This window comes from Metarhizium album, assembly GCF_000804445.1.
Source record: "Metarhizium album ARSEF 1941 chromosome Unknown scaffold_20, whole genome shotgun sequence".
NCBI classification, from domain to species: Eukaryota; Fungi; Ascomycota; class Sordariomycetes; order Hypocreales; family Clavicipitaceae; genus Metarhizium; species Metarhizium album.
The window spans coordinates 338,002-457,843 of record NW_024467594.1 but is presented as its reverse complement, the minus strand read 5'-3'; the positions used below and the strand labels follow the sequence as shown (position 1 = coordinate 457,843).

At 55.6% G+C, this 119,842-nt stretch overlaps 34 protein-coding genes across 34 annotated transcripts; 20 read left to right on the top strand and 14 right to left on the bottom strand.

The window, feature by feature from the left end:
* Window positions 1–8,225: 8,225 nt before the first annotated feature.
* On the top strand, window positions 8,226–9,985 carry MAM_06436 (F-box domain, cyclin-like protein; the record flags this gene model as incomplete). The annotated part of the gene is made up of 2 exons (XM_040825234.1): window positions 8,226–8,361; window positions 8,442–9,985. 2 exons carry the CDS (start codon window positions 8,226–8,228, stop codon window positions 9,983–9,985), a joined length of 1,680 nt encoding a protein of 559 aa, XP_040676890.1.
* Window positions 9,986–11,185: 1,200 nt separating this feature from the next.
* Window positions 11,186–12,668, top strand: MAM_06435 (Acyltransferase 3; the record flags this gene model as incomplete). The annotated part of the gene is made up of 3 exons (XM_040825233.1): window positions 11,186–11,233; window positions 11,314–11,926; window positions 12,025–12,668. The coding sequence occupies 3 exons, from the start codon at window positions 11,186–11,188 to the stop codon at window positions 12,666–12,668; spliced, it is 1,305 nt and encodes a 434-aa protein (XP_040676889.1).
* Window positions 12,669–14,149: 1,481 nt separating this feature from the next.
* Window positions 14,150–16,114, bottom strand: MAM_06434 (TPR domain-containing protein; the record flags this gene model as incomplete). The annotated part of the gene is made up of 1 exon (XM_040825232.1): window positions 14,150–16,114. The coding sequence occupies one exon, from the start codon at window positions 16,112–16,114 to the stop codon at window positions 14,150–14,152; it is 1,965 nt and encodes a 654-aa protein (XP_040676888.1).
* Window positions 16,115–18,709: 2,595 nt separating this feature from the next.
* MAM_06433 (uncharacterized protein) lies at window positions 18,710–19,846 on the bottom strand (the record flags this gene model as incomplete). Its single annotated transcript, XM_040825231.1, has 1 exon — window positions 18,710–19,846. One exon carries the CDS (start codon window positions 19,844–19,846, stop codon window positions 18,710–18,712), a length of 1,137 nt encoding a protein of 378 aa, XP_040676887.1.
* Window positions 19,847–20,737: 891 nt separating this feature from the next.
* MAM_06432 (uncharacterized protein) lies at window positions 20,738–22,255 on the top strand (the record flags this gene model as incomplete). Its single annotated transcript, XM_040825230.1, has 1 exon — window positions 20,738–22,255. The coding sequence occupies one exon, from the start codon at window positions 20,738–20,740 to the stop codon at window positions 22,253–22,255; it is 1,518 nt and encodes a 505-aa protein (XP_040676886.1).
* Window positions 22,256–28,141: 5,886 nt separating this feature from the next.
* MAM_06431 (uncharacterized protein) lies at window positions 28,142–29,189 on the top strand (the record flags this gene model as incomplete). Its single annotated transcript, XM_040825229.1, has 3 exons — window positions 28,142–28,326; window positions 28,407–28,773; window positions 28,830–29,189. The coding sequence occupies 3 exons, from the start codon at window positions 28,142–28,144 to the stop codon at window positions 29,187–29,189; spliced, it is 912 nt and encodes a 303-aa protein (XP_040676885.1).
* Window positions 29,190–42,839: 13,650 nt separating this feature from the next.
* On the top strand, window positions 42,840–44,311 carry MAM_06430 (Zinc finger, C2H2-type/integrase, DNA-binding protein; the record flags this gene model as incomplete). The annotated part of the gene is made up of 2 exons (XM_040825228.1): window positions 42,840–43,688; window positions 43,748–44,311. 2 exons carry the CDS (start codon window positions 42,840–42,842, stop codon window positions 44,309–44,311), a joined length of 1,413 nt encoding a protein of 470 aa, XP_040676884.1.
* Window positions 44,312–48,764: 4,453 nt separating this feature from the next.
* MAM_06429 (elongator protein 2) lies at window positions 48,765–51,364 on the top strand (the record flags this gene model as incomplete). The annotated part of the gene is made up of 3 exons (XM_040825227.1): window positions 48,765–48,896; window positions 48,967–51,149; window positions 51,217–51,364. The coding sequence occupies 3 exons, from the start codon at window positions 48,765–48,767 to the stop codon at window positions 51,362–51,364; spliced, it is 2,463 nt and encodes an 820-aa protein (XP_040676883.1).
* Window positions 51,365–52,514: 1,150 nt separating this feature from the next.
* On the bottom strand, window positions 52,515–53,003 carry MAM_06428 (uncharacterized protein; the record flags this gene model as incomplete). The annotated part of the gene is made up of 2 exons (XM_040825226.1): window positions 52,515–52,744; window positions 52,898–53,003. The coding sequence occupies 2 exons, from the start codon at window positions 53,001–53,003 to the stop codon at window positions 52,515–52,517; spliced, it is 336 nt and encodes a 111-aa protein (XP_040676882.1).
* A 362-nt stretch (window positions 53,004–53,365) lies between these two features.
* Window positions 53,366–54,089, top strand: MAM_06427 (peptidyl-tRNA hydrolase domain protein; the record flags this gene model as incomplete). The annotated part of the gene is made up of 2 exons (XM_040825225.1): window positions 53,366–53,536; window positions 53,715–54,089. 2 exons carry the CDS (start codon window positions 53,366–53,368, stop codon window positions 54,087–54,089), a joined length of 546 nt encoding a protein of 181 aa, XP_040676881.1.
* A 447-nt stretch (window positions 54,090–54,536) lies between these two features.
* Window positions 54,537–58,052, bottom strand: MAM_06426 (Actin, gamma; the record flags this gene model as incomplete). The annotated part of the gene is made up of 8 exons (XM_040825224.1): window positions 54,537–54,767; window positions 54,823–55,594; window positions 55,702–55,732; window positions 55,868–55,923; window positions 56,127–56,270; window positions 56,633–56,905; window positions 57,555–57,962; window positions 58,006–58,052. The coding sequence occupies 8 exons, from the start codon at window positions 58,050–58,052 to the stop codon at window positions 54,537–54,539; spliced, it is 1,962 nt and encodes a 653-aa protein (XP_040676880.1).
* A 467-nt stretch (window positions 58,053–58,519) lies between these two features.
* Window positions 58,520–59,170, top strand: MAM_06425 (Hsp70 nucleotide exchange factor (Fes1); the record flags this gene model as incomplete). The annotated part of the gene is made up of 1 exon (XM_040825223.1): window positions 58,520–59,170. One exon carries the CDS (start codon window positions 58,520–58,522, stop codon window positions 59,168–59,170), a length of 651 nt encoding a protein of 216 aa, XP_040676879.1.
* Window positions 59,171–60,163: 993 nt separating this feature from the next.
* Window positions 60,164–61,386, bottom strand: MAM_06424 (Ribosomal protein L5; the record flags this gene model as incomplete). Its single annotated transcript, XM_040825222.1, has 3 exons — window positions 60,164–60,319; window positions 60,362–61,055; window positions 61,136–61,386. The coding sequence occupies 3 exons, from the start codon at window positions 61,384–61,386 to the stop codon at window positions 60,164–60,166; spliced, it is 1,101 nt and encodes a 366-aa protein (XP_040676878.1).
* A 1,294-nt stretch (window positions 61,387–62,680) lies between these two features.
* MAM_06423 (ubiquitin hydrolase family protein) lies at window positions 62,681–65,631 on the top strand (the record flags this gene model as incomplete). The annotated part of the gene is made up of 5 exons (XM_040825221.1): window positions 62,681–62,779; window positions 62,984–63,088; window positions 63,172–63,549; window positions 63,626–64,352; window positions 64,415–65,631. 5 exons carry the CDS (start codon window positions 62,681–62,683, stop codon window positions 65,629–65,631), a joined length of 2,526 nt encoding a protein of 841 aa, XP_040676877.1.
* An 813-nt stretch (window positions 65,632–66,444) lies between these two features.
* On the bottom strand, window positions 66,445–68,101 carry MAM_06422 (mitochondrial import receptor subunit TOM40; the record flags this gene model as incomplete). The annotated part of the gene is made up of 3 exons (XM_040825220.1): window positions 66,445–66,552; window positions 66,618–67,265; window positions 67,352–68,101. The coding sequence occupies 3 exons, from the start codon at window positions 68,099–68,101 to the stop codon at window positions 66,445–66,447; spliced, it is 1,506 nt and encodes a 501-aa protein (XP_040676876.1).
* A 114-nt stretch (window positions 68,102–68,215) lies between these two features.
* MAM_06421 (Fructose-2,6-bisphosphatase) lies at window positions 68,216–70,735 on the top strand (the record flags this gene model as incomplete). Its single annotated transcript, XM_040825219.1, has 7 exons — window positions 68,216–68,233; window positions 68,488–68,723; window positions 68,816–69,004; window positions 69,068–69,371; window positions 69,485–69,565; window positions 69,619–70,224; window positions 70,286–70,735. 7 exons carry the CDS (start codon window positions 68,216–68,218, stop codon window positions 70,733–70,735), a joined length of 1,884 nt encoding a protein of 627 aa, XP_040676875.1.
* A 9,603-nt stretch (window positions 70,736–80,338) lies between these two features.
* MAM_06420 (Serine/threonine-protein kinase domain protein) lies at window positions 80,339–81,839 on the top strand (the record flags this gene model as incomplete). Its single annotated transcript, XM_040825218.1, has 6 exons — window positions 80,339–80,384; window positions 80,454–80,626; window positions 80,689–80,772; window positions 80,828–81,194; window positions 81,239–81,637; window positions 81,706–81,839. The coding sequence occupies 6 exons, from the start codon at window positions 80,339–80,341 to the stop codon at window positions 81,837–81,839; spliced, it is 1,203 nt and encodes a 400-aa protein (XP_040676874.1).
* Window positions 81,840–83,238: 1,399 nt separating this feature from the next.
* Window positions 83,239–85,954, top strand: MAM_06419 (cap binding protein; the record flags this gene model as incomplete). The annotated part of the gene is made up of 4 exons (XM_040825217.1): window positions 83,239–83,299; window positions 83,359–83,834; window positions 83,903–84,983; window positions 85,107–85,954. 4 exons carry the CDS (start codon window positions 83,239–83,241, stop codon window positions 85,952–85,954), a joined length of 2,466 nt encoding a protein of 821 aa, XP_040676873.1.
* Window positions 85,955–86,332: 378 nt separating this feature from the next.
* Window positions 86,333–88,542, bottom strand: MAM_06418 (uncharacterized protein; the record flags this gene model as incomplete). Its single annotated transcript, XM_040825216.1, has 2 exons — window positions 86,333–88,227; window positions 88,278–88,542. 2 exons carry the CDS (start codon window positions 88,540–88,542, stop codon window positions 86,333–86,335), a joined length of 2,160 nt encoding a protein of 719 aa, XP_040676872.1.
* Window positions 88,543–89,215: 673 nt separating this feature from the next.
* MAM_06417 (TruB family pseudouridylate synthase containing protein) lies at window positions 89,216–90,797 on the top strand (the record flags this gene model as incomplete). Its single annotated transcript, XM_040825215.1, has 2 exons — window positions 89,216–89,249; window positions 89,380–90,797. The coding sequence occupies 2 exons, from the start codon at window positions 89,216–89,218 to the stop codon at window positions 90,795–90,797; spliced, it is 1,452 nt and encodes a 483-aa protein (XP_040676871.1).
* A 424-nt stretch (window positions 90,798–91,221) lies between these two features.
* On the bottom strand, window positions 91,222–91,932 carry MAM_06416 (GDPGTP exchange factor Sec2p; the record flags this gene model as incomplete). The annotated part of the gene is made up of 1 exon (XM_040825214.1): window positions 91,222–91,932. The coding sequence occupies one exon, from the start codon at window positions 91,930–91,932 to the stop codon at window positions 91,222–91,224; it is 711 nt and encodes a 236-aa protein (XP_040676870.1).
* A 955-nt stretch (window positions 91,933–92,887) lies between these two features.
* MAM_06415 (Peptidase cysteine/serine, trypsin-like protein) lies at window positions 92,888–93,918 on the bottom strand (the record flags this gene model as incomplete). Its single annotated transcript, XM_040825213.1, has 3 exons — window positions 92,888–93,326; window positions 93,391–93,617; window positions 93,673–93,918. The coding sequence occupies 3 exons, from the start codon at window positions 93,916–93,918 to the stop codon at window positions 92,888–92,890; spliced, it is 912 nt and encodes a 303-aa protein (XP_040676869.1).
* Window positions 93,919–95,421: 1,503 nt separating this feature from the next.
* On the top strand, window positions 95,422–96,833 carry MAM_06414 (Ureohydrolase; the record flags this gene model as incomplete). Its single annotated transcript, XM_040825212.1, has 4 exons — window positions 95,422–95,568; window positions 95,642–95,768; window positions 95,842–96,174; window positions 96,250–96,833. 4 exons carry the CDS (start codon window positions 95,422–95,424, stop codon window positions 96,831–96,833), a joined length of 1,191 nt encoding a protein of 396 aa, XP_040676868.1.
* Window positions 96,834–97,532: 699 nt separating this feature from the next.
* Window positions 97,533–98,348, top strand: MAM_06413 (uncharacterized protein; the record flags this gene model as incomplete). The annotated part of the gene is made up of 1 exon (XM_040825211.1): window positions 97,533–98,348. The coding sequence occupies one exon, from the start codon at window positions 97,533–97,535 to the stop codon at window positions 98,346–98,348; it is 816 nt and encodes a 271-aa protein (XP_040676867.1).
* Window positions 98,349–98,873: 525 nt separating this feature from the next.
* MAM_06412 (uncharacterized protein) lies at window positions 98,874–99,458 on the top strand (the record flags this gene model as incomplete). Its single annotated transcript, XM_040825210.1, has 1 exon — window positions 98,874–99,458. The coding sequence occupies one exon, from the start codon at window positions 98,874–98,876 to the stop codon at window positions 99,456–99,458; it is 585 nt and encodes a 194-aa protein (XP_040676866.1).
* Window positions 99,459–100,017: 559 nt separating this feature from the next.
* On the top strand, window positions 100,018–100,290 carry MAM_06411 (uncharacterized protein; the record flags this gene model as incomplete). Its single annotated transcript, XM_040825209.1, has 1 exon — window positions 100,018–100,290. The coding sequence occupies one exon, from the start codon at window positions 100,018–100,020 to the stop codon at window positions 100,288–100,290; it is 273 nt and encodes a 90-aa protein (XP_040676865.1).
* Window positions 100,291–100,938: 648 nt separating this feature from the next.
* Window positions 100,939–101,208, bottom strand: MAM_06410 (uncharacterized protein; the record flags this gene model as incomplete). The annotated part of the gene is made up of 1 exon (XM_040825208.1): window positions 100,939–101,208. One exon carries the CDS (start codon window positions 101,206–101,208, stop codon window positions 100,939–100,941), a length of 270 nt encoding a protein of 89 aa, XP_040676864.1.
* A 1,662-nt stretch (window positions 101,209–102,870) lies between these two features.
* On the bottom strand, window positions 102,871–103,609 carry MAM_06409 (exosomal core protein CSL4; the record flags this gene model as incomplete). The annotated part of the gene is made up of 2 exons (XM_040825207.1): window positions 102,871–103,041; window positions 103,154–103,609. The coding sequence occupies 2 exons, from the start codon at window positions 103,607–103,609 to the stop codon at window positions 102,871–102,873; spliced, it is 627 nt and encodes a 208-aa protein (XP_040676863.1).
* Window positions 103,610–105,090: 1,481 nt separating this feature from the next.
* On the top strand, window positions 105,091–109,703 carry MAM_06408 (ABC transporter family protein; the record flags this gene model as incomplete). Its single annotated transcript, XM_040825206.1, has 3 exons — window positions 105,091–105,402; window positions 105,554–107,256; window positions 107,327–109,703. 3 exons carry the CDS (start codon window positions 105,091–105,093, stop codon window positions 109,701–109,703), a joined length of 4,392 nt encoding a protein of 1,463 aa, XP_040676862.1.
* Window positions 109,704–110,725: 1,022 nt separating this feature from the next.
* MAM_06407 (uncharacterized protein) lies at window positions 110,726–111,790 on the bottom strand (the record flags this gene model as incomplete). The annotated part of the gene is made up of 1 exon (XM_040825205.1): window positions 110,726–111,790. One exon carries the CDS (start codon window positions 111,788–111,790, stop codon window positions 110,726–110,728), a length of 1,065 nt encoding a protein of 354 aa, XP_040676861.1.
* Window positions 111,791–113,090: 1,300 nt separating this feature from the next.
* MAM_06406 (UPF0220 domain protein) lies at window positions 113,091–113,741 on the top strand (the record flags this gene model as incomplete). Its single annotated transcript, XM_040825204.1, has 3 exons — window positions 113,091–113,183; window positions 113,264–113,622; window positions 113,678–113,741. The coding sequence occupies 3 exons, from the start codon at window positions 113,091–113,093 to the stop codon at window positions 113,739–113,741; spliced, it is 516 nt and encodes a 171-aa protein (XP_040676860.1).
* A 490-nt stretch (window positions 113,742–114,231) lies between these two features.
* On the top strand, window positions 114,232–114,694 carry MAM_06405 (UPF0220 domain protein; the record flags this gene model as incomplete). Its single annotated transcript, XM_040825203.1, has 2 exons — window positions 114,232–114,523; window positions 114,612–114,694. The coding sequence occupies 2 exons, from the start codon at window positions 114,232–114,234 to the stop codon at window positions 114,692–114,694; spliced, it is 375 nt and encodes a 124-aa protein (XP_040676859.1).
* A 371-nt stretch (window positions 114,695–115,065) lies between these two features.
* MAM_06404 (putative protein family UPF0363) lies at window positions 115,066–116,104 on the bottom strand (the record flags this gene model as incomplete). The annotated part of the gene is made up of 2 exons (XM_040825202.1): window positions 115,066–115,717; window positions 115,788–116,104. 2 exons carry the CDS (start codon window positions 116,102–116,104, stop codon window positions 115,066–115,068), a joined length of 969 nt encoding a protein of 322 aa, XP_040676858.1.
* Window positions 116,105–116,740: 636 nt separating this feature from the next.
* MAM_06403 (Extracellular membrane protein, CFEM domain protein) lies at window positions 116,741–118,416 on the bottom strand (the record flags this gene model as incomplete). Its single annotated transcript, XM_040825201.1, has 5 exons — window positions 116,741–116,775; window positions 116,840–117,174; window positions 117,281–117,962; window positions 118,055–118,193; window positions 118,288–118,416. 5 exons carry the CDS (start codon window positions 118,414–118,416, stop codon window positions 116,741–116,743), a joined length of 1,320 nt encoding a protein of 439 aa, XP_040676857.1.
* Between the last annotated feature and the right edge of the window lie 1,426 nt (window positions 118,417–119,842).

The window sequence follows — 119,842 nt, the reverse complement described above, 5'->3', positions numbered from 1 at the left end:
TTATTTACTCAAGCTTTAGCTTTAAAATTAAAGAAAACAAGAATGAATCATATTAAAAGTATGTTTAGTATTTTAAATAGAGCTTATTTACCTAAAATTAATTCAATAAAAGAAAGAACTTTGGTTAAAGGTCAAAACAATGTTGATTTATTCCTAGATAAATATAAAGACTTAAAAATCATATCTAATTTAAAGACTAATGATAATTTAGATGTATTATTAAGTACTATTTATGAAACTTCTTCTTCAAAAAAAGAAATTCATAATACTATTTATAACTCTATAGGTTATAAAAATATGAGTGGTATAAGATTAGAAGTTAAAGGTAGATTAACTAAACGTTATAGAGCTGATAGATCAATCTATTCATTAAAATGAAAAGGTGGATTAAAGAATATAGATTCATCCTTCAAACGTTTAAGTTCAGTATTATTTAGAGGAAACTCTAAATCCAATGTATCTTATTCATTAACTAAATCTAAGCGTCGTATTGGAGCGTTTGCAGTTAAAGGTTGAATTTCAGGTAAGTAAGTATTACAGTATAGTAGCTTCAATAAATTCTGAACATCTTAATAGTTGAACTTTATCAGGATTTGTTGATACTGAAGGATGTTTTATTTTAAAAGTTAGAGAAAATAACAATAGTAAAACAGGATATTCGACAGAATTAGTTAATGCATTTTCTAATATAGGAGGTGTAGATAAACCTTTAACAATAAGTCAAATCGATTAGCTGAAAGGTGAAGGTTGTTTCTATAATAAATTATAAATCTAAATACGGTAAACACAATTAGTATTTTCTATAACTCAGCATACTAAAGATCAAATATTTATGAAGAATTTAGTATCCTAATTTAAAGCAGGATACATAAAAGAAAATAATGATAAATTTGCTGTACAGCACCAACAGCAAGACCTGCCGCAGCCAATTTAGCAATAGGAGAACCGCCAGCATACTTAGCAGCTTGAATACCAGCACTAACACCAGCTCCCATTGATATAGCAGCCGCCGTTCTATTTAAATGATTAATAGGAATAGTAACTTTTGCATCAGTAATATTCACAGTGGCATTTTCTCCTACATTAAAATTACTATTATTTTTATCTGCAAGATCAAAAATAGACATTTGATCATCACTTACAAATAAATAAAGAATAATATAAAAAACCATAAAAAATAAAATATTTAAAAATCAAGTAGGTGTAACCATAAATCTATAAATATATGAAGAACCTATATACAAATACAATCTACTTCAACAAATTAAAAAAGTAAATAAAAAACAAAAAACAAAAATTGAAATATTAAAAATACAGAACATATCTTTTTTTAATAAAAATACAGCTTCAAACATTAACTCAAAAACCTTTAAGATGATTCGAACATCTATCATTTATAATATTACAGCTTTACCATTAAGCTATAAAAGTTTATAGTAAAATACATAAATACTTTATCTAAGGAGTGACTTGAACACCCACGGGTCTAGCCCAGACTATCTTAAGTAGTCACTGTCTACCGATTCCAGCACTTAGACTTTGTTTCTAATACTTGTCTATTTCATCTTAGATAAAGTATTTATGTATTTTACTATAAACTTTTATAGCTTAATAGGTAAAGCATACTGCTCATAACAGTAAAAATAAGTGTTCAAGTCACTTTAGCCCTAAGATGAAATAGACAAGTATTAGAAACAAAGTCTAAGTGCTGGAATCGGTAGACAGTGACTACTTAAGATAGTCTGGGCTAGACCCGTGGGTGTTCAAGTCACTCCTTAGATAAAGTATTTATGTATTTTACTATAAACTTTTATAGCTTAATAGGTAAAGCATACTGCTCATAACAGTAAAAATAAGTGTTCAAGTCACTTTAGCCCTAAGATGAAATAGACAAGTATTAGAAACAAAGTCTAAGTGCTGGAATCGGTAGACAGTGACTACTTAAGATAGTCTGGGCTAGACCCGTGGGTGTTCAAGTCACTCCTTAGATAAAGTATTTATGTATTTTACTATAAACTTTTATAGCTTAATAGGTAAAGCATACTGCTCATAACAGTAAAAATAAGTGTTCAAGTCACTTTAGCCCTAAGATGAAATAGACAAGTATTAGAAACAAAGTCTAAGTGCTGGAATCGGTAGACAGTGACTACTTAAGATAGTCTGGGCTAGACCCGTGGGTGTTCAAGTCACTCCTTAGATAAAGTATTTATGTATTTTACTATAAACTTTTATAGCTTAATGGTAAAGCTGTAATATTATAAATGATAGATGTTCGAATCATCTTAAAGGTTTTTGAGTTAATGTTTGAAGCTGTATTTTTATTAAAAAAAGATATGTTCTGTATTTTTAATATTTCAATTTTTGTTTTTTGTTTTTTATTTACTTTTTTAATTTGTTGAAGTAGATTGTATTTGTATATAGGTTCTTCATATATTTATAGATTTATGGTTACACCTACTTGATTTTTAAATATTTTATTTTTTATGGTTTTTTATATTATTCTTTATTTATTTGTAAGTGATGATCAAATGTCTATTTTTGATCTTGCAGATAAAAATAATAGTAATTTTAATGTAGGAGAAAATGCCACTGTGAATATTACTGATGCAAAAGTTACTATTCCTATTAATCATTTAAATAGAACGGCGGCTGCTATATCAATGGGAGCTGGTGTTAGTGCTGGTATTCAAGCTGCTAAGTATGCTGGCGGTTCTCCTATTGCTAAATTGGCTGCGGCAGGTCTTGCTGTTGGTGCTGTACAGCTAGGTACTGTAGGGATGAGTAAAATTTTAAGGGATACAGATACTAAAAATAGTAGTAGTAAATTAGTAGCTAATTTAGTTGAAGGGGGTTCACTTAATGATTATCCTTTAAATTTATTATACGAAGTTAATGGTTTACTTATTTGTGCTTTGGCTTTTATATATATTATTTTCAATATTTATATTAGTAAATATATAATTAGTAAAGATTTCGTTAAATATATACCACCTTCAATAAAAAACCATAAGATAGGTAAATTTTTAGTTTTTTGGTTAAATAAATACTTAAATTTGTGAAGTAAAAATAGTAATTATTTTTTAGGATTTTGTTATCTTATGTTATTGTTTTGTATAGTTATGACTAAATTATTTTTATTCATAATATTGTCATAATAATTTTTATTTTATATATCTTTTGAATATTCGGTCATTAGATATATAAAAAAGGGGGTATAGTTTAATAGGTAAAACTGCGATTTTGCATATCGTTAATTCGGGTTCGACTCTTGATATCTCCATAAGCTCGTGAAGTTAAATTGGTCTATTCGATTTTTATCTTTTTTTTTAGTCACTTAATGAAAAAGACCTTAAACATGCTATTGAGAACATAAAGAAATACCTTATGGTTGTTAACAAAACCAGGAATTTATGTATTTAGCTATCGGCTTTAAATTACAAACAAGAAAAGTGTCTTATAGAGATGTGATGAAAGCAAAGTGAACCTTATTATAGCTTAATTGGAGTAAGTAAAGTAAATATAGGTGACTGTTTTATGAGTTAGTAACCTTCATGTTAAAAATATGACTGTTACTAAATACGTAACGTGAGAGTTATTCTTATGTAGAATACATGTTCCTATTTCTACAAAGGATATTTAAACGGAAAAGCTGAAGGACTGCGTGAACAGTGGCGAGTGAACAAAAGCATTAATAATTACAAAGAATAAGAATGAAAAATATTTTTAAACAAATGCAGAATTTAGGTTTATTTGCTAGTGGTATTGTATCACATCATTATGGTAGTAAATTGTTAGATTATAAAGAGAATTTTGAAGAATCTAAAATTCAGACTGAAAAAGATGCTAAGTTAGATGAAATTGCTACTAATATTAAAATATTAAAAGATAATTGTAGTACTATTTCTAAGGATAATTCTCTTAAGAATCCTCCCGAATTATCCTCTGATAATATATCTAGTTTACAACAACAACTAAAAATAGCTGAAGATAAAAGTAAGAGTGTTTTAGATTCTTTAAATAAATGTTCTTCAAATTGTGATTTGAGTAATAGAGAATTTACATAAAGAAGTTACTGATATGCTTTCTGTTACTGAGAAGATTAATAAATTATTGGATAGTTTTAATAATGGTAAAGGTAATAATTTTATGCCTAATTTAAAAGGTTTATAAGACTATCTTAATAATATAAGTCTTTTAGAAGAAGCTTCTTTATTACATATTTTGTTATTTTTAGTGATTATGGTAACTATTTTTAACATATTAGTAGCGTTATTTAGTAATGAAATTATAAAATATTTTAATTTGGAACAAAAGTATCCTTCTTTAGATGCTTTTTTTAAATTGCGTATTAAATTTCAAAGATATTATTTAATATGAAATATCTTTATATTGTTTATTATATGTTTAGGTGGTATTTGTATAAATATTTTAACAATTTATTGTTTAAATTAGTAGTCTTTATAAAAAAATGTAGGATTATACAAAAAGAAATCTAGAATATTCATAGTTTATTATCTTTATTTTAGTAGAAAACAATAAAATATAAAGAAAAATAATGAAAGTAAAAATAATCTATTTAAAGTAAAAGAATAAAGACCATCAATTGATGGTTATAAGTTATAAATTATTGTAACTTATAAGGAAGTATAGTATAGGTAATTATAATCAATTTATATTGATAGATCTGGATGAAAATTCTAGTGCTTCCACTAATACATTACTATTAAAGCTAAGTGGTAGATTAATTGAATATAAGGTTATCTACATTATGTAGGTACAAAGAAAGTCAAATAAATAGATATTTACTATCTAATTTTGAATATTTTGTCTAAGCTCATGTAACTCAATTGGTAGAGTGAAACATTGAAGCTGTTTTTGCTGTAAGTTCAAGTCTTGCCATGAGCAAATACTTAAGGAGATTTTTTTTTGCCAAAATATTAGAATTAGAAAAATATATATATTCAAATTGTACAATTTATAATAAGTCTTACCTCGAGCATAAGGGACTTTAGTATAATGGTGAATGCGTATGACTTTTAATCATTAAAATATAGGTTCGATTCCTATAAGTCCTACAAGAGTAAAGATTATATTTAACTTCTTAGTAAATATTATTATATTTATATAATATTAGGTATATAATCTTTATATTATTTTTCAATAAATAATATAAATGTAATCAGCAGTATTGTATTAAATTATTAGAATAAAATTATTCTTTTACTACTTATAAATATGATGATTATTCTCTTACAACCGTGAAATGCATGTCCATAGGTATGAATATATAATCTAAAGTCAAGGAATATTCAAAGAATAAATATGACATATTTGAATTTTTTTAGAATAATACCCTTATCTATTTTTATATTTTTTTGTTTAGAAGGGTATTTAGGTAAGTCTGTAAAAAGATTAGTTTCTAAAATGAATACAATAGAATTTTTTCTAATTTGTGCGTTAATTTCTGGTATCTTTATAATAATATTTAGTTTTAATATTGAAGTAGTTTATGCTTTGGATGATGAAGCAATAAAAAAAATAACAGAGGAAACGAAAGATGTTAATGTAAATACGAATATTAGTCTAAATAATCCTAATATTAATTTACCTGATTCAGTTTTTAAAGGGCTAACTAATGTAGGAATAGCAGGTGCCATAGGAGCAGGTATGTCTAGTGCAGCTAAAGTTCTTAAATCTTCCTCACTACCTCCGGCAGTGAAAATAGGCGTATTAGCTGGAACTGGTATAGCAACAGGTGGTATAGTAACAATTGCTAATAGTCTTAATAGTATTATGGATAAAAAGATTAATAATGCTTATGCTAAAGAAAGAATTTCCTCAGAAATTCAACCAAGTATTTCTGATCTACCAAAATCAGGTAACGATGGACCTGCGGCATTTTCTATTGAACCATCTGCGGATCTAGATACAGTTATGGCTTTATTAAATGCTAACTACATTTTACACTGGTGTGTAATATTATTTTTATATTGTATATTAATTTTATTTTTAGCCAATAAAGTTGTAAATAATCAATGAAAATTAGAATTTTTAAAGAAGATTTTAGGTGAAAAAACTCAGAATTTCATTCTAAAATCTTTAAGTTTAACAAGTAAAACTAATAATGCTTTTATAATTTTATGTTTTACATTTCTTATAATAACTAGTATAAGTACTTTATATATATCTTATTTTATTACAGAAAATATAGATATTATTACTGATATAGTTAAAGAATCTAAAAAAAAATAATTATAGTAAAAGTGATTTTTGCTATAAACAGATATGCTGGAATGGAAGACAGATTCGATTTAGGTTCGAACGAGGTAATTCTCATACAAGTTCAAGTCTTGTTATCTGTAAAAATATCTTTTAAGATAGGATTTTATTTATAGCTGTAAGTAAATAGAGTGTAAGCTTTTATGTTATTTATGTAATCTGGAATCGTCTAATAGGTAGGACATAGATTTTTGATGTCTACAAGTGAGTGTTCGAATCGCTCTTCCAGAATAAAATATAAGGTAGTCATAACTCAATGGTAGAGTAGCCGTTCGTGGTGCGGTTGGTTCTTGGTTCAAGTCCAAGTGTTTACCCATATTAGGAGGTTTGTTTCTTTTTAATAATAATAAATATGAAGAATAATATAAAATTTAAATTAAATTCTTATTGAGTGAGTAACAGGATTTGTTGATGGTGAAGGCTGTTTTCATGTAAGAATTTATAAAAGTAAATCTCGCTTTGTAGGGCGAAATATAAGATGTAGTTTTTCGATAAAATTACATAAAAGAGATGAAAATGTACTTAAAGAAATTAAGTATTTTTTTAAGAATATTTAGAATAAAGTGTAAAAAGTTCAAGATATTATTAATATAATTATTCCTCATTTTTATCATTATCCTTTAACAGAAGAAATGATTTCTTTAAGGAAATTTTAGGAATCATAAATTGTAAAGAACATCTTGTAATGAAAGGATGAATTCAAGTTTTAATTCTTAAAGCATCTTTTAATAAAGGACTCCCATTAAGTTTAAAAATACTATTTGCTAATTTATCCCTGGTAAAAACTTGTTGTTGTTAGCAAATATTAATCCTTATTGATTTGTCGGATTTTTTAGCACTGAAGGTTGTTTCATTGTAGATCTTCATAAGAATAATCAACGGAAATTAGGATATGGCCTATCAATAAGAATCAGTATAAGTAAACATTCATTCATTCAAGAGATGAATTACTTATGAAACATTTAGTTTATTTAAATGTAGGTATTGTACAAAAGAAAAATGACTTAATTATATTTAGAATATCTAATTTTGAAGACATTTATTAAGGGGGTTCACTTAATGATTATCCTTTAAATTTATTATACTGTCGATTTCCTTGAAACATGCTGTGTAGCAATCAAGTCAAGGCACGGGGGCGCCCAAGAAACGACGAGATCCCCGTCGAGCCACGTGCACGGCGTCGTTCCGGTGTGAAGCAGCTTCAAGCACATCACTCGCACGCTTCAACTATAAATTCCCAATCCCCCGAGCCCCGTCGGCCTTGTGCCGCCCCCAGGGTCAGCTCCAGCACGCCACGGCTGCTAAAAAGGCAGGCCGTGAGTGATGCAGAATTTTACATACCATCGGCCCTTGAGCTCTGCGCTCCGGATATGTTGCTGTTCCCCGCATCAACGTTGGCCTTCTTGAACGGAGGAATGACAAGGTACAAGCACTGGGTGTGTGCAGGTGTGCGTACTGTCAAGACAGGCCGGGCTTGCCGGCGAAATGAAGCAGATGCAGGAGGAGACAGGACTGTTCGCCTCGCACGAAAAACAGGTCCGATATCCGAGATGCCTCGAGCCTTGGCCGTTCTCCACGTCTACTGAACTTGAACGGTTTTCGGTGAAATATTGTCCCAGGTGCCGGCCACGAGCCGCAGGCTGCAGCTGCCCGGACCGTGGGTGTTGCAACGTTCAGGTGCGGGTTCAATATATGCTCAAAACAGCAGGCCTGAGGCAACATTGAAGCGGCGGTGACCGTGAAAACTCACGCACCTGGGCCACCTAATTGTTCACCATGGTTCTTCGATGCCCGAACACGTAAACCAACGTGAATGCCGAGTAGCGCATGCCCACCCCCGCTCTCCCGCTCTGCCGCTCTCTCTCTCCTGGGTCATTCATCGGTCAAGACTCAAGAACAGCGCAACTCTGAATCGATACGCACCAAGACCTTGTTGGCCACGCGCAATGGGAACTCGCGGCCTCATCATAGTTCGCTTCAACAGGCGATACTATGTTCGTTTCAATCGTCTGGACAGCTACTTCGAGGGACTGGGCGCCAGTATTGTCGCGGGAATCCCCGCCGACCCGGACGAGTACCGCGGTACGTGACAGACTGCCCAGTCGCGACTCCTCGCGACTCTACTCTACTCTCCCTCTGCAGATTGCTTACCACTCATACAGCGTGGCTCGACAAGGAGCGAGCAAAATATGCAGCCCTGGAGAAGAAGCTCGAGGATGAGGTCTATGAGTTGCGAGACGGGGTGGATTCTATCCCGCGTGGTTTTTACAATTTCCTCGAATTTCCCTCTGAGCTTCCCTTACTGGACAACCTCGACGCCGAGTACACATACATCACAAACTTGGATCAAGAAATTCTCACCATGAATCAGGGCATTCACTGGAAGTTGGCCAACATCCCGCGAAAAGACAACTTGTGGCTTCGCTCCATCGCCGACAGCGTTTACGTAGGCAAACCAACCATTTGCTTGGAGACGTGCCCCGAGGAGTACGTGGCATCGCCAGCCTTGCCAGCCCCCAGTGACAACATGGAAATGGACATCAACTTCCGCCTCGTAGTCCCGGCAGCGAGCGTCGAGGGCGGGCGAAGCATGCTCCTCGCCTATCTTTTGGCCCGGGTTTTCGAGGCCTACCAGCGGCAGATAACCCAGTTTGCACTGGAGTGGGCGGCAGACTCTTTCCCTTTTCGCGAGCTTGTTTTTGCTCTCGTCTCTATTGCTTCTGGAAAGGCCAGACTGAATCCCTGCGTGCCGGGACCGGAAGTCATGGAGCTCTGCGCCGATCGCGTGTGGGCTGAAACGGCGGATAAAGAGCCGCCCGTTCCCTTCGGCACCATGTTCCATCGTCCCGGGGAACCCCCAGGGGCGTCTCCGTCCGAAACCATCTACTGGCTTGACGACGTCCTTGTCTGTCTCACAAGAATGCCAGACGGCGAGTCCGTCACCAGGGCCGTCGACTACGGTTGGGACGAGGGCTTCGGCCACTTCCAGATTGTCATCTTATCCGTTTTTGACGTCGTTTTCGCCGAGGTGTCACCGGGGGACGACGACTTGCCATTCGTGAAAGTGACGGCCCGAATGCCTCTTTCACCTATTCGAAAGCACCACTGCGTGAGCTCCCACCCGCGGGAACGGCCGGCGGCGAAGCCGAACATGAATCAGCGCTTTGCGACGGAAGACCGGGTCATGAGAAGTTTTCCCAGCTGGGACATGCGCATCTTTGACAGGCTATTCGTGGGGTGCGCTGCACTCGTCAACTTCTTCAACGTCGCCGGGAACCGCCGCGCAGCCACCGCATCTCCGGGGAGACTTCCTCCGGAGCTGTACGAGCAGATCATCGGTCATTTGGATCACGAGACGTGGAACAGCTGCTTGGATGTGTCGCAGCAAATCCGTCAAATTTGTCTGCGAAAATTCAGGCTCGATCATCAGATGAGACTCGTGGCGCCGCCACCTCAGCTGCCGCAAGGCAAGCATAAAAAACGCCCAATATCGTTTCATGCCCAAAACGTCCAGTCCGGGAGAATTGTCCAACTCACGCCCTGTCCAACATACCTTAACCCTCTGTGGGAAAACAGGTACAACTGGGTACCGGTCATTGGCGACAATCTCAAATTGGCCATGCAAAATGCCTTGATCGAGTTTAAGATCAGTGCCGACTCTGAGGAGCGAACGCATAATGAACCCGACAGCCAGATCTCGTCCTAGGTACACCTGGAGGTCACTCGATATTGATGAGCGGATGTATTTTGCCACGCAAACTGCGCCGCTAATGAGCGTTCAACGGTGAACCCTGGGCGAGCGGAATCGGAAAGATTATTATTGTTCGTCTACTAAATCTAATGTGTACGCGGGCTCCAAGTGCGATCTGTGTGTCCCGACTCCCACCGAGGTTCCCCCATGAATCTCGAGGCTGGCTCGCGTCAATGGATCGCAACAGTGCAGTGCAGTCTGATCAAGTATTTGAAATTTTGAAATCTTGGTTTGGCACCCCGTTCCGGTCTCGTAACTGCGCCTTTTCTTGTGCTTCGTGACGCCTAAGCGTAACCGCCCAATCGTAGCGGCAGCTTGACGACCATGACGATTCAACCTGAGCGAGCAGTCATTACTCGGAGCAGCCGGGCAGTTTGTAAGTTGGGTGCGGCGGGGCGGAGCCATGAAGATTGACGTCAACTTGGTCGGCCCCGCATTTGAGGCCGTCCGGGACTCCGGGGTTTATTACCGGACCACAGTTAACGTCGTAATATACCGGTCCTTTGCGGATTCATGCAGCCAATCGACACTAGGCTGTTTTTGTATTGGTTTGCCGCGCCAAGTCCTTGTGTTGAAGACGGAGCCTTCCCCGCCGGCTGGGACTTGGAGACGCAGTCAATCTCGTCCTGTACTCGGTCGTTTCGGCGGCAGTAAGCGGTTGGGAACCACGGAGAAACAGCACGAGGTTGACTTGAATCAGCCAGAGAGTGGATGTGCCGGGCATCCGGGAAACCAAGCGTGGGCGTCGCAAGTTCAAGGTTCAAGCTAGGAGACGAGCTTGTCATGGAGTGCACGGCGAAAAAAGCATGTTGTCGCGCGAGTGCAGTCTGGGTTTTTGGCACGTCCGATTCCGGCTGTGGCTCGGAGTCGCAACACCGTGGCTTGTGCGCCGGCCACACCGAAGGACGGAAACGTTTTGTGCCGTCTTTCACCGGCATCCGGCATCCGGCAGCCGGCAGCCGGCATCCTGCGTCCTGCTGTTGAAATGGCAGAAGGTGTAGCTTCAATGGGTGTCAATTCCTCAATCCCCAACACCAAGGCTAGGGGATATCCCCGGTACAAATACATGTTCAGCCCTTGTATGGTATTCCACAACATTGTCCACTCGTCATTACTCGCTTGTTCCAACACACCTTTTGCTTGGGCTCGCTCACAATGACCACGACTGGCGGCAAAGCAGATCATCACATTGCCTGGATAACGGTTCGTGCTGCCACCAGTCCAACTGACCTGACTTGTCCTCTGGACTCTGATCGTGGTCAGCGCTCACAGTCGGCGGCCAGGGACTACGCGGTGTCGCCTCCTGTCTTGCCATATCAACGCACCTCGCCAGAGCCTTCGACCCCGACCTCTTCCACCCTGCCTCCCGCGATGGCGCGCCTGCGCGACTCCTGCAGCAGCCCTTCCTACGAGTCCTCGTCCAGGGTCGCCTCGGCGTCCTCATCTTCTTCTTCATCACCGGCTACGTCTGCTCGATGCAGCCAACTAGACTCCACCGGGAGCCCGAGCTGGCCTTGTCGTTGATGGCGAGGTCGGCCCTGCGCCGGACGCCGAGGCTTGTGTTTCCAGTCACCATCATCACGTGCGTCGTATGGATCATGACGCAGCTGGGCATGTTCCTCGTGGCACAGAAAAGCGACAGTCCGTTTATCGTCCGCACGTCGCCTGACCGAATGCTCTCCCTCTGCGCCGCCCTCAGGTCCTTGGTCGACAACACCGTCGCCTCGTGGACAACCGGCGACAATGTCTACGATAGGCACCAGTGGACACTGCTGCCGCTCCTCGCTGGCAGCATGAGGGTCTACATGTTTCTGCTTGCAACCTCCAAGATCCACCCGCACTACCGCATGCTGGCATCTGTACTCATCTTCTCCTATTACTATATTTGTGCAGATGGTGCGTCACGCCGCCGCAAACTCAGCCACGGTTGAACCCGAACCCGACTTGGTTGTGGTGCCATGCCCATGCCTGCCCCGAGCTAATGAGTCAGACAGTCAACGGCACCCAGCTGATCTGGGGAGTCTTCCTTTGCCAAGTCCGGTACCATCCGCCCGCGGCACGGCTCCTCGCCCACCGGCCGTCACTGTTCAAGTGTCTGTCCGTTGTCCTGATGCTCGCTGGCTTCTTTGCCGCTTCGTTCCCCGAGAAGCAGTGGCACCGGAAGCCTTGGTCGAAGTACCAACACGCCATTCTCGTCACTGTGCTCCCCAAGAAAGCGCACCTGCCATACTTCAGCTCCGCCATTGGTCTTGAGCTCATCACCCTCTCCATCTTTTTCAACGACGTGTTCCAGACACTTCTCTGCAACCAATACCTTGTCTGGCTCGGAAACCAGTCCTTTGCCGTCTACCTCATCCACGGGCCACTGATGAGGAGCCTTCTCTGTTGGATGGTGTACGGGGTTCGCCTGCCCGGCCAAGTCGACAGTCAGGCTGACGAGACTGGCGAGAGCGCCAAGGCCGTGTTGCACTACCCCGGCCATTTGCGCACTGCACTGGCGCTGCTCATCTGGATGCCTGCCAACTTTGGACTTGCTGCCCTTTGGACGAGGCACGTGGATCCCTGGTGCGCAAGAGCCGCGGAAACCCTCATCAGTCGTTGTCGCCCTGGACCTCCCTGCATCGACGACAACGCTTGATAATGATGCGTCCCCAGCGTATGCACTGTAAGCTCGTGTAAAAGCCGCACGTAGTTCTCTCCTTGACGGCTGATGGAAGCTTCGTACGATACATACTTGTACGTCATGTTATCTGGCCAAAGTTGCCTGTAAGCCCAAAACAACTGGTACAAATCTTGTACCTGCTACTGTATGCCACGCTTTTAGTCTATATACTTGGTACATACTTGGCTTTTTTTACCTGCAAGTATATAATCGCTCTAGACAAAGTACTACTCAATACCTAGTACCTTCGTGTTAACCGCCACTAGCCTCGACACTTTTCACTCGCTACAACTAATAGCTGCGCTTGAACATCTACCGCCTCCAGATTTATCATCGGAATACAACATTCAATTTTTGTGTGTTTAAACTATATTGGCTTGTCATTAGGCAGCGTGCTGCAGTCAACGTCGCGGCAGAGGATAACTTAGTCCGGGGCCACGCTCGCAACCACCCACCGCAGGCGGCAGTACAAGCACATCCCTTTGACGACTCCTGTGAAACTACTCACTTGGAGACTTGTCAAACACGGGAGATGGCTGGTCCTGGTGTTGATATTCACAGAAGAGGTTTGAGTCGTTTGTCGCAGCCGAAATCTGTTGAAAGCCCCGTGTAGAGCTCGCTCTCGGCACAGACAAAGGGTTGACATTGCCACAGTGCTCGGGGGCATACAAGCGAATGCCATGTACGGCGAGACCTCATGTGCCATGTTTTGCGCGCAGATTAAAGAGCTCTAATAACACCCGCCACTCGGGAACACATGACGATTCGTGAGCCTGATCCAGCGTAGCCATTGCCCCTCGTGCAGGATAGACCGCACCCGGGCCTGCAGCCACGTCGTGTTTCCCCAGAACCCCCACGAGGCTTGGAATCTGCACCAGTCGAGCAGCGCAGTCTCCCAGTGACGCTCGAATTCCGACCATCGACGGTAGTGCTGCAGGAGGCGGCGCTCCTCGTCGCCCATGGTCAAGCGGCGAGGTCCGCCCGCAGACGCCGTGAGCATCTCAACTGGCACCGAGCAGGCGAGCAGCTGGGCGTAGACTCATCTGGAGGCGCCTGGCCGGCAACTTGTCCGTTGCACGTCGACCGGGTTGAGGCTGGAACGCTCCATGGGTCGACGTCTCGGCTGGTGGGTCGCGCCGGGCCAGCCATTGGCCACGCTCACCACGGAGTGTCTTGCCAGCTAACCCTAACCCGACGCCCAGTTCTATCTCATCTGGTCTCTATTGATACACGTACTTGTGGACCCCTTTTCGTCACAGGGCTTTTGGGCTTTTTAGCCAACAACTAAGTTACTCCTCCCAAGCACTTGACACCATATGCTGCCCCAGCCCTTTTTGGGTCGTGATGCATGGTAGCATTCGACGCCAACCGTACTCGGTACTATACGTCTATTAACCTTCAGCCATCAACCAACTGAGTTTCCCCTGCAGCCTGCTAGGCCCAAGCTCACACAAGAATTACCCGGCAAGGGCCGTCTTGAGCCACTGCTCCAGCCCGCTCAACGCTCGACGCGGCAAACCCTGGTATCGCTTGTCGTTGTAGGTGTAGTTGAGCGACTGTTGGAGGCGCTTTGCCTTGTTGATCGCCATCCTACTCGCCCCTGACGGATTTTCCCTTTGCAAAAACGAATTTGCCTGGTCCTCGAGCTCCAGGCGCCGTCTGCGCAGGTCAGGTCCGTCCGCTTCTTCGGCCCCGCAAAGCTCGCAGTGGCACTTGAAGCCCCATGTCTTCTGGATGGCCGCAGTCCTTGCATCATAGTCACTGGACTCGTCGTAGCTGTGTGTAATCTCCTCGCCAGCCGCGATTCGACGAGTGGCGCGGAGGAGCACGAGGTCGCCGACAAAGTCCTTTTTTGCGTTGGGGACGCACGAATGGTTCATGTAGGCTGCGCGAACCCAGAGGCCCGTGCTGGCGTTTGTGACGTCTTCATCCTCCGTCTGTCGGCCGGGGCCAAAGGCGTTGCGCTGAACGATGTCGTGAACCTGGAATGCGTCAATGACGGGGCCGCCGTCTTGCTCCGCGTGTCTGTTGCCAAGCCCCTGGTGGTCGCTGAAGAGATCCAGGACCCTGTCGGCCTGCGAGGGATTGTTCAGCATGGCCTGCATCACGGCTTTGTGCAGGCCCGCGGGGAAGACGCGGATGGCGGCCTCGTCACGGACATCGCATGTGAGGGCAGAAAACGCCCCCGGCTCATGGCCCCAGACGACACAAAAGGCCTTTTCGCACATGACCATCTCCCCGGGTTCAAAGTCGCGCCTGGCAAACAGACCGCGCCCGGCTCCGGGGCTGTCCTTGACCTCGGTGTCCCCGTCGAAGCTTGCCGCGTCGGCCCGCCCTTGCGTCTTGGGGAGACTGCCAACAATCTTGCCAAAGTCATGGGCTCCGGTGGCTCTCTCGCCGATTCGCGTCTTGATCCGCCGCAGGTTGATCTTGGCCAATCGGTTGTCGGGCTCGAGCTTTAGCTGTGTCTCGAAGAAGGCTTTTGCATCTTCGAAATCGCCTAGGCTGTAAGCCGCGGTGCCGGCGCGATAGTAGGCCTTTGCATCCAAAAGCTTCTTGTCCTGGTCATCGCTGTGAGTCAGGGATGCGAGCGCATCGGATCTGGCCTCTTCGAAGCGACGGAGCAAAAGGTTGATGTGGGAGCGGTTCCGGTGGAGGTCGTTGCACAAGGTGTCGGTGGCCTCGTCGTCCTTTCCAAGGCGACTCAAGCCCTCGGTGTAGCAGGCGTGAGCTCGTGCAAAATCCTTCTTCCCCAGCGCGGCGTTCCCTTCCTCCTTGCACGCTGCAGCCGTCCTGGTCGCGCAGGTCACGTCGCGTTCCGTGCTGCGCCATGACTCCGGACCATGGCTATACGCAGAAATAACAAGGTCCGATGGGTGGTCGACGCGGATGACTGGCTCGCCACGACTGTCAAGGGTGTAGTACGGCTCCTTGACCAAAAAGACAGAACCCAAATCCAGAAGTTCCTGGCCGTGTTTGGACTTGTGCAGGAAGACCTCGAGACGCTCTGCGTCGCCGACCGACTCTCCCTGCACAACCGCCCAAGAGGATGCTTTGAGCGCGACGACAGGGGACGCACGGCGAGCCCTGAGCACACGCCCACGGTGATGCGTCTCCATGCGCAGATCCGATAGGCCCATGGGATGCAATTCCGACAATGCTGTCGTGCACGGTAGGTAGGGCGATCCGACCGCATATGCCGGCATGGTCTCCGGGCTGTTCCTTTGCTGAGGCACGCCGAACAGGGAAGACGCCATGTCTTCCATGAGCGACGACCCGGTCGCTTGTTGGATCAAAGACGTTGCGTCCTGGGGCTCGCGTCGTTGGCCCATTTGCTCTTGACATTTCCGCCTCAGATTCCGCACAGTCTCCTGCACACGTGCTGATTCCTCGGGGGTCATGAACAGCGTATTGCCTGCCATCTTGGACCTCTACATGCCCAAATGCACCGGTCGACGTCTTGAAAGAGACCCGAGGGTCCTTGGCTTGGGAAACGACCACGTCGGTCGGTCGGCCGGCTTTGGCGTGACACGAGCGACCGACTTGAGTCGGGACGCAGAGTAGAAGCTGACCACCAGTTCGAATATCAAGCTCCCTCATGGAACTGGCATGAGAGATGTGACACATCGGGATTGGACCTTGCACACGGCCGACTGGCACATCAAACGGGCTTCTCGCTGATAATTCTGCAGTGCGCTCGATTTACGTCGCCACAAATCTTCTGCCTTCGGCGAATCTTCGGGTCGATCCGGCCGGTTCTCGGCCGCCGTATTATGTAATCAGGCGAACAGTTCTCTTCAGAAACCAACTTACCCAAGTGCTTTGGCATCGTTGAACTAGCAGGTCGGTGCTTGTATGGCATGGTATGGCTATGATACACCTTGCACCGTACTCCGTACATTAGGTCAAAACACGTACCCGCGGTGTTTACTGCCCAGTGTCTGCGTGTCGGACGAGTCTAGAGCAGGCAACCCCCAATTATCATGGACCAATCAGAAGTTGAATCCCAGACAAGACGAACTTGTTGCAACACGCATCACGATTCACGATTCACGATTCACCACCCATATGGCCCCAGAGACGGTCATGTAGTAGACTAGCTCTTGTGCAGCAGTGAGCCGTCGTGCGGGAGTATCTTGGCTCTCCTTCTCTAATCTGGAAATCCGAGACTCTGCAACTCTGCATGTTGCTTGCCAAGGCGCGAGCCGGAGCAGCCCGCAGATATCAAGACGTTATCAACCACCCGGCAGAGCTCTGCATATTTCCTACAGGAGCTTGGGTAGCATCAAGACTGTACATCTCATGCCGTGCTCTCAGCCCCTCGTACTCGTCTCTGGCTCGATGTCTGGTTTCTGAAAAACTCAGAGTGCATTAACTACCAGTCCTTACCACAGGAGCCTCTGCATTCGCACGAGAGTACGGCGAAAACCCGACGCGATGGGCAAAAACCTGAACCGAGGCCCTCTGCAGGCTCGCAGTGTCTCAACGTTGCCCGACTCCCAGCCGGCACCGCATGACCCCGTAGCCGGTGACGCAGCGCCGTGTATGCCACCGCTCAGCCTGCGCGACTCGCGGCGCCTAGTGCCGGCAGCAGTACGCCTTGGAGCCCGTCCAGCAATTGAGCACTTCGTTCTGGATCAGTGTCCAGCCTGCCGGGCACTCGCCTTCGCATATGGGCGCCGTGCCGAACCACTCGCACGTTCCGTGGGGCCTAAACTTCCGGCCGGCCGGCACATCTTGATGACATTGATTAGCCAGACGGGTGATGGTTCGAATAGCCGGCAGTGGCGGCGGGACTAACCAGACCTGGCGGCCGTGGCAGCGGCGAAAAGGGCCAACACGTGCGTCAAATACATGCCGCGAGGTATGTTATCAGCGGACAATGGATGTGTTTGAATGCTCTTGTTCTGTGTTTAGGGGGGCGCACGCGGCAGTTCCAGAAATGGGGTCCCTCATGCTTTATATATTCGAGGCCATGACTACGGTCGCTTGGACGGCGCGCACCAGACCAGGCGACAAGGTACGCCAGATCCAACTGCGACGCCGACTTGTTCTCTCAGCCGTCGTCAGACGGGACACATGCTCGATGTTTGATTTTCACAGCTGTGGAAGTGAGGGTGGGCAGCCTAGGCACAAGAGAGCATCAAGTCGAACCTTTTGTCTTGACATGCCGTCGCGGGCAAGTTTACGAGTCTCGAACCAGGCTGGACCGGTGACCCCGGCCAAGAAGGGGCGGCAAATTCCGAGAGTGGAAATGCAAACAGACCAATCTGTATATATAGGTACTCGAGGCTGGCTGGATTGGTCGGGGCACGCCCAAGGCATACCCCGTAATTGATTGCACGGCATGGTTGCGCTCTCCCATTCAAGTTGGTTGCCGTGTGTCCCTGCAGGCACTCCGTGTAACTGAATCCAGTCCGGACTGCGCAACACTAGACAAAGGCAAAAGGCGCAAGGATGAGTCGTCCGAGATTGACCGGGCAAAAAGGTTGATGAAGCCGGCCAACCCTGATCCATCATCCTACGACATGTAACCGCCTGCTTCGGGCCTCGTGCCAGAAGTCCACGGCCATGTGGCGCCGCGGGGACCGGCCCTGCCAAGAAGGCCCGCGGATCCAGCGTCGCAGTTGCGAGCCAGCAGATGCGGAGGTCATGGGGAGGCTGGAATTTCAAAACGCCAGACGGGGCAACAACAAGGCGAGGCGAGGTGTCCCGACTCTAGACTCCTCTACACGGCGTCAGAGCCGTATTGGCCCAAACACCAAGGGACAGGCCACAACCACAGCTCTCAGACAAAGCCTGTAAGGCGAAACCGGGACTCGCGAGGCACGTCAGGTCCAACAAGTCGTCCACCTGCCGGCAGATGCCTCACATCAGAGCAGGTCGGCAGAGCATACCAGCCCCCAGTGAGTCGGTGACCACAAGCGGCTGGCGGCCAACGAACACGATGCGCAGTCGGTCCAGCGCCGACAAAGACAAAGCCACGACTCATGATACGCATCTATTGTAAGAGACATCTACAAGCTATTTCCACCTCCGGCCCTTTGGCGTCCCGGACGCCCCTCATTCTCCCTGGCCGGCCCCTTGAGCAGCCAGAGCTCTCTCGTCAGCGCCTTCACGACGGCGTCCTTCATCTCGCGGATCCTGCCGCTGGACAGGTTGCGCAGCTCCGCGGGCGCGAGCTTGTCTATCTTTGCGACGGTCCTCCTTATCCCCTCGTCGGCGACGTCTCTGAAGAGCGCGTTGCGGCGGATGGACTCGACGACCTCGTCCTTCTCCCGCGGCGTCAGGTTCTGCCACCGCTTGGGGTCCTGCTGCCAGTGCGTCTCGCGCTGCTCGGGAGTCAGCATCGCCCACAGCTTCTGCTTGTCCCGCGTGCCGAGGGGGGGCCTGTCCTGCCAGAGGCGCAGGCGCTGCGCGGGCGACAGGTTCGGCCAGTTCTTGGGGCCGCTGTTCTCCAGCACGAGCAGCGTCCGTTGCTTGCTCGTCAGCACGTCCCATATCAGATGGGCCGGGTTGTCGGCCCAGTTGGCCAGCCTGGTCTCGGGGGCGCCGTTGAGCCAGAGCTCCTTGATGGCCTGGGGGGACTTGCCGTCCCACGGCGATGCCGGCTTTCGCGGTGCTGCCCGCTCGGCCGGCGGCGGCCCTTGTGGAGTGAAGGCCTCGGGAGGGCGTGGCGTCCATGGTTGCTCGCGAGCCGGGCCCGGTGGCGGCGGCGGCGGCGGCGGCGACGGTCCTTCCAGCGTCGACGTGTCCGCGCCGTAGCCGTAGCTGTCGGCTATCTTCCGCAAAGCTCCCTCTCCCCGAGGCGGCGGCGGCGGGCCCTCGGGCGTGTAGGCCTCCGGATCTGGCTCTGGAAGCCGCTGCGGTGGTGCCTGGCCTTGGCCCTGGGCCTCGAACAAGCCCTCTGGGACATGGGCCCCGCGGCCCTGCGCGTCTCGTGACTCTTGTAACTCTTGCGACGCAAGTTGCATCTCCGGCGATGGCTGTCGCGGCGGAGAGGCGGCCTCTATCCAGCGCGGTGGTCCCCCGGGACCGAAGAACTCACCCCATTTGAAGAGGGGAGCCGGGGCCGGAGCCGGGGCCGGGACCGGGACCGGTGCAGCGGCGCTTTGGAGCAAGAGGCACGACGAGATGGCCAAGAGCGCACGCATGGCGAAGACGGCTTCCTACGTGATGGTTGTCGTGGAGGGCGAACACGGTATTCCGACAGGTACTTCTTGGCCCGGGCATGAATGAGGAGGAGAAGTCATGGGTGCCTCGCCGGGCTTCACGGGCCTCACAGGAGCTGTCGGCAGCTTAAGTACTCGCTTGGACACATTGCCCGAAGCCGAATACATGGCGTGCAAGGTGCTGGTGTGCTTACACCGACGGTCACGGACTCATGGCATGGCATGGCGTGGCGTGGCACGAGAGCGCGGCGGCTGGAAAGGCCAGACACGCATACGGGCTAATACTTGCCGTGTTATTATTCAATTAACGCGACTAATAATATTGCCCACGGGGTAGCATCAATACAATTGGCATTGCTACTACGGAGTAGCATCGAACTATCAATCCCTCCAACGGACCAAGACGAAGAAACGGGGACGTGTAATCAGGCCAGGAGGGTTACGTTTTGCGGGGTTTGATAGTCGGGGGTTCGCTATTGACCGGCTTCTCCATCCCATCAGGCCTTATGCCAGCGGCAGTACGGGGTACCGTGGGATCATGGCCCGGAATCTGGATATTGACGAATGGCGCCACCCCGGGGACGTGGACAAGTTCGATCCGCGCAGAATGGCTCGTCTGGCTGGCCGGCTGGCTGGAGAATGGCGTGGCCACGACGCAGCTGTTCGGATGGGCACAGCGTCGTGGGCAAGCAAGACATAAATAGGGACGAGACGAGACGTGGACGCCCTCGGCAGTCGGGCGTGTCCTGTCCATGACGCTCGCCGTCTTGCCAAAAAGGCCTCTGTGCTAGCTCCCCTTCTGCCCAACTCCCTCTCCCGACACTCGTTCTTGTTTTCCAGGCCAAGCCCTTCCCGCGTCGCAAGCGGCAAAGGATGCGGTGCGTCGCTCTCGTGGCCGTGGTGCTCGCCACGGCGTCGCGTGCCCAGGATTCCGCGAGCCCCTATTTCCGGGCGGACCAGAGCGAGGCGCGCCAGAGAGATCTCGTCGGCCGGCTCGAGCAGGGCCTGAGGCTTCGCCTGTCCAACGTCCGCCGCGAGTCGGCCTACAAGGAGGCCACGTGCGGGCGGCACTGGAACTTCTGGAGCCTCGCCCACACGCAGTTCGTCAGCGTCACCGAGCTCGTGGATGTCGGCGAGGTCGACTTCAACCTGACGGTGCAGACGGAGCAGATCCGCAGGGTGGACAACGACCAGAGAAGCGGCTCGGTGCAGCTCAACACGCAAAAGGGGTCCATCACGGTCGACAGCACCACGTCGGGCTGGAACATTGGCGGCCAGGTCAACGGCGGGTTTTGGAGCCCCTACACGGGCAACATGGGCGGCGTCACCATCTCGGGCGGCTACTCCAGGTCGACGACGACGACGACGGAGAAGACGCTGTCCGAGGGCACCGTGTCGCAGTGCGAGGCCAGATACTCGTGCTGGACCGAGGCCTGGACCGTCAAGCTGACGTTCAGGGGGCCCTGCAGGACGGAGGAGACGCTGCGGGACGACCGCGGCCACGACGTGTGGTCGACGAGACAGTGCCCGGCGGCGACGTCCCTGCAAGACTGGCCCTCGGAGTGCCTCCAGTGGGCGGAATGGAAGAGCAAGGCCTGCCGCAGGACGCGGGCGGCCAGGGAGTGCACGGTCGAGACGCCGCTCCTGGAATCCGACGGCAAGACGCCCTTCCACCTCGAGGTGGCGTTTCGGCTTCCCATTCTCTCCTTGTGGGAGAGGCCCGAGATCACGGGGTACCGGGCCGGGAGATACCTGCTCAGGGCCGGAGAGCACGGCTACACCGAGTACGACCCGGATCGACGAGTGGCGAGGTACTTGGACGCCGGCCACGGCTGGCACTACTACGAGGCCTACCCCGATCTCGACGGCCAGGTCCGCGACTTCAAGCACCCGCACCCGGCCATCAGGGCCGTCGAGAACAGGTGCTACGATCTCGACTCGGACGAGTGGTACTGCCCAGACCGCGCGGGCAAGGACAAGTTTTACACGCAGTCCAAGGGATACTACGCCAAGCCAGGCGCCCCCGAGCCCACGTTTGAGGAGATGGACAGGGCCGACCGGAAGCAGTGGTACGCGTCACCGCACAAGGAGGACTGTCGCCATGACGGCACGGGCCTGGAGTGCGCGTGGTTCGCCACGCCTCCGGCATGCGGAACAGACCCCCGCGAGGTGGGAGCGGTCGACGTCATCTCCGACGACGACACGTCCGTCCAGATGACGTACCTCGGCAAGTACAGCGGAGACGACAGGGAGCAGTGCGAGAGGCTGCTGGGCAAGGGCTCACGCTGCTGCGAGAGGCAGAGAAGGCCATGTAAAAGCGGATTTTGGCGGCTCTGGTGCGCCGGGCCCGTTGGCGTCGAAGCCGGCGTGGTGAGCAACGAAGCGTATTAGGGGATTGCCAGTATTGGACGTCGGATACCACCAGTCTGTCGTTTTCGTAATGACGGGCTCCTCGTCCCGCTGGGCCCACGATGTAGACGGAGGGCTTAGCCATGTGATATATCTCAGATATGATAGATGTGCCGCTCCTACAGCCAAGAGTCGCGAGGTTCGGCAAGTCGTATACTGTGCTGTCGAGAATGTTTCAACGTGTCTGATGTGTTGCGAGGCCATCACGATGCCTTGGCGGCTACTTGTAGAAGCTTATCCAAGGCAAAAAGTGCCTCCCGCGCTTGTTGCCGCGAGTAAACGCTGCCTGCCCTCCGTCGAGTGGGAATGCCATCGGCTCTTGACGGTCGTGTGTATGCGCTGCACAGTCCTGTGATGTGTGAAGTTGCTGAGATGAGATCCTGGTGTGAGTCTGTGACGTGTCGCCCTCCGGCCCCGAGCTGTCGCGGCCACCTTCCCAACAAGTAGACTTGGTGTGGTTGGATATGGATGGAGTGCGTCGGAGGCATTTGTGGCTGGCCATGGGCCTCGATGCATCTGCCTGAGATATTCATCCCGACCTTTGCTTCTCTGTCCACGTCTGGCACCTCGAGATATTCATCCATACCCGCCTTCTCTGCTCCATGTCTGCCGTCTCGACAGGTCTCATCCATGCTCTCTCTCCATGTCTGCCAAGGCCAACGGCGACCTGCTCGCAACTTCGCTACCGAGTCCCAGGTTCCCAGATCGGAATCCCCGCGTCCTGGGATTGGCAGAAACCACCGACGGCGTCGACATCAGGGCAAGCAAGGCCCCAGGCCATCGCGTGGGAGGCCAAGTCCTTCTTCTCCAGTATATATATATAGATGCCCGGCCACCAGCAAGTCTTGGTATACCACGCTGCCCATCTACCCTTCCCCTCCATCATCTTGTCAACCCGGAAATTCCGCACCGTTGATGCCCAGTGCTGAGCCTACATGCGGATACGCACTTTTTACACCAGAAACGGCTTCCCGCGCAATCAGTGACAGCATGCCTCTCCGCAGCAACATCAAGGCTCGCAGCCCATCAGGTCAATCGTTGCTCACAACTGCCAAGAGTAGGCCGACGACGAGTCCACGCGCCACATCTCAGCCATCATCCCATGGCCTCGAAATATAGCCTGTTGCATGTGATACTTGCCTCCTAATGCGCAGGCAGTGATACGAAAAATACCGTGGTGCCATCTCTGGTCGAACGAATACCTTTTGCCTCCCACTGCGTCAATATCAGTGATACCCAGTCACCACCAGTTCCTGCTCAAGGCCACGTACCAAGCTTGAGATGCTCCCCTCGCCACAGCCTTGTGATATGCGGCGAGAGGGAAAAAGGCTCGGGCTTCTCGTCCGCTCCTCAGTGTCGAGGCGCTCGCTCGCTTCAACATCACAAGGCCCCCCCAAGTCCGACGACCAAGACCTTGCGAGACGTGCAGCCCGTCAAAGGCACCAAAATCGTGGACGCTCGCCATGGTAGGGACGGGCCCTTTGCTAAATGTTGGTTCCGGGACATCGACGAGATGGGCTTTTAAGGTAAGTCTAAACCATGTTCATCTTGTGTCAGAGTATTTCGCAACGCTAGACGGAGGTTGGAATCCTCAGACGTACCACTTTCTGGCATATACACGGCGCGTTGCTTTCGAAACCTCAGTGCCGCCAGGGTCAAAAGTCAGGTTGGAGCCCAGAACTTGAGAGTTCAGGGAAACACCCAGCCATTGGAGAACGGTTGGGTAGTCCTGCTTTTTTTTCATATATACTTCTTTTTTTTTCGCTAACCAGGTCTCTCTTTCTTCTCATGGCGCTTGGAATACTCGAATCAGATTATCAGCCAGTGCTGCAATACTCAGAACGAAAACAGTTGGTTGTTGAAGCAAGCACAGCTCTTTGAGCTTCTTCTTGATACAGTGCTCTTGGAGCTGCACTTGACATCTGTCAATCGCTGGGGGACCTGGGACCTACCTTTTTGCGCCTCTTCGTGCCTGGTTCACAGCTTCACACATACACATCGACGACAACTAGGCAGAAATAACCCCGTTTCCGCGCCAATAATCAGACGTTGTCATCAGACAGTTGTTTGTGGCATGGACGACGGTCTGTCGTAAACTGCGCCATGATTAGAATAGACCATATATTTGCTATTGCAAGCTGCACGTACCAATCAGCATTCTCAGACGGTCATATTTGTCGCTTCTATTGCAGCTGACTTCTCGTAAGAATGTGATGACCGGGTTGAGATTTTGGGGGCGCCTCTGTGCGCCTGGAAGCTTTGACGTATCAACTGGGATGGCCTACGGTTTCTTGCGCCCAATATATAATACGGATATTAATATTTCAATTTGTGTGGCTTGGCCTTGGAAGTAGTGGTGAGAAGAGAAAACTTCTGTCAAATATGATAGTCTCAACCAATAGTCGACGGAGGCTCCTAATATCTGACACGAGCCGGGATTTGATATCAGCTGCAGTTCTGGCCGGCAACCGCTATTGATGAAACAGGACCACACGTCCTCGGCTCTGAACTTGACAAGATTGAGAAGCAGCCTCACCAGTCACGACCCGGGAAGTACCTGCCGGGATTCAGGCGTCTTGAATCACGAGTGAATCACGATCAGTCTAATAAAAAACGAACCCACACCATGACAATAGCTTAGATCCATGACAAGAGCAAGCTAGCGCGGAATGTCTGTGGCGTGAGGACTAGTAGTAGCAGACGGGAAGTGGGATCGTCGACGGCGATGCGTGGCAAACAATGGGAAGTGTGGGAGCGAGGTGGAAATGGCTCCTGCTGGGTGACCTCTGTAGTTACCCAATGACATGTTCTCACGGGACCAAGTAGGGACGCTTGACCTTGGAGGAAGCAGCGTGCCTGGATGGAAGAAGCTTGGTCGAGGTTGTGAGGCGGATAAGAACGGAGAGTCGCTTTCTTTGGCTAGATTCCAAACGCACGCTCGGACGCGCCGCGGGACCCAGCCGTCGATCTTGAACTGCCAAGCATACCTAACTGACAGCATGTACGATAGAGCGGACCGTCGACGCCTGTTGGTGTGGGCACTCGCCGTAGCAGCACTAGCCAGTACTCCGTATCGGGAGCACTCCGACGACAAGGGCGCCATCCTGATAAACGATGGACCCGGTAAGGAGTACGGAGTGCAGAATAGTATCATGGATGGTGTCGAGACAGGGTCCTCTCGCAACAGCCGCCGTCAAGGGAGGCGCCGCCGAGGTGATGGATCATCACGACGATCTTTTGGAGACGTTGACCAAACGCCCTTTGATGTTTCTCTGGTGGTTGCGAGTCCATTTACTTGGCTGCTGCGAGCTGAAAATGACTGTTGTGGCTATGGTATGAAATCGATTGGACCCTTGGCACCAGTGTGAGCCATTGGAGGCCCTGACCTACTACCGAACGGGATCGATGCGATGCGATGCGATGCTGCGGGGGGCCGCCTTCAACTTTGGCGTTTGTGATAGTTGACAGACTTGGCTGCAGCTGACTTCAAGCTTGAGCAAACCTAGCCTTTTCTTGAATCGTCTAGGGTGCGTACCTTAGTCTCGTCAACTGACTTGCCTTGAAGGACTTGTCCGTCTGAGGCGTACCCAAACTACCGCGCTCGTTACCCACGGAGGCAGTGGGAGGGATTAGGCTCCATGTCGTACGCAAGGTTAAACCCTGCGGCCAATGTCAATGTCGGGGGAGAGGACATTTTCAGTACAAGTCACTACCTGGGTACCTAGATTGGATTCCTCGGCTCGACGGAATGTGGCCATGACCATTCCCATTTGTGGAATCGCTTCATGGACGACGTAGCAAATAACGTCTCTCGCCATTGCCACCTCGACAGCGCAGAGCAGGAGATGCTCCGGCGGCGTATCCGGCATGAAGGATTCCGAGGCACAGCGGCCAGTAAGTAACAAGCGTGATGTACGAGAGGGGGCTCGTGGGACAAGGATATCCGTCCCAAGTTGGAAATGCAGCTGGTTGCACTCGGCACATCAGATCAGATCAAGCGAGGGAGGGGACTGCATTCGGCTAAAATGCTGTGCCACGAATCGAAGCACATTTGACCTTGCAGACATGCTCTCTCCCCAAAAGAAAGCTAGCATTAAGCCGCCCCGTGGGGGAACAGGGAAGGCTGCTTTTGGGTCGACCAAGTTGCGCGACTATGCCAAGCTGGTGCAGCGGTTGTTGAGTAGCATATATCACAAATCAACTCTTGTTCGTCGCTGCAGGGGGCAAGCCAATTACTGAAGATGAGCCAGATAGTAGTGCGTGAGACTGGAATAAGTAAATGCGCCTTCATGTATGGACCTTCGCGTATGTATTCGCAAGTGCCGGGTTGGTGGTGATGGGCATGAGGAAGGCCCCTTTGAGCAGGGAGGGGGGTGGACGAAAAGTGACGGCTGATGGTTTGGCAACTCTCATTAACGTGATAGGTTCGAGAACAGACAGTCGACATGCCACTCGTGCCTGCACATGCCGGGGCCAAAGGAAGGTTGAAAAAACAAGTAACGGTTGGCGCAAAAGATGGCTTAGACGGAGAGGGGAGAGGGGAGAGGGGGCAGGGGCAAGAGGCGCAACGGTAATCTCGTGGTTCGTGATGCAGGGTAAGCATGACTTCCACATGAGGCGGATGTTGAGCTTGAACGAACGAGTCTAGCCAGGCTCGCGTTACGTTTGAGAATTGGCAAAGCCCGCTCGACCCGTGTGCAGCTTAGTTTTCGTGTTGTTTTCCACCTTGAGAATGGCGTACGGGGTACCGGTATGATACTACATACAGGCTCTATTGTGATGCCGGCACGCCTTGCATGTGGAGCGACCAGTTCAAGCAGGGCTTCGAAAAAAAAAAAAAAGGATGGCAAAGGTCAGAAACCGATCTTCTGATTAGCAAAATTGCATGCTGGTGGTGTGTGGACAATGTGGGCTTGAGCTTGGTTCAACTAACGACAGAGCACACCTAGCGGCTGGAGTCGCTCTGGACTCTGGAGTGATGGTCTCGGACCAGCTCAGCACTGGCATTGTCCCTTGTCCCTGGAGCAGGTCGTGGGCCAGGTCACCCGGTGTGATGGCAATGCGGCGCACGGAGTCCTAGGCTGGGAGATGGCATCTCTGTCGTCGTTTGTGGGAGACTGACGGAACATTTCGAGGCGGGAAGCCAGCCACGTAGAGTGGAGCTGGCGGCTGCAGCGCTTATTGCGGCTATGCCCGACAGGGAAAGAGGGAAAGTACAAGTACGGAGTACCGTGTCCGACTAGTAGGCGGGCATTTCATCATTGGGTGTCCATGACGTGCCATGTTGTAGTTGCCAGACGTCATTTGCAGCATGTTGTGCTTTGCCGTGCCGTACTGGCCTCCCCAACAAGGAAGGGCACGTACAGTGCTCGGTAGAGTCGTGAATGAATGAATGATGATGGTGTCGGGTCTGGTCTGGCCTTGTCTGGTCGGATGGCGGTGCCGGCAAAGGTACCTACCTCGGTACTTACCTACTAAGTACCTAGGTAAGTAGGTAGGTACGTGGAACTTGGAAGCAGCAGACGCCAACAGCCGTCCGCCTGGCTGCCAGCTGCTGCTCAAGGCACCCGCCCCCGCGCCTTCTCTCTCTCAGACTCAACACCGCGGACGACTCCTCGTCAACCCTGCACAAAGCTCACATCAACACGAACCACTTTGGAGGGCCCAAAAAACGGCGCCGCCCCTAGTTGCCTCCCTCCCTTGGCTTCACATGTCGTTGGCACCATGGCTTGGGGCCAGGCCCATCCCGACAGCCACGGCATCAATCAAGATGGCGTCCTAGGTCCTGTCCCAACTCCCAAGAAGCAGTAGCAGTCCCTGTCCGCTCCTCCAGCCCGAACTCTTGGTCCACCACCAGCATCACCGGGCATGTGCGCACCCCAGAACTGCCCCTGGGTCCCGGCGTCGCCCTGGTCACAATCCCGAAGCCAGCTCGAGGCCTGGAGGGCAGGCCAGCATCGGAAGCTCCATTACCCCAGCAACTCGGTGGCCGTCCACATGACGCTCGGCTTCGGCGAGACGTTCGTCTACCTCAATCTCCTGTACTACGTGAGGTAAGAATCCCCTTCCCACAGCGGTAGCGGTCGACGGGGCTCCCAACTTGCCGCCGCCGCCCCTGCTTACGCCTTGTCAGCACCCTCATGCTTCACCGCGAGTACTTCCCCTTCCTGCCGACCCCGGAGTCGGAGCCACGGGGTCCAGTCGACCAGCCCATGCTGGGGGCGCCCGCCCCCGAGGGCTGGTGGGACGACAGCTCCCGACTCCTCTTCGGCGCGGCAGAGCACATCGCCGCCATTCTACACGAGGCCTCCGAGTGTGGCGTGCATCTCATGACGCCCTTTGCCGGGTTCTGCGCATTCTCAGCCGGCTACCTCAACCTCTACGTGGCGAAATACCCCCGAATGAACCTGGGCCGCAGCCCGCGAGCAAGCGACTGTCTCAAAATGTGTCTCGACTACCTGGAAAAGTTTCGACTTGTCTGGAAAATCGCCGACGGATGGGTAAGCCGCCCGCAAGCATGACACGACCGTGGCCACCGTTGCGCTAACATTGAGAGGGCGGCACGCGCAAGATCAAAACGATACACCATGCATCCGTGCTCTACGAGCGAGCAACCGAGGACCGGACACGATACCAGGGGCGCACACGAGCAGACTTTGATACTCTACACCAGTCTGTCCACGAGTTCCGTGTCGTGGATAGATCCGACGCGCATACTCGGGAGATTCGGGGCGCGGAGCGGCCCTCGGCGCAGGCGACTTGGCCGGTTCAAGGGCACGAGCACGAGCACGAGCACGAGCACGAGCTCGACACTAATACCTTGTTGAACCAGCTTTTCGCGGAAGTCAGCAATAACCTCGACGAGCAGGGGGCCTGGTCTCAATGGTGGCCGGCGATTGATCAGGTGGATCTTTAATGAGCTGCGTAATTACATCCGGGGTTTTTTTTTTCGTTGAAGCTTCCAATGAATGAGTGACGACCTTTGATTTTTTTGATTTTTTTTTTAAAAAGGGCTGTAATATCTGGTTTTCTATACATGTCCTATTTTTATTTCCCGGTCTAGAAAAACAGTCAACAGATAATGCACCTCTTCATATGGCTCCCCTCCCGTCACCGCCAACAAATGCATACCTGTCGCGTCAACCATTCGCCGTTTCTCCTTCCAATCACGCCTTTGCAAAGACCTTTCTCGAGTTCATCAGGCGAACAGCAAGCATAAAGAGCATGCCGACAAAAGGCGCCACAACCACGCCAAGAGGACGTTTTTTGAAGCAGCTAAAAAGGCACGTAAATGGCGTCTGGATTCTGTACTAGATCTACTAGAAATTTGGGACGAGAAGGGTGTACATTATAGGCGAAGAGGTTAATAGCGTTATTAGGTTGAAAATTGGCCCGCCTTGGTGTCCGGCCCGCCTGGCTGTCGAGCACCACCTTTGGTGGTGAGGGCTTTTGCTAGCCGAACCACATAAAGTGGGGCGGGCACGATTAGTCCAGCCTACCTACCGAGTGCCTCAAGCGTTGCTTCGGGCCCTTCCACGTCACCAAGGGAGCCGGACGGCCTCAAACTTGGCTGGTGTCTGCGTTGCGCTGCAACGTCAGGGGCGACATCCGGCGTTTTCCACGCACGATTCCGGGCCCGATCTGGAGCCCAGTGGAAACCGGCTTTTTTTTCTATCGCTGCCCTTTTCCTTCGTTGGCTAGCGTTCGCCTTTCCGAGTTTTCGCACCAATAATCAATCAGGCTTCCTGATTCCCGGAAGCCTCAATTTGAAACTACGGGGGGGTTTAAGTTCGGGTCACCTCCGTTCCCACTGCTAAAAGGCGACGGACGGCTCGGGTCGCCTCCTCTCCAGCCCGAGCGCGCTCGATACCGTCAAGCAACCGTTTTAGCTGGTTGGCTGGCGCTTCCCGCCGCGGAAGACGAGGAGGGCTCCGGGTCAAGCTGCATCCCGAGTGGCCAGCCGGCTCCAACCCTCAACTCAAACTCTATCGCCGCGCCTGGACTTGGAGTATGTAGGTATGCAAGCACTCAGACGGTGGCCAAAAGGGCTGAACCGGGCGGCCAGTGCCACATTGCGTCTCGACCAGATGACGAGTCTTCAAGAGGCTAGTCGTCGATGCCCTGACATTTGGCCGCACACAATCGTCTTGTTTGAAACACGAAACACAGGGGGTGCGCGCATGCTGCAAGCTACAGTGCAATAGTTGTTGTGAACTCGTGGCCGTAGCATTCTCCACGCAGCCGCGCGAGTAGTTTCTTTTTTTTTTGGCGGGGAGGGGAGGGCTCTCTTTTCCTTTCTTTTCTTAGCAATCTCTCTCCCCTGCCTCAAGCCTACCCCAGAGGCATGTACGGCATGTATGTTTGTATGCATGTATGTGCTAGTTTGTATGGCCGCTTCTCGACAACCACAGCGTGCCTTGCGTCAACGTAAACCATGGGCCAAGAATAGGGAAGAGAAAGTGAAAAAGGAAAATACATGTATGTGCACGCCTAGACTCTTGAAACGTCGTCGTCGTCGGAGCACACGAGTGATGGTCTTGTTGAGCACACAAGTGACTGCCTTCTTTGTTGCCGCCCGCGTACGGAGTATCTTGACACGTCCGGCTCGCGTGCGGGCAACATAGAGAAATAGAGCTGGTAAATACTCCGTGGTAGAAAGTTTAAACAACAACAACAACAACAACAATGCTGTCGAGTCCACGTGCAGCAAAATCTCTGTTGCAAATCCACACACCCGGGCCCGGACCAAAGAGATAGAGAAGCTGGCTGGCACTCGGCAACGACCCTACAGCTACAAACAGCCTGCAGCATGCGATCTGACGGCTCTTTTTTTTTTTTTTTTTTTTTCTTCTTCCCTCTCGGCTTGTCACCGGCCGTGCGCAGTCCAGTCCCTCGGTGATGTGTCAATTTGCCATGCTGTTATTGACGCACGAATTGTCTGGTGGCGCCGCTGCATGCAGCACACAGACTACAGACTACCCTTCGTACATGATTCGGTGCACAACACAGCTTTTTTTTCTGTAGCAGACGCCAGCCATTTCGAGCTGGTGCCTGGCTGGACACCGAGTACTCCGTACGTTGCGGTGCGAAAGAAGGAAAGAAAAAGGCATCCAATGGCTATCAAATGCCAATCATACTTGATAGCCCTTCACTTGGTGGCTGATAAAAAAAAAAAAAACCACAAGAGGGTTCGCCGCGCCTTATGGTGGACCTTTTTTGTGCGAATATATCATGACGTCTTCTTCTCCTTTTCCTTTTTTCGTTTCCAAATCTGGTCGTCTCCTATGCGTTCCCCATGCATGCGTACGTATAACAGGCTACCTGGCGTCTGTCGACCATCAGCATCCGGTCCGAGCTCGGGGGACGGCAGTAAGGGACGAAATTGCAGTTGACTTCAACGAGCCCTATCGTACCGACTACACCGGCCAAGCTTGGCGCAATATCATCATGTCCGCATGATGGCGAGCCAGCAGCGTCGTTGACTGCCAAGGGGATGATGCCGCCGAAAGTTGCCGAGTAGTTACGTGCTACTGTGCACTAGGACCTGTCGATGCCGACGACAGGTGGCAACAGACAACAGTCCGTATCATGGTTAGCCACACGCATGTATCATGTAGCAGACCCCAGCGACAGGAGACTCGAGAGCGCGCTGAAACAAAGCCCAGACGTGAAACCGGCTGTTCTTGCTGGGTTGCTCTTTTTGCGAATGGTGCGCCAGAGTTCCATCACCGCCTGCTTCCGTAATGAATAGACGTGGTGGTACCCGGAAAATGAACGTGACCTCTTCACTTACCCTCGACCCTCGACGTGCGTACATCCGGAGTACTCCGTGGTTGATAGCCGTGTATGGGAGGAACCCAAAACAGCTGTCGACGCGAAAGCGACAGGCGCCTGAATCGCCGGCACCGCTAGTTGGTAGCGAGCACTTGAGATGCCATGCAGTCGGAGTAGGACGTAGTACTAGTCGATAGATGGCCAATTTCGCATCTGTGGACAAAGCCGGCGACGAAAACTCGTCACCGTTGCATCCAATCCCAGTCCAAGTCATCCGCGCAAAGACACGCCAGCTTTGGACCCTGCGGGAAAGACGAAAGACCATAACCGCCAGTTCGCGTGTATCAAGATAACCGCCCCGATGAACAGCGGCCCAGCTAGGAGTCTAGGACCGACCATGGCCGTGAGCACACACGGGACCCCGAGACACAATGACTGTGCGGTGCTGCGACAAGAAAATTTCTCCAGGTATACTGGCTAGTCATGTGGTTGGATGGCAGCAGCATCGTTCCGCGCAAGACATTATCTCCATCACACAGCATCTCATCTTGTGCTCTTCCCGGGGGGGCGAGGACGCACCACGGGGCGAGAATTTTGCACATCGACCCCCATGGTTTCACCTACACTGCCACGTAGTTATTTACTTACTTGTTTAAAAATAATAAAACACCACTCGTGTGCGGAATACCAAGAGGATCGAATATATGCCAGGATTCGGTTAGTTGTGTCAAGTTCTTTCGTTCCCTCTTTGTTCCTCTCGTTAACGTCGTAATGCCACGCCCACACACGCCCCTTGAAATTTATTTGCTGGGCGAGCCAGAGAGATTTGTTTTTTTTTCTTCCCTTTTCACCGGCCGGGGCCGTCGTGCCGTGCGCATGGGCGCTGGGTCAAGGGGCTCAAACTGCGTTTTTTGCTGCAGTTTTACAAGATCCAGGTAACAGGATTTATGTGGCCAACGTGGTGAGTACCGTGAAATGGCGCCAATGAGAAACTTTCCTCACGCAGCAACGACCTTGTCAATAATTGGCCACGCTACAAGTCTCGTCTGATTGTGCTGCAACTCGTGCCTCCCGATCGGATGACAGCCACGGCAACAGGGTCTCAGACATCGCTTGGCCCGCGCAAGAGGACCATCAGGGTCTCGTGACGAAACGGCGTTAGCAGGTCCAAAGGTCTGGTGAGGGTACGGAGCACGGAGTAGTTGGGCAGTAGTGCGGTGGTGTGCATAGTACGGGTTTGCGAAGCCCCAGACAGCTCGCCCGAAAGTCTATCCTCATCTCTCGACAGTACCGAGCATCTAGTTATAATTGGATATCTAGCCAAGATGCGGACAACAAGAGAAGCGGCTGATCCTGGCAAGATCGGGGAGGCCGGATTGGGTAGAGATGACCGGGTCGGCCAAAGGAACGTTTGGCGTTTCCCCTCAGGCCTCAAGTCACGTCCAAGCCATGTTGTCGCCTTGTCTGCAAAGAGTTGCAAATCGGCCTGCTGGCCCAGGCAAATGCAAGATCCAGACCGGAAGGCCATCCTCGATCAATTGTCAGTTGCTAGGTCTCGTCTCGGCCCAATCCCCTGGGGGACCTGCCTAGCTGCGGTGTTGTGCATTTTATGGCCCAGATGGGCTTGGCCCAGCCCGTTGGGTTGGCATTTGGCTTCCTCTTCGTCCCGGAGACCTTGTAGGCTTGTACTCCCTCCTTCCCCCTTGGATTGACGATGGTGGTTATTGCTGGGAGAGGAGGGGGGGAGGGCACCGAGGACACCGTACTTCGTATGCGGGCGCCAATGAGGTCGAGGTGCTGTGGGTAAACACGACGATGAAACTAGCAAAATTATGCCACGGCCACGGCTGGTGGCAGAGTCTTGGACTCTTGCGTCAGGCTGTCAGCCTGTGTGTGGTGCTCGGCAACAAGTGGGCAGCAGAATTCTCTCGTCTCGTGGAGACGCATGCCCAAGGCCCACGATTGGCAGAACCAACAGAGGCACAGACAACACGGACATGGGCCGTGGACCGAGTACTAGCAGTGTGTGCCGTACCGTACGGAGTATGTGTGTGTGAATGTCTCTGTTGCATAAACCTGGGGAAAGCAATCTACTGCCATTTGTACGGAGCAGTCCGTAGTTGGTTGGCGGATTATGCCACGGGGGAGGCGGAAACCGACCAAGCCAATCAATCAATCAACCTTGGTTTTTGTACCAGCATCCAACCCGAAGGAAAATTGAGCTGCTCTAACTTCTCTCCGCCCGGTCGAAGTTGATTTTGAAGCCACCACACGCCCACACCCCCCTTAAGCGGCGTTTTATTGGCCCAACTGAACCAGGACGGGACCATCGTCATCTATTTTGCCAAGTTCCAGATGGCGCATGTAATAACAATGTTGACGAGGTTTCTTTGTCGTTCGTTCAAATCGAGTTGCGAACTGCGGGGCTTGCTTGCTTGTGTCAACTCTCGAGTGCGAACTTGCTATTTCTATAGTGGTAGAGGCACAAGTTCCCGGTGTCGCGCGCCGCCACCGCCATCGAGAACGGGGAGCAGGACGGCGTCGGGTACCATACAGGTGAAGAGTGAAAAAGGTTACCCACGAGTAATGGATGGTGCGTGGGTCGTTGAGGACGATGACCATGACTATACGGAGTAACGGATACTCGCTCCCATGGATGATGGGTGCTACCGCAGCGAATAGTGCCACTCTTCAAGAACTCAACACAAGTTGACTTCTGCCATGGCCCATGGCCCATGACCCATGACCCACAGCCGTACATGCCATTGTCCCTCGCACCGTTCGTCATGTTGGTGGTACGTATGTGTGATACCTGTCACGGATAATCCTCGAGGGCTGCATGACCAGGTAGCCGGGTTATGGATTCTAGTTTACTCCGTACCAGGGCATCGGATTCCGCAGACGGGTGCCAAGTCCCTCCTTCAATTCGCCCAGAGACTCGGGACAGCTTCAACCAGAAAGAGAGGGCTTGGGACAACCTTCCCCGTCAAATCTCGGTCTCCCGGGGTCCTCCTGGTCGAGGCGGCACTGTGGCTGCGGTGCTCCCTGCCCACCAACCGGCCGCGACCCTGGCGCTTGCAGCTCGCCTTGTTCATTTCGTCCGTCTCACTCGACTTGGTGTTGTTGGTGGGTGGTGTTGTTCTCTGGTGGGAGGACTGTGGCAAGCGGCACCTCGTCAGGAATGTCTGCATCCTGTGACCAAGCAACTTATGAACCTCTTGGCCTCGCATGTTACTAAGCTTTCTCTTACTTGTTGATCGTACATATGTCTTGTACATACGCAGCCGCCCTAGCTTTCCCGCAACCCGGGCCGGAGCCGTGGAAGGGGTTCCGTGAGAACTCAAGTGAAGCCATCAACATACTTACAAGTTTGCCCACAGGCGAAAGCGACACTGTTACCTCAGTTAACATGTTGTTCATCTTGTGATTGCTAGTTCATGCAGGATACTTGCGTTTGCAATCTTTGAAACGGGCGGGTCGGTCCAATAGTACAAGTCTCTTGGGCCATAGGACCGAGATTCCATTTGTGCATGGCCCCCCTTAACCTCCGTTGGACTCTAACTTCTATCACATCTCGCCTGCGTGTGAATGAATCGCGATAAATTTCAGCCGCTGATGAACCATGTTCTCTGTTCGTTATGTGTTATGGCCCATGGGCGACGGTAAGTGTGCCGGACCAGGTGGCCATTGCTTCGACTCAGTTTACTAATCAGCAGGACGCACGATGCGGCCCGTCTGGACTCAGGAGTATGGCCAGAACTCGCTACGATACCACGACAGATCCTGGCCAACGAGAATTCCAATAGCACATTGGCGGCCAAGGAGACAAAGACGATGGTTTCTGAGCACCTGAGTTGGCTTGTCAGGTGCAAGTATGTGAGAATCCAGCAGTTGAGAGTAGCTGAGACTGCCATTTCTGATTCGGTCAAGGTTCTTCTTTCCCATCCGCCTTTCTCGCTTCGGTCGGTTCAAACGAGTAGTACGTAGTTATTCGCTCCCGAAAGTCTGGTTGTGGTTGTCCGGAACCCGGGTGCCTACTCCCCGGAGCGAGACGAGTCTCATCTTTCACTGGCGATGGGCCTACTGCTCAGCTGCCACCCATCCGCGTGAAATAGAAAACCCCGAGCAAGCACCACTCAACTGCACAAGCAGCTCGTTGCGTATTTCTTGTCACCCCTCGCCACTCTGTCGCAACCTAGGTCTTCGCACCATGGACAACTTCTGCATGAGGAGACGCAGTCCTAGGCGGAATTCATTGTCCATCAAGTCAAGCTGACCCGTCAAGTGAATAGGATTCGTCTTGGAATAACCTCCATGCTACTGGGAAGCAGAGGAATCCATACTCCTCCCAGTGACATGGTAGTAATTTGCTGGAAGCAGTTGGGCCAAGGGCTAATAAATACGGAGTAGCTGGGTCGAAAAGAATCTGAAATGCCGAACCCAACAGAGCTACGGAGTAGGTTGCTGCTTCATACGAGCACCAATAGCACCAAATCTTTCTCGCGGGGCTGGTGCTGAGTGGGCGAGAATTCCAATGTGTCACAACAGTGGCTGCCTCCATGCACGGCGTAAGCGATGTGTCAAACTTGACTGCCGGGGCATTGTTGTGTGATGCCTTGGGTCTTTTCTGCACCATTGTCAATTGAAGCCCGAAACGGGAAGACTTGACCCACTCTCCGTCATCAACACAGACCATGTCTGCGCGGTAGCAGCCATTGTTCTCTTTTTGAACTTGTCAGGGAAAGTGGTGTTCTACAGAAGGCAATTCTCCTAGGGAACATACAACGGCCATCACAAGCCCTAGCACTTACAGAGCTACCCACACGTCTGGGATTCGATGGGCCTGTTCGTGAATTTCGAAGGTTTTCTACGCCTCCCTGTTGCCCCAGCTTCAATCCATGCAGGTGCATCCCGTGATGGGGACAGGACGCGCCATCCAAGGCAACAGCGGTTTGGGTTTGGGCCGATGATTATCGAGATTCGCCCTGGCATTGATTATCTCGTCTTTTCAAGGGATTCGGTGTCGTGAAGTTCGCCTTGATTCCAACTGCAAAAGCTCTTGGATAGATGAAGTCGTCAAATATGGCCGGTGACCGTTGAGCTTACCCTGTCCACCTCAAATTAGCACTTATGAAAGAGAACAAGGCCCGTGACAAGACAGGATGACGGCGGTACGTGTAACACCACATATTCGCATCCAATACGGAGTACTCCGTAGATTAGGCCCACTTGCTGCTTGCGCCAGACGAACTAATCAAATACATACTACTCCGTACCAGCCGCGAGTTGGTGGATTTGGGTATAATGAATGGGTCGTGCTCCCGTTTCTGCCTTGGCCAGTGCAACGATCTGTTGTCCATGTTGTATGTTGTCTTGTATAAACTTGTGCCAGCTCTCTGAGGTTGCATCAAAGTCTTTAGAGTAGGGTTTTGGGCTCGCAGCTACTCCGTACCTCCAATGTCTACGCCGGACATGATTATTGAAGCAAGAAGCAAGAGCGAAACCTTAAGGATCTTTGGTATTGACCACTTTAAGATTTCAAACACACAACACCTTGCCCGCTGGGGAAACTGAGGGGATTCTCGTCATGTGCCTGCCTCGATGCTCTTTTTTGACAACCATCTACCATGTTGAATGAGCTTGGCAAATCAGGCCAAAAGTCTAAGTACAGTGGCCGGTGATAGATGTGGGCGATGGCGAACAATAACGTGCTCGGGTCGGATTTGTGCCATTGCAAGAACGGTCTGAAATCGTGCATCCCGCCCCGCGTCAAGGGCATCTATTGCCCATCAACTGATATGTCAACTTTGGCCATGCTGGGCCAGTTCCGAGTTCCCATCACTAGCCGACGAACGCCCTTGCAGGACGGCCACGATAGGCCCCGATGATAGGCTGAAAAGCTCTGAAGGCATCAGAGGTCCAGTCCTGGTCCAGCTGAACGCCGTCAGGTCTCATAATTGGACTGTCAAAGGACTTGGGGCAGTCGTTGGTGGCGGGCAGACCAGTGTTGGTGGTGTACACGGTGCGGTGCGTGAAGCTGGGACGCTATGCACTTGTTCTGTGCAAGCAGTTGCATTTTTGATTGAACGATGCGAGATCCATGATCCCGGTTCCTTCGAAATCTGAGGTCCCATCACGAAGCGGCAGGTGGACCCCTGACGCCACCATCTTGAGAGGCTTTCTCTCTCGAGTCTCTGGTACTGCCTTTACCTACTGAGATATGTCATGGGGTATTTAGCACGTCCTGCTTTCGAGGATTAGCTCCGAGAAACCCAACCAAAGGCCCAAGTTTCTGCTGCAATTGTGAGTGCAGATATGCAGCTTTTGCAGAACTACCGTGAAAGCGACGGAATGGGCGGAGGCTATATTGTAGGCGAAGTCCTATTGAGTGTGCTTTGTACTTTTGGTGTCTCTGAACTTGAACACTGAAGCATACTGTATTCCCAGATCACCCCTTGCCATGGTCTGTGATGATTGGTTTGACTCAAGGTTTCGTGATTTTTCATCGGTGGCAAGTAGGTGGTGCTGCAAAGGTAACTTGCGACTCTGCTGGTGCTGGGTCTATGTCTCAAGGCCGGCAAAGATGTCAATGGAGCCTGATTGAGAGGAGAGCTCTAGGCTGAAAGTAGCAACAGGTTTCGGTGTTTTCCCCCCAAGTCGGGAGATCTACTCCGTAAGAACCTAAGTTTGTCGGACATTCGCGCCGCCGGACCATTTTGGTACAAGGCCCCCAGTTACTGATTTAGTAATCGAGCTGGAAGACCACTTTTTCCTTTGGCGCTGAGCGCTTTGCGGCTAACTGTTACAATTATGACATGGCCCCAATGATCATCGTAAACGACCAGAAACCTGAGTTATCGCCGCCGGCTTTCCTTGTAGTCTTCTGGGAGCTTGGCGTTCGGAAGCAGGCAGCCGAAAATGCTTGCTTAGAAGTTGGGAGACCGCGAATGATGTGCCCTGGGAGGTACTAACTACGTTACTGCTAGATGCAACATGCTAGTACTCCGTAGTAAGTGCTGGACTCGGCCAATCGTCAAATCAGGACCGAGACATGAACTCTACGTTGTATGGCTGGTAGACATAAGAGTACATCGACTAGTAACGTCAACGCAATGCGTTTTACGAAATGTTTCTCGTAATCTGGTAAGCAAAACGTTACAGAAGTTTTCGAAGTCTTCTTAAATATGAATAAAATTCTGCAGACGACGTTGAGAGCTACTGAGACGAAGTCAGTTGAGTTGGGACGGGAGAAATAAGGCCCTCTGTGCCCGCGTCTCTTTTTTTTGGAGGGAGCGGGGAGGTCCTGTTTCTCCTCGAAAAGGCGGAGCATCAGCGATGACAGGGAACCACTACGAAGTTGAAAGTGGGACAGGTCGCCAACACAAAGCTGAGACTCGCATAGGGGGGCAAAAATGGCGTGTGGAAGTAATTTTGTGCAAGAGCGGCGATGCTTGGTTCGCCTCATCCAGCTGAAAGGGTTTGTTAGACCAGCATTGATGGCTGTCTCCATAAGACTCCTCCGTACGGAAGTGTACGCTGCGTACGACACGGCGTGCCGGTGGCTGTAGGGCCACATTCCATACCCGTAAAAAAATCATACGGAGTACGTTCGTTCGGTAGGGCCCATCACCTAGGGATGGTCAGCAGGGAACTTTGGCGTGTTCATTGTCGCGACTGGCAGCCACTGACTTACTAGCCACAGAGCGCCCGCAGCACACACACAACACAACAAATGCAGGACAATTTCGGATGGACGGGCTCGACGACTGGAGCGTATGGCCTCGAAGCCGCGGTGGTGATGGCGGTGGGAGTAGGGCAGAGCCAAGAGGGTGGAGAAGGAGTAGAAGGAGTTGGATAGCACGGGCTCGATGAATTGATGACTGCACATGTGGGTGGATTGAATGATGGGCAGGCATCCCTGGCCTAGCGCTCTCGCGGGACCGACCCTAGCCTAGCCGAGCAGCCACCAGCCGATTTAGGGCGGGCGCGACCCTGGCAGGAAGGCAGCCGGTGACCAGGGCCGTTCTCGCCCCTCGCCTAGTGGCAGCCAGTTCAGCGGAAGCCAGGCCAGGTTGCGCCGAGTACACCTGCCAGTGATCTGAGTGAGCGAGTACTTGCAGGTACTAACTACCTGATCAACATGTGCGAGCTGGCATTGCATGATTGACCAACCTCCACTCTGTTTGGAAAGGGCCTCAAATGGTCCCAAAGTCGAGGTTGCGGTTGCGTCGGACGAGATTCGGGCTGCGATGCGATGAAAGGGGAGGCGAGCAGCCAACCAGACCGGCGGGCAGGCACTGACTGGCACTGGCTCTGGCTCTGGCACCGGCTCTGGCACTGGCTCTGGCACTGGCTCTGGCACTGGCAACAAAGATTGTTGCAGCTGCCCGCGCCTGTCTGCAGCTGTCTGCAGCTGTCTGCAGCCGTCTGCTCCGCACCAACCATTCAACCATTCATGTTCGGGCCCTATCTGCGGAGTGTGGGAGTGCCGACATCAAGCAATTACGGAGCACGAGGTAAATTAATTACCACACTCAACCACAGTGCCAGGCCATCGAGCGCGGGACCATTGATGGCGCTCCCATGTTGGTCTCGCCACCACATCTCGCACATTCGGGCCCAAACAGCGAGCTAGACATACCGAGTGCTGATGCCATGACTGGAATCACTCGAGACAGTCAGAGTGCATACGCCGATTCAGGTCCCCCAATATTTATCCAGTTAATTCCATCTAACCTGTCCGAGATGCGCCATCGGAAACAATCAAGTCCCGGACGTGTCTGTCCTAGCATGACGCCAGCAACTCCCTTGAGTGCGCCGTACCTAGGCCCTAGGTAGGTACCTAGACAGTTGCTGGTTTGCAACGTTTTGCGGCTTCATCATCATCTGACGACATCGGTAGGCCATCTGCAGTTCAAGGTCGTCGACATTCTGCACCTTGTCAAAGCGGTCAAGTTCTCCATGGGGCTGTCGAGCATTATCTCAAGAAGCCCGACTGTTCAAGCCTTGAACACTCAATAATTACCCAAACACTACGCACACACGAACCAGTATTACGACCACCTCTGCCGAGATTAAATCGTTGCGTGGCCCAGTTCGTTCCAGCTCGATTGGTCTCGATGCCAGCTCGCCCACGCCTTCCAGAGAGTAGTGCGCTCTGCGCTCAGCCTCTTCATGGCGCGCCCGCCAATCGTGCTGACTTGAATTTGATCAACGGCCAAAGCCGTGGGCCCGGTCTTGTTATCCCAGGTTCCCAATGGACTTGGACACGTACCGGTTGGCATGGCCAGTCGTGTCGATGTTCCAGTGGCCAATTCGGTTGCCGCTCCATGTGCTCCATGTCTCACTGCATTTCGAAGCTTGCGCATGCACATATGTATGCGTACGGAGTGCCGCAAGTATGCATCCATCCGCACTCCACACGCAGAATATGCGACTTCTGTGGTCTTAACGGCTGCTTGTGCCAACAGACCAAGAACCTACTACCAAGGCCCTGCTCCTGTTGCAACAGCGGCCGCCGCCCTGACGGGACACATGCTAGCCACTCCTTACTGGACGAAAGGAATTTCGAGGCACCACCCAAGCCAAACGGCGATTTCAGGGAGCGGCCAAACGACGAGCTGGCTGCAACTATCTCTGAGCCATCTGACGATAGCGCGTGATTGTCCGGGAAGCGCCAGAAATCACGTCAAGTTGGAGATTGACAGAGTATGGAGCATCCTTGAGCGACGGGTCGGGACTCGGAAGTATTGTGTCCTTCGTCCCTCTCGGCTCTGACTCTGAGCCGCGTTTACATTCTGGCTTGGTCAAGCAAGCACTCAAGTGACTTGAAGGCGCAACACGGAGTTCGTCCAATGCCCTGTCAACCCATCACCCTGTCACTCTATCTATTGTACATACGGAGTACGGAGTATTGCAGAGCACAGAGTAACGTCGTCTGCGCACTTGAAGCGCAAGCGGCCCCATATCATCCCGCACCCGAGTGCTCCGCCGAGCCCTTGTCGCAGGCTCCCAGCCTTGTCTTCCAGCTGGGCTCAAGCTCCTGTTGCTCATCTAAACATGCCCTGCTCGCCGTTCTCTCCCCTCCTAGCAGCGGCTCCTTCTCGACACACGCCCCAGGCCACCCATCATCACCTTGCATCCGGACCAGGCCGACCCCTTCAGACTCTCTTGCGCCCGACTTGACTCACACACCCCTCCCTCCGGCCGGTAGCGTCTCCTACCCGCTATGTGGGGAGACGGGGGTTGTTTGACCTCTCAGCCTGGCGTGTACACGGAACGATACGCCCCCATGGGGCCATTTCAGACCCCTGATGGCTGGGATATCAAGCTGCTGTGCTAGAGGACCAGCTTTTGGGGCCGCATCTATGCAGCCATTTTGAAGCCAAGATCTTGCCATGTCCCGACCAGTCGGACCCACGCCTAGGCTGTTGTAACTCGTCTCCTCCATCTGAACGTCGTTTAGCAAGATACAAGTAGTGCTAGCCTCCGTTGACCTCAACTACATAGGACACCCCCCTTTCCCCAGCAGAGCTCTCAGACCCCTCTCTGAACCTCATCACTCTCAGACTTATATATCATGCCCCTTTCCCTTGCCGCTTGGATTTCGTCATTACAGAGCCTTGTTGTCACCAACTATTGTCTTCGTCAAGGCAAGCCGGGCAAAATACTCTCAGTCTCATTGGGAGCTCGTTTTCCGCTATAGCTACTGGAAGTCATACCGGCTACTCTCACCTTTCCCTCCCAGCCTACCAGTCTTGTTGCGTTACGATACTGTCCTGCTACCGGTCCGATGGCTCTCACGGCTACACCAGCTGTTCCGCACAACTGGGGGCGGTGGCCACAGCAACTTCCTCACGATTTTGGCATCATGGAAGCGCCGTTTATGCCCTATGACTCTCGCGGAAACTCAGCTCAGATGCCAAGGCCCATGCCGCCCCAATATGTTGTGCCTCCTTCATACAGCTCGGCGCCAATGACATCCATGACCACTGCTCACTACCAAGCTCAGAACGCCTACGCCACGTATGCGCCGTATCAGAGCCCTCCGCCGTCGACTCCCGTCGGATCGCCTTTTAAACCCGAGTTTCAAGACCGCCCTCACCCCCTTCCAATGGGACCAGATTCTGAGTCTTTGCGCGCGGCTTCATCTCGACGAACATCGAGACAGACGAGTAATGCTCGCCTGCATTCCCCAGCCCGGAGTGACTCCAACATTTCCGTCGCACCCTCAGCTACCTCGAACCCAACCGCCAACTCCAAGACCATCACATACAACGAGACCATTAACCCGGCTGATCGCATCAACTTTGAGACGGATGTGGACGAACTCATGAAGGCAATTCAATCCAAAGAAGAAGCGAGCAATGAAGCGCCCGGGCAGACCTTGACCCCCGCCCACACACCAAAAGCTGAGATATCTATGGATGTCCAAAGCCCAGCAAACTCTTGCCATGCTTCTACGACTGCCTCTGAAGTCAAGCCAAAGAAGAAATGGGTTTGTGACGGCCCAAATTGCAACAAGCGATTCGTTCAGAAGACACACCTTGACATCCACCGCCGAACCCATACTGGCCTTAAGCCCTACATCTGCACCAAAGACAACTGTGGACTTACCTTCTCCCAACGTGGAAACCTGAAGGTGAGTATATTACGCTCAGAGGTGGGGAATACTAAAGCTGACCGAAGGCCTGTTCCCAGACTCACATGCGTCGTCACACTGGTGAAAAGCCATATTCTTGCAGCATCTGCGGCAAGACGTTTGCCCAGAGAGGAAATGTCCGATCCCACGAAGAAACGCACAAAGGCCTCAAGCCTTTTATCTGCAGGCTCGATGATTGCAACAAAGCATTTTCTCAGCTCGGTAACATGAAGACCCATCAGAACAACTTCCACAGGGAAACCCTCAAGGACCTTACCGCGATGTTCGCCAGATTTGTGCAACAGGGCGAGGTCCCGGACGAGCACCAGGACCTTTTCGAGTACTTCAAAGAGCACTACAAGAACAGCAATAAAGGCATCAAAGGACGCGGCAAGGCCAGAACTGTTGCTGTCAGGAAGCCCAAGGGCAACCCTCACCAGAGTACTCCTGCAGTGCCCATTATGGCAAACCAGTTTTCGAATCCCCACATGTCCAACTCGGCTCCGGGATATGTTGCTCGAAGCTTCGGGGTGTTTGGGGCTGAGCACGACCACGCGGCAAGCAGTATGCTCTACGAGGACGAGCATGCCCGGCAGATGGCTTTTGCCAACCGCCTGTACTAATAGCACGAATTCCTTACACGACGACACGACAAAACCCATATGGGACACCGGCACCTTGCGCAAGGCTGTTCAACACCCTGGTGTTCCCTTATGATTGAAATGAACCTGTTTATACAACTGATAATGGCTGTAAGGAACAGCCTGGTATCCGCCATTCAGTTTTCCCCTCACCATTTACGCATAATGTAATGCAGTATCCTTGTACGAGGATCAGTCTGGGCGGCCTATATAGAGAAATTCGTTTCCACCATTTCCCAAAAAGCTAAGCAGGGTCGGCAGCCTTCAAACCAGTTTTTTTTTTTTTTTTTTTTTCATCTTATTTTTTTTCAGCTAAGCATTGGGTATGGCAAGTGTGTCTGCATTTTTGCAGAGAACAGAAATCGTGTGGGTATTATTACATTGCGGGAGCATTGGGATATTGGGTTTGAAATTGACCGTTTGATAATGAAACGACTCGCTTTGGAGGAGTTTTCATACGCCTCCCGCTATGTATGGAGAGGTTGTTTGAAACACGTTTTGTTGATGCGGCTAATCGTTTTGTTTTTCTTCTGGGTTGCCTGGGCAAGTTGTTACCATTGCATCATTATACCACCACCTGTTGGACTTGTTGGCACGTCACTACCATTTATCTATGTATGAATATGAACTGGATCCGCGGTTCAACCACTATGGGGTGTCCGTTTGTAGTGTGCTATGATGGTCGGTATTTACGAAGAGCTACTTCGTACACATGCGGGGAAGGGGGCCAAGAGTGTTTCTGGGTGCTATTCCTGCAATGGGGATGCCCACTCGAGACAAAACACCATAATCTATTTTGATTGCTTGCTCGCTTGCAACATGGATCAAGCGCCGGGATGAGAAGTCCGATTATGCCTGTCGTATCTGAGGGCTTTTGCGACGGGAATCGTCGACTGCTCAGGCCCATCGTACCCTGTACGAGGAACTGCATGTGCATACAACATACTTAAGTACAATACACTACAACCGGCACTCGTCTCCGCTCCACTCAGACACCATGCAGGGAGACTCTGAGCAGGATTTTTATTGTCCAGATGGCGTCTCCCACGGCGGTCTGGTGTCTTGCTCAGGCCTCTTTACGACGGCCAAGAGGTGCGTCCTCTATCAAGCCGGATTGGTGTTGACAGGGGAGCACCGTCATGGATGCCAAGCGAGCCAGGGCCGGAAAGGCAGCTACATAAACAAACCGTACATAGATTCATGGACGGGGTTCCCGTGTACCGGGAGCATGGATGTTCCTTGCGTCGATTTGTCAATTTTGAGTTTCTTTCCGGCGGACCGGGTTTGCTTCCCAACACTTCCTGCGGGTTGGCGACGACGCAGCCAGAGGGCGTCCAGTCATGTACGTGTGGTGGTTGTACGGTATAGCTGCAACTTTGGGACGTGGTCCGCCCCGGGCCGCCCGCCCAAAAGACATGGAGGGACACAGGACTCTCTGGGCGTTGTGCTGCTCCTGGTTGATGGGTCGACTGGTCGTCGTGGTACTGCTGCGCTCCCGATGCTGTGGCATAGGGAGCGGTCGAACCTGGTTGCTTGGGAAAAGGGGGGGGGGGGGCCGCTATGCGATGTCGGGACGAGGCAAAGTTGGACCATGTTTCTTGCTTTCGCTGCACGAGGACGACTGTGCCCTCAATTGGGATTCGCAACACAACTTGTGGTGCTGGAGGGGATGGAGATTGCCAGCCAAGGTGGTTCATCCGAACTTGGAGGAGGGGAGAATTTCGACTATTTACGGAACGCCACGCAGGTTGGAGGGAGACGGCATTCAACAACCATCGGGCCTCCCCGAGGTGGTTCTGGCCACAGATGACGAAGGACGGATGACGGAGTCGAGCTGGGGTTGAGCCAGGGTTAGTTCCAGCTCGTCCGGTTGAGTGTGGCGCAACTCTGCATCTGGCAAGTTGCATGGACAAGGGCTCGGGGGCGGGCTGAGGGTGCTTTTCCATCTCGACTTCTGTGTGTTTGTGAAGTCGCGGCATGACCGCTAGTTATGCGCTGGCAACTGTTTTTGAACAGAGTGCAGGCGAAGGCGTGTCGTGTCGGCAGGGCAGGGTGAGTGAGGGTGGCTCGATGTCGGCGGATGGCCAGGAAGAATCAAGAGAGCGCCCAGCAAGACTTGCAGATGTGGCAATCTCAAGACGGACGTCTCTTGGACTGCGAGTTGCGCAGGTCTTGGTAGCCGTGTCTGTCAGTCAGGCCGGGCGGGTTGACGAGACAGACAGACATACAGACAGACCTGCATACAAGCAAGCTTCTGGCGTTTGTGCTGCTAGACATGGTTGTCGAAAAGATCGGTCTGCATGGGTATACCAGATCTAGCCGTCATTTCGGGACATGCGGGAGCATTGCAACATGGTCGATTTCACCGCCTGTGAACGGGGGGATCCTTCGGGTTTTGATCTATCGGGGAAGCTGCATCCATGACAAAGCACTGCTCACGACGTTTGCACCCCGTGCAGCAGTGCAGCGGTGCAGCAGCTGCAAGTCTCACCATCACGAGAAAGCGTGAATATCGTGCGTCGCCGTCGGACGATGACTTGGCTTTACAGAGAGTGTTGTTCCAGGACGATATAACACCCCTGCCCCTGCCTGTCGGTTACTTAGCGATGATCAACAGTGCCAAATACGAGCTCGGCCAAGCACCTTTGTGTATGTATGTCGCACCCGGAAATCGTCTCGGTCCGCATAAAGGTGCAATGCTTTTCGTTTGCAAGACCAAACACCCAGCCTCGCCAACCTTGCTGAGCTTATCAGTCTGCACTCCACATCAATCGCAAAGACAGAAGTGGCGGACAGGAAGCTCCGCCAAGGCAAGAAATAACATAGTCTTCAAAGTCCTTCCTTGCCCGTCCGAGAGTATCTTGGAGTCTCAGACAGGCGTGTGAAACCCGGTAGTCTTTGCGCGGCCGGCGGGTGACCATGGCCCGGATCGTTTGGGAAGCAACGACGGTCGGGCGAACAGAAAACCAAACTGACTGGCCATTTCGAAAAAAACGGGAGGCTAGGCAAGAAGGTTAATTTCAAGTCTCTGCAGCAGGTGCTGACCAATGTGAACAGAACAAGTGCGGTCTGAGTTCCGGGATCCAGGCGATACCCCCTCTCCATCTGAGACAAACGTGACGTTGCGGAGAGAGGCCTTGCTGATGACGAGGTGATGAATTCAAATAGCACTCCAAGCTTCGACTGACAGCGGCTTTTAAATGATGATTTTGGGTATAACAGTCGATTACAGGCATTCAAAGGCTCCATTCAAAGGCTCCATTCATGGCTCTAGCTGCGCCAACAGGGAACGGTCCAGCCACATCCGGACTATAGCGCTAGCCTCCATGCAAGGTTGACACGAAGAGTATGTTATCGCCGCTCTTGAGTTCATAAGACTCTTCCCCTTCCAGTTCCCAGTCCGCGTCGTTGATGAGAACTAGGATACCCGGCCGGCTGCCGTGGCCCAACAGCCCGGTTAGCGGTACTCGAATGTGCACAAACGGCAATGACGGGCAGCACAGAAAGGAGAAAGAAAAACAAAATCAAGATGAGATACTGCAGACTTTTACCCGAAAAGCTACTTGAGCAATTCTCCTTGTGAAAATCCACTCCTTTTCGCCCACCTTCATCCGCAGCGGGCAGGACTGTGGATGGAAAATGACTTCTCACAACGGAGAGGGGGCGTGCGAGAATGAGACACAAAGTTGAAAATCGACGTACAGATGGTCATCCAGCACAAAGAGTTCCTTGCGTGTGTCATTCATGACATTTTGGCAAAGATGATGGATCAGGAAAGCGATATTGGCTGGCTGTCCCCCCTTGTCCTTGATGGGCAGCCTCAGCGAATGGTGTCGTTGGTCAGCAAAGAGCATCTCTAGGCCTCCTCTGCAATCGCAATGGTTAGCCATGTTCTAGCATCGTCATGGATGGAGGACCGAGAACGGGGGATGCATGGATCTGAATCTCGACGGGGACAGACGGGTTTGTCATCTCGATAGCGATTGGGCGGGTTGCCATGTTGCAAGGACTGTGCCCCTGGCTCGTCGTCACGGCTGTGGTCGCCGTTGTCCGGCGCGGGAAGAAAGTGAGGACTTACGAAAATTCGACGGCCACACTTAATTGCCCGTCGGGCGGCGCAGTTTCCGGTGTAGCCATTCTTCTTGCGGCAAAACATTGACAAGCTCGAGACGGGGCGTTGATGATGGTACTCCGTCCCGGCTGGGGAGATGGAAATTGGTGCGAGGAGTTGAGGGACCAAGCTTGGCAACAAGCATTAGCAGAAAAGCATGGCTGCGTGCGCAAACTTTGTTAGTGCGGATGGGCCTTTATCGATAAGCCGGCTGCTGCCTCCAACTACCCAACGTCCATTCAAGCTTGCGTAGCCAATCAGATCCCGCGATGGACATAATTTTCGAACTCGCGTGGAATGCTCTGCCGAGGAACGCCAGTCGACATGGACGGCGACGGGCTCTGGGAAGAATATCTGTCTGCTGGTGCGAACAGGCAGGCTTCAGTTGCTGACTGGAGCAGGAATGGGTTATTGGCTTTTGGCGCCGATGTGAACATTGCCCTCTGGCGTCCGGCCGTGAGTTGTCGACAATCGCCCTACCCTGACGGTTTGAGATTTGTTGCCGTCATAAACTGACTCCAAAAAGGCCTATCCGCCTCGTGGGATTGAACGTATTTTAAGCAGTCACCAAGAAGCAGTCAAAGCAGTCCTTTTCCTTCCCCAACACGACGAGGATGAGTCGACCTACATCGTGTCAGGCTCTGATGACGAGACTCTCATCTTGTGGAAGTCAACCGGTGGTGGCCACAGCTTTCAGGTTATCCGGTCGTCGTCCGAACACGCTGCTCCTGTGAACTGCATCACAGCCGTCAGGGTCGCAGATGAACGAGCTAAATGGATCATCGCCACTGGAGCTGCCGACGCGACAATAAAGATGTGGTCTTTTGAGAATGACCACCTGCAACTACTTCAGTCGATAAAGACAACACCGAAATTCTTCCCATTGGCTCTTTCTCTAAGCGTCATTGACGGCGACGTGCTCATTCTGGCAGCTGCCGGCACGCGCGAGACTGTGCAGATTCTCACGGCAGACCTCAATTCTCCGCGCATCGACTTTAGCCTGCAGGCGACCTTATCTGGACATGAAGGCTGGGTGAGATCCTTGAGCTTCACAAAGCAGACAAGCGAAGCTGGTGGCGATCTCCTCCTGGCATCAGCCAGTCAAGACAAGTACATTCGTATTTGGAGGATTCACCACGGACCGGAGCTACCGGCTCTGGCAGCACCTGGGTCGGACCCTTACGGCGGTGCCTTTGTTCCCGGAAAGTCCCCTTCAAACAAGGCGCATCGTCTGAAAACAGCGGGCAAGGAGTTTTGTGTGACGTTTGAGGCACTTCTCCTGGGCCACGAAGATTGGATTTACAGTGCAAGATGGAAAACGCGTGCTGACGGCAAACTGCAGCTTCTCTCAGCATCTGCCGACAACTCCCTGGCCATCTGGGAAGCTGACCCTGCCTCCGGAATCTGGGTGAGCATTGCAAGACTAGGCGAGATCAGCAGGGAAAAGGGCGCCACGACAGCAACGGGCAGTGCTGGCGGTTTCTGGACCGGACTTTGGTCGCCGTCTGGCGACTCCGTCGCCTGTCTTGGCCGGACTGGAAGTTGGAGGCGGTGGGAGCACGACTCCTCGACCGACACGTGGGAGCCATGTGTCTCCATCACCGGTCACACCAAAGCCGTCACTGGCATTTCTTGGGCCAAGGGTGGCGACTATCTCCTGTCGACCAGCTCCGACCAGACATCGCGATTGCACACACGATGGACGGCGTCCGACGCCGGCACTTGGCATGAAATGTCTCGGCCGCAGATTCACGGATACGACTTGAACTGCATCGACTCACTGGGGGACTCTCGATTCGTCTCTGGCGCCGATGAAAAGCTCATGAGAGTCTTCAGCGAGCCCAAGGCGGTCGCGACACTGCTCAGGAGGCTGGCAGGCTTTGGACGTGAAGACGTCCAAGACATGCCAGATGCGGCAAACATGCCCGTCCTTGGACTTTCCAACAAGGCCATCGACGCCGTCGCCGACGACCAGGAAATACAGCCCGTCGACGACGGTGACCGAGAAGCGATGGACCCCGCCTCGGTGGTCAGGAAGTCGTACCTGGAAATCGACCACCCGCCCTTTGAAGAAACGCTGTCGAGGCACACCCTGTGGCCGGAGAGCGAGAAGCTCTACGGCCACGGCTACGAAATCTCGTGCCTCGCGGCCAGTCATGACGGCAAACTCATCGCCAGCGCCTGCAAAGCCAGCTCGACGAACCACGCCGTGATCCGACTGTTCGAGACGGAGAAATGGACAGAGATCCGACCACCGCTCGTGGCACACTCTCTGACAGCCACTCGACTCAGGTTCTCAGTCGACGACAAGTACCTCCTCAGTGTCGGGCGCGACCGACAGTGGGCCGTCTTTGAGCGAAACACGGACATCGACGCCATGTACCAGCTGCTCCAGTCGAACGCCAAGGGCCACAGCAGAATGATCCTCGGCGCGGCCTGGGCACCGCCAGCACAGGCGCCTCTCTTCGCCACGGCAGGCAGAGACAAGCAGGTCAGGATCTGGTCCTCACGGGCAGGAGAAGCTGGAAAGCTGCGCTTTACTCAAACCGCCAGTTTCCCCTGCGGAGGCCCCGTCACATCTGTCGACTTCCTGTCGACCGTGGTCGGGGAAAAGCTCGTGTTGGCGGTCGGAACGGAGGCGGGCAAAGTCGGCATCTGCTTGGTAAGCGAAGACGGCCAGGCAGTGACTGAATTGCCATCGCGACCAGAGTAGGTTTCTAGCGACACAAGCAGCATCCGACGAAACGTCCCGCGGCCACGGCTGACTTTTCGACAGGTTGAATCTTCCCAGGGCAGTGCTCCAACTGGCTTGGAGACCGCCGACGCGCGAAATCAACGAGTCTGTCTACACGCTGGCAGTGGCTGGCGAGGACAGCTCTCTGAGGTTGATCTCCTTGAACGAATCCCATCTACGAGCGCTGTGAATAGACTGAAGTAGGAAAAGTATATGCGTCTGCAAAAGAAACGAGTGTGTCGACTTTTTTGTCCAGGTGTTTCCAACTCCGGCTCGGAGTATGTACAAGTCCGTCTACACGCGCGGCGACCCCCGTGTTGAACCAGTCAGTCCTAGTCCATGTTGGGGCATTCTCTTCGCCGGGGATGCTGCCATGTCTATCGTGTGAGTGGGTGAATGGGCGACGTTGTCGTTGATAGATAGCCTTGCCGGCGAACCGTCGTCCAGGGCCTGGATGCAGCCTAGGGGTGTCGTGCGATGACAGGGGCACTGCCATACACTACGTATTACATGACTGGGCCGCATGTCCACGATCCATGGTCCTGGCCGTTGTCATTCTCAGATGAGAAGCAGCTCTACGGGTGACGGGCGTTGACAGGGCACGTAACTATTCCCAAGCTGCGGTTCATCACCTGGGGGGCGTGACGCCTCATCTCCGCTCCCTGGGGATGCAGCAGCGGAAGAACCATCTGTCCAAGAGTAGTGGGTGAAATTTCAACATGACACCTCGGGGGGGGGTTCTGCAAGACGTCGGCGGCTCACGGAGCAACGCGGAGATGCAAGTCTGGCGCTTGGTGATTGTTCCCCAACCAGCGCCGCGAGTATCAGAGATGAATGACAGCACGTGAACGGTGCCCGGGGCGACAAGTCTGCGTTTCACATGGTCCCCGGGACTAGCTAAGCCTTCTTTGATGGCGACGAGCGCACCGCCAGTCGCCCGGGCGGGCGTCGGTTTTGATACACACGTCCTGGACGCAGTCGTCTCCTCCAAAACGAGTCGACCCAGGCGTCGCAACGTCACGGGTTTCACCTCGACACGCGACACACCACACCACGGCGGAGGCTCAGGCAGCAGCAAGATTGTTGGCATTCGGGACTCTCGCAGGGCCCCCGGCCTCTGCAACACGACACCCCAGCACGCCGCATCCAAGACGGACAAGACGACACACTGACAAGCACCACTACAAAGCCCACGCCGAGTCCACAGCCCCAGCAAGCAAACCCAGATCAACGCCGTACCGTAGATGAAGATGAACGGGCGGTCCCTCCAAGCCTCGCAACGCACCTCGCGCTCCCCTCCCGCGCTGCCGTCCCGTCACGTCACGGCCCCCTTTCCACGCTCACAGCTCCTTGGCGATGGCGCCCGCGACCGCCTCGACCGAAGGGGCCACCTCGCCCGCCACACTCTTGGACACGACGTCGCGCACTGCCTCGCGCGCCGACGCAGCGACATTGATGTGCTCCCCCTTGATGTAGTACCACGCCCGGCCGGCCAGAATGGTAACGTGGTGCGGGAGGTAGAGCACCGCGGCGATAAAGGTCATGCTGCAGAGCAGGAAAAGCACCGAGTCTGCTCGCCCGGCGTCAGTACTGGCATTGCAATCGCGCTCACGACGGCAGACTTGGGGAAAATGGCAACGGCAGCAAAGTCAACAACGACAGCACCAACAAAAAGGAGGAGAAGGAGAAGGAGAGGAGGAGGACGCAGCCACGGCAGACGCACATATCACAGACTTCTCCCACGACCGAAACATGTTGAGCGCAAACGTCACCTCGAACGTGTACTGCTTCCGCCGCAGCCAGCGTTGGCACTCGGCAGCCACCGACATCGCGCACCCCAGGCAGGAACGGGGAGAAGATCGGCCGCCGCGAAAAGTCAAGCCAAGTCGGTCGCTTCGTTTCGTTTTGCTTCGAGTCGAGTCGAGTCGAGTCGTGGTCAAGGACGAAGCAGGCCTCGGGGCGCGCGTGCTCGGCCAAGCAAGAGTAAATACTTGAGTAGATTGGATGCAGTGCAGTCAGTCAGTCGGTCCGTCCCTGAAGCCTGAAGTCTGAAGCCTGAATGAAGCCAGCCCCCACACACACAGGCCAGGGGCGGGTTCAAATAAGAGCAGACGCACGGCCCCACCCGCCCATCGACTTCCGTCACCTCCCATCCGCCTCGCGCGACAAACAGACCATCATCACCACCGCCATGTTCCGCCGCCCGCTGTGCCTCCTCCCGACAGCATGCCTTCTCACCGCACGGCTATCCACCCTCCCGGCCCTGCGGTCCAAGCCCCTCCCTCCGCGCCCCAGGCCTCCGCCAGACGCCGACATCCAAGAGTCCTTCCTCAAGGGCTCCGGCCCCGGCGGCCAGAAGATTGTACGTAGAATAAACCCTCCTTGCGCAGCTCGAGGAAGAAGAAAGGACAACAGAAAGAAAAAGAAAAAGAAAAAGAAAAAGGGAAATACAAAATACAAAATACAAATAGACAAGAAACAAACCCCCCCTCCCAAAGGTCATCTCGCACTCCGAGTCCTAACCACGACCCCCGTCACAGAACAAGACCAACTCGGCCGTCCAGCTAAAACACATCCCGACAGGCATAGTGGTCAAGTCCCAAGCCACCCGGTCCAGGAGCCAGAATCGCAAACACGCCCGCGAACTGCTCGCCCAGAAGCTGGACGACTTGCTCCACGGCGACCAGAGTCGTTCAAGCATAGTCGGCGAGGTCCGGAGGAAAAAGGCCGCCAGCGCGGCCAAGAAGAGCCGCCGCAAGTACAGGAAGCTGGACCCCCAGGGTGAGGCTGCAAAACACCACGACGAGCAGCCTGAGCCCGAGCAGCCACCGCACAAGCCCCACGGCTCTGGTCAGACTCCGCAAGAGCCCGTCATGGAGAATACTGAGCCTCCCCATCGAAATAGACAGCCGTGACCTGATTATACTCGCAAGTCTCGTCAAGTCTCGTGTGCAATCACAAACGTAAAATCTCTGCTTTTGACATCGTTACATTCTTCCATTTAAAACGAGTCTACAACGGAAAGCAAAATAAAGTACTGGTTTTGGTCAACCTCAGCTCCACCACTAGGCCCGGTATTACCCATCCGGCTACAACACAAGGCCCGCCAATCCTCATCGGAGAAAAGACATGGCCCGCCTCCTTAACCCTATCAGAAACTTTTCGTAAATATGACACCGAACCGAGAGTTCGCAAGGCCGACAAGACTCTGCATCGGCCGCCACCTCCGTGATCTTGGCGTGAGTTGGTGAAGGGCGGGGGGTGTTTTGCTTCTGACGTGACTGAAAGAAAAGAGAAATTGGAGTTAGCGCTGTCCTTTGCCCCCGTGTCTCAGGAAACAAAAATAGTCGTCTGCGCACACCTTAGAAGCACTTGCGGTGGACAATTGAGGGGCCGCTCTCGTCGTACTCCTGCTTCGAGATCCACATTTGCTGGAAAGTAGACAGGGAAGCCAGAATAGAACCACCGATCCAGACAGAGTACTTTCGCTCCGGCGGAGCAATGATCTTGACCTTCATGGAAGAGGGAGCGAGGGCAGTGATTTCCTTCTGCATACGGTCGGAGAGACCGGGGTACATGGTGGTACCGCCAGACTAGGGCAACGTTAGCTCGGGTGTACATTTGACATGATTTTTTTTCGATGCGTACCATGACAATGTTTCCATACAGATCCTTTCGGACATCGACGTCGCACTTCATGATGGAGTTGAAAGTGGTGACGTGGATACCGCCAGACTCGAGACCAAGGACGGAAGGCTGGAACAGCGCCTCGGGGGCACGGAATCGCTCGTTACCAATGGTGATGACCTGGCCATCGGGAAGCTCGTACGATTTCTCGAGACTGGAACTCTGAGATGCAGTCTGGATCTCCTGCTCAAAGTCGAGGGCGACGTAGCAGAGCTTCTCCTTGATGTCACGAACAATTTCGCGCTCGGCAGTGGTGGAGAAGGCGTAGCCACGCTCAGCGAGGATCTTCATCAGGTAGTCGGTGAGGTCCCGGCCAGCCATGTCGACACGAGCAATGGCATGAGGAAGAGCGAATCCCTCATAGATGGGGACGACGTGGGTGACGCCATCACCCGAGTCGAGGACGATACCGGTGGTACGACCAGACGCGTAAAGGGACAGGACGGCCTGGATGGAGACGTAGAAAGCGGGAGCGTTGAAGGTCTCGAAAACGATCTGGGTCATCTTCTCACGGTTGGACTTGGGGTTGATGGGAGCCTCGGTCAGCAAGACAGGATGCTCCTCAGGAGCAACACGCAGCTCGTTGTAGAAGGTGTGATGCCAAATCTTCTCCATGTCGTCCCAGTTTGTGACGACGCCGTGCTCAATGGGGTATCGCAGGGTGAGGATGCCACGCTTGGACTGAGCCTCGTCACCGACGTAGGAGTCCTTCTGGCCCATACCAATCATGATGCTGCAACACCGCTGTCAGTCAACCCATTTCCGAGATATGGTGTCGAGCGTAATGCGCATCCAATGGCAACGCGAAAACCAACCAAGCTTTGGGAGGGGAGAACTCACCCATGGTGACGGGGGCGGCCGACGATGGAAGCTGTCGCGGGGACATTAGCATATTCGACGCCATTATGACGGGGAGAGCGACGGTTGCGCGCCGTTCAACAAGAGCTCCCATCAAAGAGCACCCAGGAGCCCCGAGAGCCGATAGGGTTGGAAGTGGGGTACTCACGGAAAACAGCTCGGGGAGCGTCGTCACCGGCGAAACCGGCCTTGCACATGCCCGAACTGCCATGGGGTCAGCCTGATGGTTCGGTCGAAAAGAGCCATTCCGCTCCTCTGGATGCGATGGACCAAGCGGCGCGTCGGCGCCGGTGTTGCTCAACATGTTTGCGTGGAGGAGAGGTACATCGCTCGAGAGGTCGGTGAGGGAGCGGGGGTGGCAGAGGGAGACGGCTATGGAATGGATGGCAGAGCACAGCAGAGCTTACCCATTGTCGATGACGAGAGCGGCAACTTCTTCTGTATGAGGGAGAATTGTCAGCAACGAGACCAATGCCCCCGAGATCCAGGGCCTCGGGACTGCAGCATTGCAGCGTCTCGAGAAGGGGTTGAGTAGTTGCGTGCGACGTACCCTCCATTGTGGCTAGTTAGAGCAGAAAGCTGTTTGTGCACAAGAGAAGAAGAAAAAGGCACAGTTTAGTACAAGAGCGGACGAGGCAAAGATATTGAGCGTGTATGGATGAGGCTCACGAGATGCAGGAGGATTCGCAAGTGACGAAGCAAGTGATGAGGAAGAATCGGCAAGGGGACTGGGTAGCGGAAAGATTTGGTGGCAACCGGGGGTGTGAGGTTGAAGAAGGAGGAAGAGTGGGCATGAATTGATGTTAAGTGGAGGAGCAGTTGACGAGGGGGGAAAGGAGGGCAGCCCGGAGCCCGGAGCGTGCGGCCTGCAGCCTGGAGCCTGGAGCCTGGCGCCTGGCGGCCGTGTGCTTACGGAGCAAGGTCAACTGAAATAAATGCTCCGTAATACCTGTCTGGTAGCTCCAGCGCTTTCTCCACCAGCAGCCGAGACCATCCATCAGCGCCAATCGACCAGTAGCCGTCGCTGGTACCAGCTGGAGCGAGCGGTTCCAAGGCTCCCCTGAGCGCCCTGACCAGCGGGCTGCCGCTGAAACAGGTCCATGATTGGCTGGAGGTGGTGGCTGGGGCTGGGTTGGGAGCCTCCATTGTCGCTTTCCGACGCTGCTCGAGAATGACTTCGTCCTCGCTGCCAGTGTACGCACATTCAAGTCGGATATTACGCGTGCGCCGGCTCTACCAACAGCTCCCGGGCCCCCAGCCTTTTTTCTTTTTTCTTTTTCCGTCCTCCTTTGTGCCTCCGTGCGACCAACTATTGCAGCCTGACTCCTGATTCCTGACAACAATCCATGGCACGGCTGCCTGACACCGCTTGACACCACCTCGGGCCACCTCGCGTGGCCGTCCCACACGTCGGCCAGTTCTGGTTCTGAGCAAGGCCAGAGAATTCCTTACTCCTCGTCTCTCGTCCTCGAACGCCCATCCCCAACGCTCAGCCACACGCCCTTGTGTCGACCATCCACCGTTTTATCCACCGTCGATCGACCGTTCACGCAGCTCACGACATTTACATTACGTCGCGCGGGTTTGATAAGTCATGCAAAGTTGGGGAGCCGTTGGAGAGGCCCGATATCCCGAAAGATGGCATGGCGCTTACGGGGAAAGCAACTCGAGGTGCACAAGAGTACGCCGAGTTGACACGCCGAGCACAACTCACAGCCAACATGATGTGGATGTCGCCCATCCATGAGTCAACCTCAAGATATACCCGTCGCACCAGTAAATACAATGCTGCCGCACGCAGAAACCACCGAAACTGAGCCTGGAACAAAACCCACAAGACCAGACTGGGGGACCACTTCAAACCCAGCTTGACGACCATTTGGGGGGCGTCGTCGTCAGCATCGCCAGCAGAGGCGGGGATACGCGTAATCACGCCGTAACGCGATTCAACTCGTGCTACTGCGTTGCTTTGCATCAGGCGGAAGGTGTTGACGCCGCTGCCTTGACCTTGCGTTATGCTGGAAATTCTCTCGTCAATCCACGCAATTGCACTTGCAGCTTCCAGCCCAGGCCGTAGTACAGTGCTGACATGTGCCTCCAAAGCCCTGCCAAGATGAGGCACGTAGATGCCCGCGTCCTCCGGGAGGATAGACATGAGAACATCAGGCTCAACGAGCCCCGCCCGCGTCGTCTCACAATCCAGCCCCGCTCCACAGCCTACCACAGGTACGTAACCGCGCTGTCTGCGTCACAATGTACAGGTACATGGTAGCACGGAGTAGTTACGGCGCAGGCACCCGGGATTCAGGTCCAGGTTCAGCAGGGAGGGGCATGGCGGGGTAGATACAGCCGGGTCTTTTTTTTTCCTCCCTAGCTTCGCCGCATCAGCGACTCGGGCCAAGCGGTCAGGTGATATCGCCCGTAATTGATACATGCTTAAGTAAATATGTCCTTGGATGCCTAGACAGTTGTCTTATATCCAGGAAGCAGGCTGGCCGGTGAGGCAATACAGCACAAACACAATCACATGCTCATGGTCCGATCCAGCCCTCATTCGGTCCCGGCCCACCATTGGCCGCCAGATGCCTCAGGTCCCACGACGCCCCACCCAGACTAGCCGCTTCATGAATCTTCCAGAATGGGCTTCGTGCATCCGAGGGGAAGAAAAAACACCAAAAGCCTCAACCGTCACGGCCCTCTTGTCAAATATCCTCGCCCATCCCGTCACCTATCGTCACAAGTCATCACACCTCGCTCCTCCAGCTCGACTACGCGCTCCGCCATCCGGACGACGCAGAAAATGGCACAAGACCCCCGTCTAACCGAGTTCCTCCGCTGGTCCGTCGCGCACTCGGACGCGACCGTCAACAACGAGTCGCCCGAGTCGCAGTCGCAAGTGACGCCGGAAATGATGGCGGCCCTCATGGGCGGGCCCTCGGACGCAGACCTCATGAAGGCATCCATGGAGCTCATCACGGCGCCCGACGCCGAGGTCAGCATGGACAACAAGCTCATCGCGTGGGAAAACCTGGAGCAGCTCATCGAGTCGCTCGACAACGCGAACAACATGGCCAGCCTGGGCCTGTGGGGCCCGCTGCTCGCGCAGCTCAAGCACGACGAGGGCGAGGTCAAGAAGATGGCGGCCTGGTGCGTGGGCACGGCGGTGCAGAACAACGAGAAGACGCAGGAGAGGCTGGTGGCCATGGGGGACGCCGGGCTGCCGACGCTGGTCGCGTTGGCGCTCGGCGGCGCCGGCGAGGCCGAGGACGTGAGGAGGAAGGCCGTCTACGCGCTGAGCTCGGCGTGCAGGAATTACCAGCCCGCCATGGACGTTTTTGTGGAGGAACTGGGCAGGAGGGGCGTGGGGGACGGTGTCAAGATCGACGCCTTTGACATGGACGCCGTGGATGCTGTCATTGGCGCCTTGAGGGAGAAGATCAAGGGTGCGTAGAGGGCGCGGAAGGTGTCTGGAGCATTTATTACACTAACTGGGTTCCCCTGGTTCGGGGCAGGACGGCGTTGGGGATACATATCTATCTAACTATATAAAGCTACATGCGAGGTGTTGCGTGGGCTCAGTCGCCTCGCCAGGGCAGGCTTTGTCGAGCCGTTGACAAAAACACAGCATGCCACATGGCAGGGCTGATGACGACATTATGGACTTGTTGGAGAGTGTATAGAGACGGTGGGAATACAGCTACGCTTGGGCCCAAGATCAAGGTCCTGCTGTTGTGGAAAAGCCTGACGGCCAGCTCCCGGCGTGACTGTGTGTATATCTAGAGTTTAGTGTGCTCGGAAGTTGCATGACCTGCAGCTCCTTCGCCCACAATGGCCGCCATGGTCAAAGCCCATCAAAATATAATGGCGCACTCTCCCTCTCTCTCTATTGGTATGTTCCCGTTGCCGTCCGTCCATCCATGAGGAGCCAACGTCACCCAAGGTCAGACTTGAAGAGGAGAATTATTCTTGGGCATTTCGTCCCCGGGGACGTCAAAGCCCACCAAAATATAATGGCACTCTCCCTCTCTCTGTCTTGGTATGTTCCCGTTGCCGTCCGTCCATCCATGAGGTGCCAACGTCACCCAAGGTCAAACTTGAAGAGGAGAATTATTCTTGGGCATTTCGTCCCCGGGGACGAGGAATGCAAATCCGGCCGCGTGTAGAGGTTGAGGAAACCCCCTTTTCGTAACTAGAGCTTGCAGCAGGTATCATCATCAGCCAGTCCGATAGTGGGCATTCCAAGACATTGACGTTGCTAGGAATAAGACCTCAACTGTTTGGACATGGGGAGCCGGGCTGCTTTTGGAATAGTAAGCTACAAGGGCTTTTTTTTTTTTTTCAGTTTCATGGTACAATTATATTATACACGTCTATGTCGCATTGAACTTCTCTCCAAAAGTTCTCTCCAAGTTTGGTAATGCGCGCTGGCTCCAACAGCCCGGCATCAACGGGTAGCCTTGCCGTAGAATGGGAATCCCAGTGCCTCCATCAATAAGCGTCCCTGCCGGTCAGACGTGCCCGTTGTGTGAATAAAGATGTCGCATCCGGGCACGAGCTTGGGGGGATACATCTGCGCAGAGATAATCAGCATGCTGTAGGCCTAGGCCCGTCAGGCGAGGGGCAGCGTTCAGTGTCAACTTACGTCGTAGTTGAACTCTATCTCGGGAAAGTAAGCCATCCATTCTGGCTTCATGCCAAATGCCAAATTACCCGAATCATCGCCGGTAGAGGCCTTGATGCCCGGCCAGTCCTTGATCTTGGGCAGGACCAGCGTCACCAGCTTGTCGACAAACTCATAGGCCGCACCACCGCGGAGCGTCACCTTGGAGCCGGCCTTGTCGCCCTTGCGGACACCCCAATGGATCACATGGTGCTTGACGGTCGTGACCTGGGGGTAAGCGCCGCTGATGGCCTGGACCACCGCACGGGCTACGTGCAGATACTCCTTGTTCTGGGCGGCGTTGGGGGCGTACGAGTTGATGGTGACGGCCTCAATCTCGGGGATGTTGTTCCAGTTGATGTTGCGCTCGAGTATGCCGAGTCTGGAGGAGCCGCCGCCGCGGGGACCTCGGGCGGGCCTGTTCTTGTGGTAGGGAGAAGAGCCGTCCCACTGCCTCAGGGTGCCCTTTTGCGAAACAACGGGCGCGGTGCCCGGAGGAGTGTGCTGGTACGTCATGGTCAACAGGTCCGGGGCGATGGTGCTGTCGTAGGTGTGCTTGAGCCGCGGGAAGCTGAAGGGGCCGGGAACAAAATCTCGAGCCGTGGGATCGGATGCTGGCGGTGTTTGGACGGGATGGAGAGGACCGCGATAGTACTTGGGAGGATGATACTGGTATCTGTCGAGGCTGTCAGTTGGTTTATCTTGTCCATCTCGTGGCGCAGCGGACAACTGTTGCACGCAAGGGCTGGGACATACCGACTTCCGGGAAGTCTCCTCCCCTTGGCGCCCAACGACTCGGTTTGGTTGAAGGCATCAATTGACTCTTGGTCGGGCGCGGCCGGTGTAAATGTCGTCGTCGACTCGAGATCGCTCAAGTCGTCATTCTGGGTGGGTTTGGCCTCGGGGGGCGATGAGAAACTCCTCGCGCACAATGGTGCAGGCGCCGGGCGGAAACGCCCTTGACCTAGGGTTTTCAGCAGGCGAGAGCCTTTGTGCACACCAGACATGGTGGGAGAAAAGGGGAGTCCTGGAGGTCGTGGTTGTGAAGCGCACTCGTCATGGTACGATGGTGGAAGTTTCCGTGTGAATAATTTGTTAGTTACCCGGCAGCGACTGACTTGGCTAACAACAGTGGATGGAGGCGGCTAGACAGTCAGCCACCGTGTCGCCGAAGTGTGGCTGTGCTGCGGCTCCCGGATGGGTGTTTCATGAATCAGCCTTATTGAGTCCCGCATTTTGACCCGGGTGCCCCATGCGAAATCCCCGTACGGACTTGACAGGTGGTTAGTACTTGTCCATGGGTGTATTTAATGCTGGAGCTAGCATCTAGCTCGGAGCGTTTGCGTCTAAACCATCAAAATATCTCTGACGACAACACAGCTGCAGCATTGCAAGAGAGATGCCTGGTTGCATTTTAAAGGAAAATTTGGTACTGTTGGCGTCTCGGGATGACACATTGACTGCAACTTACAGTTTACTCGTACGGGCATGCATACCAAGGACCCGGCATGTCTACGCGCTCCGCCCTTCCGTACTGCCGAGTTTCCTTCACAGTGTGATTTTCCATGACACATCTGTGACGCAAGCAAGAACGTCGGCGCCTCACAGTGCTCGCCAGTCGACCCCCGCTAAGCCACCGGCGGGCCATGGAAGCCTCCAGATATGCCTCCAGATATGCCTCCCGATGTCCCATGTTCGGACAGGGTTAGGCCAGTACCCACAGGCGCAGTGCCCTGTTTCCCATTGAATGTTCAGTGTCCAATGTTGCCCGTCACCACACGTGCGGGCACGCACTATGGCGCTCGTGACTGAACCCTGGTGCCTGGTGCCCGACATTCCAGACTACTCCGTAGACCAGCTCCAAATAAAATGTCCAAGGCCAAGAGAGCGCTTCTGTCTCGTCACGTCTCGCCTCGCCTCGCCTCGCAACCGTCCAGGCAGCGACTTATCTTTTTTCACCCTGGCTTTGTTGATTCATCATCCTTGCTCCTCTCTCTTCCTCCTCCTCCTCCTGCCACCCGTCGTCTGCATTCCGTCCGTCTGCTCCGAGCTCCTCTGACGAGTCCTCGACGGCCCCCGCGCCCCAGCAACTTCGAGAAAGCTTCCTCGGCAGCTTGAAATGGGAGATACAACCTCGTTGCTGTCTCGCTAACCCCAATGCGAGGCCGCTGCGTCGCCTGAACACTTTTCCCCCTCCCATCCGCAGACGTCCGTCTCTCCTTGTGCTGCCGTGGTCGTGGTCCTGGTCGTGGTCCTGGTCGGGGCCCCCGGGTCTCAAGCACTCCGCGACATCCTCCCACCATGAAAGAATTCCCTCGAAAGTTTCTCAGCTTGCGCGACAAGAATGCAATCCACCGTCGAAGCAAGTCCGTCCCGGCGGGACACAAGGACAAGGACAAGGTACGGCTACATGACAACTCGACAGACACAGACGGATGGCCCTCCTCCATCTTGCCCTTGACTCTTGTGCCCGGTGGGGTTCGTTGGCCTTGAATGCTATTGTTCTCAATCCAAGACATTCGGGTGTCCCCCGACACAGCTGCTACCGCTGCTGCTGCCTGGTTGCGTTTCATGGCCGGATACTAACCATGCCCAAATTCCCAGGCCCGCCCGCTCTCCGGAGATGCTTTCCGAGCCATGTTCAAGATGGACGGCCACAAGCAAAACTTGAAATCCGACGCCGACGACAACGGCCCCAATCCCAGCAAGGTTGGACTGCACCGCCAAGCAAGCAATACAAAGGGCCGCCCCTCTCGTTTGACCGGCTGCTGATGGTCGCAATTACACTGCAGATTGAACTTGTCCAGCACCACCTAGAGAAAATGCACATATCAAACGTCACGGCCGATTATATCAGGGACATCATGTCGACAAACCTTGCTCAAGACGACCCCGAGCAGACGGCCGATTTTATCAGGCTGGAACAAGAGTCCGCTTCGGGCATCATTTTCCCCTACGATCCCACCGTGCACATGCTTGGTGCTGAGAACCGATGCAACGTCACATGCTACCTAGATTCGCTGCTCTTCGCCATGTTCGCCAAACTCGACGCCTTTGAGTGTATGCTCAAGTCAACCTTCCCAGCAGATGACGCGAGACGGAAGCTCGCCACATTGCTGCGTATATGGGTCAACATGTTGCGATCCGGGAAGCTCATTCACACCGATCTGGTGAGTGCATCCAAGCGCCGCGTCCGATTAGCCACGGGCCCGTTGCCACCCAGCAAAGTGACTGATTCATTTCAAGACAAAATTGATCCAAGAAACACTGAGCGATTGCGGTTGGCCCGATGCCAAACTTTTGGAACAGCAGGATACTTCCGAGGCCTTTGCTTTTCTCACCGAAACCTTGCAGCTTCCCCTCTTGTCATTGCAGGTCGACCTATTCCACCAAGGCAAAGGTGACAAGGACGATCACAAGGTGGTATACGAACGGTTATTGAATCTGGCTATTCCCCCGGATCCCGGGGGTAAGGGAATTGACTTGGAGGACTGCCTGGAGGAATACTTCAATGCCAGAGTGGACGTTTCTCGAGATCATGAAGAAGCAAAGGTCACCATGGACGATAGGGGGGATGCGTCGCCGCTCCTGAACCAGAACCAGGTCCGGCTCATTCGCTCAGAAGAAGCGGGCGCATCATGCTCGAGTGCCTCGCCGGCTGACATGACACCGTCACAGCAATCTGTCGGCGACCCCTTGGCAACGTCCTCCGGGGCGTTGGCGTCGCATAGCATTCATCGTGTCCATCCCCAAGGCGGTCCGTCACTCGAGAACCGATGTGCGGAGGGCGGCTCATCCACCAGTTCCAGTGCCCGGATGAGATCTACCAGCGTTATTCAGCGTGTCGTGGTGGACGAAGACGGCCGGCCCACAGGCACCGAGAGCGAAGTCATGAAAAACCGCGCCAGGCGCAATGGTTCAACCGTCGTCAAGGCTGTCACAATTCCTGCATGGCAGTTCTTCCGGCTCATTCGTAAGTCTGGATACCCTGTCGGCATGCATGCATAGACACTCTCTCAAACTAACACCCCACAGCGTGGCATGCTTTGACGCCTAACGAGCCCAGAAGCGACTCCGAGGTGGCCTTGAATTTCGACCAGAGACCAGTGGTTGGCATCTGCCTCAAACGCTATGCCATGACAGAAGCTGGGCAACCACAGCGACAAAACACTTTTGTTGACGTTCCCGACAGTCTACGCTTGCCACATTTCATGCTTGTCGGTGGTCCCAAGTTGGAGGAAGACCTCTATGGCCTGAGCACTGAATACAAACTCGTGCTTCAGTCCGTGGTCTGCCATCGAGGGGACTCGCTCCATAGCGGCCACTACATATCCTTTGCGCGAGTTGCCCCCAAACTCCTGACTGGAAATCGACGGCACAATTTCGACCCTCCCCCGGATTACGAGGAGGCGCAGTGGGTGAAGTTTGATGATCTCGAGACGCAAAGCCGCATCACCTACGTCGATGATATCAAGCAGGCGTTGAAGAACGAGATGCCCTACCTCCTATTCTACCAAATTGTCCCCATGGTCGACATGCCCCGCGCGTCAACAGAAGGCACGGAGACAGATCCTCCGTCGTATAGTGAATCCAAAACCAGCATGGAGCCGAACGGCGACTTGTCGTCTTCTGCATTCGGCCGCTTGCCGGGAAACCACAGGGACGATCTCCACAGGGTCGACCTCGGTCAAAGGAGTAAACCTCCCAGTATTCGACTATCCGCGGACATGGATCGGCCGGCCAGAGAAACGCTTGATCCTCCTTGGGTCACATCCCACACGGGCTCTACGCCCAACGCCTCCCGCCGCGAAAGCATGGCCAACACAGAGTCACCGGCCGTCACGCCCGGTGGCGCTTCGCCCGTCATGACGCCCAGCGACGAGTCTGCCGTCTCAAGATTATCCCGCGCTGCGTCCCGCTTCACGCTAGGTCGACAGAGTCGGCCACCGAGCCAGTCCGGCGAGGGGCGAATCAGTTTCTCCATGGCCCGTTTGAGCGGGCTCATGAAGGCCAGCAAGGAGCCGCTCATCGAGCCGCCCGCGTCCAACGGATTGCAACTCTCCGTTTCCAACTCTACAGGGCCAACTTCTGAAACCTCAGCCAAGGGCCTTGATTCCCCTGTCGACGGAGACAGGCATTACGTTCCGCCACAGACCCAGAAACACAAGCATCGCGGAAAGGCCAAGGATAAAGAAAAGGCAGAAAAGCACAAGACTGGGGACCAGCCCGAGCGAGAATGCACAGTCATGTGATTCACGCCTGATACGAGGCATTATCAAGCGATGCGGCACGGCAGAACAGTACTTGGAAGAAGCAAGAGGAGGAATCCATCGGACGGGGCGACTTTGGACCTCTGTTTTCTCTTTAACGTAAAAATACCAGGCGTTTTACAGGCCAGCGCGCCAGACTCTCGCAGACCTATAGCATAGCAGGAACAGCAAAACATCCACAGAACACTGGAGTCTATATTTTTTCTCTTCTTCCCTATACGGTGAAAACATGGCACCCGCATGTCAAAAGCTACATACCGCGTAGCCCGAGCATGCGCCCAGGTAAACAAGAGGACTTTGAAAAAATGTAATAGATGATCCGCCACCTCACGATGTCGAGGCGGCGAATTGCCTGCCGGACCAATGCACCAACTAAATCGAGGCATGAGACGTTGCGCCTCCCATGACATAATGTACACACAGTTACAGAAGCCCTGTAATCATACGCCAGCCGCTTTCATGGCGTTCTATTGTTAAAGTTTTTCCGAGTCTTCGGGTACTACTCCGTCGAGGGGTCCCCATCCCGTTTTGAAAGCGCACTTGTCACGCTACCGCTTCCAAGGTGGGACGTGTTGTTGCATGATTGAGGAAGGATAGGCAATAGGCCAATGAATGAGGTCGGGGATCATCTAAACGGGTGGGTTGCCGTGTTATTGCATCCGCGATAGCATTGGTGGCGTTGGCTGCTCTTCGCATCTGATTAGGTAGGAGTAGGGAAGGGTGTCTGCGACGGGACGGGACGGGACGGGACGGGGTTCATCGGAGACGGGGGCCGGGGGGTTGAGAGAAACCAGGTTAGAAGGGGATGTTGGGAGCGGTCTGGGCGCCGAGGGCTTCCTGCTGGTCTTGGAGCTCCTCGGGAGCGGCCTCGATGGAGACACCCAGGCCGATCTTGGCTTGTTGCTGTAGAGCTTAGGTGTCAATCTTGTGTGAGGAGCATTCGGGGGGGGTGGGGGGGCCAGACGAACCGTGAAGTGGTCAATGTCGGCGGCAAAGGTCATCATAACGGGGGGCGCAACACGCTTCTCCAGCAAGCAGCTCAGCTTGCCTTTGGAGTCGACCTGGGCGCGGAAAGTGGACATGCGGAAGTCGTACTTGGCGCCAATGGTGGTGACGCCCTCCTTTTGCAGACCACCGCCCAGCAGGCCGCCGGGGCTGGGGACGAGGCCGAGGCTCAGGTCCACACCGGCCTGGACCTTGTCGGAAAGCCTTCGCCAGTATGAGGTGTTGAGGGTTCCCATGGCGGTTTGCAATTGAGCAGTGGCAATCCAGTCGTCAGCCTTGTATCGGGCACAGTAAGACACGGCGCATTCGGGTCCCTGGGTCAGGGCGGGTCGCTGCCACAGGGTTTCCATGCCGAGAGCGAGCCGGGGGGTGATGGACTGCAAGTAGCTTCCGATGTAGATTCCCGTCATGCCGCCCTCGAGAAATGAGGGGTTGAGCATCTTGAGGGATGCGCTGAAGTCGTTGCCGTTGTATTCGTGCTCGAACTGAGCCATGTCCTGGCCACCGGGAGAGATGGAAAGCTGCGACTTGGACACGAGCTTGTCGGTCCATCGGAAGTTGAATCGTCCGGATAGAGAGCCCTCATTATCTAGGTTGCCTTGGCAAAACACCTGTGGAGAGAAGGAGGAAGAAGAGGGTTAATCTGTCCGCTTTGTTCCTGCAGGTTCACGGCGCCTAGGGACGGGGGTATACAAACCTTGCCAGTTCCGTACATGGCGGCGAATGTGTAGGGGTTGATGCGCTCTCCCATGGCGAACTGGTGTGAAACCTGGAAGAGAGGCGCCATGCTGAAGATCTTGGTCAAGTCGGCGCGGATGCCGGTGAACATGTAGTTGTTGAGCATAACATCGCGCTGGACCTCCTTGGACAAGTTCTCCATGTTGCCGGGATTGGACAGGCCGAGCTTTGCTCTGCGGTCGGAAAAGGCGTTGAGGGCATCGCCAATGGCAGCGGCGACGGGGTTGCCCAGGAGGAGGGAGCGAATCGATTCTATTGGAGCCGCCATCGTGACGCGGTTGTGGCTCGAGTCGACGTCGACGTCGGTGAGAGAGTAGGGCCAGGGGGAAAAAGGAGAGGCGGCGGCGGAGGAAGAGACGAAGAGGCAGCCGGGGATCCGACTTCCCTGAGGGACAGAGCAATTTTCAGGGCGACGGACGGACCTCTCGGACGGCAGATTGTCTCGCGGGGGGGGATGTCGCCAGGCAACGTGACGACGAGCTTCGCTGGCGTTGAGGGAAAGAAACGAGGCCGAACGTCGAGGGTCGAAAGCTGGAGAATAATTTTCACCAGCCCCGGATGACTTTGGGCAGAGCTGGGCCGGTGCTGGGGTGCAGTCAGGGTGGCGGGTGCTGGGTGCTGGATCCGCCCGCGCCACAGCAATGATCCCTGCATGTCGTCGCCGTCCTGGAAGCGGCGGAGGGCGGGGCCTTGATGTTCCGTGCCGCATGCCCGCCGTCGCCTCCACGCCTGCGAGACTGCATCATCAAGTACCGCAGACTCGCATCCTTGGTCCAAATGGGCAGCCACGACAGGTACTCGATACGTCGCTTTGTGTCCCTGAATGCCACCCTACAGCCAGGTGCACCAGATTGACGGGTTCCCGCGCCGCATTATTGGTCCGAATGCAAGCATTGCATGTACTTCATTTTCTCCTTGGCCTCAACCCAGGAGAAAAAGATCAAGACGACTCTTTCTCTCTCCTCAGCCCTCCGATGACACCCGGACATCGTTGGCCACGGGTCTCGGGTCTCACACCTGACACCAGCCCGACCTTGAAGCCCCTCCAAAGCGCCTCACTTTCCTTGCACAATCCACCGGGCTCATAGCTCACAGCTCATCCGCATCGTTCGCCTCTCCTCGGCCGTGGCCTCCTCTGCCGTACCTCACGACTGCGACACCTCCTCCATCACCTTGACCGTCGAGACTCGAGCTCAGCCCATCGGCCAGTGGCCTCAACTTCCCAAGATAAGCCTGGCCGACGACACGGTCAACCTCCGCCATCGAGAGATTGCTCTGCAGACCCGGGACTTGTCCCATCCAACTGCCACGCTTACCATGGACACATTACTGTGGGTGTCTCGCCCCTTGAGTACCCCCTTCTGCCATTCTGGGACACAGGCAAAGTCTTTACGCTGGGAATTCGGAATCTGACAGCCACCAGAACTGCCGAGATCGCGGCCAACGCCCCGCGATACCGTCGCAAGAGCTCTACCTTTATTGACGGCATTCATGATGTGGCCGAGAATGACAACTTGGCACCCGCCCAGCTGTACAGCACCATGTCCGGCAGGCTCTTTCACTCGGGGCGTATCGCCATCGTCATGGTCGGGCCCCCAGCTCGCGGCAAGACGTGAGTCGACTCCAGTCGTGTCATTCCACGCTCACAAATGCCAGCCGAACCTAACACGCGCAGCCACATCTGCGTCTCCATGGCCCGCTATCTGCAATGGCTAGGCGTCAAGACGCGTATCTTTCATCTCGGCGACTACCGGCGGGCCACCATCGGCCCAGAAGGTGCAGTCCCCGAGGACTACTTCTTCCCCGATGCTTCTCCGTCCTCTGTCATTCTCCGTCAGAAAATCCTGAAAAAGTGCCGAGAAGACATTTACGCCTGGCTCAATCACGAAAACGGCCAGGTGGCAATATACGATGCCGTGAACCCAACGGCCAGTGGTCGCCGATCTCTTGCCAAGGAGCTGGGCAAACACGATGTTCAGGTAAATACGTGCAAGCCCACATGTTGAAATTGCCAAACGACGGGGACAAAAAAAAAACTGGAACAAAATAAAATAAAATTGGGAGAGGCAAAAAGCAAAGCTAACATACCAAGACGCTATTCATTGAATCATTTGTGGATGACGAGCGGATTCTCCGCGAGAACGCCAGAAATGTCAAGATTTCGTCTCCAGATGTAAGCGCAATGCGGCGCCCGGTTCCCGTCCCTCCCACGGCTAACACGTCCAGTTCGCGGGCATGGACCCGGACGAAGCCGCCAAACTGTACCTCAAAAGGATTGAAATGCGGATCCCCGTGTTCGAAACCATGGACGAAGCAGAACTCAACTACATCAAGATGATCAACGCAGGCGCCAAATTCTTCTACAACAACGTCAGCTTCAACTACCTCTCCCACAGGATCGTCTTCTACCTCACCAACCTGCACATCAAGTCGAGGACTACCCTCTTCGTCCGCGCCGGCACCACGGAGGAGGAGGACTCCTACAAGGCCGACGCGCCGCTGTCCGAGCTGGGCAAGGCATACGCCGAGACAATGTCCGAGACGCTCCTCCGGCACCGCCAACAAGAACACGCAGAGAGCACCGAGAGGGGCGAGGGCCAGCAGGTTCCCCTGAGGCCCCTGACGGTGTGGACGTCGACGCGAATGCGGACGGTCCAGACGGCCGACTACCTCAAGCAAAAGGGCTACAAGGTCCGCCTGCGCTCGCAAATGAGCCAGATCAACCCCGGCGTCTGCGAGAACCTGCCGGAGCACATGATTCGCAAGATGTACCCCGAGGAAGCTGAGAAACGCGACCTGGATCCATATCACCACCGGTATCCCCGAGCAGAGGTACGGCACATTCGCAACCAGCAACGTCTCGCAGACGACCCTCTCGCTAACGTCGTGCCAGTCCTACCATGACCTCGCCGTGCGCCTCGAGCCAATCATCCTCGAGCTCGAGCGTGAACAAAACGATCTGCTCATCATCGCGCACGAGTCTGTCCTCCGCGTCCTCTACGCCTACCTCATGCACTGTTCGACCATGGAAATCCCCAACCTCAAGTTTCCACGTGACGAAATCATTGAGATAATCCCCGCTGCGTACCAAAACGAAGCCAAGCGCGTCCATATTCCCGGTCTTGATCCCGAATTGTTGCCCGGATCCCCGGCTGTCATGCAGACTCCGGTGCAAGGCATCAGCATCCCGATTGGGGGAGCAGGCAGCATCCCTGGCAGCGGTCAGATGAGTCCCATTGCAGGCGGCATGAGCAGTCCCTCTGTGCCGTTGGAGCGGCCGCCGGAGAAGGTGATCAACACGGCCAAGGACATGGTAGCAGACAAGGTGGACGATGAGGATTAACCCTAAAAGACGGAACAATGTGTGGGTGGCGTGGCGTGCAGGGATCACGCTGCTCAGTGCTTACTACCAGCTTGGGGCGTCATCAAGAAATGGAGCAAGCAAGGACGTGCAAAAGGAGACAAGAAAAAAAAAAAAAGGTACAACAAAATTCAGCACCATCACTTTGACGTTGGCCAGACTGTCCGGTGTGTTCCTTGGCCAAGGCAAAGACGACAAAGCACATGGTGAGACAAAAACCCACGAGGGCCGCAACTTGATTCATGCCCTGCCTACCGGCGTAAACCTCACCCACATTCACATCTGTAGTTCACGCAAGTGACAAGAAGAGAAAAAAAAACGACCAACAGCTGCAGACGCGTCTTCACTTCCTAATTACCCCCCCCTTCTTTTATCGTCTCGTGCCTCTTCCAGTCCCCTTCAGTTCCCGGAATGAAGCACATGATGTCAGCCACCGACATGCATGATGCCCAAAGCAGGCAATCAACCACAAAGATACATACAATCTCTCCCATCTGCCTTCGCTTCCTTTTGTCCTACGGCCCGTAGCGCGAACATGCTGCAGCGCGATGATGCCCTGCCTACCGAGTAGTACTTACCCGGGCAGCCAGGGCGCGTTTTGCACTGCATGTCCCGACGCCACTTCACTCTTCCTTGCCTCCTTGCTTACTGAGTAACATTGTATCGCGTCACGAACCCTGTCCACGGAGCTGTGCCCTCTGTTCACGTCGTCTATGTGCCGGCCAGCAAGCCAGCAGGCCAGCCAGCCAGGGTGCGAGGGACAACAACAAAATCAACATGGAAATACTGGCCATGTAGGGTATAAAAACACGCAAAGGCTTTTTTGGGGGGGAGAGAAGGTGGAGCAAAAATAAATAAAAAATTGCTCAGCTAGAGAAGGAAGCATCAAGGGATGTATGCCAGGCCGCCTGCGACGATGGTGTTTGAGCATGGTGTAACGGACATGTCGTGCGACCAAGGGCTAGTCATAGTCAGTCTTGGCCCCCAAGTCAGTTCGACCGAGCTTTGAGGGTGGTACTACTACTCCTTACTCTCGTGATGATGGTGCTCCCTGCCTGGCGTTTGGAGAGGGGGGACAAGGTTACGGACTGCGCTGCTTGGAGCTTGGAATTGCCGGGGCGATGGGAGTCGACGCGAGCGGTTTGTGCGGAACGGCGGCTTGGTTCTTGCCAGAGGTGAGCGATGTGACGGTTGTTTGTGCTGGCTGGAATGGTGGAGTGGTTGATCATGGCCGTATGTGTACCATGTATGTATCAAGGTCGAATCTTGTTCGACTGCAGACACGGGACCTTGGTTATGCTTGCCTTATATATATACGTCTTGATTCCCATGTCAAGCTTGGAAATCATCGTATCGGCACCGCCGTTTGTTGTGAGCCGAGGGGCTAAAGTCGGAATACCGTTGGTTCAGCGGCAACTAATGGTACAGCTTCCTAGCCGTGCGTTGAAGACCCTGTCTCGTTCGAGTACAGACTCGTTGATAAGCCCAATGATTGCCACATCCCACCGACAATGTAATTAGTCGCAAGCGGCCTTCGGCAGAGTGCAAGTATCGAGCATCTAGACAATTTGACGCCGGTAGCAGACGACCATGCCCTTGCTGTGCTTTCCAGTCGGAGCGTGGTATTGAGATCGTCAATACACATGTTTGATGCAGCTCTGTCGCTTTGAGCGAGGCATAAACAACCGCTTCGTCCGCCATGAGAAGCTCATCAATGGCGGCTCATAGGTGCGCATGTGGACGGACATACACGCATGGCATGGCCCCCCTAGCCACCGTCTGACGCACTGGGCGCACTTTGTCTACAGCATCTTCGCCCGTGTAATAGCTCACCGGCCTTGCAGCGACCTGACCAACAAAGCTCCCGGCCACGACGAGCGGGCTGACCAAAGGCTTTGCCCCTCCTGGAGCTGCAAGCTGCAAGAGCCGGACTGACCTGGTTCCAACGAAGCAGAAGCCCACACAAACGAGCAAAATATGTGCAGCATGGTCTCACGGTGTGGTCCGGTGAGAGTGGTGAGAGTGGTGAGGGATCGTGGCAGGCTGTAGCCCATTGTCTGCATAGAAATGTGTTCCTCTTTGAGCAAATTCAGAAAGCCTACTCCGTACGGAGTACTTCGCATGTACCCGCTTTACTTGCAAGTTTTGCCATTGAGCAGGAAGGCATGGTCTTCGTCAAGACTCACACAGCTGCCTCATGTGCAGACATGTTCATGTGTGTAGAAGCCGCCGGAGGGGTACGCACAGCGTTTGAGAAGCTCCCTACGCCGGAGATGCTCCGTGATATTATTCCCGGGCACCCTTTGAAGCGTTGGTGGCGGAGAACGGCTTCTCAACTATGGGCACTGCGCAGCACAGCACCTGCAGAAGCACAGCTGCGCCCAATACGGAAGGCTCCATAAAGCCACAATCGTGACCAGACCAGCGCCTACGAACAGAATGATTCGTCCAGGACTCTGGGACGTGGTGTGGGACCCATTGCTTTGTCTTCTCGGCTGCGGGAGTCTGTCGCCAATTCGCCAGCAGCCAGGAAGGCTTGAGCCAACGTAGAGTCCGACTCGAACAGACAATAAGTGCCCCACGTCGCAAACTGAAGCAATTGGTGAGGAGGATGTGCGGCTTCGACGGAGACCCCAAGCTCGTGGAACTGCACAACCTGGCAGGAAATGCAGCAGCAGCTATGCACCAGGTCCCCTGCTTTTGCTCCTCTCGAAGCGGCAAGATGCTAGTGGTTGTAGTCGGAGGTGATGGAGTCTTGATCGCTGACGAACCTAAATCGGCCCTTAGCGCCCCATGGCAGGGTCATGAGACCTTTGAACATTCCACACAGATTTCGCTGGTCCGCAAATAAACTCGTAAGAGCCGCGTAGCAATCCAACAACACAATCAGGCCGGCAGTGTCGTGGCGGCAGAGAGACGTGGTGTAACCGTCATTTGCAGCTGCGTAGTAGTAATGATATTAGCCGAAGACGGACACGACACTGTTGAACTGCACGTCTCTCCTAGTCTCTAGCCTGCCGTGCCACGATGGATCTCCTGATGAGGGCCGACTCGCAGTAACCAGTCCCGGGGTTTCAAAACCGTAACCTTGACACTCGCCAACGGCCCAGTCATGACGTCTGAGGTGCAGCGTGACCAAGAAAACAGGGGCAGCAAGGTAAATGGCGGGCGCCGCACCCACTCGAGCTTGGCCGTCTTTTGCTACCGCGGTATTTTATTATGGTGGCCCCCACGCAGATGAACAAAATAAAAACCGGCAATAGTCAATAAACTTTGGAGCAGGCTGCGGCTCAAACGGGTTGCTATGATGCCCTCCAACTGCGACTGGCGGCATCGAGTTTGGTATGAGTACATGGTAAGTTATTTTATGTGTCGATGCTCCGCGTATCGTACATAGCTCCTTGTCAAAGTCAATTGAGCGCGGGGTCAAGCTCAGTTGGATGAACATCCGCTGCCGACCTGCGCAGAAGCAATTGGCGCATCGTGATACGTCGAATACGGGGACAGATAAGTTACTGGCTCCGCACTTGAGGACTGCGTAGCTTGAATGATAATGTAGTCCTATGGCCTTGGACGGAACAGAAACCAATAGCTTCGTATCTTGCATCTGGTGCCCCGCACGGGTGGCCGGTAGGTAACTGGGATGAAGCTCGTGGAAGAATGGGATCCCTTTCTGGGGAGCAAGGGTTCCGTGTTATAAGGTAGCATGGAACCTTCCCTGTTGCCCTTGGTCCATGAAGACAGCGCCGGAGGTGTTCGTGATTGACACATAGAGCGAGGTGGTCGAGTCAGTTCGTCAATTGCTTACAGCGTCGACGAGCAATTGACGAAGAAGCTACTGAGAGAGAACTACTAGTAGGAGGATGAATGTGGCTGTTTCGTCAGCGGAAGGCTGCCGTAAAGGAAAAAAAGAGGCACTTTTCCCCCTGAACTTGCCTCGATGCTTGGTCAATGGGCGGGCGCTCAAAGACTGGACAAGAAGGGTGGCATGTGCCAACACCCAAGCAAGAGATCGTGACGTGACGTATGTACCTGTGGACAAGTTACGGATCTCACGTTTGGTGATAGTTTGCCCCAATGGCATCAACGTTTTCAGGGACTCAAAAGCATTCAAAACGATGGTGTGGTGTGATCAACCAGTAGCTGTGCGGAGGGCGATGGCGATGGGCGATGGGCAGGACCAAGAAAAGAATATCCTGGCAGGAGCGGGCAACCCCCTGCGCCTGCGCCTGCCCGACTCGACTTCTCCAACAATAACTCAGCGCCTGTCAGGTACGTACCTACCGAGTGCCCAGATCTACCCTTTCCAGGTTGGAAGACACACTCCGCCTTCACCAGGTAAAGTACTTTTCTCCGTTGGGAGCAATTCGATCCCAATGGGCCTGGTGTCTGATGTCGTGGGTGCGTCTGTCTGACTGACTAGAACCGTCCAGGGCACCAAGGCTGGTACTGATTCTGCCCGTCTGTTCGCGTGGTGGTTTTACCCTCGAGCCACGGTGCCCTTTCGATTGGACCAGCCGGCATATGTATGTATACTCCGTACCTGTACACGGAACCTACCAGATAAATCCGCGGCTCTGCTCGCTCAATTTATTAAGATCACCATGGTTTTGGACGACCAAGATCCGAGATTTTAGATCACCTGGCAAATCTCAAAGCCAATGGGCTGGTCTAGGCCGTGATGAGCCCCTGCCCGATGGTCAGGTGATAGGGCGACAGGACATGGTCCACGGAGCAATGTTTGAGAAAAACTGGGCGAGACTGCTGACCCGAGCTTGGCCGGGACAGGGACAGGGCGGCAGGCGGAGCATGGCATGCATGGGAGAGGTAAATTGAAATTGACGAGCCGACGACGCGCACACAAGTTACAACAGACCGGCACCACCGCGCCAGAGGCCATCACGACCATCAGTCCAATGCGCAACATTCAGCAATACGCATGTCCAGCATCTGTCCTTATCAAGACTGCATGATACTACTCTGTACCCGGGTGCTTGGTTGCCACAATGACGCAGGAAGTGCTGCGATGGAGACAACCCTCGCCCGTGAGGGCTCCCTCCCCGCCCCTCCAGCAAAAAGCATGGCCTCGCGAGGGCTGAATGCTCCCGAGGTGCGCCAGAGTCGTCTGTTTTCAGAATCAGACGTGACATGACGTCTTTTCCTTGAGGAATGCAGCAAGCCGCGCCATCTTTGGCTCCTGAATACCAGCATCACGATTACATATTGTGTCGCCGTGAGGGTCGTGACGACCGGGCCAAAGCCGAAACGAGGCCCCCGTGACCATGACGCACGTCGACGGAGTCGTCCATCCATCGGAAACAGCAACATTGGAAATGCCATGCTCGTCATGGCCCATGAGCACGGTACAGTACAATACACAATACATGTTGGCAAAGTCAAGCGCAATCGACCCATAAGGTCGGCCCGCCATAAGAAGAGCCCAAGCACCTCCGGAGCCGCAATGGTTTTATTAGACGCTTGGCATGTCATGTCATGGCGTGCCCTGCTCGCTTTTGGCTACCATGTGTATGGGTCTTGGACTTTTTGATGGGCTCTACGTCGCACCCGTGTCTGTGGTGCGCCAGCCATCAAATGATGATCTTGCAGGGGACCTGGCGATGACGGGACATCTGGGCATCTGGGCATCTGGACCATCTGCGCCAGCGCTTGCTGGCCTATTAGCTAGCGCCATGCTGCCGTCTCAAAATTGAGCACATGAGCACTCCCAAGCCCAACGCTGCGGGTCTACCCCATTTTAACACGGCGAGTCTCTGGCTTGAGGCGTCCGCGGTGTAAAGAAAGGCCTGGGATTGTCTGCCCAAGGGCTGTGTCTGTATTAGCAACTCCATCCCAAGCAGCCTCATGGACCGTCGACGGGCTACAGAGAGATGCAAGTACGGAGGGCGGAGTTGGTAGCTACTCAGTAAGTACTCAAGGTAACCACCCAGGTAAGTCGGTACGTTGTGATTTCAAATTTATTGGTACGTAGGTTCCGCCGATTCCTTATGCTCCATGTTTCTCACACCTCCCCCTGCTGCAGCAGTAGTTATGTAGTACCGGCAAGTACGGAGCATTGTCGTAGCAGTACGGAGTAGTACGTACTGTTATTACGTCGGTGGCATTACCCGTTGTCGGTGGCCCCTTGTTGGACTCTTTTTAATGTCGACCTTTTTTTGTCGTCTACAGTCTACCTTTGTTCCCGGATCTTCCTTGCTCTTGCTCGCCTTTGAATGCAGCCCGGCGTGTCACCTTGTCCATCCGACCAACCTCGGTCGCTATACTTTGTCGTAACGTATGCCAAAGTCGTCGTGTTATTTATTTGCCGACGTTGTGTGCACCGTGGGTGAACTAGCCCATCGACATTGAAGTGATTCGTTTGATACTCAAAAGGCAAGTACGGTACTTAAGTACTTAAGCTAGGACCGGGACGGTATTGCAAGCATGGATACGAGAGATACTTCTCCCTCCCCTCTGTTCCCCTGTTTTTTTTTCTCATTCTGCTCTTTCGGCCAGTTCGGCCACGGCACGGCACTCGCTGGACGTCACGGGACGACAAGTCTTGATAGGCCGGCTTGGCCGGGCTCTCAAGTACCAGGTTCCTTCGGAGTACACCTAGCGCAATAGGCTGCCTTGCCTGGCCTGGGAAATTGCCCAGGGGTACGCAGTGCATACTTTCACAGCGACGCTCTGCACAGCCCAATGACGTTGGCCGTGACTGGCCGTCTGCCTTGGGCCAGTCAGTGGAGGGGTCGAAGCCTGGGCTGCGGCATCAAAGTGGCACGGGGCCAGCGAAGTTTTATTTGGCATCACATCCGCTGCTGGGCTGCAACTGAAATGCGGGCAGGCGAGTGCTCAAGTGGGCTGGTGTTTCAAGCGCTCAGGTTACGTGGATGTGAATTTGCCAATTGATTCGTAGGATTGTGACGAACGACTTGACTGACTGACTGACTGACGAGGCGACAGTTGAAGATTGAGGATATTGGCACAGGCACAGGCACGGCGGTCAACGACCAAGTTTTCTCCAATAAACCAGCATTGAAGAGAGCAAGCAGGCAGGCGGGAGTCTCGCTCGAGTCTGGAGTCTGGAGTCTGGAGCCTGAAGGAGTGCACAAGCGGTCAAGCTAGAATGGATGGTGTGAAGCGTGCGCGCCGTGTCGACATTAAAGATTGAGGCCGCAGAGAGAGCGTCATCAGGTTCGCCATCCGCAGCAGGTCAACCCAAGCAAGCCAATAAATACTTCAGTAAGTAGGCAACGTGCACATGTCCCTACAATGCCCATTCCACTGGGACCTAGTCTTGACCTAGTATTGACCTCGTCTTGACCTTGTCTTCACCTAGGTGAACAAGACACAAGACCTTGACCTTGACCCTGAGCAGTTGACTGACAGGCCCCTCGTGCCCCTCCCAGCCCGCCAGCCCCTCTAGACGACGCCGCCGTGGCCACCACTTGGCTCATCAACTGCGCCGGCACCGAGCTCGTTTCGCAGTTCTGGCAGCTGCCGCCTCCTCCTCCTACGGACAGCTCCAGCAGCCCCGTCTGGTCGACAAACTGCACAGGTTACATAATAGGCCGTGTCGAGTACTCCGTACCCCGTCGTTGGAAGTTGGGCCATCATCCCATCCCATTCCACCTGTCCCCCTCGTGCCCTCTGAAGCATTCCTCGACTGCCATCAATCAGGCTCGCCTTGCCTCGCCTCGATTCGCCTCGCCGCTCGACAGCTCGGCTCGACACAGCTTGGGACGCATTGCAAAGGTACCGAGTGCGGAGTAGATAGATTCATATTCACATTGGCGCTGCCTGTCCTTCAACTCCAGAATCGGCCGCCGAGTCCTCACGCCTTGCCCCGCAGCGCCAGACTTTACCAGACAGACACACCAGACCAGACACGCGCAAACACAACACACACGCACGCACGCACGCACGCACGCACGCACACGCAGCAGTGCGCGCCGCACCACCATCAGCAGCCGGGCACAGACATAACTGGCTCCAGCTCCAGCTCCAGCTCCAGCTCCCGCTCCAGCTCCCGCTCCAGCTACTTATACGTACACAGTTGTACTCGCGTTCCGTGCCTGTGCGTGCTTGTACCAGCGACCCAGCACCAGCACCAGCACCAGACTGCCTCAACTCGACTTCCACCAGTTGAACTCTTCCCACTCGCGCCCGCTGCGCTCGCAAATATCCGCTCTCTCCATCTCTGTCTGTCCGTCCGTCCGTCTGCCATCGAGCAAAGCGCCCAGCCCGACTCCATCAGGCCTTCATTTTTTTTTTCGTCCTCCGATCCCAACTGCGTCGACCTTGACACGGTTTGCCAGCCGAGTAGCATTATTGCCGCCGCCCGAGTCCCGTTTTGGTCAGTCCTTTTCGTCTCTTGTTTGCCCTTGTTTGCATCTCTTCGTGCCCCCTCACTTCCTTCTGTCTCTCCTCCGTCCGTCTGGTGCGGGCTTATTTTCCCTCACATGCGCCGTCCCGTGCAATTTATTCGTTGCTGCTCCCCGTCGACAAGCACATGAGCAATTGTCTGTTTACGCCTGCTTCCACGACGCCTCGACTTTCCGTTGCTCGCCATTTCGCAACAATTGTGCGCCGCAAATCCTCCCAGCATCCCGGGCACATGGTCAGAACCCCACCATTTGCTTCTCAGTCGATTGCATTCGACTCTCGCCCCATTCGCTTTTCTCGTCGCTTTCGCCTCGCTCTCGCCTCGCCATATTTACCTAGAAAAAAAAACTCCCTTTGTTCCTTGCCTGCCCTAATCAATCAATTCTTGGACAACTCGCATGCGCGTCTTGCTGTTAATGATCCTCCTACGATACAGCCGCTCAGACTGCCTCCATCTTCGTCCAAATTGCGGGGAAGCCGACTCGAGCATCGCCAAATGGGTGCCACTGGGTGTCTGGTGACAGCTTGTGCTGCAACGCCCGACTTCGGAGGATCAACCTGACCTTTCCGTCTCGACGCTCTCCTGGCATCCTTTGCGCTGTCTGGGGTCTTGGCGGCTGTCGAGTACGGCTTTATCTGCTTGTCTGGCGTCAGTCCTCTGGGTACATATGCCATCACTAGCCATAGGATGCCCAGCTACCTAGCAGCATGAGAACCATCACCCTGATGCCCCTTGAGTCGGCCCCCTGACTGATTTCAATACCCGAATCTGCCCTCGTCTCTTCTTTTCTTTTCTTCTTCGCTCTACGCTTTCGCTATAGCTACTCGAGCGACGTAAACATTTATGCTGACTTGTTCCTTTTTCCCTTTGTTCTCCTACAATAGGTGCAATTTGAAATTGCGGCTTGAGTTTTGTTGCCCGTCTTATTCGCCACCAGAATCGCCTCCGTCACACTTCGAGACGATAATTTCTTATACCCATCATCTGGCGACTGGACTAGTGGTGTCTACGTCCATTTTACGTGCCCCTGCGCACCAAGGAGACTAGTGCTTCTCTCTATCCAGCTCGATACGTTGCCCACCACGGCCCGGTACGCCGCTTTTGAGTCTGCACTTCACATATCACATCTAAGACCGGGTTTCTTGATTGTCGATACCCGGTGGCTCCCATTTGTTGATTTTGGTTTCTGATCACCCAGAATGTCGTCCCATCGGCCAAATGCATTCAACAACCTCAGGATGGGGGGTTAGTATTTTCGCCCTTTCCTGTACCCTTTCTACTACAATGTCTTCAAATTGCTAATTTGCGCTACAGAGGTCATTCGTGAAAAGGTTCAGGATGGGATTACGGGAGAGACCAGGGACTTGCAGTACACACAGTGCAAGATCGTTGGCAACGGTTCATTCGGTGTAGTGTTTCAAACCAAGCTATCTCCATCAGGAGAAGATGCCGCCATCAAGCGGGTTTTACAAGACAAGAGGTTCAAGGTTGGTGATGAACACCTGACAATGAGGGGCAGGAAAAAAAAAAGTCGACTAACTCGCCAAAGAATCGTGAACTCCAAATCATGCGAATCGTTCGACACCCAAATATTGTCCAGCTCAAAGCCTTCTACTACTCCAACGGTGAAAGAGTACGTATCAACCTGCTAGCAATGCTATTCACATTCGATGCTAATGGGCCTGAAGAAGGATGAAGTCTACCTGAATCTGGTCCAAGAATTTGTTCCTGAAACCGTCTACCGAGCGTCTCGATTTTTCAACAAGATGAAGACTACCATGCCCATCCTGGAAGTTAAGCTGTACACCTACCAACTTTTCAGAGCCCTGGCATACATCCACTCCCAAGGAATTTGCCATCGTGATATCAAGCCCCAGAATCTTCTACTCGATCCCAATAGCGGCATCCTAAAGTTATGCGACTTCGGTAGCGCCAAGATTCTTGTCGAGAACGAGCCGAACGTGTCGTACATTTGCTCTCGATATTACCGCGCCCCGGAGCTGATTTTTGGTGCGACGAACTACACAACCAAGATTGGTATGGACCCGTGTCCCGGTATGTAATCAGCCAGGCTTCACATCGCTAACTTTTGCATGTAGATGTTTGGTCGACTGGATGCGTCATGGCCGAGTTGATGCTTGGTCAGCCACTGTTTCCCGGCGAGTCTGGTATTGACCAATTGGTCGAAATTATCAAGGTCCTCGGTACGCCAACGCGAGAGCAGATTCGTACCATGAACCCCAACTATATGGAGCACAAGTTTCCTCAGATCAAGCCTCACCCGTTCAACAAGGTGTTCCGCAAGGCAGATGCAAGTGCAATCGATCTTATCGCGAGATTGCTTGAATATACGCCAACCGAGCGACAATCGGCCATTGACGCCATGGTACACCCATTCTTTGGCGAGCTCCGGGATCCAGGCACCAAATTGCCCGACTCAAGACATGGCTCTGGGCAGCTTCGAGATCTGCCTGCTCTGTTCGACTTCACGCGGCATGGTAAGGACCATCTTGTTTTGGCTCAACATTGGCTCAAGGTCAATTTGATTAACATGTACTTTGCGTAGAATTGTCCATTGCACCACACTTGAACGCGCAGCTTGTTCCCGCTCACATTAAACCGGTCCTGGCCTCGCAAGGACTCGATATCGACAACTTCACACCGATGACGAAGCAAGAAATGATTGCGAAACTGGACTGATCGCCCTACACAAGCAGACAGGAGAAGAAGCAAGCCAATGGTTGCTCAATGCGGCATTAGGTGGCTCTGGAACATATGCCCCATCCACTCCCGGCACCGAGCTGCAAGTGGAACATTTGGGGAAGACATGCTCGATGTGCAAGCTAGAAGAAGATGTCGGGAGAAGGATTCTGTGATCTCGAGGCTGGCATCGTTGACTCGGCAAATGCTTGCCTGCAACTGTCTGCCACAACGCGAGATCGGCTGGGGGTAGTGTGTTCTAGGGAATTGGAGATCGAGGCTCAGTCCGTAACGAAGAGGAACGATCATGACGAGGATCCACGAGGATCCAGGCTTTTTTTTTTTTCTGTAGGGCGACCGGGTTTAATCTACATACTCTTGGGAAAAACAGCCAAGGTGGCTGAATGTGGGAGATGGCAGGGGAGACGATGACGCTTTAGACAAAGTTTCGGTGCATGACAAAGGGAGGCCTATCACTTTCGCTTTCTTTCTTCGTTTCTTCCGCTGTCCATGTGCCACTTGCTTTTAGGTGTTGTGGTTTTGGAAGGATTGGTTTGCTTGCTTGAATCAATGCTCTCTGTTTCTCTGCTTCTCTGTTTCTTTTTCTTTGTTTTTGTCGGCTTCGAACGGACCATGAGATGACTACCCCTTGTTGCACGCGCCGGGGAAAAACAAGAGAAGAAAACCAGGGAATATCAGCCATGCAAAGTTGTGTCGCCATCGGTTGGTCACGGACGATGGCGTTGGAATATATGGGAATTGGCCGGAACCCGGCTTCACTGGCCCAAGAGGGAACCATCGGAAATGGGAACAAGGTATGGATAGTGGGGCGATATTTTATGAATAGCGTATCTGATGGCTGGAGGGAGTAGTTTTGACGTCAGAGTGAGAAAAGAAAAAGAAGAGGGTTTGCTTGAGGTGTCTTTACTTTGGCGAAGGGAATCTACGGAAAGTGTCTTGACTGTCTGTTTCCAGCATGCGGCTGCGGACGTGTTGTATACCACGGGGTTGGAGGAGCGGAGTCTGCTTCCCAAGGTAGGCGTCGGTACTTGCATCAACACAGGAGCTATTTGCATGGATTTGATGTGCGAACAGGCTTTTTTTGCCCTTCACCAAACAAGCCTCTGATTGCGTGTGCGTGTGAGATGGATTACGAGTGAGGCGATTCGTTCTCGAAAGCCTTTTTAGTTAGTTAATTGGAGGTGACACGAAATAGTGCTTGTTGCCTGAGGCACAAACGCAGGACCAAGGCAACCTCTGTGGATCGGCATCACCTTTTCCAACCCGAGCTCTGTCTAGAACCGTCAGCCGTCGTGAGACTACATCACTCATCTCTGCCTTCACGACCCATTGGCAGGCACGATCATTCAACCCCGCAAGTCTTGTTGGTGACTGCGCAATGGCGGACTATGACAGGCGCCAGTCCGGCGGATATAATAACCGCAAGAGGCGATATAGAGGTAGGAGGACACTCAGCTTCGCTTCAGAGCAGAGACTGACGAGGAGCTTTCCAACACAGAGGACGATGATCACCACGATCGCCGTCAACAGCGCCGACGCACAGATTCTGCCCCTGTACCGGTCCGTCTCCGACGTCAACTTCTGAGCCTTGCCGATTCCCCATTGCGCCGATGGGCCGAAGAAGTCACGGCCATTGCGCGAATGGTCGCGGACAACTACGACGATGAGAACCTGCGCAATAACTTTGTCAACCTTGTCGTGCAGCTGGCCGTGGAGCAACCTCTGAAAGCACCCTTTGTTGGTGCCGTCGTGGTGGTGGCCAACACGCTCAAGCCTGAACTGGTGGATGCCGTGCTTGCTCGTCTGGCAACAGAGCTGGAGCAGAATATCGCAAAGGGCCAGTGGAGAGAAGTGAAGCTCCTGTTGAAGCTGCTTGCGTGCCTGCAGGGGTGCTTGGAGGGGAACGGCATCTTTCCCTTGCTTGAAGAGCTGTTTGTCAGGGCTGCACATTTGCAGACGGCCAGCTCCGATGACGTGGGTGACCTTGGCTTGTCAATTGCAATGCGCTTTGCTCTTTCTTTGACTGTGCTGATCCTTTACAGGTTATCGGAACAGAAATCGTCAAGATTATTCTCCTGACCATCCCTTATGCGATGGCTGCTGCACCGGGTCGGTTTGCTCAACAAGCCGCCGACATTATGGAAAAGACGGACGTCATTGCCTCGGAACCACACGCGCTCCAAGCCCTCGTTGATCCGTTCCACCCCGAAGGAGATGACGAAAGCCCTGCCGCATCAATGAGCCTGTGTATGCTTCTCCAGAAGCAGCTGCAGGCCGAGGCGTCCAAGGGCTGGCCGTTGGCTTGCATCCCTCGACCCTGGCAGATGCCCCTGGAGGAGGTTGAGATTCAAGAGAAGCTCGGGAATGCGACAAAGCATGCTGTCCCTGCCATTGCCGTCCCGCCCACAGCCATTGCCGGGCCTCGTATCCTGTTCCCGGAAATTTACTTTTCTGTGTACGGTGACCAAGAGGTCGAATCGGTCCCGCCTCCAAGCAACATTGCCACGTCTCTCATCCGCGACTCGCTGGCCGACACCATCAACGTTCTGGACTTCAACAGGAACGCCACTGCTCGATTCTTGATGGATCTTGATTGCTATTTTGCGGACGGAACGTTCGTGAAACGGGCGACTCCGTTTGATGAGCTACGCAACCAGCCTGATGGTCGCTCGACGTGGAAGCCCGAAGACGTTGCAGTGGATGCCGTCTTCTCACAGCTTTTCCAGCTCCCCAAGTCTGAACACAAGGTCGTCTACTACCACGCCGTCTTGACGGAAGCCTGCAAACTTGCCCCAGCAGCCATTGCTCCTAGCCTCGGCAGAGCCATACGATTTCTGTACCGCAACACGCCACGGACAGATCTGGAGCTCAGCCATCGTTTCTTGGACTGGTTTTCGCATCACCTCAGTAACTTTGGCTTCACTTGGAAGTGGGCTGAGTGGTCAGAGGATACAGCTTTACCTGACCTTCACCCGCGCAAATGGTTCCTGCTCGGCGCCTTGGACAAGGAGATCCGGCTGAGTTTTGCACAGAGAATACAAAAGACGTTGCCAGAACCATACCAGCGTCTTATTGGGCCCGAAAAAGAGAAGGACGTGCCTGATTTTAAGTACATGAACTCGGGTGAGTACACTTTGTTTTCCCGTTGCACCACCACGGCCGTCGAGATCGACTGCGCCGGGAGACAAGAGTGGTGAAACAAAACACATGAACAAGAACAGACAAGGAAGACTAAACGCGCCACAGATACCCCGTTTGCCAAGGAAGGCCAAGAAATCAGTGGTCTCCTCCGACGCAAAGCACCAGATGAGGAAATCCAGCCGTTGATGGACAGCATCCAAGCCCAGGCCCGGGAACAAGCTCTGGACCCCGTCGTCGCCAGCACGGACGTCTTCGTGACAGCCGTGTGCTGGGTGGGATCCAAGTCGCTGAGCCACGTGCTGGCATGCATCGACCGCGTCAAGGGCCGCCTCATCGACGTGGGCAGCGCGCACCCGGGCGCCCGGGCCCAAATCATCTCGTCCATCATGGACTACTGGGCCGCGCACCCTGGCGTGGCCATCATCATCATCGAAAAGCTGCTCAACTACTCCATCCTGACGCCCCTCTCCATCGTGGACTGGACCCTCGTCGCCGCCAGCACCGCGCCCAACGGCGCGCGGGGGGGCGCGGCCCTCGGCGACGCCCACATGCTTGAGCTCGTCGCCAACACCGTCGCCAAGGTCAGCGGCCGCGTGCGCCAGCTCCTCACGTCGCCAGACGCGGACGGCGGCACGTGCGACAAGGAGGTCTCGTCGATGCGGGACCTGTTCGCCGCCGTCAACGACGCCCTGGCCAGCTGGGCATCGGGCACCAAGGACCAGCTCATGGAGGACGGGGACGGGTCCTCTGAGCGGGAGGCCATGATCCGCAGATGGGGCCAGCGCTGGCTGCGCGTCTTCCAGCGCCTGGCCGCCATGGAGGAGACGTTTGTCGCCGAGGCCAGAAGCGGCCGGTGGGCGACGCAAGAAGACGCCGTGGCTGCGCCCGAGGCAAAGAACGCCCGGGACCGGGACCGGGACCGGGACCAGGACCAGGATCACAGTATTGCGTAGATGTCGCGAGCGCCATGTATACTAGAGTAGTACCCGGATGGATTTATAATACATTATATAAAGTTACCAGGATCGAGAGCCCGTCCCGCTCACTGTAAGCGCCTGAAGCACGCGCTTCGTTGAATTTTTTGCCGGATATCAAAAGCAAACACCCTCCCCCTCCCCCCAAAACGCCCTCGGAAAAAAAAAAAACACACGCCCATACGTGACTCAAACAATCAGCTTTCGTTTGATCGGCTGCACGCTGTCGTCCTGCTCGCCCCTCATCTGCTTGATCTTGTCGAGTAAGTGGCTGCGGGGAGGTCAGCTTCTTGGCCCTTTTCCCGGGTGACGTCCTGCGGAGCGGCTCGACTCGAGCGCGGAACCGGCGGCCCTCTGCTAATCCACTTGGACGCAGGGACCTGCGTCGACCTGGACGGCGAGTCGTGGCGTGTGAGGCGGGAGCCAAGGATGGTGACGGGGAGGGAAGGGAGCGTGGTCGAGGGCGGCTTGGATTAGGAACGGGGGGAAGTAGGCGTACCTGATGGGCATGTGGTTGCGGGCGCCCTCGGTCACGGCGAGGTTGACGCGCCTGAGCTGCCTTTCGTGGTCTCTGAAGTGCTGCTGGATCTTGTGCTGGCAGTCCTGCTCGTCGCCTCCGCGGACCGTGTAGCCGCACCCGTCCTCGTCGCAGGTCCACGTGTCGTGCGGGCCGCGGGGCGACGAGTCGGGGATCCGGTCGGCCCTGATGACGAGCTTGATGGGCCCAAGGCCGAGCCTGGACTTGGTTTCCTTGGCGTCGGCGCCGGCGTCGTCGTCTGCGTCTGCGTCTGCGTCGTTTTCGTCCTGGGAGGTGAGCTCGGGCGCGCCGTCCATGGAGTCGTCCTCGTCCAGGTAGTGGGACCGTTTGACGCCGGGGAACTCGCCGTCGTCGCTTTCCAGCTCGTCGTGCGGCCGTTTGGGGGCCCGGCTGACCGGGCGCAGGGCGGATTTTCCGGGCGTGCGCGCCGGCCGTTTGCCTTGGGGCCGGGGAGTCTGCGTCGCCGAGGATGCGCGGCCTTGGGGACTGGCGTTGGGGGTGGAGGGGGGTTGCGACGAGGCCACCCTCCGCGGCATCGATTTACGGGGGGCGAGGACGATGGGGAACTCGGTTGGCCTGTATGCCAGTGGTCGGAAGGGCGTCGTGGCGAGTTCCTCGAGTTTGCTGTACATCTGATGGGCGTGGTATTTCGGGTCCAGTGTCTCGACGAGAGCCCGGGCGTAGTAGTGCAGAACGTCGTCGGCGGGCTGCTTGTAAGAGCCGATGCGGCTGTCCTTGTACGTGGGGAAAGTGCAGTTGAAGTACAGCTTACTGAGGGTCGTCAGGTATGTCATGCCCTTTTTGCTGGAACCAATGCCGCGGTATATATCTTCTAGAGCGCTCAGGACAGAGTGCAACGGCAAGTCGGCGGCGGCGTCCTGGTCGCTCCGGACGTAGAGCGGCATGGCGGGGACGGCATTCTCGGCGGCGGGTTTGGGGGCGGTCGAGGTCGAGGTCGAGGTCGAGGCTGGTCTCGGTCTTTGGCTCGGCTGGAGGGCCTTGCGGTCAGTGACTTCGACGCTGCTGCTCTTTGCCGAGCGGGAGCGGGGGTTCTCCCGGGAGCTGTGTCCTGCGTCCGATGCAAAGGACTGGAGACGGAGTCGTTCCATGGCATCCCTGATTCGATTGCCAAGGTCCTGGTCGACGGGGAGGCGCGGGGAGTTAGTGTTCCGTTGCCGGCGAGGCCCAAACAGCGGCGAGGGCTGGCTTACAGCATGCTCAGTAGTTATGTATTTGTAAAAGGCCGTCGACTTCCAATTGTAGTCGAGGCCGTTGCTGTGCGAGAACTGGTCGAGAAAGAAAGCACTGTGCTTGTTGGCCCTCTCAAAGACGTCTTCCAGTGTTGCGCCGTCGCCGATGCGCGCGGCGTACTGCGTCCTGTCAGTCCGACGACGGGCCCATGCTGGACGAGGAATCAGGGGCGGCGGTACCTTGTGGAAGACCTGGGCCAGCTCGTCCATGACGGAGTTGTTTTTCGACTTCTTTGACCTCTTTGGCGGGTCCTCTGCGTAAATGTCAACCATGTTGTAGTACATGGTTGTCGCCTCGCACATGTTGTTGTACATGGGTTTGTAGGCCGGACTGGGATCGATCTCGTACCAGCCGCCCTGGCCCGAAACCCAGATCAGCGGTCTTCCGTCGGGTGACTCTCCAATGGAGTAGGATGCGCATCGTCGAATCTCGAGCGGGGTGGCGCCGCGCACTTTCATGATGACTACCAAGCGTCAGACGCAGTTCGTCGGGGCGGTGGTTGGGGTCACAAACGATGTGACCGCTGGGTCGGGTCATCGATGATGAGGAAGCCCCTGACGATGAAAGGGCCCTCGTGACCAACGTGGAGGGCGTTTTCTATCTTGTCGCCGTCCTTGTTCAGAACGATGGCATCTTGCAGCTCGAAGACGGGCCAGTCGTCGGGGGGGATGGCCTTTGGTACGGATCGCACGACGGAGGATTCTTGACGCCAGCGGATTTGCGACGTGTCAACGGTCTCGACGCTGGACGTGGACGCCCTACGCCTGCGCCCCGGCATGTTGGCGATGATGCGAGAGGGGGGAGGTCTCGCGGGTTGTGAAAGGAGTTGGAAGTCGACGACGTGCAGAGCGCGATGACGGCGTGTGCGGATCCGCGATCCGGATTGATATGCGGGGCAGTTCCAGTGGTCGGGCCGGCCGGCTGTAAGGACGGGCCAGTGTACATAGGTACTTGCTTTAGGTACGGAGTACTCGAGTAAGTACCCAACTGGTTAAGCACCGGTGCCCAGGTTTGGATGCCACGGTGACTTTCGACCCGCCAAAGTTGGCTTTTCCAGTGCGGGTCGTCGCCGCATCCACTGCAGCGCCTCCTGCAGCGTCAAGCCGTCTGCCTCCTGAACGACACCGAACCCTGTTGCCCCCCCTCTTCCGTCGCTTTTTTTTTTTTTTTTTTTTTTTTTTTTCCGCCGTCGCCCAGGAAAGCTTGCGTGCAGCCCGTCGCCGCATCGCCCCATCACTGCATCCAAATTCATCCCCTTGCCCTCTTCTCCAGCAACCAACCGGTTCATCCCGTTTACCTTCTCGATTGACACAACACAATCATCGAGGTGCAGCAAAGGCAAGGCGGCTGAGCTGTGCTGGGGCCAACGGCATAGTCGCCACCTCATCTGTGCGATTTGCGCGACAGGTGCCAGTAGCGCTCGCATGCGACGAGCAGGGAGGGTGTTGAAGATGGCGTCAGACGTCGTCCGCGATGGCGTCTTTGGTGAGTCTCCTCCAGCCTGCCTTGCCTCCCTTCTCCGTCCCCCCTCCTCCCTGGCGCACCACGGCCAGGGGCAGGCAGCACCGCGGTGACGGGTCGTCCTGTCGCGGTTTTCGCTGACGCCGCCGCGCAGCCATCAACAAACCATGCGGCCATAGTTCGGCCCAGGTTGTGCGAGAGTGTCAACAGGCCTTCAACCCGTCGACCTTCTTCCGACCCATGATCGAGGCCGAACTCGCGCGGCGGCTCAAGGAGTCGGGCAAGCAGTTCAACCGCAGAAAGGCAGAGAAGAAGGCGTCGCAGGTCAAGATAGGACACGGGGGCACGCTGGATCCCCTGGCGACGGGTGTGCTCATCCTGGGCATCGGGTCCGGCACCAAGGTGCTGTCGCAGTTTCTCGACTGCACCAAGACGTACGAGACGACTGTCGTCTTCGGCGTGAGCACCGACACCTACGACCGGGTCGGCCGGGTGCTGTCCAGGAAGGGCTACGACCACGTCACCCGGAGCCTGGTCGAGAAGGAGCTGGAGGGCTTCCGCGGCAGGCAGACGCAGATCCCGCCCCTGTACTCGGCTCTCAAGATGAACGGGAAGCCGCTCTACGAGTACGCGCGCGAGGGCAAGCCCATTCCGAGGGAGATCGAGGGCAGGCAAGTGGAGGCGCTGGAAGTCGAGCTCGTCGAGTGGTACGAGCCCGGCAAGCACAACCACCGGTGGCCGACCGAGGAGGCCGAGGCCGCGGAGCGCAATCTCGCCGAGCAGGTGTGGAGGGTGAAGAAGCAACAGGAGACGGGCAAGACGCTGACGCCCGAGGAGAAGGAGCAGGATGACCAGGCGATCGCGGCGCACGAGACGTTCAAGAAGCGGTTCGAGGAGCGGCAGGACGAGCTGATCAAGGACGCGCCGTCCAGGAAGAGCCGGCACGTCAAGGACGCCAAGGCCTTGATGTCGGGGGCGCTGGGCCAGATGCCGCAGCCCGTCTACTCGAGCAAGGGGTCCAATCTGGTGCCCGCGACGCCCGACTCCAGCACGCCCCCTCCGTGGAACGACGAGGGCCCTCCGGCCTGCAAGATCCGGCTCACCGTGTCGTCGGGGTACTACGTCAGGAGCTTCTGCCACGACCTGGGCTCCAGGCTGGGGTCGGCCGCCATCATGGCCGAGCTGTGTCGCGTGCGCCAGAGCGACTTTACGGCGGGCGGCATCAACACGCTCGAGTACGACGACCTGGCCAAGGGCGAACAGGTCTGGGGGCCCCAGGTGGCCGACATGCTGGCCCGTTGGAACGGCGAGCCAGAGGGCAGCTGGCCGGGACGGCGGGCGAGCCCCAAGCCCGACCGCGACAACACGTCCCCCCTGGAGAAGCAGCAGCAGCAGCAGCAGAAACGACGGCTGTCCGTCGAGGCCGAGTCGCCCGGTGGACAGGCCAAGAGGCGACGCGGGCCGTCAAGCGAGTCGGGCGAGCCTGCGCGCAAGGCAACGCGGACTTTGTCGTCCGCGACAAAACGCGGCAGGTCAGACGACGAAAGGTCATGGAATGGCATTGAAGACTAGATCAACGGGGGGGGCGGGCAGCAATAGAGGCGAAATACTCGGGCACGTGCGTGGAATATTGTAGCATGCGAGGGAAAGCACCGCGCACCAGCATCGGCCGTGACGGGCCGCACACTTGCTTGGCATGGCCGAGTACGCAACGGGCAGGGCACCAGCGTACGAACATGTAGAGCACGAGTGGGGGAAAAAGAGAACAAAAGCAGTCAAGGTATCCAAAGGTCGTCTCTTTCAACACAGAAAAAAAGTGAGTGACGAATATATTACATGTCCGCGTATGAAAGCACGAAAGCACACGCGTGCAAATGCCGACCCGAAACGCCTGGTATCTCGCCCTTTTGTGCATCAAGATGAATATATATGTATATAGATGAAAGACTCGAGGGTAGCTGGGTCCCTGGGGCCTCGCTCCTCGCTCCCCTCACCCTCAGCCGTCAAGCAGGTTCCTGACCCTCTGGATGCGGGCCATGGCAGCCTCGAGGCGCTCGAGGCGCCTGCGCTTCTCGCCGTCGCGCTTCTCGAGCTCGTCGACGCGCTCCTCGAGCAGGGCGCGGGCGCGGCGCTCCGAGGCCACCATCTCGTTGGCCTGCTCGAACAGGCTGACGCTGAGCTCCTCGACCTCCTTGCTGGTGGCGCTCAGGCGGCCCTCGGCCTCCCTGCGCAGCGCCTGCTCGCGCGTCAGGGCCTCCATCAGGTGCTCCGTCGAGGGGATCGTCGTGGCGGGCGACAGCGGCGGGAGCGGGGGCGCGAGCCCGGGCGCCAGGCGGAGAGGCAGGGACGACTTGCGAGGATACAGCAGCGCCGAGAGGCGGTAGGGCAGCGTCGGGGACTGCCTGCTGGCGATGGAGGAGGGGGATGATGTCGAGGGGGCGTCGGGCTGGGACTGGGACGGGGTCGAGGGCCGGTGCTGCGCTCGGAGGGCGTGCAGCTCCTCGTCGTATTTGGCGCAGCGGCGGACGGCGTCGCTGGCTTTGGCGTTGAGGTCGGTGATGATGGACTCGAGCTGGGCGATTTTCTGGCGCGCCAGGAGGAGGTCAGCCTGGGGGGACGGCGAGGGCGAGAGGGCGAAGCCGCAGCTTGGGCAGCTTGGCGTTGCCGAGGGCGTGGCGGGTGTGTTGAGGGTGGTTTTGGCCGTCATTTCTTTTTTCCCCTCGTACGGTGTTTCAGCGGATTCGGGCGTTTTTCGAACTCGTTGATGATGGTGGTGGTGGTGGTGGAGGACGGGAGAGGACGAGTCGCCGGGTTTTCAATCGAGGCCGACGAGGTTGCAGACGAGGTGCCGACGGCAAGAGGAGAGCTGGTGCGGCGACACCAAGGGTGTTTTACATTGGCGGCGATGGCGTGTGCATTCCTCGATGCGCCGGACTCGGAAGTGCCTGTTGGATTTCCCTTTTTCCTTCTTTTTTTCTTTTTTTCTGTGTCTTGTTTATGTTTCGGTTTGTTGGACGTGCCGAGTCTGGATTCGCGAGCCTGACCAGCAGGAGGCGAGGAGGCGATGCGGGGCGTGCAGACGGCGCACGGCGGGCTGGACCGCGGGCGGTGGGCGGCGGATTTAAGTGGTGGGCGGTGGGCACGGGCAAGGGACGCGGCTGCGACAAGCAAGGTTCAACAAGGTTTAATTTTTGACAGCTCCGAATTGTGGGCCAGCACATCGCAGCGACGAGGTTGACCTGCGCCAGCGTCCCTGAGGAATGCAGGCTGGTGTGGGCGCAGATTGATCGGACTGCGATTCAATGTCGCGTCTGGTTCGAGTGCACAAGCAGCAAGTTGACAAGTCAACAAGACGAGTCATGACCACGCAGCGGTTTTGGTTCGCGCGGCACATGGATGAAGCTTTTTTGCGGAGTATGGCTGGTGCTACGCATTTACCTACGGAGTACCTACTTACGGTAAGTAGGCACGTAGGTACGTACCTTGTAAAGGAAAGGGCGGGACCACTCGGCACTTGGCACTTGCCACGAGTCAAGACGAGACGAGTTGTGCGTGACTGCATGACCAGTGACGCAACGACTCCAGAGTCATTAACTCCCGGCTGCCGGCGAGGTTCATGGTGATGCGCGCCCATCGCTCGCCTCGCCTCCCTCGTTCCTTGTTCAGTGGGGCTGACTGTGCCCCCACCAGACTTCCTTTGGCTTCTGGGCTTGGTAGCTGAAAGGATCATCGTACCTGTAGTCTTGGGACGTCAGGCACGTGTCCTTGGTCCCTGCCGTGAACTGGACGATATTGCACCTCGGCGCCCCCTTCGGCCGGCGCGAATTCATCTTTTCTCGAATAAACGCCAGGTGCCTGGCGACGGGAGTGAAGGACGTGTATTCGCCACACGAGCCCGCCATGGTGATGCCAATCAACACCCCCGTGTCCTTGTCGACAAGGGGGCCGCCGCTGTCGCCGTGACAAGCGCTCTTCCTGCGTCCACCGTTGCCGGTGCAAATTGCGTTTTTGACCGGCCACTTGCCTCCCTGTGCGGGACAATCCTTGAGAATTGGCAGCTCAACCTTGGCGACGTTGCCACGTTCCTTGGGATTGCGACCCCTTGTCTGCTGATTAGCCCGCGGAAGAGGAAGAAGCGGAAGAGGAGGGAGATGTCGATACTCACCACCCTACTGCGATTCCGACCGAATCAGCCTTGGGCTTCGGGCTATCCGCCGCCGGCAACTTGGCGTAGCCAACATTTGCGCCTGCTTCCATCGGAGTCGACAGCTTCAGAATGGCAACGTCGAATCCGTAGGCTTGCTGATATCGCTCCTCGTTGCCCTCCCAGCCCTTCAGTGATTCGAGATAGTTGGGATGCGTAATCATGCTTTCCACCGGAGAGACAAGGCCCTAGACAAATCAGCCCTGTGCCTCGCATGTCCGCTGCAAGGCGGCTCGCACTCACCGGTTCCCCCATGCTCTCTACGTACGTCCTCTGCCTCAGGCTCCTCCAGCAATGAGCAGCAGTGACAACGGTCGTGCTATCCAGCAGAGAGCCCCCGCACCCGGTCCCGACCTTGACAAAGTATGGGAAGTCGGCAAGAGAAGCTGCCTCGCCGCCGTGGATTCTTTTGTCCATGGTCGTCGCCGCCGCCGCCGCCGCCGCCGAAACGGCCAAGAGCACTGCTTGCAACGCCGTCCCGTGCACCATGTTGTCGCCAGCGCAGGGCTCGAAATGAAGGACGTGACTATGCCTAAGTAAACGGCAAGAGAAGAAGGCGACTGGGGAAAAGCGACAAGCGGCAAAGGGTATGCGTAATCTGCCACCAGCAAGTCCGCTTCCAAACGGAGGGGATTTGCCGCGTGTTTATAAGGGATCGCATCTCTACACCTTGCATTCTCCCACCAAGCCTTGCCTTCACCGCAGCTTGTCCACGTGTCTCGCCGGCAGTGAAATGAGTCGGGAAAAAACGACCTCTGCAACGCGGCATGACTGGCGAGCGACATGGCCACTGCGAGTCCCGGCACGTTGGCTGTCCTCCGCATGACAAATCGCGGTTGACTCGAGCCTGCCGGCTGGGTGCGCCCTTTACATGGGCGTTTCAAGGCTCGAGTCGTGGGCATAAAAGCTGTCTTTACTCGGCCCTTGCTAGCTTCACGCAGCCCGCCCACCCTTGACTCAGGATGCTGGCGCGGCGCGGCGCACCTCGACAAACGTTCTATATTCTCGTATGCCGCGATCCCATCCCGCCGAGCGTCCGGGCTCGTGGGATGCCGGCGTTGGGTGCCCCGGCTTTGCCGGCACCTTTGGGCTCGGTAGTTGGGAAGCGTTACGCGGCCTTTGCCGTGCAGGGCCAGTCTTGAGCCCCGGACCAACTGGACTGTGCTCTGGAGCCCGAGTCGGATGCCGGACCCTTTTTTTGAACTCGCTGTTTGATCCGTTGCTATGAAGGAACGGAGCCGCACGCAGCACCCTGGACCTGGACGGATGGTCTGTTTTTCGATTTCGTCGGTCCGAGGAGCTTGTGAAGAAGAGGGAGGAGAAGAGGGAGAAGGAGGAGGAAAAAAAAAAAGGTAAAAAGGTGTCAGAATTCATGTATATCGCGCTCAGAATGATATCCTCCAGGAAAAGAGACGTGAAATCAACCATCTGATATATTCACATGGAAAAGCTCCACACATATCATTCGCTGTATAATGTACAACAAGATAAGTGTCAACAGTCTTCTTCTCAATGACCTCCAGCAAGCAATGTCTCTCTCTGCGTCACCGTCATAATCTTGTGCGCGAAGTGCGCTCCCTGTTCCTGGCGGCTCTCGAGCCCTCGTGCGTGACCTTTTTACTCCTGCGAGCGTTGCTTCACATCTTGTACGTCTGCCGTTGACTTGGTATGTCGGCTCTCTGTCTGGCACACAGCGGCAACTTGCATCTGGCTTTACATGTGCATGTTTCTTGCTGTCCATCGTGATGCACGGGTCGGCGGGGATCTCGGAGGATCGTCGTGTAGACAGTCCTTTTCGGTCTGACACGTCACAGGTCCCATGCACGGCGTCGACGGCGGAGTCCACGGGCCGCCGAGAGCGGAGGATGTGGAGACGGCCGAGGTCCCGGGCTGCGGGGCGCAGCAAGTTGGTCAGGTCAAAGTCTCTCGTGTCTTGTCCTTCCTTGCCAGCACCGCATATCCGAGCGAGCCTCTTCCATTTCCGCCTACATCATGAAGCCGGCAGCGTGGCTGCAACTTCTGGCCCTCGCCGGCCCAGCACAAGCCTGCGGCGGCGGCGGCGGCCACGACGACGACGACGACGGCAGAGAGTGGTCGCCAGAGGAGCTGGCCGAGCTGGACGCGAAATGGGGCCACGAGGTAATATCGCGCACCCAGCTACAGTGTCCCGGACTCCCAGACTCCCGGCCAGTCAGTTGACATGCAACGCCAGTGGGCCTTTGGCGGCATCGGGTCGTTTGCGCACCTAGGCCACGTCAAGTGCCTCACCACTCCGCAGCAACGGTTTGACGTTGCCATTGTCGGCGCGCCCTTTGACACGGCGGTGTCTTTCAGACCAGGTAGTTTCCCACCGTCCGAGAGAGGGAGAGGGCAACAAATCAAGAGATGACGCTCTGCTCACGCTTGCCGCAGGCGCCCGGTTTGGTCCGCGGGCGATCCGACAAGCCTCGTCTCGCCAGACCTCTCTGCGCGCCTTCAACCCCCGCGCCGGCATCAACCCCTACCAGAGCTGGGCCCGGGTCATCGACTGCGGCGACGTGCCCATCACGCCGTTTGACAACGCCCTCGCCGCGGAGCAAATGACGCAGGCCTTCAGGAACCTCGGCCGCGCGACCCCCGCGAGCCCCCTGAGCCGCGGGAGGCCCAAGCTCGTCACCCTCGGCGGCGACCACAGCCTCGCGCTGCCCGCGTTGAGGGCCCTGAATGACATATACGGCAGGCCGGTCCGCGTGCTTCACTTTGACGGTATCTCTTCTCTGCACAGCTCCGTGGAAGACGCAAGACACGCACGCGCGGACGGCTAACTGCTACTGCGGCCAGCACACCTTGACACGTGGGATCCAGCAGCCTACCCGTCGGCATGGGGCTCGACACACTTCACCCACGGGTCCATGTTCTGGCTGGCCAACCAGCAGGGTCTGCTGTCCAACGCGTCGACGGGCCGGTCCCTCCACGCGGGACTGCGGACGCGCCTGAGCGGCACCGGCTGGGCGGACCACGAGGCCGACGCGGCCCAGAACTGGGTGCGCTTCGCGGCCGACGACATCGACGACATCGGCACGGGGGGCATCGTCGACGGCATCATGGCCGTGCTGGGCACCGAGGATCCCGTGTACTTGTCGGTGGACATTGACGTGCTCGATCCGGCGTTTGCGCCCGGCACCGGGACCCCCGAGCCGGGCGGCTGGACGACGAGGGAGCTGATCCGCATCCTGAGAGGCGTCGAGGGCCTGAACGTCGTGGGGGCCGACGTCGTCGAGGTGAGTCCTGCTTATCAGGGGCGCGGGGAGGAGACGGCGTTGGCGGCCGCGCAGGTTGTCTATGAGATTTTGAGCTCCATTGTGAAGAGGGGCCTGCGGGACGCGGACGGGGACCGGGCCAGGCGTGACAAGGACGAGCTGTGAGCTTCGGAGGCGCACTCCCTGGCTCGCGCCGTGAGCCGTGACGTGGTGACGGAGTCTGCCGTCGACCGTGTACATCTTGAACGAGAATCCAGCCCATCGTGGGCTTGGGCTTTCCACCGCCGACTTCCGCAGAGGATCAGGCAATACCAAATTCACCTTGACAAGAATGTATGCTGCCCTCTGAGCCGCTCGGCGGCCTTTGCTGGAGCTGTCGGTTTGCGTTTTTTGCAAGAGCTTGCCAGAGTGATTGACGTGCGCGCCCCATCGGCCTTGGCAGTTGCTGTAAAAAAAAAAAAAAAAAGAAAAAAAAAACACCAAAAGACTCCATCCGGCCAGTTTCACCGTCGGCACAACGGCACTGCAATGACGTCACCCGGTCGCACTGCATCGCCGACCCCGCCCCTCGACACCAGCATGTCATGGTGCGTCGATCGTCGGTCCCCGTCAAACCAGTTGGGCGACAGGCGTGACGCGGCAGTCCCTTGGACGAGCGCCGTAAAGCGTGGAAGGGAATCCCTACGCAACCGCCACCAGCGCCTGGCCGCGGTCGAGAATAAATATGACTACTGCTCTCCCCTGGCACCGGCACGGCGAGGGAATCTACAAGCCCCAACGGGAGTATAGTATCTAGTTCACGACGAGCCGCCTTCGAATCCACACCGTCGACAAGCCGACATCCCTGCCACGTCGCGCGAAACCATGTCGTCTCGGCGCCGGCGTCACAGCGGACCGCCTCCACATGACCTCTGGGGAGCAAGCCCTGCCGATGACGAGTATTGGCGTCCGTCTGGACACCCTGCCAGAGCGGAGGGCGCATATGCACACACGTATAAAGATGGGTTGCCGCCGCCGCAGCCGCCCTACGAGCCGCCTTGTGCCCGCAGCGAGACGTGGCCGGACGGGAGACGTGGACGGCTGGGCGAACGGCAGAGAGGGCACGGCCGGGTCGACCTTGACGACGGACGCGAACCGCGGATCCCACGACACGCGTCCGGGAGTCCCAGCCCGCACGGCAGAGCGAGCCGCCGTCACCCGTCGCCAGGCCGCGAGGGAAGAAGCCCACGAGGGCGAAGCGGCGCGCCGCGGGCCAGGTCGACGCCCCCGTCGGCACATGCGCCCCGAAAGCAGAGGCTGCAGACGGCGGCGTCGCAGTGGTGGCAGAACCCCGTCGTCCGGACGTGCGCCATCACCGCCCTCTCGACCGGCTTGACGGCCGCCCTGGACAGCCGCGGCGACCCTGGGCCGTGGAAGGGCGCCAAGGGCGCCAAAGTGGCCGTGGCATCGCTCGGGTCCGCCCTCGTCGACGGCTTCCTCGGCCACAAGCACCCCAACAGCGTCAGGCAGGAGGTCGTGAGGAAAGGAGTCGAGGTGGCCATGGAGGAGACGGAGAAGAAGAAGAAGAAGCGGCAGCCGAGGGGAGGACAAGACGGCGACGCCAGACGTCCCGGGGACCACGGGAGTCATGGTCGGCACCGGCACGGCCGAGCGTCGAGGAGCCACGGGCGCCGTGGCTGAGGGAAATTCAGACGACATTACGGAGTACGGGGCAGGAACATGATCAACGGACGTGGACGCTGGCGTGCGAGACGCGAGAGGCGAGACACTCGCCCCTCTCCTCTCGCCCGTGCCTGGGATGACTTTGCTGAGGAATGAGGAATGCTGGCCTGCGAGTCTCTCTGTTACACGTGTTTTCTGCCCCCTTGGTCAAGCTGTCATGACGGCAACGGTAGCAATGGCCCTCGGGCGGCCAGTCTGGGAATCACGAGGCCCGCACCTGCAACCTGTGTGCGTTGCAGCAAGCCATGCGGTTGAGGCCCGAGGGCTTGACCGCCAGTTGCGTGGAACAAAGAAAAGACATCCCACTACCTAGCCACGAGTGATGCTATTAAATCAAACAACTTGCCACGTCCCTCCCCGGCGGCCAGGTGACGCCCAGAGCATCTCTAGCCTGCGAGGAATCCCGTCCCCAGCGGGAAACCAGGCGTCGAGGCGGCGAGGACAGCGGCCGAGGCAGTTTGTATTGTCCGCCCAGGGCGAAGAATGCTGGGCCGGGACGGCAGCCATCTCGTTCATGCCATCTGCTCGCCCGATGACGTCGAGGAGCAAGGATGCAACGTCCCGCCCGGTCCGACTGGTTACTTGGGTGAGACGAACCCGTGCCCGATCTCGATGTGGACGAGACGAAACGAAGGAGAGCACAAGCACAAGCACATGCAGGAATTCAAGACGAAACGCACGTCTTTGACGCAGCCTGACGTGTCTTGGCCGCGCGTCGCCGACGGCTCCATCTGGCACCATCGGCGCCCTGCGTGTGAGATTTTCGTGACCGACGGACCGAGAGCCACGGTCCAGTCTTTTCCACGGCTCGCCTCTCGACTGGACCCGTGCTGGACTCGCCACGACGCGGCTGAAGCTTGCTGCTCGGCGGACGCGCCGGATTTGCACTCTGCCCTCGCCATGTCCAGCCACCAAAGCCTACCGCCGGCGAGCCTGCCGGACAAGCCTCGTCCTGGCGTCGACGGGTTCAGGGCCGCGCAGCCAGGTCCCGATCGACCATCATCCAGCATGTCCAGCAGCGAACACGACCCGCGGTCGACGTCGGCGACGGCACGACCGACCCCATGACCATGACGCACAGCTGCCCGCGTGCCGTGGCCGTGTCTCAAACCGGCTGGCGACGCGCCGTGCTTGTTCCCGGAAAGTACGTACTATCTGCGTCCCCCATCGCCTCATTTGTTTCTTGTTTCCAGTCCCACGACATGCCGCGAGGCGCCAGAGCAAGCCACCATCTCCCGCATCTGCGATTCCCGGCCGTGTCTGTGTCTGGACGCGGCCACGCGCGCGCGGCTCAGATCTGCGGTCCAGCCGCCGGGCCAACGACGAACCACGAGCCGGCGTCTATCAGACATGCCGGGATCAACACGGCACGTCAAACCCAAAAGAATGGGCTGCTGCGCCAGACTCACACCACCACCACCACAAGGCACAAGGGCAGAGAGGGACAGGACACCTCGACACGTCCGCGAGCACGAGCACGAGCACGAGCAGGAGCCACAAAAGGGAACGAGGCCCCCTGTCGATTGCCCTCCTCTCAACGTGCCCTGATGCTGATGCCCACCACTGTCCCTCTTTCGTCCTTCGTCCTCTGTCCGATGTGAGAGTGCCCGCGCCGGTCTCGCTGCCCATGGACTACTACATCAAACGAACTGTCGAGCGGGTCCGCCAGCGGCGCAGGAGCAGGGCCGACATTGAGGAGGAGATGAGCATCGACGAGAGTAAGTCGGCACGACTGTCTGTCTGTCCCCCGGCCGCGGGCGCACCGGAGCGGGCGTGCCGTGTGCAGAACGACGCTGAAGCTTCTTCCTCTGTAGACCTTCACCTGGCGGCGCGGAACAGCATTGCCAACATGGACATTGCGCACGACGACTCGGTCGAGTGCAAGGACGGGAGCCGGTGAGTCGACCTGACGCGGCTGTGTGGCGGCGCCCGCCGCCGACGACGACGACGGTTAACGAGCGGCAGCGTCTACGGCGACAAGCCCCGCCGCGGGTCTGCACAGTCCGTCTCTTGGGAATAGAATCAACAGGTGGGCACGGAGGGGGAGAGCAATAGGGCCATTGTGTCGAGTTATGGAGTTTGGGGATCGGCCTTGCTGGCCTGGGCATACATGATGCGGTGCGTGCGCGCACGGCTGGTTTTAAAAGTCGGGCTATGTTTGAATGGGAGACTTTAATCGTTCTGGTACGTTTTTGCTCTTCACGGCCATGGGGATTTGCATTTCCCCGTCTTCCCGGGCGATGTGAATGCCCGCAGCGGAGACGGGTGGTGCGGAACGACGGGCCTGCGTAGAAGCCTTCAACAGGGGACAAATCTATCAAGACTCAAGACTGCTTGACGCGTCTGTGGCGTTGGTGAACACGCTCCTGGGCCAAGAGTCCCGCTTGGAGACCCGTCCCAGGGGCACTTGTATTGCCGGACTAGAATGTCTTGGGATATCTATGGCCGGCAGCAGCCTCCTCCCTCCGTCGCGACCCGTGAGCGACTCCGTGTCCCTTCTCGACCTCGACATGCACCCGCCGAGGTCCCGAGTCGGCATCCCATTCCACTATTCTCTTGGGCCTTCGTCCAGGATCCGGTTGGCGCTGGCCTCGACGCACCGCAGCTTGTACGCGCGGTTGGTCCACTTCCAGTCAGTCATGGGCCTCTTGTTCTCCCTCTCGCACTTCCTGATGGCCGCGAGGCAGACCACGCTGACGCCGTGAAAGGGCTTGCAGTACTCTTGCCGCGTGGGATTCTTGGTGGCGACGTTGGGATCGATGGCGAAGGAGACGGCGGCGCCGGCGCACGCGGCGACGAGCACCACGGCGTGCTTCATGCTCGGATGCGATGTCGGTGGTGTAGTCAGGTGAGGTTGGTGACGGTCGATTTGGCCAGGGGAGGGGGGGGGGATTTTCGAATCTCGCACCACAGTCGGACGTGCTCCGTCTTTATGCTGATTTTTTCGAGCTTCAATGTCTGGGGCGGTTCGTCGTGAAGCGGCTCCCCCTCGCTAGGGCCCTGCCAGACGGGCACGTCGTGACCTCGCGACCTCGACTAGTCGCACTAGAAAAGAGTGTACATGCTTGGCCGGACGCTGTCACCGCTGGTGCCGGAGCAATAACGTCGCTTTTGGGGGGGCCGCGTACAGGGTCCCCCGAGACGGAAGCTCATCATGATTCATGTGACTCATACATCCTCACCAAGCGTTGTCTGTGGTTCTCCATCTATTCGATGCTGAATCTGGCCTGGTCGCCTGCAAGCCGCGTAGACGGAGGAAGTCACATCCTTGCGCCGTGTTTCAAACGCGCCACGTAGCTAGCTGCTGGCTGGCCCTTGGTATCGTCAACACCCGCGGGCAATGTCGCTGACCCGAGCTGCTTCCACTGGGACGATGTGATTGCTGGCGAGCCCGAGCCCAGGAGATTGACTGACTGGTGCCTCGCTTCCCACGCGTCGAGCAGTCATAGATTCACTCATTCCCGCCTGTCACACGAGGTTCAACGGCTTCAATTCAACAAGCGGCAAGCTGCCTGACCGCCCGGACGACATTGTCAATCGACTAGCGAAAGAAAGAGACGTCACTTCCGGAGCCGGACAGCCTCGGCTGACGACCAAGTACGCCATTTGGTTCGATACACACATTTAGCGGGGGATTGTGACATAATGGGCCCCAAGCTTGCTGCCTGACGGAGCTCATGCGAACAAGTCCCTGGTGAGCCTGCCACTGGCTTGTACAGGTTGCCTGCTGAACTCGAATATGGCTTCGGTGGCCAGTCCCCTCTCTCATCCGCACCTGTTGCGTCTCTAAACTGGTCAATCAAGCCGGCCTGTGACGGTATTCGCAGCTAGTAGACGGGACGTGGTTCCCGTGTACGTGACGCGCCTTGTGCGTCTTGCGCCTTGCGTCTTGGTGACATTCATGCCTGCGAAAACGGGACACGCTCATTCGTGCCTGCCACAAGGAACAGCGTGTCCCATTTTCGCAGGCGACTTTACGTGGCTGGGTGAGCATGAGGAAAACTCGCCGGCCAGGCTGCTAGCCATGACGCAGGTGGCTCCGAATGCCATGCATGCCACAAGGCGTGTATGTATAGGGCAGTTTGAGAACAGACAAGGCGACTGAGGGGACATGAACGATTCGCATTTTATTGCCACGGTGGACTTCTATGTGAAAGTCGTCGAGTGTGCCAGCTTGCACGCCTTGTGCAAAACTGGCGGTTTGAATCCAATCCATGCTCGGCGCGTCACTGGAGCATGCGCCATCCGCGCACACGAGCGGCGTCTTCCAGGGAAGAGAGGTTATGGGCTTCGCAAAGAGCGCCGGCTTTACCCCCGGCGTACGCGTGGTCGTAACCGCGTCATGTTGTTGGATCGTGTAGGCACCGGAACCCGGAGACGCCAGTCTGCACTTGGCTCATGGTGGGGAAGCAGTTGTAGGAGTGTACCGAATCTCCGGCAATCTTGCTGATTCCAGAGGCCCTCGTGACGGAAAACCCCCTTAGCTGGGCTTCGCCACCTTTCTTGACTCGCTCAGACCCGTCTCGGGATCCTTGTACTCCTTCCAGCTCACAGGCACCATGTCGTTGCCAGCCTCGCTCGTGGCCATAATGACACCCAGCTCGTTGGCGGCGGTCGAGAGATAGTAGTTCGCCTGGTCTCCCAGCGAGATCTACACACTACAGTTAGGTCTGACATGTCCGGGGGGGGGGAAAAGAAAAAAAAAACAAATGAGGAGGAAGAGGAAGAGGTGAAACGGATCAGGTTCACGAGGCAGCACATACCACTTGTGCCCTGACAATGTCTCCCGGCTTAAAGGACTCATATATCTTAACCTTGTCCTTCTCGGTGGCACGTACGTCTTGCACGCGGATGACGCCCTGCCACTCGGTCTGCAGAACGCTATCCCCCACCTGGTGAATGACGACAATGGCCTGCTTGGGCATGAGGCGCACAACGCGGGCCAGGACGACGTGGTTCACGTCGGGCAGGATCTCGCGGTCGCGGCCGCGTCTTGAGACGGAAACGGTGGGCAGTTCCTCTGGGACAGGAGCGGTGATTTTGTTGAGCCGTTTCGCGGGCCCGAGGGCCTTTGCAGGTTGCGCCACATTGACCCTGCCGAGGAGCGAGGAAACAAGATTGCCTTGGTGGACATGCGTCCCGGGGCCGGAGATGTATTTCGACGCAGGGCCGAGGATGTTGCCGGGGATGACGACGGATGGCAGTTCGTCTACGGCCATGGCTGGACGCTGCTTGCTTGCCGCTCGTGAGGTACGGCCGATGCGAGGGGGAGCAGTTGTCTGGTGTGTCGGCGACTTTGGATTGGCGACGCAGTCAATAAGTTTGCAGCTGGTAAAGATGCCATGTGGTTTGAGGCGTGAGGCGTGAGATGCGATGCGTGTCCGCCCACGTCAAATCTCCAGTGGTGGGGCAGACGGGAACAGTCGATGATTGGATCGACGGTTGCCAGCCAATGCCAGGGTGCTTACTGGACACTGTGACGATGCGCCACAACAGAACCGTGTGTCAAGACAGTTTCATAGCCGAAGAGAATCAGGCATCCCGTGAAACGGATTGAAAATAACCAATGCTGCCGCGCCTTATTGGTCTGACATTTTGTCAAGGGCCTGGAGTGGTCTTGAAAAAATTACTTTAGATATCCCGTTTGCGACAATACATTCCCTTGCTAGGTGGGGCCGCGCTCGCTTTTGTTAGGGCCCAAGCCCGGTCGGTGGCAGTCCAATCAAGTTCAAGATAACTACGTAACTACAGAGTACTAGTGCTCGGAGGATTCTTTTGCCTCCCAACAGTTGCAACTGCCCCACCTAATCGACAGACAAGCTTAACCTCCCGAGGAACCCGGTACCTACCAGTAGATGGTCGTCTTTCACGCCTGGATCAGAGCATGGCCAGGCAGTTTTACTCAATGCGTCGCTTATTGGGCTTCTAGGGCCTCTGGTATCGGCGTCTTGTCACAGTGATCAACCTTTTTAACCGCCGCCATCAGCGCAACACAGCCTTTTGCACAAGGAATTGACCTTGCTGCGCCGTTCTTCTACTCCGTACCATGGTATAGAATACAAAGACTGTCTAGTACAGAGTACTTCCAGCGGCTCGGCACCACTAAGCTTTATCAAGCCCACAGCGGGGTGCCAACCGTCCCTCCCTTCTTGGCTCTTGGATCGACCGTCAACGAGCCAAAGGTCCGGGGCTTTTCCTCGACTTGGAATCGTCCGCGTATTAGTATTTAGAGAGCACGTGGAATGATGGAAGGTCCGGATGTCCGGCATGCATGTTGTCTACGTACGGGACTCTGCTCAGCTTCGCCGAGTCGGGAGTCGGGACGCTGTCGTGGAGACGGATTTCTTTGCGCGCAACCAAGGCAACTTCAGCCTCTGTTTCTCGGCAACAAGTTCCTTGAGATCCTGCATCATCATCCATCGACTCGACAAGAAAATGGAACAGAATGCAACAGGCAACATTAAATAGTGCCCCGGCGGCTCCACCATCCATCACCTACGTACCGCCAGGCTCCTACTAGCGAACAAACTCGTCGGCCTCGGACATCGCCAAATGCCGACGTTCGATCCATCTCAGCAGGCAGCAGGCAGCAGGACTCACTAGGCGTCAACTAGTGCCCCCCCCCCCCCCCCCTTTCTTCTCGTCACGAGTCCCTGTGCCCGTCAATCACGCCTTCAAGTGTCAAATTTGGTGGGAAATCATGGCCGATCCGCCCAGTCAACAAGACCGACGCGATGCGTCATCCGAACCCGACGACGACGAGACGCAACAGGAGCCCAACCACAACCGTCTCAACGCCACAAGGAGCGCTGCGACGGACACCAGCTGTGCCACGGGCGCGCCGTCAACGGTGCAACCGCCACCGGCCAAAGCCAAACCCTGGTACAGGCACATGAACCCGTTGCGATGGGGGGGAGTTCCGCCCGTCCCCAAGGACCGAATTGTGTCGCGCGAGTATTCGGCCGGCTTCTTCAGCAAGCTGACCTTTCAGTGGATGACGCCGTTGATGACGGTGAGTCGGCCTTGCCCGAGTTGACGCGCGTCTCGCCGGTGCCTGTGCCTGGCACGACTCATCTCGCGCCATCCAAATCATATCCGCCCTAGCTACTCCGTATGCATACACGCGGTGCCCGTTTTCTCCTTCACTAACCTCTCGCCTACAGACTGGCTACAAGCGACAGCTCGAAAATGGTGACATCTGGGAGGTCAACCCCGACCGGGCAGTCGAGCCTCTGACCCAAAAATTCAAGCAGTCGTTCCAGCGTCGCCTTCAAAATCCCTGCCAAAAGAATCCTCTTTTCTGGGCGCTCCACGAGACCTTCAAGTTTGAGTTCTGGCTCGGCGGTCTCTGCGCCCTCGTGACCGCCGTCTTGCAGGTCATTGCGCCCTTCACCCTGCGTTTCCTCATCCAATTCGCCACAGACGCCTACGCGGCCAACGTCGCGGGCGGCACTCCGCCCCCCATCAAGAATGGAATCGGCCTCGCCATTGGCGTGACCACCATGCAGATCATCCAGGCATTCGGCGTCAGTCACTTCATCTATCGGGGCATGATGATGGGCGGCCAGAGCAGAGCCGTTCTCATTGGGGCCATCTACGAGAAGGCCATGGTGATTTCGGGCAGGGCCAAGGCTGGCGGAGGCAAGGCGTCCATCATTCCCGAACCCGACGACGCGGAAGAGGACAGAGAATCCGCCGCCGATGAAAAGAGTCTAGGCAAGAAGAAGGAGAAGAACAAGCCTCGTCAGCCGCCGCAGGACGGCCTGGGATGGGCAAATGGCCGCATCGTCAACTTGATGAGCGTCGACACCTACCGCATCGACCAGGCCTCTGCCTTCTTCCACATGATTTGGACCTCGCCCGTTGTTTGTCTCATCACGCTGGTGTTGCTCCTAGTCAACTTGACCTATAGCGCGCTCGCCGGCTTCGCCCTGCTCGTCATAGGCGTGCCGGCGCTCACAAAGGCCATTCAAACCCTGTTCCGCCGACGCAAAGCCATCAACATCATCACCGACCAGCGCGTGTCTCTAACGCAGGAGATTCTCCAGTCGGTCCGCTTTGTCAAGTATTTTGGCTGGGAAAAGGCCTTTGTAGCCCGGTTGGGAGAGCTGCGAGCCAAGGAGATCTCCTCGATCCAGGTGCTCTTGACAATTCGAAACGCCATCAACGCCATCAGCATGTCGCTGCCCACCTTTGCGTCGATGCTTTCCTTCATTGTGTACTCGTTGTCGAGCCATCAATTGGGGCCCGCCGAGGTGTTTTCGTCCCTGGCCTTGTTCAACGGTCTTCGCATCCCGCTCAATCTGCTGCCCGTCGTCCTGGGCCAAGTCATTGATGCGTGGTCGTCCATGAAGCGCATCGAGGAGTTTCTGACACGGGAGGAGCAGGAAGAGGATGCCGTGTACAAGCCTGACGGCAGCAGCGCCGTCGAGGTGATTGACGCTGGCTTCACTTGGGAGAGGACGGCCGCGCAGGACCCAGACCGGCGCGCCATCGCCGGCGCAGGCGGAGAGAAAAGGGGCACAGGTGCACCGAAGCCCGGAGAAGTCCAGAATTCTCCTGCGACCTCTGAAGGGGACTCGTCAAGCACCTTGGTCGGAGAACGTGAGCCGTTCAGGCTTCAGGGACTCAATTTCAAGATTGAGCGCAATGAACTCGTTGCCGTGATTGGCGCCGTCGGCAGCGGCAAAAGCTCTCTGCTGGCCGCCCTGGCCGGTGACATGCGAAAGACGAATGGAGACGTCGTCTTTGGAGCCTCGCGGGCGTTTTGCCCGCAGTATGCGTGGATTCAAAACACCACTCTCCAGAACAACATCACCTTTGGGAAGGGCATGGACCGGGACTGGTACCGCCAAGTCGTCCAAGCGTAAGTCGTCTGACCAAAATCTTTTTTTTTCTCGTTGTTGCAGCGCGCCGACAGCTAAACACCGTCACAGCTGTGCTCTCCAGGCAGACCTGGACATGCTTCCAAACGGCGACCAGACTGAAATTGGTGAGCGAGGCATTACCATCTCGGGCGGCCAGAAGCAAAGGCTCAACATTGCTCGCGCCATCTACTTCAACGCGGACATTGTCCTCATGGACGATCCTCTGAGCGCAGTGGACGCCCACGTCGGCCGGCACATCTTTGACCACGGCATTCTCGGTCTGCTCAAGGACAAGTGTCGCATCCTGGCCACGCACCAGTTGTGGGTTCTCAGCCGCTGCGACAGGATCATATGGATGGAGGGCGGCAAGATCCAGGCCATTGACACCTTTGACAAGCTCATCAGGGACCACAAGGGATTCCAGGCTCTCATGGAGACCACCGTTATCGAGGGGAAGGAGGATGAGGATGAGGATGAGGGCGAAGAGCGAGGGGCCATGACGGCCGCGGACCTTGCCGACGAGCACAAGAAGCGCAAGGAGAACAGAAAAAAGGCGGCGCTGATGCAGCAGGAAGAAAGGGCCGAGTCAAGCGTCCCCTGGTCCGTCTACGGAGCATACGTGCGCGCTTCCGGCTCCATCTTGAACGCGCCGCTCGTCATCGTCCTGCTCGTCATCTCGCAGGGCGGCAACATTGCCACCGGGCTCTGGCTGTCGTGGTGGACGTCGGACAAGTTTGGCTACTCTACCGGCGAGTACATTGGCATCTACGCCGCCCTGGGCGCCGTCCAATCGCTCCTCATGTTCGCCTTCTCCGTGACGCTGTCCATGCTGGGGACCAACTCGAGCAAGGTGATGCTGCGGGACGCGGTGCAGCGCGTGCTCCGGGCTCCCATGTCCTTCTTCGACACGACGCCGCTCGGGCGCATCACCAACCGCTTCTCTCGCGACGTGGACGTGACGGACAATAGCCTGACGGACGCCATTCGCATGTACCTGTTCACCCTCTCCATGGTGACGGCAGTCTTCGCCCTCATCATCGCCTACTTCCACTGGTTCGCCGTTGCGCTGGTGCCGCTGTACTGTCTGTTTATCCTGTCGGCGTCGTACTATCGAGCGTCGGCGCGCGAGGTCAAGCGCTTCGAATCAGTGCTGCGGTCCAACGTCTTTGCCAAGTTCGGCGAGGGCCTCAGCGGCGTGGCGTCGATCCGCGCGTACGGCCTCAAGACGCACTTCGTCAAGGAGCTGCGGTCGTGCATCGACGAGATGAACGGCGCCTACTACCTCACCTTTTCCAACCAGAGATGGCTGTCGGTGCGGCTGGACATGGTGGGCATCGCGCTCGTCTTCACCGTGGCCATGCTGGTGGTGACGTCGCGGTTCAGCGTCAACCCGTCCATCGGCGGCCTCGTGCTCAGCTACATCCTGTCGATTGTGCAGATGCTGCAGTTCTCCGTGCGCCAGCTGGCCGAGGTGGAAAACGGCATGAACGCCGTGGAGCGGCTGCAGCACTACGGCACGCAGCTGGAGGAGGAGGCGCCGCTGCACGCGGCCCCGGTGCGCGCGGCGTGGCCGGAGAGGGGGGACATTGTCTTCCGCGACGTCGAGATGCGGTACCGCGCCAACCTGCCGCTGGTGCTGCAGGGGCTGAGCATGCACATTGGCGGCGGCGAGCGCGTGGGCATCGTCGGCCGCACGGGCGCGGGCAAGAGCTCCATCACGTCGACGCTGTTCCGGCTCGTCGAGCTCTCGGGCGGCAGCGTCGTCATCGACGGCGTCGACATCTCCACCGTCGGCCTGCACGACCTGCGCTCGCGCCTGGCCATCATCCCGCAGGACCCGACGCTCTTCCGCGGCACCGTCCGCTCCAACCTCGACCCCTTTGCCGAGCACGACGACCTGGCCCTGTGGTCGGCCCTGCGCCAGGCCCACCTCGTGCCGGCGCCCGGCGACGCGCCCGGCCCCGCCGACGACGGCAAGACGCCCACGCCCCCCGCATCCGCGGACCCGTCGTCCCCGTACACGCCCTCGTCGCGCATCCACCTCGACACCGTCGTCGACGAGGAAGGGCTCAACTTCTCCCTCGGCCAGCGCCAGCTCATGGCCCTCGCCCGCGCCCTCGTCCGCGGCTCCCGGATCATCGTCTGCGACGAGGCCACCTCCTCCGTCGACGTGGAGACCGACGACAAGATCCAAAGCACAATGGCCACCGGCTTCCGGGGCAGGACGCTCCTCTGCATCGCCCACCGCCTGCGCACCATCATCGCCTACGACCGCATCTGCGTCATGCACGCCGGCCGCATCGCCGAGATGGACGCCCCCCTCGCGCTCTGGCACCACGCCGGCATCTTTAGGGCCATGTGCGAAACGAGCGGCGTTCGCCTGCAAGACATTGAGCGCGCAAGGGATGCCATGGCTGCCCTGGACGCAACCGGTCCGAGGGCCTAGGTAGCCCACGCGTATACATATATGTATATCCACACATCATGTATACTCCGTACATGTTTTGTATATATGTGCGCGTACATCACGTATACATGTACATGCATGTGCACACATACACGTGTCGTTTCTTCGACGCCAACTAAACGGGCCTTGGCAGGGTACTGCACACAAGCCCTGCTCTGTCCATCATCGAGTACACGGCATTACGTGAGCGTATGGGCGTCAACTTTCTGTTTTTTTCTTGGCGCAAATCAGAATTGTACATGGATGTCTGCTGGGCGCCAGCACAGCACATGATAGATACCACTGGTTCTCGGTATGAGATAGACGAGAATACAATTGTTTTTAAAATGCCCGCATCACGCCCGCATCCCCTCGAAGGCATGGTCAAACAAACGTGTAGTATGCGCGCGCCCAGCTGCAAGCACGCGCGGCGTTGGTGCAACAACGACCTGACAGCACCGCGGAATCGAGAATCGGGCACTTTTGACGCGCTGGGCGTGCAAACGAAGCAACTTCTCTTGTTGACATGTGCTACTCTGAAGCGTTGAAGTGAAACAAGACAACAGCGACAACGGCCTGGGGCACTAGATCCAACTCTGACTCCGTTTCCGTGCCATGCAGACCCCATGTCGTTGCTGGCTGCGGCATCAATCAACGTTTGTTGGTCACGCTCTGATAGCTCCTTGATTCGCCCTGTTCGCATTACTCCCTCCCCTCCGCTGCCTAATTCGACTTAATTCGACTGACCGTGTAAATGTGTCGCTCCGGAGCCGCTTTTCGCACGTTTTTAATCTTCTCTTCTTTTTTCTTTCTCCCTTCATGACAATCTTTTGACACGGTTCACAAGTGCACAAAAAAAAAAATGCTGAAACGCCATCTGACAAATCCAAGATTCAAGCAGCTTTCAAGAAAGACGAACAAAATTGGAAGAAAAGAGAAAAAGTCAATACGCTGCTTATCCAACCGACGCCTCCCTCCACTTCGCGCCCATCCGTAAAGCATACGCATCCGACAATGACACTTTAAAAGCGGTTGGCTGGACTGCCAGAATGTCGTGGGCCTGTCGCGGGAGGCATGTGAGGTGGTGGCAACGCGTTGGGGTCGTCGGTCAACAAATCGTCCAGGTAGGCACTGGGGGCGCGCTGGCCGGGCTGAAGGCTGACATTGAGTGAGCTGCTGCTCATGTCTCGGCGCGCTGTCACTCGAGGAGAATCGGGTGGCGAAATGTCCATGGTGTTGCGGGAAGCGTTGGCGTAATGGCCTCGCGAATCGGGTCGGAGGTTGGAAAGGTTGATGGAATTGGTCTGGTTGCCTCCTCCCGGTAACGTGTTGCCGGCGGCGTAGAAGCCAGACGGTAGAAACGTTGAGGCGCGGTTCGATGAAGCGTTGGCACCAGCAGTGGGAGAAAAAAACAAGTTGGACTGACTGGGCGTTGCAGAGGGAATGGGCCCGCGGTTTGTTCGACGAACGCCACGGCCAGCAGGCGCAGCGGCGGTAGCGGCGGCACTGCCCCCCACAGACATGGTGGAGGCATGATCGGAATACTTGTAAAACGGCGCCGGAGGAGCAGGGAAGCTAGTCTTGTTGTCGCCGTTGTGCTGGGCCATAGCAGCGCGCGCAACTGATCTGTGAAGCATGAGACTGACGATGCTGCGCCACAGAAGCAGTGCCAATCCCAGCGCTCCAAGGATGGCCCCGACGGCAATGAAGACGGTTCCATCGGGGAGACTGGACTGCTGCATGAAGGGCGCGTTGTTTGTCGGCGGCACACTCGGGGGCGGGTATGTAGGAATCACTCCCGGACCGGTCAGAGTGGGAAATCCGGTCAGCTCACCACCCGTCGTGGCCGCCGCGCCACCGGTGATGGTTGCTTGGCTCGAACTCGGAGACGACGGAGTCGCGCTTGACGATTGTTGGTTGTTGCTAGAGGAGGGAGACGAAGACGGCGTTGGCTTTGGAGTATCTTGGGACGACGGAGTGCTCTCAGCCTGGCTAGACGACGAGTCCCTCTGGCCCATGGCAGGGGCAACAATTGCAATAGCAGCGAGGAGCACCCAGGGGCTCGGGAGATGGATGGAAGGTCTCATTTTCGCGACGGCAACGTGCGGACGAGGTTGTATGGCGACTTCTGGGCCGCTGATCCGGGCCAGGGTTCGTCAACGTCGTCGGCGGTGAGAATTACAGAGCCAAGGCTAAAACAGATGGAAAGACGACACCGTCGGACGGGAGCCAAGGGAGGCAGAGGGGGCAGGTAGGTCGGGAGGGCAGTAGAAAATGGTGTCTCGTACAAATGGTGCAAAAGAATGTCGACTGACAGCAAGACCCGGAACAGCACCGGCGGGCGAAATGACGCTGGGTCTGACGATAGCGATGGTATGAGACGAGGAAGAGGAAAGGAAGAAAGGGATCCATCCGCCAGTTCGGCTGTGAAGTTGGTCAAGTCGTCGTCGCGTGTGGGGACGCCTTCCCCCTGGCGGTACGTACCAACCAGCTGGCCGGCCGTTTTGCCGACGAGGCAAGGGCAGGCGGCGCCCCACTTTCTGCCTCCCTGATCACTTTAGCCAGCGAATGAAGTGTTCCAAGTGACGACGCGAAATCCGCGATGGCTCATCAAAGCAACAAAGATTTCTCTACTCTGGAGTCTGGAGTGCGGCTGGCCGACGTTGGACAGGAGTACTGTTGGTGTCGCTGATGAAGGTTAATCTCTGTCGGACTCAGGCTTGGCTGAGCTGCTCGCGGGAGCTGAGGGTGCATTTGCATCCAATCTGCCATCTTTGGTTGCTCCCGAGGCCGACATTCCTGTCTGCTGCCGTACCATGAATTCGGGCCACCTCAATGGCATGGAAGGCATGACAAGCGATGACGAATTCACGCGTGATACAGAGTAAGACATGCAGAACTCTCGAGATTCTCTTACTCGGTATCGTTTCGACATCTCGTTTCCGTTGGCGCTAGCGCAGCCAGCAATACGAGCAAAGGTTGACTTCTCCACAGCCATGGTGGCACTGGGTTCTGCAAATACACCGACTTATGAGGTGGACAGAATCTGACGGAAACTGTCAAATACTCAAGTACGCGATCATCATACGTAGGTTCCTTGTGCATGCCAAACGTGACAAACATGGCCTCGCTGTGCAGCCCTGACGACCCTAACCCTAACCCTCCCGGGCCCCCCGGCTTGTCGCAGTGTCTGCTTGGCAGGCCCCCACGTGACCTTGCTGTCTTCGGGTTGAAGCGTTGACGTTTCGTGCCCCGTCATGCCTGCCACGTCTTCACAGCATCATCGACATCAACCACCACCATTTCAACACAACCAAGCGTCAGCCTACACCGAGTCTTGGACTTGTAGCGTGGCTCTGTAACGGTCGGCCTGAACGCATTCCCACCATGGAGGAGGAGCGTCTGTGGAAGTTCCGAAGGCCCGAGTGGCTCAACAGTGTCTGGGCCCGAAACGCGGGCATCTACGGCGCCGGAGCTCTCGTAAGTTGCAGGCGGCTCTCGTGCAGAGCTGCATCCTGGCTTCATTGGACGTCGGCGACTGACCCGATGTTTGGTGGCAGTTCTCCCTCGCATTCTACGTCATGCTCGACTCAGCTGTATGGTCCAAATCCTCCCGCAACGGCTCCAACGTCCACGTAAAATTCGTCGACTGGCTCCCGCTCGTCTTCTCCAGTCTCGGCATGTTGATCATCAACTCTGTCGAGAAGACGCGCCTCAGCGCCGACTCTTTCAGCTATAGCGGATCTGGGGTCGCGTGGAAGGCCCGGGTGGTGCTTTTCCTGGGCTTTGCCGCCCTTGCAGGCGGCATGGCTGGTGGCGTGACGGTGTTTGTGCTCAAGTTTGCCGTGCCCGGTGTTTCCATGCCTGCGTTGGGAATGGGTATCGAGAACCTGGTCAGCAATGCGCTCGTTGGATGCAGGTGCGTCTCCGGTCCCGCACGCATGCTCGTGCGATGCCGTGCTAACGGTGTGCAGTTCCGTTGTTCTCTGGGTCAGCCAGAACATGGAGGATGAATATTCTTATAATCTGTCGATATAGGGAGTGCAAGCTTGGCGGCAAGTCGGGCGAATCGGCCTGCAGCACAGTTTTGGGGGCGGGTGGGATTTGTACGGATTGGTTTTGTGCCGGTCGGGGGCGAGATGAAGCGGCGTGGATGTATATGTGCACACTGGTAGCAGCGCCGTCTCCCATTTCAATTGCCTGCGTAGGTCTCGTTTGCGGAGACTCGAAATTGATATCAAACATGACTACGGAGTACCGAACGACTCGCACGAGCCCGGTGTATGGAGAATCGAGATGGAGTCTGCCACCAGGCGCTGCCCGCCGCGCTGCGTGCACCGCTCTGGCAACCCGCGCTAGTCGACTCACGCAGCCCCCGCTGCCTTGCCGCCCCTCCATCCACCCATCTCTCTCCAATCTTTCACCTCCCATCCACCGCGCCACGACGCGCCAACGCCGACGCCGACGTTCGGATCGCATTCACCATTTCATACCGCACCCACCCGCGCAAGCAAGCAAGCTTCGGCTCATGAGCCAAAAGCACGAGCCGCCCCCGGCCGGCGTGCACCGGCCCCGGGCCCCCGGCGCCGTCGCCTCCGCCGTCCGACCCAACCTCTTCCGCAGCCAGCTGACGCGACGACCGACAGCGAGCCCCTCCAGCCCGGCGGACACGGTGCGGCCCGACTCGGAGGCGCTGGCGCTGCCATCAGACAGCCGCGAGATCGTGGTGAGGAACCAGCAGGGCGAGATCGAGCTGGGCGACCCGCCGACGCCCATCGTCGAGACGGACGAGCCCGAGGACCGCGACGAGGGGGGCGAGAGTACGTGTCTGCCTGCCGGCCGGCGGCCCCGATGCCAGCCTCCGGACTGACCAGTCAGACTGACTGACAAATCGCCGCTCGGTTGCAGAGGAGCGACAGCGGCTCGCAGAGGCGGTCAAGCATCACAGCATCAGTCATGGCAGCGTGCCGGACCAGCCGGAGGGTGAGTAGTCGAGTCGGTCTCGTTCCCCTCCCCCCCACCGCGCGCGCTGCTGGGACGTTGTTGACCTCCCTCTGTTTTTGTTTCGTGAGTCCAGAGCTTCTCGAGGCAGTGAGGGCCAGTCTACGCGCCAAGGTCACGGCCCTTGCGGACGACAACTGGATGTTCGAGGCGGAGCACCCGCACCAGACTCGTTAGCGATTCGCTCGCCCGCGCGCTGTTTCGTTCGTCCTGCTGCGTCTGGGCAGGGCGGCAAGGCAAAGGCACCGGGGTGGCAACTTGCCGGGACAAGCCCGCTTTCATTGACAATATTTTCTAGCATCTCCTATGGTACATGGCCACCTGGGGTCGCGTCTGCGCACAGCGCCGCCACGCCGTTTGCCTAATCTAGGCCCTCGGCAACGGGGACGTCGGAGCCCCGGATTCCCTGCCTCCGAGGCGGCTGACGAGGCTGCGGGCCGCCGCCGCCGAATAGCCCGCTCATCATGTCCATGAGGGGATTGGTCTGCCTCGGCTTCGCGATGCCAAAGTACATCTCGGCAATCATCTCCAGCGGCTCGGCCCACGCGTCCGTCTCGTTGATGTGCGTGGCGTACTTGGAGACGAGGCCCTTGTAGACCTCTGGGGCGGCGCGCTGGATGGCAAGCAGGAGGAGGCCGAGGAAGTTGAGGAGCGGGAGGCTGGGGAAGACGCGGACGTGGGCGCTTGCGCTCGACACGTCTTGGACGCCGAGCCGGGGGTTGTCGTCGGCCAGGGCGCCGACGAAGAGGCGGTAGCAGGTGTTGGCGGCGCGGACGTTGCCCACGAGCAGGTAGGCCAGGACGGCTCGGCCGGCAAAGTGCGGCGCGAGGTGGGCGTCGCCCTCCTTGTACCAAGCATACTCCATGTTGAATAGAAGCTGGGGGGAATCCCTGGTCCCGAGAAGCAGGTGTCGCTCCGCCTCGTACGTGTCGTGCTCTTCTGCGTAGATGGACCCCGCCACGTGGTGCAGCTCGGGGTCTCCGGCCGGATATTCGCCGAGTTTGGACGACCATCTGCGGTTTTGCACGAGGGTGAGGGGGAAGGGGTTCGCGTGTCTCGTACGCCAGCATCTCCGTGATAAACTTCTTCCTCGTGGGCTCCTCCCCGTCAAACAGCCGCAGGCACGTCAGCAGGCGTCCCTTGGAGGCCGAGTCCGGGGCCAGCTCGGCCTGCTTGTACACGTCCACCAGCATGATGCACAAGTCGCCGCCGCTGCCGCCCTGGCTGGCCTTGAGGAGTGACTGCGCGACGTTGAACAGGGTGTCGATGGCGGCGTCCCAGTTCTTGGTCTTGATGTACCGGGAGGCAGCTACCCGGGCCTGCTGCTGGGCCTCGTAGTAGTCGCCGTCTGCGATCTTCTGCTGCAGCCGGGCGACGATCTTGTCGACCTTGCTGGCCATGGTGGGCGGACCGGGTGTTGCAGGTGTTGCAGGTGTGCGCGGGAGGCGGTGGTGTGTGTCTGCACCAGCGCAGCGGTAGGACGTCACGGCGAGAGGCGCAGACAGAGGGCGGTCGTGGTGGCCAGTGGTGAATGGTGCACTGGTGAAGCAATCACGGTGACGACGAGAGCGGGAGGGCGGGGGGTGGAGGGGCCGTACTGTCTGTGCGGCTACCCGGTACCTATTTTGGGCAAAATAATTAAATTAAAAAAAAAAACCTACTTGTGCTGGTGAGCAAGTCGCGTCACATGACACGGCCAGGTGGTTGGTGATACCGTTGACGTCGGGGATGGGCAGGGCGGACCAAGGAAGAAGATTTATTCAAGTATTTCATGCAATGCCATCGATTGAAAAGAATTAATCAAGTAAGAGAAACTATACAAGAATAAGAGCGGCCATTTGCCCTTTTCGTAACCCGTCGTCTGGACTGTGGTGGTATGTACAACTCGGGCGCTTCGCTCAGCCAAACGAGACTAAAGTGGTAAAACTACCAGCATCGCAAACTGTTTTGACGCCTCTTCCGAGCCACCGGGTATATATGGGTATATATGCATGATACGAACCAGACAAGGAGAAACCAACAGACGGAAAGCCGTCTCAACGTGCCGTCGGCCACAGCTCGGCCCCGGACCCTGCGTCGGAATGTGAGCACCGAGTACGCACGACCTGCTCGACCAGGATTTGCGCTGCACATACCTATGCGCGTCCATGTTCTCCGCGCGCCCTCGTCAAAGTCGCCAAGTCGATGGTCCCCTGGCGCCGTTCCCGACCCCTCCTCCGCCAGCGGCTGCCCGCTCGTGACGCGGCTGAAGGAGTTGCTGCCGTACGCGGCGGGCTTGGATCGGGATCGCGTCAGGCCCGGCAAGGCTCGCACGACGAGCAGGCGAAGCGACGGGAGGCACGTGCACACCATGCCGACGTTGACCTCGATGGTCGACCAGTACACCACGTTCCACTGGTCCCAGGTCGGGTTCCTCGAGTTTGCCCAGGCGGCGAGCGAGCTCAGCCTCAGGATCGAGACGACGGTCACGCTGGCGGCCTCGTAAGCACACGCACGGCCAAGGGTCGCCGGGGGCGGCAACGAAGGCCGAGGCCGAGGCCAAGGCCAAGGCAAAAGCAAAGGCCCTCTCAACTTACAAGGCGCCCAGGACGAACATGACGGAGACGCTAATCTTCTTTGTCCAGTGCAGCTTCAGCTTGGGAATCTGGCTCAGCGGGATGCTGATCATCCACAAGTCCAGGGCGACGCTGATGGCGGCGTTGGCCCAGCCCATGGCGTTGATGTTGATGCAGCGGCCGCTCGCGTGCTCCTCGACGTACTGCGTCCAGAAGTAGTCGATGGGCTCGCACTGGAAGATGGCCGTCACCAAAAAGGTCGCGCCGTACAGGGCGTTGACCGCGGCCGTGGCCCAGATCAGCCGCCGGATCGTGGCGCCCGGGAAGATGCGGACGTAGAAGAGCGACAGGCTGAGCTTGATGAGCGACAGCTCCGCGAGATACAGCACCTCCATGACGTACAGCCACTCGGCGAAGCTGGTCAGCTCGTGCGTCGGGAGCGTCCACGTGTCCCTGCCCAGGCCGTGGGCTGCCAGGCCCTCGACGTTGAGGACGGTGCCCGAGATGCGCAACGCCAGCGTCACCAGGATCACCTTGTCGTCCGCCGCGAGCCCTCTGTTGGCCGCGAAGAACTGCTTGAAGACGAGCCGGACGACGACCGTGACAATCGTCATGGTCCCCAGCGCGATGGACACGGCCACGTACTGCCCGGATCGGTCGCGGACCGGCGCGCGGCACGCCACGGACGTGATGTTCTTTGCCGCTTTCCACGAACCACGTCACGTCGTGTCATGTCAGCAACGGAAAGCAGGGGAAATGGAAAACAAGGGGGCGAAGTCCACGAGCTGTGCTTACAGAGAGCGTCCATGAGCGACTGGCAGTCTCTCAGAATGCACTCCGCCGCCGCATCCTGAAGCGGCTGGTTCGTACACATGCACCGTACATCTGTCGCCGAGCAGGCAGAGCCGGGCACAACGGCCGCGAAGCAGTTTGCCTGCGAGTCACACGCATCTGGTAAGCACACGGATCGCTTTGCGGGCACAGAAGAAAACTGCGCCTGTCTGTCCGGGGTGAACGGAGTGTCTTACGGCGCAGGGAGGAAGCAGCTCCAGAACCTCTGTTGCCGGCGGATACGCGGTGCTCGCAGGCGCTTGCTGGGCCACGGCGAGGGTCGACCAGCAGGCCAGAGGAAGTGCTGTGCCGATGGGGAGCCGCATCGTCACCGCTCCCTCGTCATGCTCGATCTGTCTTGGAAAGCGTGGTCGGGATGGGAATGGCTCCTCGCACCGAGCCTCGCACACCATGCCCTCCTTTTAAGACGGACACGCCTCGAATCCTGACCATGAGCCGGAGAAAACACCAGGGGCGGCAATGAGGAAAAGTACGGCGCTCGAGCAACGGCCAAGACGAAAGCCGGAAGCCACAGGGATGCCAGAGGTGAAAAGTAACATCGAGCAGCACCCAAGGCCGAGGGGGCGCAGTCGACGATGGGCAGCTACATGCTCGATGATAACTACATGCTGCTACTGCTACTGCCACTGCCACTGCCCTTGCCCTGCGGCATGGTGTAAGTCAAACCAAGCCGCTCGAAGACGTGGAAGCAGAGCAGGGGTACCAAAGGTCGCCCAAGCAAGCCCCCTGGAGCGCGTCTCGTCCTCGCTGACCCAATGAGAGGCCGGCCCGACATGTCGGCTTGAAATGTCCATGTCTCAAGATTTCCTCGGCAGCCGATGGCTCAAGTGGCGGCGGCTCAGAGTCGGCCAGGAGTCAGTTGGTTGGCGCGGTCCATTGGGAGAACCCAAGGCTTTGATGGCCCCGTCCACTTTGGGCCTCATGTCGTATGTCGTCGAAAAGCTGCTCCAGCTGCTACGAGAGTTCACAAAGGCCACTGGTCACCGGCTGGGGTGGCTTGCACTTGACCAAAGCTTATGTGCCGCCTTCCTCCCCCCCTCCCCTCTAGCTGTGGTTTGTCAAGTGCTTGAATGGGCGAGCAGTGCGGCAGGGTGTCGTGTCTCGTTTGGGAGCTGGAAACCACGTCCTTTCCGTGGTGCCAAAAACGGCCGAGACATTGATCACTGATCCTCGGACCGTAAATAGTCGGGAATTGCAGCTCTGCAATGCTCGACATGAACCCGCTCCGAGTCCCGCGGCCAGGGCCTTCAGCGACACGCTGTCTCGTCAGTCGCCAACCGAGTCCAGAGCTGGAGTGACTTCATTTCCCGGGATTTCCTGGGAAATGGCTGGGCATGACTTGCAGCAGATTTTCCGTGGTCCGGAGCCGCCCAATCCCTGTCCATGGGCCGGAATTATGTTATGGTGGCTTTCGCTCCACATCGGACCCAGGCCACAAGAGGAAAACTTTCATTGTATGAGCAGGTGTTTGTGTTTGTCGGGTAGGCGACCCGAAATTCTTTGCCGTGTCCAGGATGCACGAGGCACCATTCGCGTGCGCCTCCAATTGCCGTGGGAGGTCCGGAGACGCAGCAGTACCAGCCGGTCTTGTGGTGCGGCGTCGATCACAAACCACAGTATGTGCTTGATCTCCTGAACGAGCCTGGGGATACAAGTGCGGAACCGGCCGAGGGAGTGTTTAAGCTGCCAAGCCTTTCAAACACGGCATCGTCGGGGGGGGGGGGGGGGGCA